General features: G+C 40.6%; 9 protein-coding genes across 13 annotated transcripts in view; 6 read left to right on the top strand and 3 right to left on the bottom strand.

Moving 5' to 3' along the window:
* LOC124269501 (glucose dehydrogenase [FAD, quinone]-like) overlaps window positions 1-11,814 on the top strand; it is a 22,803-nt gene extending 10,989 nt beyond the window's left edge. For both annotated transcript variants that reach the window (XM_046704527.1, XM_046704528.1), the window contains exons 5-12: window positions 4,854-4,982; window positions 5,905-6,026; window positions 6,363-6,530; window positions 9,173-9,324; window positions 9,819-9,961; window positions 10,316-10,490; window positions 10,855-11,077; window positions 11,544-11,814. In XM_046704527.1, coding sequence (XP_046560483.1) covers window positions 4,854-4,982; window positions 5,905-6,026; window positions 6,363-6,530; window positions 9,173-9,324; window positions 9,819-9,834 — 587 coding nt within the window. In that variant the 3' untranslated portion in view covers window positions 9,835-9,961; window positions 10,316-10,490; window positions 10,855-11,077; window positions 11,544-11,814. The remainder of the gene's footprint in view (window positions 1-4,853; window positions 4,983-5,904; window positions 6,027-6,362; window positions 6,531-9,172; window positions 9,325-9,818; window positions 9,962-10,315; window positions 10,491-10,854; window positions 11,078-11,543) is intronic.
* Window positions 9,851-11,673, top strand: LOC124269451 (choline dehydrogenase, mitochondrial-like). Its single transcript, XM_046704455.1, has 4 exons — window positions 9,851-9,961; window positions 10,316-10,490; window positions 10,855-11,077; window positions 11,544-11,673. The coding sequence occupies exons 1-4, from the start codon at window positions 9,851-9,853 to the stop codon at window positions 11,671-11,673; spliced, it is 639 nt and encodes a 212-aa protein (XP_046560411.1).
* Window positions 11,815-22,956: 11,142 nt separating the features above from the next.
* LOC124269500 (alcohol dehydrogenase [acceptor]-like) lies at window positions 22,957-34,477 on the bottom strand. Of its 2 annotated transcripts, XM_046704525.1 has the most exons (13): window positions 33,625-33,714; window positions 32,977-33,119; window positions 31,635-31,782; window positions 30,708-30,919; window positions 29,496-29,682; window positions 28,892-29,020; window positions 28,203-28,324; window positions 27,860-28,027; window positions 27,406-27,556; window positions 24,393-24,535; window positions 24,147-24,318; window positions 23,209-23,431; window positions 22,957-23,124 (listed from the first exon to the last, which is right to left on the bottom strand). In XM_046704525.1, the coding sequence occupies exons 3-13, from the start codon at window positions 31,768-31,770 to the stop codon at window positions 22,977-22,979; spliced, it is 1,791 nt and encodes a 596-aa protein (XP_046560481.1). In that variant the 5' UTR covers window positions 31,771-31,782; window positions 32,977-33,119; window positions 33,625-33,714; the 3' UTR covers window positions 22,957-22,976. The 2 variants fall into 2 exon arrangements, with proteins under 2 accessions (XP_046560481.1, XP_046560482.1); XM_046704526.1 differs by lacking the exons at window positions 32,977-33,119; window positions 33,625-33,714 and adding an exon at window positions 34,441-34,477.
* Window positions 34,478-47,203: 12,726 nt separating this feature from the next.
* On the top strand, window positions 47,204-50,050 carry LOC124269499. Its single transcript, XM_046704524.1, has 3 exons — window positions 47,204-47,309; window positions 47,531-47,572; window positions 48,490-50,050. Exons 2-3 carry the CDS (start codon window positions 47,539-47,541, stop codon window positions 48,966-48,968), a joined length of 513 nt encoding a protein of 170 aa, XP_046560480.1. The 5' UTR covers window positions 47,204-47,309; window positions 47,531-47,538; the 3' UTR covers window positions 48,969-50,050.
* Window positions 50,051-55,111: 5,061 nt separating this feature from the next.
* Window positions 55,112-60,959, top strand: LOC124269462 (beta-1,3-galactosyltransferase 5-like). The gene is made up of 2 exons (XM_046704465.1): window positions 55,112-55,553; window positions 58,870-60,959. The coding sequence occupies exon 2, from the start codon at window positions 58,880-58,882 to the stop codon at window positions 59,957-59,959; it is 1,080 nt and encodes a 359-aa protein (XP_046560421.1). The 5' UTR covers window positions 55,112-55,553; window positions 58,870-58,879; the 3' UTR covers window positions 59,960-60,959.
* A 2,203-nt stretch (window positions 60,960-63,162) lies between these two features.
* Window positions 63,163-78,698, bottom strand: LOC124269450 (glucose dehydrogenase [FAD, quinone]-like). Its single transcript, XM_046704454.1, has 11 exons — window positions 78,560-78,698; window positions 73,986-74,194; window positions 72,079-72,268; window positions 69,811-69,939; window positions 69,353-69,474; window positions 68,847-69,014; window positions 67,444-67,594; window positions 66,158-66,297; window positions 64,809-64,980; window positions 63,792-64,014; window positions 63,163-63,460 (listed from the first exon to the last, which is right to left on the bottom strand). Exons 1-11 carry the CDS (start codon window positions 78,693-78,695, stop codon window positions 63,331-63,333), a joined length of 1,770 nt encoding a protein of 589 aa, XP_046560410.1. The 5' UTR covers window positions 78,696-78,698; the 3' UTR covers window positions 63,163-63,330.
* A 4,145-nt stretch (window positions 78,699-82,843) lies between these two features.
* On the bottom strand, window positions 82,844-97,146 carry LOC124269497 (cleavage stimulation factor subunit 2 tau variant-like). Of its 2 annotated transcripts, none has more exons than XM_046704520.1 (11): window positions 97,012-97,146; window positions 94,070-94,148; window positions 91,144-91,348; window positions 90,099-90,206; window positions 89,846-89,965; window positions 87,392-87,454; window positions 86,042-86,081; window positions 85,170-85,271; window positions 84,689-84,885; window positions 83,750-83,914; window positions 82,844-83,327 (listed from the first exon to the last, which is right to left on the bottom strand). In XM_046704520.1, exons 1-11 carry the CDS (start codon window positions 97,079-97,081, stop codon window positions 83,211-83,213), a joined length of 1,266 nt encoding a protein of 421 aa, XP_046560476.1. In that variant the 5' UTR covers window positions 97,082-97,146; the 3' UTR covers window positions 82,844-83,210. The 2 variants fall into 2 exon arrangements, with proteins under 2 accessions (XP_046560476.1, XP_046560477.1); XM_046704521.1 differs by having other exon boundaries at window positions 83,750-83,896.
* A 66-nt stretch (window positions 97,147-97,212) lies between these two features.
* LOC124269498 (mitochondrial pyruvate carrier 1-like) lies at window positions 97,213-119,230 on the top strand. 2 transcript variants are annotated; one of them, XR_006896522.1, is made up of 8 exons: window positions 97,213-97,268; window positions 97,457-97,537; window positions 106,241-106,244; window positions 107,024-107,039; window positions 111,439-111,519; window positions 112,039-112,171; window positions 113,117-113,704; window positions 113,917-119,230. XR_006896522.1 is itself a non-coding variant. In XM_046704522.1 (7 exons), exons 2-7 carry the CDS (start codon window positions 97,467-97,469, stop codon window positions 113,223-113,225), a joined length of 414 nt encoding a protein of 137 aa, XP_046560478.1. In that variant the 5' UTR covers window positions 97,213-97,268; window positions 97,457-97,466; the 3' UTR covers window positions 113,226-119,230. The 2 variants fall into 2 exon arrangements, 1 of the variants encoding a protein (XP_046560478.1); XM_046704522.1 differs by having other exon boundaries at window positions 113,117-119,230.
* Window positions 119,231-124,360: 5,130 nt separating this feature from the next.
* On the top strand, window positions 124,361-143,802 carry LOC124269449 (uncharacterized protein C6orf118-like). Its single transcript, XM_046704453.1, is given in 9 exon segments — window positions 124,361-124,497; window positions 125,895-126,274; window positions 126,277-126,503; window positions 126,505-126,678; window positions 128,938-129,063; window positions 139,608-139,792; window positions 140,303-140,358; window positions 140,931-141,159; window positions 142,812-143,802. Coding segments are annotated over 8 exon segments (1,467 nt in total). The 5' UTR covers window positions 124,361-124,497; window positions 125,895-125,925; the 3' UTR covers window positions 142,933-143,802.
* Window positions 143,803-144,179: the final 377 nt, after the last annotated feature.

The following is a 144,179-nucleotide window of genomic DNA, read 5'->3' as shown; positions in this document are numbered from 1 at the left end:
GGTATGCTTAACCCATCCAAAAGGATCACCTCATTTAAGGGGGCATTTCCAAGATAGCATTCCATAATCAGTGTCGACTGTAATTTCATACTGAAATCTGTATTTAAAAAATCTAAGTGATATACAGGAATAACAAATATTAATGCGGCTTGTTTATTGGTGGGGGCTAACATAGATAGTATGATCTGGTATTTGCAAAAGTTTTATCGAATTAGGTGCTAGAGTGGAAGTCATCCAAATAATCCCTTTATTTTTTATTTCGATAACATAACCATGATCATCTAAACTTATGTAGGGGTAGATAAATATAATGTTAATAAACCAGTCAACTCCTAGTATCACCTCTTATCGTTTGTACACGTTGTTTTGTAAAAGTAAGGCATGTCCCCAAGATCGGAGAATGCCATGGTAGCACGTAGATTCAGGTTTTGCATGTTTGAAACGTCACCCATGGTTATATTAGTTTTATGGAATAGTCTTCAATTGGTTCTCCAACAATTTCTCGTGTGTAAACTTTAAGCTGATGAGATGGATTTTTGGAGGTAAAAAAATCTTTGTGAGCGCGATTTTTGTCTCCAAGATAATCGTGACCCCTTCGAGACTCGCGTAAACATTGACGTCTTTCTGTATATAAATCGTGCAAACATGATGTTGGTGTTTTACTCCCGGTATAATTTCAAAATCTTGGTCGGGTGATGCCACCCAGAGAAAGACTGCGATATAAAGCGTAGAATTGGGTGGAATCCCTTGTATGACATCTGACACGTCTTCGAATTCAAGCACTAAATGTTAACTCGTATTTTGGCTATTCGGTCGACTCGCTAGCAAAAGACCTTCTTTTCTCGGGATGAGGTTCATGAGCACACTCCTTCTTTGCGATTGGATGTAAGCTGCGATTAGAATCCCATTAATAATCCCGTTAAATAATGATCCTTCGTCTCCGCAAACAAATAGGGAGAAACGAGGGTGATATTGAGTAGCCAGTCAATTTTGGGGGAGATCAACGTCCATTGGTTACCATCGGTAAGGATGAACTGGTACAACGTGTTTTTTAAGAGACCTCTGGTCTCGACTTATCTAAATTGGACTGGTTGCGAGCCTTTCATGAGAAGTTCGAGGGAGAATCGACGCTGTTTATCCCAGACGATTGCAGCGCGAATAAAGAGATCACCCCAAAAAGAGACATGTTATCGTATTTAGCGTTTTCCTGACGTCATATGAAACACAGCGTTTGGGTCCTCAAGCAAAAATTCAACTTGTTCCTAAAAGACCTCAGGGAACAGACGCAATAGGTTGCCTTATTTCACTGCAAGAATAGGGATTCGTTCGAGAAATGTTTAAGAGAAAACGACATGGTTCCCAACAAACCCGTGTGAGAACGTGTGAGAAAATTGTTAGCCGAAACGAAACACGACAAACTCATGCTGAAAACAGACCAACCCGTGGCTTATGCGGTGTGTTAGCTAAGGAACACTTAGCAAATTTCAAGCAAAATCAAGCAAATTGCTTAGCAAAATCAAGCAAACTGCTTAGCAAATTGAATGTACAGTCGAGCACCGTTGTGTCGAACTCTGATAACTCGATATCTCGGTTGTCTCGATATAACATCTCGGTCCCAGCAAAATCCTTTATAATTTATCATTTTATTCAAGCTCTTTTAACTCGATACTGATGTCTCGATATTTCGGATATCTCAATATATTTTCATGGTCCCAAGAAGCAAAATTACCCTTTTAACTCAATATTTGCAAAGAAACTCGATATTCACCTACCTTTCATGGGCAAGTATCCCTCTGAACTGAGGTTGTTTTCCCACGTTTACACTCTGTGCGGCATGAATCAAAGGGGTGCGGTAGTGTAAACTAATTAAGGCTAATTGAGTTAAAGGTGTCACTTGTTTGTTATTTAATTAGGATTAATTACGAAGGAGTTAATTAGGAAGTACTCACTGTTGTGACTAAACACTACTGATAACGGAATATAGCTCCGAATCAAAACATACTGAAAAACGTTTTGTTTTCTTTCATAGGGATATGTGATGATATGCCCTGGTCGGATGTCTCGAAGTTGGGATAACTCGATATTTTTTCTTGGTCCCTTGAATATCGAGATAACGGTGCTCGACTGTATAACCTTTCCCATATAAAAACAATGACGACGTTTGAAATTCTCATATTGTTTTACCTGACATTCATATCGTTCTGTTTGGGTAATGCTGGATTTTATTATATTAGATTTAAAAACCGATTGATTTATTATAAGATGGAGTTGGACGACATGCTCGAACAAATGATATCCAAGGAGGAGGGTGATTGGTGATAAGCGAGAAAGACTCATGGCCCTCGCCGTAGGAGGGAAGGGGAAACAATACTTGGGTGAAAACATCACCACTGATAAAATTTATAAGATGTCCGATGGAGACATCGATAAACTGTACGCGAGATACGAAGCCTGATTTGGTGCTGAAATGACAAAAACCATAGGGTTGGCTTTAACACAATTCTACACCTTTATAGCTTCGTCTCTGCTTCCCATTCCACCGGAACGTCGACTTTATTTGTGAGAAGATCTTGACGCGGATCCGTTTATCTGTCAAGTTGTGAGTTGTATCACCGATATGGTATATTCTTAGCTCCCGTCACCCGGCGATTATTATGGTGAAGCATGGTCAATTTAAACATAAAGGCCTGACTTATGACATACAACATAACGGAGGCGAACATCGAAACGACCTGGACATCTGCGGAGGAGACCCCCCAAGTGATTGATACTGTAACGAAGAAACTCGAGAATCCAAAAAAAGTAGCTGCCGGTAAAAAGGTGGTTAGCTAGCTAGTTAGCATTAACCGATGAATAACCCATCATGGATTCCATACACCGTGGCAGCCACTTTCGTGGGTATCACCGCAGCTGTATGGTTATATCAACAAAACGAAAGGAAACAACACCACCGGTGATGGTCCAACCATTAATAAAACAATTTGAGGTAAACCCACACGTTATGTTATAATCATGTCTACCGACGGAAAAGCATTTGTCAACGACTCGTATCACTCCACCATGGTCAGCGGTCTAGCCATCGGCTATGAGTGTTTAAGTAAAATGATCACGAAACAACCAACTCCCAAACACGATTTCAACGCGTACAACATGGGCATGCTTGTCCTAGATTTGGGAATGGTGATGGCCACTAATGATATGCTCATCAAGCAAGGGATCATTCCGGAAAACATATTACAGTAAGAGTCATGATATAAAATATAAATGGCTACGATTGCCTTGATGGTCGGTGGGGCTTTAGTCAACGCCCTAGCCTTTTCGGGTAGCAATTATCTCTTCTCCCAATTACGAACGTCGAACGTGGCCGAGATAGAAGTGGAACAGAAACGCCACGATTTAACCATCGAGAAATTACAAGCCGCACAAGCCAACAACGCGAAAAACGCATGCAGAGAATAGATTTTATCCATGACCAACTCCAACGATAAGGCCGTCAACGCCGTTCGAACGTTTAACCGGACGAACCCACACTCTCGCAACAACTTTCCCCGCATCTTGAGTTGGCATTAGGGCATTAGGGATAGCTGTGACTGTGTTGATCGTCAATCCATTAGACAGACGTATATCTTAGTGCATATAGCGAAGATGAGACCTGCTCCGTACCGTTGCAAATACGTGCTTCTGGGAAAAGCCTAGTGTTGTGGCAAGACATGCAGGACCAAGTACTGCAGAATACACATGATGTCTATCAGAAAGGGTTTCGTGAACTACACGTGTTCAGTATGCGGTATTGGAGTGAAATGTCATTATGGTTTGTGGAAAGCCCACAGAGCAGATGTGGTCCGAAACCAACTTATTTATGATAAGAAAAAGATTATCTCAACGAATGTAACCGACTACTCAGAATAAAAAATGTAATTTTTTTTTTTAAATTCGAGGAATTAACCCCCGATGAACCTATCAACACAAACTGCTGCAGGAAACCCATCACTAAGGAGGGGCGGCCTGTCATGTGGCTAAGGTATCTAGGCCAGTCCTACCTACAAACCTCACTAATGGGATATCTAGGCCAGTCCTACCTACAAACCTCACTAATGGGATATCTAGGCCAGTCCTACCTACAAACCTCACTAATGGGATATCAAAGGTCCTACCTACAAACCTCACTAATGGGATATCTAGGCCAGTCCTACCTGTCGGGACTGCTGTGATATCACCACCAGCACTGCATTTAAAATGCCTAAGCTGGCGAGCCTGACTCGAACTCTAAACTATTTTTAGACGCTCTACCATCACCCTGTCGGGACTCCGTGACTCACAGCCTTTAAATGCCTACTGGCGAGGTCGTTTTTAAAGATGCTTAGGCTCCGTCCAACCATGGTCCAAAGATGCATCAACCATGGTCCATTATTTCACAATCGAAGGGGAATGATTCAGACACATATAACCCTATAGAACACCAACTGCAGCAGGAACCCCATCCTAATACTACTAGAGAAAATCCAAAACCGTTTTGTAAGTCCCGCCTAACAAGTAGTCATTGTCTGATTGGTTAAATCCGTTCGGCCGTATTGCAGTTTGATTCGAATAATCGCTGGGTTAGCCGCGAAGTTTTGTTAGACTCAGTATTGCAGTGTACGAATAATACTGTGTTTACTTAGACTGGTTTTTTGTCATTATGAACAGGAGAACAGCTATCATGTATCTTCTTTTTTAAACCGTTGAAAACCGTTATACTCGCAGATTCTACATTCAAGCTGGTTTTCCCTATTTTGCTGATACTTTACTTAACATCACGCTTAAAGAATTTGTAGCATTGAGATTGTTTTGAGTTATTTATCATCCCTTTCAAGAATATCACAGTCGCGGAGGCCCGCTTGTTGTGACAGAAACGCGTTCAATACCGGTAGCTGACTACTTCGTCAAGGCAGGAATTGAACTCGGTTACAAGGAAACAGACTACAATGGAGAAAATCAGGAAGGCAAGTGTCTGAATGCAAATTACTATGTACGAGTGTGTGTAGTTTTGTATCAGTTTGCGGGGCGGTGGGGTAGCCTAGTGGTTAAAGCGTTGGCTCGTCACGCCGGAAGACCCGGTTCGATTCCCCACATGGGCACAATGTGTTATGCCCATTTCTGGTGTCCCCGCCGTGATATTTGCTGGAATATTGCTAAAAGCGGCGTAAAAATTGAACTAAACTCAGTCAGTCAGTCAGTTGTATCAGTTTGCGTGTCTTTTCCATTCTGGAGAAGCACTTAGTATCAGTTCTGTTAGGTTGCAGCAGTACACAGCAGATTTTAGTTTCAACTAAATTTGTAAAAGCACTCTGGTATAACTGGATTGTCCGGAAAATACATTATGTCGTGTAAAACGTGTATAGTGTTACTCTGCAGTGAAAATAGCATGCAAGGTTAGTGAGATACACTGTTTCCATGTGGAAAATATGTACTGCACTGTCAGCATGAAAACGGACGTGGATGCACGATTAGGTGTCCTTGTCGGGACAAAGCTTCCACTTCGTAGTAATTGTCACACGACACGTGGGCTTTCATGAGCTCTTTTTCTGCTTGTGTACACTTTCCCTTTCTGGAGTGTCCATGGAGGTCCCTGTTCACCTGTAGGTGTGGCTCTGCGACTGCTGACCTGTTTGTCTGCATACCAATTTCTCTCTTGTGACACTCTGTTTGTAGTTAGCCAGTCAGTTAGTTTTGTGTGTCTGGATATACATATATATCTGTGCAATTAAAGGAGTTAAATTTTGTAACCGTATTTGTTAATTTTCTCTGTCAATGTGAATTGTAAATAGTTCCGCAGCAATCATCGGACTCAACCATTCCTGACAACATATGAATTACATCTGCAAAACTATCTTGCACATTGCCTGACAGCCCTGACGTTTTCAGGGTTTAGCAGATCGCAGGTTTCAATCGGGAATGGTGAACGAATGAGTACTTCAAAGAGGTTCCTGTGGCCAGTCATAGACAGACCCAACCTGCATGTCCTGGCCAACAGTCACGTCACGAAGGTAGCGTAAACGGCCCTTCCACCTTCTTAAGGACACACACACACACGCACGCAAGCACGCACGCACGCGCGCACACACACACACGCACACGCGCACGCACGCACGCACGCACGCACACGCACATACTTTAGTTTAAAGTGGCCCACAGCCATGTCACAAAAGTAGTTTATTACGGTCGATGTATCAAATGAATTGCATGAATTACTAAGGTTTCGTTTCACAAACTAATAAATAATGACATTGTGATCTAAAACAATCGGATGACATTAGGAAATAGTCAAAGAATAAACCGCACTTACAAACATTACCAGTCAAATAATACCCATGTTGTTACAGGTAATGATTGAAAATAAGAAGGCAATTGGAGTCGAGTATATCAAAGATGGCCGCCTCCACAGAGTGAGAGCATCAAGGGAGGTAATCCTGTCAGCTGGTGCAGTTGGGTCGCCACAGTTGCTGATGCTGTCTGGGATAGGGCCAAAGAAACATTTGGAGGAGATGAAGGTAAGAAATATGAGCGAACTCATGCAGTTTATTCAAATTACTAACTTGACTTGACAAAACACACGAGTGTGATAACCTATTTATCATACAATGCCATTCTTACTATATATAATTTAATTGCCACAAATCAGGAAACAAAACTTCCTGGGATGTGCATAGATATCTATGACGTCACAAATATGCGCGTAGTAATATGTTACGTCACAAGCACGGTGACACAATGTTCTTCTGATCACTCAATTGACTGGGTTAGGTCATCTAGTTCTCAGTAAGATTTTATGTAAAAGCACGTATTGTTGTCTGCATATGTTTTGGAAAATAACAACAAACTCGCGTGGATCTTCAGAAACCTTCAATTAACAACAAATACACTTAAATGTTCGCGTGACATTCTGCACCTGGAGTCCCGTGCCGTCAGCTCGCTAACACTGACAGTCGGTCGGGAACTGGTGTTGGTATCTTCGTAAGCCTATGAATTTCTGTCTTCGCTTCGTAGTCCACTTAATTTATCATAACCAGACATGATTTTTCTTGGATCAAAGCACTGACAGTACCGTAACCGGACGCGATCGCCGACACGTGACGCCATGTTTGTTAACACTGTGAAAGTAGTCCCTAAAATTTGCATATGACCTCTCTAATTTGCATCGATATCCGTATATCACCCCAACGGATACCGAAAATATCCGTTGGCTTTATCCTGCCGAGAACGCTATCTATTGTATGATAAACTGTTTTTCTTGTTTCGTATGTTTCACCTGACCCTCTTGTCTTGGTTTCTGTTCATTAAAGTCAGTGATAACTTTCAATCTTGCCAATAGATCTGAACCAATCAAGTCATTTGAGATATCAAGAATGTGTTTACAGTTTCACAATTGCAGAGTTTAATCAACACTTGAGTAATACCAAAGATGGCTTTTGGTTCACATAAACAAACACAAAACTATCATCAATTTATTAACATTTTATTTCCGGTCAGAGTAAAGTTTCTTCCACCCATCATAGTTCAACAAAATGATCACTGATCCAGTCCATCCACTGATTAGTCCATCCACTTCCCAAGAACATTGAGAGTTACAAAGTAAGCAGAACCACATGAAGCATTAGAACATATTCCATTGGACCCCTAAACTCCCATTCTTTAGCTGACAAATGACCTTCTACGTCAGAAGAATCCAGTTTAACACTTCGAATGTATTTTGTGCATGCTTGTGGTCAAAACATGGGGTGCTCGATCCCTGATTAGTCACCCGTTAAACACGTCTGGGGTGAAACAGAGCTATGGAATTACTTTCATCGACGTTTAAAGGCCTCAGTGAGACGAAGGTGGCAGGGCTGCATCAATGCACAAGGTAGACGCGCTCGCTGTTGACCGTGTGAACTCACTTATGTTCCATAACGTGGGTCGTGGCTCATTTGCCTATCCAGGGACGTTGTTATTATGGACTGCTAATCATTAATTTACTTTATTCTTTCCGTGTGAGAACATTTCATTCACGCCAGAAACGTTTTAACACTGATTCTGTTTGATGTTTGTGTGTCACAATTAAATTGGCTTTTGAGAAGATTGCTTGTTCAGGCGAGTACAACTGCGGAAACAAATGACCTATTTGACCGTTCTTTTAATTATATCAGATCATCGATATAACTCATTCCTACGTTGAACTTCAAGGCCATGATTTGGCGAAGGGGAGCAGAAATTCCTATCCATTAGCATTGAGGAAAAACAGAACACGAGGGACAGGAGGACAGGTTGTGCCTATGGTGTCTATGTCTCGCCAAAAAATTCAGATCCCAAAATATCACATGGAAAATGGAAGCACTTCATTTTTCCTCAGTAAACTTAATACTATAGGTGTTTAATCCTTGTCAGATTGTCTTGAGTGTCTGAAAGTAGATTGAATATAGCTGGCATATTGCTGAGTGTGGCGTATAACTAACTCACTGAAAGTGGAAATGTAACTGCAGCTGTGGTCGCCAAGTTTAGTGACGGATGTTCTAAGGATAGAGAAATGTAAATGTATTAAAGTTTGTCACCTTGCATAGTGCTCATACCTTGTTTTGATATAACCTGCTTCTTTTCTGCTATTGTTGAGGTTTAAACTAACTCGTCAAGGTTTTGAGAGTTGGCATGGTGTTATGTATTTATTAAACGTTTGCAAATAGAAAGAAAGACCCTTCCTTCGTTGTAGTACAGATTATCGTTTCTATTTGAGACAGGCATTTGGTGATGAACCTACCCTGGACCCAGGTATACAGCTCTCTTGGTTCGAGTTTTACGGCGCTTTGGAATCCAAAAGTGGAATATATATATTTTCAGGTTTCAGAATTGCGACAAATGTTCACAGTGTTAAAGCATGGATTTGGCAAATCTCTTCCTCAGTTAACATATTCGGCTCGCATGAGGAGTTTGATAATGTTACTTATACCAAGTGCTTTGATAATACACGCCTTGGGCGATAGACCTTTCCAATCAGTGATGAAATTAGGTAAATTCCTGTTACCTTTTGCGAACAACATCACTACTTTTTTATAGTGATACATATAACCATGGGCTTATGGTATGGTCCGAATTGTACTGTGGACTCCCATATTACAGTGACAAGGGGCTATCGCTTTCATTGAATATTGCCAATGTACAGATACCAGTTGAAGCAAACCTCCCAGTTGGTGAAAGCTTACAGGATCACCTGTTCGTCCCTTTGGTGTCGACAATTCAGAAGCCTATTTCTCTCACGGAAAAAGAAAAGAGACTCAACACTGACTTTAATGGAATATCGTGTACTGAGATCAGGTATGTTGTATTTCCTCAACGTATGCTTATAACAAAGCTGGCATCATCATAAGATACAAATAATTTAGTTGCAGATGTTTGTCAAAGTGCCCCTTTTTTCTATCAGCTTTGGGAACTTTAATACCATCTTCAAATGAGTAACTTCCACAGCAATCATCTGTACATCCGAAAAAAATATATTGAAAACCAAACAAATATGAATTAGAATGCCCCTGCTGTAGATCATTTAACCGATATGTATATGTGCGGTGCGCAAAGCAACCATATTTTGACTGGTGACCTTACCGTTGGAAGACTGAGAAAAGAATATTGGTCATCTGGAAGTGTTTCAAGCTGCCGTCTGTAAAAGTTATGACGTCCTGATAAACGACAAGATTGCTTCCTCTCGAGTAAACAGCATTGACTTTTGGTGCCAAAATCGACGCATCGTGCACACATTCCATGCGAGGTACTTGCTAAGGTGCCGAGAGTTTATGACTTGCCTTTTACTGTAGGTTTCCTCACATCTAGCGGAGGTGTAGAAGCCATGGCATTTCTCAAGACCATATCAGAGGAGCCAAGTCCAGACGTTCAGTTTCATTTTTGGTGTGCTTCCATGAATAGCGATATAGCCAGGTTGTATAACATTGACCAAAAGGTAAGCATGCAATTTCTTCCATATGAATCATAATAAGTCCTAACAATCCATGAGTTTGCTTTGGAATGAGGGCCGACGAAATTGAATGTGCATCCCGATATCAAGACATGTAACCGTTGCATGAAGAATATAGGTGGAACATTGTAATGGGCAGATATGACATTTTAAATATTGCTAGTCAGTTTTAGATCCTATTCATAATTATGTGGGTACCATAAAGCACCATTGCTGGGGGTCATCAATGCATAGGCCTAACAGTTTCAGTGAAGATATGATGGACTTACTGACTACACACACTGCCACAAGCATGACTTGAAAAGTTCCGTAAATATCAACCATATGCGTTTTGTTCAGATAGTCGATCATTTCAACTGGACATCAGCCCAAGAAGGATTCACAGCCTTCCCAACTTTACTCCATCCAAAGAGTATGGGTACAATCCGCCTTAGAAGCACCAACCCATTCGAGTATCCTGTCATCGACCCAAATTACCTGTCTCATCCTGAAGACGTCAAGGCTTTAATCAGAGGTGAAAACAATGCCAGCTGTTAAGAATCTGAAAGGGCAAAGCAGCTATTTTTGTACGTAATGTTGGTAACAACTAGACCCAGGGTCCACTTAAACTCAGGCAACATCATTTAGTAGGAATCGTGTAAATGTGTCGAACCAAAACTTCTACCCTCAAGGATGACAGATGCTAAAGGTGGGGTATACGGCATACCCACCTCGTGTCAACATTGTAACTTTACCATTGTTATGAGATTGAACTGACACATATGACAGTGTTTAGCTTGTTTTGGAAATACATATTGTCAGGTTTAAATGAGAACAGGTCTCCGTAAACAATACCTGGAACTATCCAGCAGATTATATCAGACATTTCCGTTTACCAGGAGTTCGTGTCGTTCAGAAACTTCATCAGACGAAGGCTTTCAAAGAAATAGGAGCCAAGCTTAATGATAGGCGCTTCCCGACATGCACCACTATGCAGTACGACACTGATGCATACTGGGAGTGTTACATCCGGGCACTGGCCACATCAGTCAACCATCCAACCACCACGTGCAAGATGGGGAAGCCAAGTGACCCCACTACAGTGGTTGATCCTCAACTGAGGTGGTTGATTTTTGAAACCTTTAAACTCGTTTTTGATGTTTCAGCGTCGTCCAAAACTGTCTAACATGACAAATTTAATGAAAAACATAATTCCCTGATCCATAGGGCAGAGGTTCATTTGAAGTCTACTTGGAAATGCTTGACTTTCTCCTAATTTCCACAATTTGGGGGTAAAACATTTAGATAGCAAGTAGGCATCTCCATGGGCACCAAGTGTGCTCCCCTTCCTTTCGGATCTGTTTCTTTATACATGTGAATCGATATCAAATATCATTCAACAACCATCAAATAGCCAATTTCTATATGCACTGATTAACCCACCTGAACTTGTAATGTAGGCGACAACTTCGTTGACGAAGGAAATAGTTTGTTCCCAAATGTCTAATGTCTGGTTGTTCCTGTGACATGTCTCAGCCGAATCTTGTAACATCAATGTGAATATGTGTTTAAATGTTATATTTTACAGAGTAAAAGGTATTGTCGGGCTGAGAGTTGTGGACGCCTCCATCATGCCGGCCGTCGTGTCAGGAAACACAAACGCACCGAGCATCATGATAGGAGAGAAGGCAGCGGACATTATCGAAAATACAAAATAGGGATCACAAAAATATGCACAACATAAAATGTTAAATATCTTGATATATATAACCATGATTATATATTCTGTTTTTTAAAAGTGTACATTATATGTAGTTCGTTATTTGATGCAATGAAGTATTAAAACAAGCATTCCTTAACATGAAGGACATTATTTTAGGGGAGTCGTTTGCATTTGAACACAGAGTCGAACCTGATTTTGACTGATATCGTCCCGATAGCGTACGTCATTCAAATTGCCATTAACAATGATGAGTTCTGTTCTCCCATCCAATTACACTTGCATTCCAAAAGGATGGCGTTGAGTAAAGCAAGCAACACTGAAAGCTTCCAACTTCTCTTGGACGCCTGTAGACCCCTACAGGTGCTGGCGAAAGAAACCTGAACTCCGATGTTATGCCTGCGTGACGCTCTCGTTAAACACATATGGGAGTCGCAGAATGATGTGTTGCTAACCTTCAACCGTTCGCGTACGGTTTTGCAAGTAACTGGTCTCAACACAAGAATTGTTGTCCATGTGGCACTTTGATAATCAATAAGCTGCATCACCGAATTTGGGTTTCTTAATTCCTTTTTTATTAAATGAGTTAATGATTTGGTATCAAACGAGCGAAAGCGCCATCATGGGTTGTTGAAGACCAATTCTAACCCGCATCTTCTCGGGTACTAAACCTATGTAAGTATTGAAGCGGATTGGCGGAACCCATATATACAAAAAGAACCATAACCATGCAACACCTTCATGTTCTAGAGTCTGTTGACAAGGACAGGACAGACCATGAAGAATATCGTTGAAAGAACTAGTCATGTACGTAACCTCCAATACTGAACTGTCATTTAGAAAGTGGTCAAATGTAACACATGTTATATTTTCATAATTACAGTTTCTCAGTAAAGTACTGATTCTAGTACTTGTGCTTGGGTGAGTCCCATCCGGGATTCCAATTATAACGTGTTACGTTGTATGTATATAATGGTGGTATATTTCAGAAAAGTAATATAGGCCACAGGCCCAGGTTGCATATTGAAGATTACAGAGTGAGAGAAAGTATGTTATAATGAAGATAAATGCGGATAAATGTTTTAAGATGCTTGCATTTGATGATTGCAGAAGCGTATTAAATTTCTGGATTGTTGGATATTCATACAAGTGTAAAGGGATATACAGTTGCCGCAATGCTTGATATTTATTACAAGTAAGCAAGAATTGATATTCATATTTCTAGCTTCTTAAATATACCTGCCTGTTTCTACCCGCGAGTCATCGACCACTCTTGCTTCCGATATGTTGCCCCGTTGTAGACAGTTTCCTGTTTCCTGTGGGTGGCACGGGAGCGTAGCATTAGGCATATGTGGTTGAAGACCCTTAGAATATGCAGTATTCGTAAGCTGTAGCCTAAACAATAAATAACATTGATATATATAGAACATTGTTGATGATAAATGCGCAATGCAGACAACATGCAGCTTTTCTATATTACATTTCCTACATGTTTGCAAGAGATAATAAACATACAGATATAGATTTAGATTTCAATAGTACACAACCATTGTGATCTAACACATTCATCCGTGAACCCATTCATAGCATTCATGCTCATCAACCCTAACTGTTTACAAAATCACACATTAAATTGTTTAAGGTATTTAATGCAAGCAATAAGATTAATGTATTTCAGACAATATACTTAGTTTATTAAGTAATAATATTAACCAGTGCTGCGAGGTGTTAAGATGGCTGGTGACCTAGATGTTCAAAATCACCAACCAAGACAATAAACCAGGCTTCAGTCCTTTGATCAAGACAGTATAACAATAATACTAAAATGGAATAGCCTGACTACCCTTAAAGCAAGAATGAACTGACCCCATAACCCACAGTGTGTATTTGAAATACTGAAACAAGGAATAATTTGGCTTTGGAATGGTAGTCTTAATGGTACAATTGAGATTCTACAATACTTACGATTATTCTCATGTCTCAATTATCAGCAGACAAATGTCAACAAAGTCTGGGTTGTCATTTCAGATTTTATTGTTCAACATATTAAATTCTGCATGTATGGACATTCATAAATATAGACATACATTCAGTAAAAAATGATGGTCTCCCTTGAAGAACATTGATTAAGACTTACATCAGATGCATGTTGATGTTTTCCACACTGACAATCATACTGTCAATATTGCTGTACAGATAATTTAGGTGACATGCATATGCACCCAAAATGGAAGTACAACAGTGAAGTCTGAATATTTTGACAGTCCTGTGTAAATGAAAATTGCTGCAGCACTAAGCATAATAGTTAGTACTGGAAGCACTGCATGTTTGTCGCTGTGTTGATATACAGTTACTTTCATATTTGGCCTGTGCCCAGTCTGGAGAGAAAATGTTTGGCTCAATATTCTTGCCATCAAAATCATCATGGGTGATTGTTTCCTCCCCAGCGACCTCACTGGTGTTACATTCAACATCACATGTATCCACCAGCATTTAGTGGGTCAGCTGATACAGTCCAGGGAAAGAATTGGTCATACAACATCTGTTTCTCTCCGTTGCCTTAGACGTGTTCCTCCTGGAAAACATCAGTGGAGTATTACTATCCAAACTGATACAGGGTAATATTATCTCATGACTGCCAGTTATGAGAAAATGTATGATTATCAGATTTAAGTTACTATTGTAGAGAAAGACATGTCACATAATGAACATATTCATTCCGATAGGTCAAAGGTGGAAAACATTATTCTTAACAAATGTTTCAACTGTGGAGAAGCATAATTTAAATATGCTGACATTTGTTCCTCCTCTTAGTGGCATTTAGAAGTTGGTGTGATGAACAACAAGGAGAGTTCTATGGATATACAACTTTTTTAATATAATAAGAGCGACATTGTGGTGTAGCTACTAACACCGTTATCAAGCAAGTAACTCTCCTCGTTAATTTTTTGTTTCATACAAAGAAGTGTGTTCAACAAGTACACCAGACATTATTCAGACAAATTCATACCAAAAGTAAACAAACACTAACCTGTAGCATGTGTATTCTGGAATCACCTGGGCCTCATCTTTGTGGACAACAGGCACCTGTAGGGAGATGTAATATTATGCATTAAAGGGAAAAAGTCAATTTTAGCATTCTTGGTTAACTTGAATTCAACAATGAAGGGAGCAAAGGTGTTATTGTCAAACATAAGCAACTCTGCAAACATGTATATAATGATGCTAACTTGCTATTTAAAAGCAAGAAGCAAATGAAAGTTAACCCACAGGTTCACATGAAAATTTACTTGTGAAATGCCAATTACCTTAAAACATTGAAAATAATAAATGGGGTCTGTTCCAATTTACCTGCCTACTCTACCTGTCATCAGGAGATATAGGCATATGTGAAAATATCACATACATAAGAATTTTAAGTAATTACTCAATGTAACTCAATGTCAAACTGACAACTGTATTTAAGATGCATGACCAGGTGTTGTATGAGAGAAGACAAGCAGGTAAAATCAACAGGCCATATCAAGTGATAAATATGCTTTGCTAAGATATACTTGAAATATAGTTGAAAATATATTCAATATATCATCCTGAAATTAGAATGCAAAAGCTGTGTTCAAGTACGGTGAAAAAGTTTGAGACAATGTTAACAATGAATAAAGCCTAACTAGTACAGAACTGTTTTATCATGTTTATAGCTAATCTTCACTGGGGTGCCGATTTCATACGATAACATCAGTGGCATTCTACAGATGGTGACGCCTTGGGCTGCACCCTTTGTAAAGCGAAAAGATTGTGTACTGTACGTTTTGATGATTGCTACAGTGAGAGGCCCCTAATGTTTCGCGTGAAAAGTTTTGTACAGCATGTGTCACATTCTTTGTCCCTGAATCGATTCAAAACCCCTGTTCGTAATTTCGGTTGGCATGCACGTTAAAGAACAAATAAACTTTGTTTTTTGTATTCTTTAAACTATTACATATGAAACATTTGTGGTTAGTCTTATGCGGAACCCCACCAAATTCGTTCTTAAAAAACTTGTGGTTAATTAATACCGAGCGATTAAAAGTTGCCAAAAGGTTGCCTGCTTCACTCTCGCCCGCCAACGAAACCACAGATAGGTTACGTAACTCTGTCGCCAGAGCACTGCAGTGAGGTCATATGAGGAACGATTTTCAGTTAGGTGAATATAAAGTGTGTAGCAAGCTCGTCATTTTGATGATATCTCGACACCAACGAAGACATGCCGAATCGTTGCGTTGTCGTCAATTGCTCCTAGGGGGTCGGCTGATGGTGTCACCATGCACCGTGCTAAATGGGTTATGTTTGTGAGTGCGAAGCGAGCGTTGTGGAAGCCTGAAACGATATCATACTTGTGTTCTGATCGCCTCACGGAAGTTAAAGAATCAAAACTACTTACTAGTTGTAGTAAAATATGTATATGATAATGACCATAAAGATATTCCATGACACAACTTGTAACATAACGATATCTTCCTCGGAAGCGAGGTTGTGGTCGAAGTAACAATAATATTGTAAGTAGTGTTACATTCACACACACACACACACACACACACACACACACATTGTTATGTTATACAGCTATGTCATGCAAAATCCTATCGGCCATCAATCCAATACATAATTTACTACCAGTAGAAAGTACTTTTGATTTTGTAACTAATTGCATAATGTCCGCCATTCTTTAAAAAAGTAATTTAGTTTGCCAATAATGATCAATCAATGTATTGGCGGTTAATCCTTTGAAAGAAGGACGTTGTTTTACGCAGACACAGACACGACAAAGTGTTTTCAGTATAGATTAGTAAATCTACATACATAAACACTACCTTTTGACAAATCCGCTGTACAAGATAAAAGTAGTTAATCAATCAGCGTGTTATCGGTAAATCCTTTGATTGATGTTTATAATGTTGAGTATTTACTCCATCCACAAGAAATGCCAAATGGGAACCTTTGTCGGGTAATCTAAGTGGTGTTACCACTAATTATACCTGCTATAAATTCTTAAACTGACCATCAAGTGAATGATGACAAATAACATGTGTAGGTTTATACCACCTAACACGGGGTACGACAAGGGAGTATTAATTGCTGTATTGCATGCAATTTTAATTGCGTGTGAAAACTTATGGGCCGACACCGAACAGAACTTCATTGTTGCATAAGAAATACATATAAGCATTTGCTGTGTGCTAAAACTGTACGTACCTATTTACCTAAGTAAATTTTCAGATTCTTCTAGCAATGGCAAAGTAGGGTTGTTTAGTTTACGGATTCAAATAAATCAAATGTCAATTTTTAATATCATACGTAATAGACGTCATATTTGTACATGACATGAGTACATATCGAGGTAAAAAAGCACAGAAATGGGATCAATTTGGATCAGTCATTATACCATCCAGGCATTAGAAAGCCTGAAAAAGCCCACACTGCTTTGAAACTTTATAACAATCAGACAAGAACTACCAGGGATATTTTCAAATAACTGCATCTGATGGGCATCCACCCTTCTTAATTTCGCACTGTTTAGGTTGAAGAAATTAACCGTAACCGTGATGAGCGAGGCTGATCATCGTTTCGCTATCACTAGCGTCTGGCTCGAACAAATAAGGCCTAGCGACACCAAGCGATTTTGACAGTATCGTCTATGAAAACAAGTTGTTACTCCGAAACTAGGCAAGGCAGGAGACAAAAATAAATGACAGTAGATTGTGAGAACATATAGCTTTCATTTTTCACAACAGTTGTCACGATTTCAGGTTTATACAAACCTGTAAACAAGATGATTTACCCCCTGAAATGTACATGAATTCTGCATCGGCCCTCATAGCTATGACGTCACAGAGACGCGCCGCTCTGATTGGTTGAAATTTCGTTCGCGGGTGAGAATTGTGCACTGTTGTCAAAAAGGTCGATTTAAGTTAATTAAAGATCGAAATGAGTAGTTTTAATGACGGGGTTTTCTTTTATAACGATGCCAATTAGTGATTTATGTATTTGTACCCCCCTAGAGTATATGTGATCTTTAACTAAATTTGGCAAGGAGAATAACAATAACAACGTTTTCTTCAAACTGTAAAAGATGCAAAATACGTGGTACTTACCATAATTAGTTACAGTAACGAAATCGCTCTGTAAGAAGTGGAAATGGCACACAACACTGAGAGTGAGCCCAGCGAGAGCTGACGGCTACCTCGTCATGCTTTTGTTTCATTCGTCGCTACTTCGAATAATAGTCAACCACCACTTCAGCAAGTTTTGACCTCTCGGACACGTCGAACTTCTATTGCAGCATCCCGAGGCACGGCAGCACGTTTCAGGCATCGTAATATTGCTGCGCATTTGAAATCGACCGTGCAACAAACTTTGAACGCCATCATTATGCCGGAAGTATATTTAGGACCGTAGTGATTGGCGCCATCTATTGGCGATGCTGTAAAGGGAGATAACTGAGGAATGTTCCCCATTATAACGCTTATTGTAAGCAAGCAGTAGTCTGTTGAACAACCCTCTACAGGTATATACATTCATAAAGCCTGATTGGTACAAAAATACAACTATGAAAATGGTTGAAGTTATCCCCATTACATACTTCTCCCCTCCGACTAATGACGTCCTTGTAATGAAAGCTTCCAGTCATAAGATCAACTACAGCATATGAAGCTGTGTTGGAAAATATCCCCTTAGCTATAAGTGAGCTAAGGTAATCCGCCCGGAAGATCCATTCTTCATGATTAACTGCAGATACTGCCATGACGTAGTCTCCATTTGTTTGCCAACCTGGTTGAATCCTTTGCCTTTGTGAATTATGGCGGGGTGGGGTTGGCAATATCCTCCTCCTACGATATTCGGGTACAGGTCAGAGGGCGATATTCCGGAAGATGACTATGTGACACTCTGCTTGGCCTTTATCTTCGTCCAGAGCAGTATAGCAGTATCCGCTTCAGCCTTACCTTCAGCTGGCCTATCAGTTATCAGTGTATCAACTAAAAGCTCAGGGCGGGTGCCAAAGGTAAATTCTGCTCCAGAATGGGATCTTGATACCTTGACTTTATATCTTAAAACTGATACAGATATATCTGGAACTGGTAAAGAACCAATGGAAAGTGATACATTCCTGTGGCGTGTCCTTGTTTTCCTTTCTTTATGTATTCATGGCCACATGATACTGGAATAGCTGGGTTTGATTGTTTAAGAACGACATAGACGTTCTCTTGCCATTATCAGCTACCTTCTGCTTGCCGCCAAATGCTACTGTTTTCACCTGAACCTGTTATCCCGTCTCCAGCAGGAGTGCTCTAGCTTTGACGTCATAAGTCACTTTCTGCCTCCTTGAGATCCATTCACAGCTTTAAAAGCAAGATCATAGACTTGTTTATCACTGAGATTTACATTGTTCAATCTCGAGGCCAAATGCCAAATCAACTGCCTTTTATACCTCAGACAAAATGAAGAGCATCTTTGTATAGGTATATGTGTAAAAGCCATCAATGAGTGTTTGTGCAGTAATCATGATGACACCAGCCTAGGTCTGTTTATTATGCTGATAGAAACTGATGACAAACTGATGACACACTGACACCCTGTTACAATGAATTAGATAATATGAATAGTGTTCCACCACATACTTTGACATATGAAAGCAACAAATTACATAATCAATCCTACTGAAAGCGATACAGGTAATGTATTGTTAGTTTACAGAATACACTTCATCTCAATGTTGCAGTTGCACATGTAACACAACATGTCACAATAAGCATGATCTTATATTCAGTTAATCAGAATAGTGCATTTATGATGATAATATATATGCATCTATCTATCTATAATATATTAATACACATAAATATATGGTCCCTGTGAATTCCATGGTGATGTTGTAGTTCATACGAATGATAATGTTGTATCACCTTGTTCATGCTATAAAACATACCATGTGTACTAATATATTTACACATCTAAACATAACATCTAATGTTATCAATTTATCAGTAAGCACTACAAGCCACTAACAGATCAACAAAACCACACATGTAATCAAATATGGTATTTCTTGTACACATTCACTAACACACTCACGTAGAGAAATATATGTGGCACTTTTAACATATGCTTAATCTGATGACATATTTACATGCATTGATTTAATCATTAGAGTGGCATGAAAAGAACATAATACTAGTTACTAATCCTTCAGTTTCTGTTCCTGTGTCTGTCTCTAAGTGCAGTGTTGTGCCAGTGAGAAAATTGCAGATGTGAAAACAAAGGGTTTAATAATAAGACACCCAATTCAAAAGTAGCCAATTCCCTATGAGAATAATTTAACAAACGAAAAGACCTTTAATGATATTATTTCATTTACAACTGCTTAAATATCTTGTGCAGCCTGAAATGAGATGTGTCATTCCTGGCCAGTTGAATCTTTCTTTTGTGAGTGAATGCGTCCTGTCTCATTCAGGATGTCCAATCTGATCATGAAGACAAAAAGAAAATATTATGGCCTGTTGCATCCAGCTTGGTACTGGTGAGGACATACGTTAGTGGGTTATTATCTGTCAGTACAGAAAACCCATGGCCATACAAATAATCTTGACGTTTCTCTGTTATGGCACTGTTTAGACAAAAAATACTCCAGTTTGTGAGCAGAGTACTTGGGTTCGGATTTATTCAATCCTCTGCTGGCATAAGTAATGACTCTTAGCATGTGGGTGCTGACATCAATGTGCAACTCAAATGGCTTGGAGTAATCAGAATAGGAGCTGATGTCAGGTGATCTTACAATTCTTGAACTTTTTTCCCGAATATCTGGTATCTCTACATGATGGTACCCAGACACCTTCCTCTGTCAACTTTGTCTTCCCTTGATTTTGATTTCTTTGAATTTGTCTTTGTCATCAACTGCGATAGAGGTTTCACATATTTTCCAGGATATTTTAAGAATTTGCATTTTTTTTGGTGCTAATATAAGGCCACATTCTCTAAGTCAGTCCAGATGTGCCTCGTAAGTCTTACAGAAAATAATAAAATCATCAATTTCGACAAGCCAGATTTTCAGAGGTAATCCTGAGAGGCAGTTTACCACTAAGCACCGGTAAGTTGCAGGGGCATTGCAAAATCCAAACAGAATCTGATTAAACCCATAGAAACCGAGAGACTCAACGGTAGATGTTGTTCTTTCTTTGTGTTTCTGTGGTATCTCTACATGATGGTACCCAGACTTCATATCAAGAACAGAGAAGTACTTCAAGCCGCCCAAGCAATCTAACAATTCTTCAGCAATTAAGCTGGCGATAATCCACGCATACTCCCAAATCTCCATTGTGTTTGCATACAAGGACGGCATTCCATGCACTGCAGTTTTATGGCCATCACATTATGGGGAAGCACAACAAATACCGACAAACACCAATAACAAAAACAAATCAAAGTCTAGCCAGATTATGAACCAAACACAAACCGAAGAATCTTCTTCTGAATTTTATCACATACTAGTCCCGCAAAAGGCACAAAATGACAATAGACTAGCAGACAAGTAGAAAGTACCAACAACTAAAGTAATGCAACAGCAAGATTGACCAAACTCAAGACCAAAGTATCACAATTAACCACTAAAGCAACACGACAACAATATCCAAAGTAAACACACATGTTTTAAAGGCACAGACCCACGCAAGTGTTTATCACAAAACTCCAAAGTCATGACATGTATGTCACATGAAAATATGCTGAAATAGATAAATGTTACCTAAGGTAAATTAAACACAATATGAAACTTCATTTACACAAATTTCGAGACGTAACCTGATAGCTGAGTTAGTTCCATTAGCGGACAAGGTAAACTAAGATGATTATTCGAATTATCACCAAACCAAAACAAAGTTACTTTACTTAATTACTACATTTGAACAGTGTAAGAAATTAGAAAACAAAAGCACAAGTTATATAGGCTTTACACGTGAAAGGACCAACCGATCAGTATTACATGAAAATATAACACTCAGGATTCGCTTGGTGATAATGCTCTCCCGTGTGTGAAGTGTACACAATTAGATGCGGTCATAAATTCATATCATAGTCACATCACATCCTCATTCTGCAAACGCATGAACACGTATCAATGTGTCATCAAAGATCGATTTGACAGAACAATACAGCCAAATCATTAAAAACATACAGATGGATGGCCCCGATGTAAACAAACAAGGTGTTTCTCGCTGTGAGAGTGGAGGATGATTCTCCTCTGGCGTCACACCCAGTCAGCTTCATTTCTAAACCCCACTCTCACTGGAAGCTCCATTGTTGCAGCCTCCAGCTGGTCTATTCAAAATGATGAGATCTGGGAGAGATCTGTTTATTTCACAGTGTACCATGACACGCACTGATACCTCTTCATATGCTGGAGTCTGTTCTTTGACGGGTCAGACCATAAATTATATCGTTGAAAGAACTAGTAATGTATGATAACACTTTCTCAGTGGAGTACAGATTCTAGTACTTTTGTTGAGTCCCATCCGGGATTCCAAATACAACGTGTTACATTGTATGTAACGGGATTTGGATAGATGGTGGTTTTGAATCCATTTCATACTGGTTGTGAAAAAATAGAAACACCATATACAATTGTGTTTCCTCATGCATCTATACTCATACTGACTCATAATGATAACAAAGATGTACTTCATGGGTCATTATTTCAGACAATAATAACACATTTATTACATATAATGTTTCAAACTAATGCATACAGAATATAATTAACTGCTCTTCTGTGTTACGTTCTTTACATGAACATGAAATTGTCACATATACATCATCAACATACACAAACTCGGGCTGACACTTCACTTGGTATTTTGGAATTGTAAAATTCACATACCTGCGAACAAGAAAGCATCAACTAAACTCCCAGCACTACTGTTGGACTAAAGAATTTCATGGCTGAATGCTACAGTCTAGCGGTACTAGTTCAAAGGGTACTGATCTCTGGAACTATTTCTTGAGGTACTTACCTCATTAAGTACCAAAACAATAAGATCTATTCTTCTCTGAGACTAAGAGTTCTAGGTCTACAGCATGCTACCGCCTTGGTGTACTGATTACCAGGAATACTGAGTAAGTCGGGGAACTGATCTGACGTCCACCCTACGTTAGGGTCCCTGATCTCATCTCTAATAGTAATGGTCTGAAGGAGCAAAGATTAGTAAGGACATTGATCACTTAAGGGTCTTGGTTAGTAATACAAGGGCACTAGATAGTGCCACCACTCTTGTTTTAGTGATCACGCAATTCGTTTTTTGTCTCAAGTATCATGTCCGCCGCCTTCTCTGCAATCATGATGGTCGGTGCGTTTGTGTTCCCAGACACTATGGTCGGCATTACGGAGGCGTCCACGACTCGCAGTCCAGAAATACCTTTCACCCTGTAAATAAGTGAGAGAATCAATTAATTATTGCTCATCTACAGTCACTGACTCACAGAATAGGGAAGTCAGATTATTCTTTACCTCAGCTTGGAATCCACAACTGTCGAAGAATCGTCTACACTTCCCATCTTGCAGGTTCCAACAGGATGGTAAATCGTCAGTGGCATGGACCGTATGTGACATTCCCAGTATGCATCTGTGTCATATTCCACATCCACACATGATGGAATATGCTTCATTTCTTGTTCAGCACCAATATCCTTCAAACTTTTTGTCTGCAACAATTTCTGCGAAATCCGTATGCCTGCAAATTTGAAGGTGGGCCGTTTCTTCATCAAAATGTCAGATCATGTTGGCCAAATGCTAACATGTATATCGTTCATTACAATCACAGGTTTATATTTTGTAAAATTAGAGCATATTGACATACATCTTTAACTCAAAATGCAGAATACCATGTAGCCCGAGGCGACTGAGCTCGATCTTCAGACAGAGTTTATTTCTCCATGTAAGTATCTGCAGGTCATTGTAAAGAGTAAACAGTCGACCGCTTGAATCACATCAAACCCTTCTTTTCAAAGGTATGTACTCATATATACCTTACATTTCCTGTGCTTCGAAATGTAAAATATCCCCAAACTATCCCAAATATGAATGTGGACCTTGTGGAAAAATATTCACACTTTTCATTCCCACAAGACAAGCACTAAGGTTAAAAAATATAGCTTTAATTATAACTTATTTATAAATGTCGACACAACCACTGAACTTACGAAAAACGTGTAGTGCCTTTTTTAATTTATTACAATGTGCAGTGACGTTTCAGTGTAGCATGACAGGGATTTACTTCTTTGACAGGCATTTAGTAGATGAACTACTATGTAAGGGTAAGATATGTGGAGGAACAACTTAACAATAAGGAGTGGCGTTATGGTGTTAAACTTGCACCGTTATCAGGCAAGCAAGTTAATCCATATTCCAACTTCCAGAATATGAAAAGATCGTTCCCACACACTGACCTCTCATGAGCGTTTGGACGTCATCAGGATGGGATAAATAGTTGGGGTCGATGGCAGGATGTTCAAATGGGTTTGTGCTTCTGAGGCGGATTGTCCCTCTACTCTTAGGGTGGAGCAAGCTTGGAAGAGCTGTAAAGCCTTCGTCTCCCGTCCAGTTCATGCGATCTATCAGCTGCAATATAATCAGAACATAAGGAAGGGCTTCCAGGCTGGTGCCCCACTCTCACCCAAAACAATCAACCTTACCTTTTCGTCAATGTTAAAAAAGTTTCCTGCTTCCAGATCTACCAGAAAGGAATAGAAGTGAAGTTGGAGATCGGGGCTGACTTCGTCAGGCTTAGTCTTTATGAAGGCGAGCACTTCTAAACCAATATTTGAGGCAAGGACACCTGAAACAGACAAAGCATTGAATTACTATGACAAACACAAATGTGACCATGTCGATCCCAAAGCAGATTACCTGGCAGAATTGAAATGTGATGGTCGTTTCTCACGCTGTTGATCACTGGATTGTCTGGTCCAGACTCGATTATTTGCAGACCGCCACTATATAGCTGGAATATTGTTGAGTGCAGCATTAAACCACACACAGGCAGTCAATAATGGATGGCATTAGGAGCAGCGTCAGTACCCTTAGGATAGACTTTTGGGACCTGCAGTAACACAAATGGGTCGAGGTTGGTCGTCTTTGATCTAGGAGTAGGACCAAGTTGACATCATCCACAGCTCTGTTTAAGTGATCATGAGTCTTCATGCTCTTGCTAATCTGGTTAATTGAAGTGTGAATTGAAGACGAGCTGGAATCCGATTGTTAGTGTGTGAGGGTGGTAAGTATTTTTGCACCAATACAAAGGCAGGTATGAATGTGAATGTATGGCTGCTTGAATGATAACGGAATTTATAGTGATGGTCCTTGCCATAGTTTGTATAGCTCACCCCGACGCAGTATACTTACTCTAAGTTGGCCAAGCCTTCCTTTTTTCACCTTTTTTAAGAACGCAAGAAAGCATAACAACTACTATCTTTTAACATATTTTGGTATGACGCAAACGGGGATCGAACCAAGGAGAAGATGCACTTACCGCTAGACCTGGGACACGGTCACGATATACGACCTTAATACCAGATGGTTACAAAGTGTCATAGTACATGAGCGGTTGGAACTGCTGTTTATTCAATCACTGGTTTGTATGATTCGATCTTGACAATTATGTACATACCACCGTAATATAACTGTATACCACTAGCTTGTGTGATTGTCCGCATTGGTATGCCCACTGATTGTTGTCATTGTGGTTGAACGCCTTGCTCACCAATATTGCAGCGGTATGGTTAAGGTATGGAAATAATCCAGATTGAACAAAACTGATATCATGAGCAGCGATCCACCCTGTCGGAGTTGGACGACACTCAAACAATGCATGTCACCTATGATGACTATCCGATCCATTTGGTAGCCTGGTACACACGTTGCAGGAGACTAGTTATAGTATTCCCAGAAATTATTAAGAAAGTTGTTTTGGCAAATATCTAATACATGTATATAAACTTTAGGAGTTTTACTTAAATGAATATGTTGAGATATTATTCTTTTACAGTCTAAGTGTCTTTTCAGTACTTTGTGAGACCTCCTTCCCCTACAATACACGACTGAATGCACCTAGGTACACTACCGAGCGACGTTTGTCCGAAATCGTGTGACAGTGTATCCCAATATTCGACCATTTCTTTCTTCATATCCTCAATATTTCTAAGTCCTTTTGGGTTTATTCTGTCCTTCATTAGACCCCACACATTCTCAATAGGGTTAAGATCTGGGCTGTAGTTGGGCCAGTCTAAAACTTGAACATTTTCGTCCGACGACCACTGTTCTGTGTAGCCTGCAGTGTGTTTTGGGTGGTTATCATGCTGGAAAATCCAAATATCTTCAGCTGTGTTTGGGCAGTTAGCAGGAGGTGAACATTTAAGATGTCAACATATCGTTCCTTCATCAAATGTCCAGTGAAATTACACAATACCGTCACTCCACGTGATGATATCCCATCCCACATGTGAATTTTCGAGCAATGTTTTGGGCGTTGGTAGATAGGTCTCACTGTATCTTTTGTCTAAATTTTCACACAGTTCGGAAAACGCCATACAGAACTTTCATCAGGAAAGAAAACATTATCCCAGTCTTGAATTTCGTAATTCCTACACCAGTTCAAACGTCTTTCTTTTTGTCCATCTTTCATCAATGGTGAGGGATTTCCGCGCTTTTTTCACCCAGTGTATTCGTTGTAATTCTTATCTAAGGTATCAGTACATACCTGAGGACTTCCTCTATTAATCATCTCATTTCTGATATTCTCAACGCTTTTCAATTTTCCCTTACTCACAACCTGACCAAGTGGCCGGCGATCCGTAGTACTGAACTTCCTTGGCCTCCCTGCTCCTGTCTAGTGCTCAATCCCAACCCATGACTGAATATTCTTCAAGGTTCTGTATACTGTAGACAGAAGAATGTCAAGTCTACTAGCTAACTCTTTTGCATTAGTCATACCCCTTTCAAAATCATCTAAAACCAGCTTTCTTACATCTCCTGCTGTCAAATTTGCCAAAGGAAGCCGTCTGCTACACCAGGGAAGATAACTCTTGATGTAGTAAGGTTCATTCTTAAGTCTACAAGAGTTGCCTCCCATATTGAGTACTTTACTACACAACGTAACATCTATTTTAAAATTCTTTTTTGGTATAAGAAAAACAAAGAATTTCTGGATAAACTGTATATTCCGGAAGCCCAACAAGGCTACTGATGCCAGACTTTATGGACACATCTTTCTAACAACATATATACCTTACTGTATGTTCTGCAATGCGTCTGCAGTAAACCTTACTTGCCAGATACCCAATATGGTAACAGTTTTAGACGTATTTCCGATCAAATGAAAACCAGCTTTTCCTTACAGTGTGCGAAATAGCCACTGGCCCACTAGCCCGTGGATAGTAAACATCCAGTCGGGCCAGTAAATCTCCACAGTTACTGGCCCAACTGGCTGGTGAATGTTCATGGGGTCATTTTAGTAAATATATCAGGCTCTCCCACTTGTTAAGTTATAATACACTTTTAAACGATGCAACATTATGGCCTGATAAAAATGTTCATCATATCAGCAGATTAATGATGAAACCCGTGTCTACATTCAAATTTCGGGCAAGTGAATTATTTTGTGGGCTAGCAAATTCTGGAAACTGTTTCGCATACTGTTTCCTCACCCACCTGTTCCAAAAACCTTCCATTGCAGAGTCGACTTGATTGACGAGACCTTCTGTGGTGTGATGGAGAGGGGTTGTTTGATCGAGGACCTGCACAATGTCATCACGTGGTCCTGGAGGTTGTCTCCCACGGGTAGGTTCGCTTTAACTTTGATCTGAAGTATAAATATGCAAAGAAGCGGGTATGTCTGGACAGGACACTCAATCTTAAATTGACATCAGAGCAGGTATTCCAGTCATTGTAATTTTTTAACTTTTTTAATTAACTATTACATACATCCAACGGCACAAAACGTTTAAAACGGAAGAGTGTTGGGGAGATTATCCTGGAGATCGCTCCCAGGTCCAGTTTTGGTCAACTGTTCCTGAGTACAGCCTGAAACAACGTACATTGTAACAACAGTATTATGAACATTGATCATGTGGCAAGAAATCAGACTTTAAATACGTAAATATACCCCTTTATCCTCCAAGTGTTTCTTCGGTCCTATCCCAGACAGCATCAGCAACTGTGGCGACCCAATTGCACCAGCTGACAGGATTACCTCCCTTGATGCCAGCACTTTGTACAGGCGGTTATCTTTAACATACTCCACGCCGACTGCCTTCTTGTTTTCAATCATTATCTGTAAGAACATAGGGTATTATTTAATTACTACAGATGGTAATGACAGTTTATACGTTACCTGTTACCTAGTCACTTCGGTACGTTTTATATCACTGTGTCTTTATTCGTACACTGTGAAATAGAATGTGAGCAATTCATGCTATATATTTGATATATTGTTCCTAACACACTACCTTTGTGACATGACTGTGAGCCAGAACGTGCAGGTTCGGTCTGTTTATCACTGGCCACAGGAAAGCCTTGGATGTGCTCATACGTTCTCCATTCTTCATTGTGGTCGGTGTGTAACTAAATCCTGACATAAACACATTAATACTATAATCTATGGACCGGTAAATTTATTAATGCGATAGTTTACCTTAATGCCAGTCCAGGAATTACTGAAATAAACGTTTAAACTTTCTTGTACATACCCGTCTCAATGTAAACGTACTAATGTGTGAAATTCCGTGAATAGATTATGATCATCGGGTCTATATGGCTTCACAAATGTAGCAGCATGTGAATGTGAAAAAGGTCATAATGTCTTTTTAAAAGGCCCTTCTTAAGCAATTCTGAACAGCAACTAAAACAATTTGTGATTAGTTTTCGACTGACAATAATATATACCTTAGTTTTCGACTGGACAATAATATATACCTCATTATTCTTTCTGTATCGTAAATATACACATGAAGAATATATATTTTATTCGGATATACAATATTTGCGATAAAAAACACGTTGTAAAAATCATATATACAACTGAGTGGCCGACACATCCATATAACGCATATTCTTGGGCTGACACTCTCATTTGTTTCTATAGTTCGGAATTGTACAGCTTATCTCATCAATAACAGTGTCCAGTTTTGCATGTTACCTTCCTGTGTCGCTCCATTCACATCCGTCTCTTTATAGCCCAACTCAAGTCCAGCCTTGAATATTCGCTCTGATACCGGTTGTACCTCTGCCTTACTGATGGTTAAAGGCCCACCGACCCCATGGTACTCTGCAAGAAATATTATTGTTTAGCAAAATTTACTTGTAGACTTGACCTCAAACAAACACATGGCTCAATATGTTACAAAGAATTGGGTTGCCTCGTGGCTAGAGCGTCCACTCGCCGTTTCCCATTTGTTTTGTCTATCGCTTCATATCACTGAAATATTAACCATACACACTATTTCAAACTGACGTATAGAAGTCAGTTCCACTCCATCTACAAATGGTGAGGATGCTGATGCTCGACAGTTTCAGTTTCCCTGTCGACAAGGATAGGGGATGATGCTGACATAAGTAGAGCAATAATCAGGGCGAGTCTTGGATTCTAACTAACAGCCCCAGGATCCTCGCTTGCCTTGGGCACGCATCTCTGCATAGCAAATTGGGATGCTTTTGGGAACTGGACCGATCGTGAAATGGTCAATGTTCCCTTTAAGTTGTATTTCCCATTATAACATGATCTTGCGATGTGTAAGATGCACCTGGAGAGAGGTCCTCCAACCGATTATTTTCGGACTTTTTGAAATAGGGAAGGACATCTTTGTACGTCCATCCATCACATCCACTGGCTGCCCAGCTGTCGTAGTCATGGCGATGACCTCTAACATAGACGTTGCCATTGAGTTGACTGCTACCACCAAGAAGTCTTCCGCGAGGCCAGTATGATTTCTGTGCAAAGAAACAAGATTTTCAAAATGGATGAACACCTGCCTAGACATCCGTTTATTAACTCAACAAAAACTGTGGGCGTGATACTTCAACTTCTACTGAAGCCGAAAGCTCTTCTAATTCTTCTTAAGGATTTTAAACATTGTGTAGAGGACCAATTCTATCGCATTATTCAACACATTACAGTTCAGACAAGTATGAATTTTTGCACTGCTGTTCAGCATAATTGCATGCTAGGGTTATACGCGCATTTTCCAGCTGTATTATTTAAGATTTGAACAGCTGCTTAAAAGACACATTCGTTCGTTTCCTTCAAAATTGTAACATTTGTGAGAAATAACAAATTCTGTATTGATATTTGGTCCAGTTGTATGCTGAGGTTCTAGGTCCACATCATTGTGGAACAAAACTGACTTTTAAGGTGTGACCTTCTGTTGATCATATAAGCATTTAAGACCAGTTTGTCCTTTTCCTGTGCTTTGCTGTACACATAGTGTGAGGATTCATCATTTATAAAACAGAGTCATTAACATCTGTTTCTGTCAATACATGGTTACTCATGTCTCTTAACATAAGCATACCCGTAACCTAGAAGATTAATGTGTAATGTACCATGACCGTAAGAAGCATACCCGTAACCTAGAAGATTAATGTGTAATGTACCATGACCGTAAGAAGCATACCCGTAACCTAGAAGATTAATGTGTAATGTACTATGACCGTAAGAAGCATACCCGTTACCTAGAAGATTAATATGTAATGTACCATGACCGTAAGAAGCATACCCGTAACCTAGAAGATTAATGTGTAATGTACCATGACCGTAAGAAGCATACCCGTAACCTAGAAGATTAATATGTAATGTACACACGTAATATTTGAGCTTTTACCACATTACACAAACGCCAGTTTCATCTGCTGCAGTCTACAACACGTCCAGTGGTAATCAAGCTTGGTTGTTCTCTGGGGGAAAATTTTGTTATTTTATAACGTTGTATTACACACAAAATTTCGTAGGATATTACCCTATCTTGGTAGGCATTACCCCCGCTTTTAAGCGGCTCAGTCAAATAGTGCCAATCGAATTGGTCATTCCACATTCCCAGTGGTGCAAGAAACGGGATATCCACTATAGGCTGTTGTCGGTCATCTCCTCCGGCTTCGATAAGTAGGACGGTCACGTGAACATTTTCGGACAGACGAGATGCCAAGACAGAACCTGCGGATCCTGCTCCAACTGGAAAGACATAGCAATATTTTCGGTTTGGTTCGATGACAATGATAACCTTCAACGTCATGAGGTCGTAATTATACCGGCAATGTCATTTCTGCCCATTCCACCTTTTCTGGGATAATATGGATAATGGTGATGGTGTAGGTGTCCAGAGTTCAGTAATCGTAGACGTTTCTATTGCATGTTCAAACATTTAGCATGCTTGAAAAACGCATTTTGAGTAATAACTCTACAATTGTGAAACAATCGTTGAAAAGACAGATACGAAGACTGACCAAATGCCTCCAAACGTTCTGCTTAGCTTATATCGAAGCAGGGAAAGGCAATCAACGCTGTGTGAGTGTGTATATATTTATCATACCATTAAAGTATCGTACTTTTGTACTGATATTTGAACTTAGTAAAGTTTAGAATGCAATTATTGTTAATTACATCATATTTTGTTTCTTGTTGGTTTCATACCTTATTTCTTGACTGATTACCGGTTATCTTTTTTGTATCATTTGGGAATCAACACGGTATATTATTGATGGTGCTTGGCCTAAAAGAGCAGTGGAGCCCTAGGCTATATATACGTATGTTGTGTTCTAAACTTAAATGTAATCGTCCTTGTTCGTACTTATTCCATCGCCCGAAGATACAAAACATATTTAATCATCTCGTGAGTCGCTTACGAGACGTTTGATGTCATATCAATGATCTATGTATTCTTCGTTACCTATAATGTAGTCGTACGTTGTGTTTAGTGCTGGTGAAATGACTGTGTTGTTGTCAGTAGGAACGACATACAGACGAACGACAATGGCAAGGACGACGACATTAGCGACGACAAGCAGTGACGTTGATGACAGCATTCTGACGTCCTCCTGCAAAATAATGAAATGTGATTTGTCTGATAAAGTGTTTCACTGATTCAGTAGATGAAGGTGAAGACAACGATCATTATACTGAAACATCGAGTTTGGGCAAGACTGTGATTGATATCCCGAACAGCACCGAACGATGTTAGTAAACCTGACCACTCCATCAAAGTTGTTGGCATTTTACGACATACAGGTGATGACCTAGTTAAACACTAACATCGGGGACATCTCACAAAGACTTCCGTTGTATATATACCTATGTATATATATGCGTTGTCGCATTGTCTCCCCTTTGTCCCATTTGATGCAATATCATTTACAAGTGGATTAAGTGCACTTTCTGTACCGTGAAAAAGCCTATAAGATTACTGAAAATGGTATATCTCATTGTAACTCTCGATTTCTCTATGTCATCTCTGTGTCATTCACACTGATGCGTGGGCAGTTGTTCAAGTGATTTTCTTACACGGGAATGTGAAACTGAGATGGAAGGGGTATTCCTGGGACAAGAAATGAGAGATTGACATATTTCCCCCTACATAAGCTAAGTGGCAATCAAACCCTGGTCAACAATTGAGGAGGAAGCTCTTGATATCATTATGCCTTACAGAAACTGGGTCATTATCAGTATAATGACTAGTCTGTATTCAGCACAGACCACAAACCCTTACGATATATTTGAAATCGCCCATGTAGAGTAAACAAATCCAAATCTATGCCCCAGGTATCACTGGTTACAATCGTAAAACTGGGTTTATAACTGATATGACGATTGTTGATTATGAACCTTTTGTCTGATTGTATGTCACAAATAAGTTGAAAGATGGACGAATGGGGGGTATTGACAAAATATTTGATGTACTCAAGACCAAGTACTGTAGGACATATGTTTATGAAGAACGTTATGGTTTTGTCACCGAATGTGTCACTTGTCAAGCCCGTACCCCGTGGAGGAGAAATCAATCTCTTCAGGAAACTGATATTAATCCTTATCCATTCATAAAGAATATCATAGATTTATCAGGCCCTTAGCACCAGTCTCTGTCAGAAAACACTCAGATATTCAGCTTCCAAAGCCCAATTGTTGTTGGATGAGAAATTGCCCCATAACGTTTCATCACTAGAGATTGCCAGTGATAATGGGAGTGAGAATGAAATCCTATTGGCAGAAATTGAAGGTCACCATGTCAAACCTACCTATTATCACTCCAAGCCAACAGTCACACAGAAATGGTCCATAGAACAATACATGGCACTCTAGCCAAGAAACTGAATCACAATCAGACAACTTGGGATTCGTCTTTAGACTTCAGCGGCATCACACTATTCCTCCGTTCATTCTGTTATACAACAGAGATGAAGTGTTACCCTTAGATACCTCACGTCGGCACACAAAAGAAATATGTTGGTTGAGGATTAACTCAATGTTATCATATATTGTGACCTACCAAAACCACCCTATGGTTCCTATATAAAAATATGTAAAATCATCAAACCATCACTCAAAATTTATACAACCACCATATGCATAAATTCAGATGGAATGAATGCAGAATCAATACTGATTTAAAACCTTCAACATCTAAAGATCTTTCTGTAAAACAAACGACCATTATCGACATCTAAGCAAACACGTCACAGTGGGAGAAAGACTGTAAATGAAACAAAAATTACGCTTATCAATTCTTATGCACTTATGCCTATGCCTTATGCATGCCTCCAGCCTCTAGCAGATTCTTACCCCGGTTAACCCAAGGTGTCTGTGAGGCGCTAGAAGGTTAACAGTCGTATGCCTTATACTCATTCACCTCTGGGTGAACAGAGGCAATTCCTGGATAAACTCACTTGCTTAGGGTGAGACGTGCGTTTCGTTGTGGGGAAGGACTGAAGTCCCAGAAACACTCAGGAGAAAAGCTGCCAAACACGGTCTCGTCCAAGGTCAACAGACGTTGCTTAGCTTCAACTCATTTGTGACCTTGGGACCGTTTCACAAAGTTCTCGTAAGCCTAAGATCTCGTAACTTCTCTCGTAGTAACATAGACTTACGACGGTCGTAGCGCTACGATAGCTTAGTGAAACAGGACCCTGGGCTCGAAACTCCTGGACAAAACAATTCACCTCACCTCATTTTAATATGGGCTCTATGCATGGTAACTACTTTTAACCTATGACCAAGTTTTGGATATAAATAGATTATGTCTAAGATATTATGAATTAGTTACATATTACAGCTTGTTCAGCTTGACTGATCAAGTGGATACTAATGCATTGCGTGACCGTGTCACAAATGGTTGGGTCTATTATTGTGAAGGGGTGTACCTCTGTCAGTTGATTGTCAACATGTCCGAACAACCGAGACAATGTCGCCGTTTAACCACAGGGGCGTGTCTCGCTTAGAAACAGCGTTAGAAAGACATATAGGTGTATAGACCCAACCCTATTACTATATAAAAGGAAAGGGATGTAACGACGAAACCACCCTCTCCTCAATCAAAGTTGGATTTCACCACGTAAAATAGTTTTAAGGCCCTTACAAAATGAGCTATAAATGGTCACAATCGGATCATTATTTCAAAAGTAATACGCCACAACTCACCGAAAACAGCTACCTCCACAATTCCAAGCCAAAATCATGGATCAGCCAAGACAGCGAAAACTCACCTTTTAAATTCGTTTATTAATTCCAGCAACGTTGATAGCACCCATGTAGGGCTAGATTCGATCGGCGGCTATATTCCACGGGTCTAAAAACTGATTGCAACATCTACATATCATTTCCTCGACAGTAGCTTTCGATTCGTAGGCCTCGGCGGGGCCTTAAAACTATTTTACGTGGTGAAATCTAACTTTGATTGAGGAGAGAGTGGTTTCGTCGTTACATCCCTTTCCTTTTATATAGTAATAGGGTTGGGTCTATACACCTATATGTCTTTCTAACGCTGTTTCTAAGCGAGACACGCCCCTATGCGTTTAACATTCTCTGCTCCCCTATTTAATGAAGTTAACTCGACCTGCCGTTTGTGCCAATTGACCTCCCGGGTCAGGCATATGTAGAGTAGCTCAGGTCAAGCTGAATAAGCTGTAAGATAGTATATTTTCCAAAGCAATTTAAAACTTTTATTATCATCATTCTGTACTTGTTACAGTAACTCAAAAGGAATAGTCACACATTCTTCTAAACTCACTACACAGGTATATTTTGATCCAATGTTTAAATATATTAAACGATCAACAGTTTCTTATCTAAAGACGCCTATCCTTCGTTGAAATGCTACATACAATTTTAGATAGAAATTCTATCGAAAATTTCTAAGAAAACGAAATGGCCGTGTATGTAACTCTATTCGGTGTTGCATAGAAAAGGAAGGGATGGCCGAGATTTGTTTCGAGAATCTCTGTGTCATTGGGTGAGTAACTACGCTCTGGGACAAGTCACATGATATCCCTGCCAATTGGCAGTAAGAGATCAGATACCTTCTCACGGAGCAGCAGCAAACTGACGCTGTTCACGCAGCATGGTCGAGTAGTTTCTACACTGACTACCTGTCAGGGCCATGCTTTCTCGGTACTATGTTGGTTCACGGGGGTTTTGTCAATTAGATTTCAAACTTAGGCAGGGGCGGATACAGCTTTTTTAGAAAGGGGCGGTGCACATTATTGAGAAAAAGATAGGTGCACACTTCATTTTCACCCGAGTTTCAATGGTCATTTATTACTCACCCGTTGAAGATATCACTGTTTAATCATTTTACAATGTTATTACACATTGTGTAAAAACATCGCGTGATGTCGTACGTATGACGCCAAAGTGGTTAACAGTTATGATGCTAATACCTCTGTCACAATAGTATTAGACCTTGCTTAGCTCGCGGAAAGCTGAGAGTAATCACAATCGTTGAATTCTTTCGCTCGTTAGATACCAAATCATTCACTCGTTTCATAAATATGGTATTACACGGGACATCGTTTTGTATGCTCTATTTAATAACCTTTCAGGGCAAAACGAGGGGGGGGGGTGCGCACCCCTGCATCCCCCCTCGGGATCCGCTTATGCTGAGGGTTTTTTATGGCATGACAAGTGCAGTCATGCACTAGCTAACTATACCCATACCACTATACCACGGCTGCCTATACCCACGAGCTTCAATTAGGCACCACCTGAACACACATTTGGACAATTTTGATGTAAACAAGCGATTGTGTCCTGGTATACGGAGTGAGTCACTGAGCGTGATTTCCCAGCCGCTTTTAGCGATATTCCAGCAATATCACGGCGGGGACACCAGAAATGGGCTTCGCACAAGGTCGCCATCAGAGAACTGAAAGTTGTCGAGAGATCCAGGATCTCTATACTTCTGATAAAGCCGGATTTCGTTCTCGTCTAGTGACAGGTGATGAAACATGGATCCACCACTGGGACCCAGAAAGTAAATCGGAATCCATGCAATAGAAGCACCACACTTCGTCGCCTACGAAGAAGTTTCGCACTCAACCAACGGCTGGCAAGGTAATGTCTAGGGCTGCGCAATATAACCGGTTAACCGGTATTTACCGGTTCAGACATGAAAACGATACTTATTACGATACGCTGATCGAAAACCGGTATTTTGACTTGCATTCGGAAAACTTCGTAACACTCGGAAATCTTCGGATATTTCCTTTTTTCATTTGTCCTAAATATTATTCACATTTTCATTTTTAATCATAAATAAAAGTTGTTATTAAAGCTTAATCAAGCATAGTGATTTTGCTGTGTATTTGCTCTATAAATCAAGCATAACCTCGATTATAAGTAGTTTTTTACTTCACGCAATATATTGCAATACATATCGCAATACATGCTTTTGCATCGCAATATATCGCAGTATGAAAATTCTGTGCAATACTCACCCCTAGTAATGGCCTCCATATTTGGGGATGCAAGAGGTATATTACTGATTGATTATATGCCACAAAAACTACAATCAATGGACAGTGTTATGCTAATTTAATGAAAGATTTGCGAAAGTCTGTTAGCCAGAAACGCCGTGGGATGTTACCACTTGGTGTTCTACTTTTGTTTGACAACGCTCCAGTTCACAAGCCGAGACTTGCACAGGTCACGATACGTGACTATTTCGTGTTCCGGCAAATGAAATCTGCCCTACTATACGTGGAAGAGGCTTCCAAGATGACGAGGACATAAAGGCTGCCACAGAGGCGTGGTTAGAGGGCCAGTCTGCAGATTTCTATAAAAGTGGTATTAAAAGATTGAAGGATAAATGGGATATGTGTATTAAAGTGAATGGAAATTATATTGAAAAATAAAAGTGCAAAACATTTTCTTTTACTTGGTCTTACACTGAAGTTGCAAAAATATATTGAATGTCCCACGTAATTATCATTTCACAAATCCAGTAAATAAGTGCCTAATATCTATACCGTTTCAGACAGCAGGGTGTCTTGAGGTGGTGAATGGCGAATGTGTCAAGTGACCCGTGACTGAACCCGTAAGGATAGGTTTCCTCTAGCCTGTTGTGTTATACGACATGATAGGCTGTCAGTTATGGCTGTTTGCAGTAACATTTTTCGATATGGAGACGAGTTGCCTTTCAGACGAGTTGTCCCATCAATGAGCCGACTGTATAGACCTGTAGGGAATGTGTCCCGTGAGTGAAGTGGTGAGATGTTTAGATTTGGGGAAGCAAACAGTTTCCAAACATATTCACCATTCGACTGGAACATTCAGCACTGTTGGCCGTCGCATAGCCTTGCTCCCAGGCTATTACAATCACAAGGGATAGAAATGTCAGTGTCAAAACAATAAAGGATCTTTTTATAGTACTAGTTATCATTTAATAATTGATATTTTAAAAGAAATAGTGTTGCTAGATATATTTTGATTAATGTTGTGTAAATAGATAAATGTTTTATGATTGGTAGTTTAAATTAATAACTGATATTGTTGGAGGCTGCATCCTCGAAGAGGGTTAAAGTACTGTAAAAGTATTCTCCTCCTGAGAGGGTACGTAAGTGTCAAAACAATTCAAGTAAATTTAAACTTACTTTTATTTTTAACTGCAATATATATTTTATTTTAATTTATGACTACATTGTCAAAATTGCTAACATCTGAAGGGATGGTGTAAATCCAACTAAGGTCCATGCAGGTAGCAAAGGCACTGTCAGTCCCCATGGTCCCTAGTATGGTGATCTACCTTCAGTTGTTGGCAATCTATAGCTTGTTTCTTTATATTGTATTGTCTTTCATAGTTAAAATGTTTTAGATTTTCATACTATTTTTACATATAAAACTGTTATATTCTAGTTATTTTACTGTCCTTTGCAGATAGGTAAGTATATTATCTAAATTTGTTTTTATTCATTTATAAATTTCAATTTTCTTAGTCACGATATGGCTGAAATACTGCCGATGTGACTTTAATTTTTCACTCACTCACTCCCAGGCTGTATTGAATGCTGAGACCATGGATGTATAGTAATTCTATCCTTCTGAGAGTGAAGTCTAGATAAGCAGACAGTACAAGGATCCCAGTCTGTTTTTAATTATGTTTTAGATGAGGTCAGGTGAAATTGGGTTTAACGTCGCGCTGAAGAATATTGCGCTCATATGACGACGTGCATGCGTGTGTATGTGTAGGTGTGGTTGCTTGTACTAGCCCAGACTGAAGGTGGTTTTATAGTGCTAGCTCACTGAGATACCATGCCAAGGTGAAGCATGAATACCCCACTCAGACACATTATACTGACTCCGAGCCGACCAGTTCTTGTTGTACCCATTAATGCCGAGCGCCAGGCAGGGACCAACAAGTACCATATAACGTATTTTGGTATGACGTGGTCGGGGATCGAACCCGCGACCTTCCGCAATTATTATTTTTTTAGAAATTATCATTTAAACCATTCATTTTTGCCTCAGAGACTTATGCAAGTGTAGCCGTCGCGTTGAATCGCGAACCATCGACCTCTCCTGCCTGGGATATGGCCCCGATACCAGAAACAGAGATTTCAATTGAATTCAAGGAGTGAGTACAGTTTTAGCAATATTCCAGCAATATCACGGCGGGGGGATACTAGAAATGGGCTTAACACAATGTACCGATGTGGGGAAACGAACCCGGATCTTCGGCGCGACGTACGAACGCTTTAACCACTAGGCTACCCCACCGCCCCCGTTCATTTGAAACGGTTGTCAAATGGCGACAAAGAGTAACAAAATATGTTGTAATCCGTTTGGGTTTTCACTATGATTATGTCACGTTTGATAGAATAAATATAACACTGAAAAATGGAGACAGGATGGTCGTTTGATATGAAAATATAAACTTAGTGGTGAGTTGATATTGCCATTTGTGTACGTCTCGCTAAGCCATTAATACAATATTTGGACATAGACAATGCTAATATCCCTTGCCTCTTAAATTGTTCAGGTGAGTGAGTGAGTATGGTTTTACACCGCTTTTAGAAGTATTCCAGCAATATCAGGCGGGAACACCAGAAATGGGCTTCACACATTGTGCCCATGTGGGGAATCGAACCCGGATCTTCGGTGTGACGAGCGAACGCCTTAACCACTAGGCTACCCCACCGCCCCCTTAAATTGTTCGTAGATCAGCCGTAAATAAATATGATCCAGTTTATCTGTAAGAGGAAATTCTTGTGTATCGCAGGACTATCGTGGTGTATCGTGTATGTGGGCTGGGATGTAAAGTAACAGAAGTGTTGTATGCATGTCGTTCTGTTGATAAGGAATCAATTGTTCCAAACGTATTTCGGTCAATATAAACAATTTGGTCATTCCCACGGGAGTGAGTGAGTATAGTTTAACGCCGCTTTTAGCAATATTCCAGCAATATTCCAGCAATATCACGGCGGGGGACACCAGAAATGAGCTTCACATATTGAACCCATGTGGGGAATCGAACCCTGGTCTTCGGCGTGACGAGCGAACAGTTTAACCACTAGGCTATCAAACTTACCAAACTGCCCCAGCGTTGCTTGTTGAGCTGGTTTTCTGTCTACAGTGCTTATTGTGGGTGCTTACAGGACAAATCAAGATAAAAATGTGTCCAGACATTGATTTTTCTCACGATCATCCATCTTGATTGCATGAGATGTTTAGAGGTATCTCACCTGCGAGTCCTCGAGTCCATTCAATTGGACTCGAGTCCTGCTTGACCCGACTCGGCCCCGAGTACCCGAGTACTCGTGAGAGCCCTAGTTGCCCCAGTTGTAGAGATGCAGTTTCTAGTTCCTCTCAACCCGTTTAAAATAGTTCTGTGTTTACTGATACAGCTATATTGACAATATGCCTGGGTTTAACATTATAGATTCACATACAGTAGCATGGTTCCGCTTACCTGTGTACGCTGATTTCCGCCAGTATGTACGAGCTGAGCGTAAACAGGTCAGACTGACAGTTTGCTCACGACCTGGATAAGACCGCAAATCAGCTAAGCGTTCAGTTCGCTGGTAATGGCTAAAACGACAAAGCCCTCTCTGCATTCACAGAGACTATAGCATGTGTTTGTTTGACGCCGCATTCAGCAGTTGACTGTATAGACCAGTAGAAACTGCACTGAACCTAGACATTTCTGATAACAGGCCAAATTTGTGTTTAACCTGAACAGAAGGGTGTTATTGGTCACCATAAAAAAAACACAAAGAAAATCAAGGTTAGGGAAATATATTTTTTCTGCACGGTTTTGGGGGTGGGGTCTATTGTCTATTCACCCACATTTCAGCATGAATGCGCTTGTCACGGCTACATAGTTCATAACAAATTTTTGGTTTATCTTTATACTGGTTAGTATTTTCATTTATAAAGAAGCCTACTTTCATCAAAATGTAAAATATTTTAAGTATTTACCAATGTCGGCCATCTTGAATTCAAAATGGCCGCGATATCACAATCAAGAAGGTCAGCTTCTATTGACTCTACTGTATATGAGGTCGTGAATCTAAAGGTATATGGTTTCAATAATTTTTTGTTATATTTCATTAACGTGCTCTTTACATTGCCTCGCTCCAATAAGAAACATTCACTGACATCAATCTTTTGCAGTGTTTGAATGAGTTTTGGATCAAAACTCTGTTTGAAGGAAATGGAACGAGATGCAAAAACTGTTTGCCTTTCTTGACATTAGTTTGCTTCTGGTTAAACCTGCCTCATCAAATACAATGTTGTACCTGACTGATGCTGTTGGCAATCTCATAATACACTAAATATTTTTGTACAGTATCATTGCTTTGAATAATGCGGGCCGAAGTTATAAACATCTCAGGGACACACGATTTCACTGCAGCTAATAGAAACATTCTTTTTTAACATTTTGAGTGAAATTACCGTCTCGTGGTTGATACCAACAGTGATCGGTATGATATAAAAAGAAAACAAACACAGGTTCCCACATTATGGGTCAGTAAAATCTTTATTAGAACAGTAACGGTAACTGCCAGTTTTCTTGTGGTCTGAGTTGGCCGCGATTATTACCCCAACAGAAGTAACAGAGATGTTTATTCAACATACTGTTATTTTAGTCAGCTACGTCCGGATTTCAAATCATTGTTCTCATAGCACGTTGATTGTCGGGACTGTTGTTTTAGTCCGCAATCCATAATTGAGAGAGTCCGGATTATAAAGCAAGCTTTAATGATAAATTAAGAACAATTTCGCCAGGACTTGGTGAGTAGTCCGGGTTATGGAGAAAACCGGATTACAGAGAGTCTGAATTTGACAGATTCCACTGTAATAACTAACTAACCTCTGTTTCATAGCAATGGTACTTCTTTAGTCATCAGAACATACATACCAGCATTTGAAGATATACAGAGATGAAATAACAATCCAGCATTGCAAAATCTATACAAGTGAGCAAGCACCACTGATGTCCTTGAGACATAAATTTACACGTCAACCCAAAGGCTTTGTTTACACATACTTATTTTTATTTTATTTATTTTTATTATTATTATATGATATTTGTAAAGCGCCAATATCCAGCTTAGTTCAGCAATGCGCTTTGTTTCCCCCCCCAATCATTGGATCTAAACGGCACATCATATGTTTTCAATCTCAGCTCCCTGAGGATCATACAACTCTTGCAGCCATTTAGGCGCACAAAGTTAATGTGGCTTTCTCATCCTTACGAGGTACCCATTCACAGGTGGGTGGACTGGGACACATTGTCACAGTACGTTGTCCAAGTTTACTGCACGTTGCTGTACCCGCAACTAGGTGTTTGCACGTATTAATGCGGCCACCATCTGGTCATATACCAACAGATTCGTGGGTTCTTTTAAGTGTACAGGATTGTGTACTGTACACTAGGGGTTGTGACAACATTGAAAGAGTCTGCACACAAAGATGACTCCAGGTGGGCTCGATCCCGGCACCTTAGGCTCGCTCGACCACTAGCCTGGCGTCTTAGATCGCTCGCCCACTGCGCCCCACTATTTATAGATACCAGTTGTTTCTGTGACTTCATGAACAGATTGGTTGCATGTTTGCTGTTATAGATCAGTAACACCAAGACATCTGTGTCATCCGCATAAACAACCACTTCATCCGTGCTTTCGGGAATCATGATAGCTTGCCTTGCAACAACAACATCAGCATCGCCCTCTCCACCTGCATGTTCAACAGGTATTCCTTCTGAGGTTCTGAGAGCTGGTCGATTAAAACCTGCTTATTCTGCTTGTTTGACAGGAAACCTGCTTTATCTTGAGGGACAGGAGTTGTGTTCTTCACTATTATGGCTGGTGAAGGTATCTTTTTAACTTTTCTCCTCATCTGCTCAGGCTCCTTGGGGGGTCTCATTTTCATATGTGTCAAACACAACACAGCATGGACGATTCGGTGTTGTTCTGTGCATAACACTATCAACATAGATCTTGCATATGTCAGCAATGGTACCAATCTTTGGCCATGGTATATGCTGGAGACGTGCACATCCATCAATGACTACGCCTGGTGTTGTGTGTGCTTCTTCTTTGTGGTAATGCGTATTCGGCCAGGGCAGGCTTGGGCATTTTCTCATGGATCCATCATCATGGAAGAGAGCTGGTGACACTGCTGCAAGTTCAAAGGAGAAGACATCATTAGATGGGGACCACTCGCAAGAGTTATTGATAGTAATCGCTGATACAGCTCCATTGATGACATCCTCAGCTGTGCCCCGTCTGATAGGAGGACACTTTTTCATGGTGGCAAATGTGACTACTTGTGATGCCTTCTTCAACACATTTCCAAATGCCATCCCTGTCATATTTGTGCAGAGAGCAGCCATTTGGTGGGTGATGTGAACCAAAGTACTTACAGGAGATGTATCATGTCAGATTCATCATTTTAGCCATGCGAGTGAATCCGGCTATGGTACTGTGACTTATTTAAGGATATTTTTGACAAACACGGACACGTTCATTGTGCTTTTCTCATGGGAAAGTCACGTGTAGCGTCACTCAAGCAGATCACGATTCCTCGATTGGAACTTGCGGCAGCCACAGTTGCAGTAAAAGTTGATAGATTGTGCAGGAGGGAACTCGAAATCCCTGTTGAAGAAAGTTGGTTCTGGACTGATAGTATGTCGGTTTTGAGGTATATCAATAACCAAACTACCAGATTCCAGACCTTTGTCGCTAACAGGCTCGCCGTCATTCACGACAGTTCAGAACCATGCCAGTGGAGATATGTGGAATCAAAGTTGAATCCAGGCGATATAGCTTCCAGAGGAGCATCTGTTGACACACTCCTAGACTCAGACTGGTTCCCAGGACGTTGAGAAGACCCGAATCAGAGTGGCCAGAGACACCGAAGCTTGAAGGAATCCCAAATGATGACTTGGAAATAAAAAATTCCTCAGCACCAAGTTGTGTACCAAAAGCAGACTAAATCCAGTTGATGATCCAATTGCAAGACTGTTTACTACTTCTCAGACTGGTACAAACTAAGAAAGGCAGTGGCGTGGATCCTGAAAATCCGAAGTGCACTCCTTTCTAAAGTGCAAGGGAAAGTAGACAAATGTTTGTCATTGACATTGACAGATATCCATGAAGCAGAAAGTATCACCATCAAACAGGTGCAGAAAGATTTATTTATGTTGGAGATCAACACATTGTAGTCATCAGGGGGAATACAGAAAGGAAGCAGCCTAGTCAAGTTAGATCCTTTCATAAGAGACGGTGTTCTGAGAGTTGGAGGTCGACTTAACAGACTGGCAATGCCCGACTATGTGAATAATATAATAGTACTTCCAAAGGAAAATCACATTTCAATGCTGATCATTCGCAAGGTTCATAAAGATTTGGGACATGTTGGTAGAAAATCACGTGTTGTCTCATTTGAATACCAAGTATTGGATAGTTGGTGCAAACTCAACTGTACGAAAGGTGTTAAGGTCCTGCGTCAAATGCCGACGTCAAAGAACATTTGCAGAACAGAAAATGTCGGACTTACCAATTAATCGAATCACCCCCTGGTTTGTTCGGACAAGGTGATGTGTACAGTCGTCGCCGATGGAAGCAGGTGCAATACATGGCAGATCTGTTCTGGGGCCGGTGGACGAAAGAGTATCTGCCCCTCCTCGAGACTCGACAAAAATGGACGAAGATCAGGCGCAACATGTGCATTGGTGATGTTGTGCTCATAGTGGACAATTCCATGCCGAGAAGTGTGTGGTCCATGGGCCGCATTGTGAAGTTGTATCCGGATAGAAAAGGACTCGTTCGAAGTGTTGATGTGAAAACACAAACAAACATTCTTCGGAGACCTATCAGCAAGTTGTGCTTGCATTTGGAAAGCGAGTGTACAGAACTATAGATGATGGTGCTTGCACTGATCAATCAGTGTGTTCTGAGTCTAGTCAAATGATTGGTGTAACAGTCATATTTTCAGTGTTTAAATGGCTATAGACAATTGAGATGAAAAACAGCAACAGACAATCAATCAGCTTTAAATGTTCTATTTCACTGTTTTGGATTGTGTATTTTGTGTGTATTATTGTTTTGGGTGTGAAATGATAGAAGCACATTTGATGTAAATGAAAGTACTGAGTATACAAATTTTGATACATTGTACTTGGTGTGAGTTGAGATATTCTGTACTGAGGCAAAAGTGAAAAAGGTGTCCTATGTGATGCTAACAGCATATGACTTAATATGCAGAGAGAGTTTGAGTTTTATAGAGAATCACTTTGGTTAAAGTGTTAACTTGTTGTTTATCATTGCTTCATAATGTAAGGGTTAGAATAATTCACAATTGAGTATCCCCTTGATATTGTTTAGCAGCTTATATATGTATGTAATTGTTCAAGTAGTACAACAATTAGGGGCCGGTATGTAGCTGCCGTGTGGCCTGTTCTAGTCATGGTTTATTTTTAGAACGCTTCTATGGTGTCACGTGATATGTAATGTGACCGGAAGCCCGATGCCATGTGCTTTTCAGTTTTGCGAGAGAACGGTAGATGTCTTGCAGTTTTTCAACCTGTAGTCAACGATTGGCATTGTATGTTCAGATAGTATATGCAGATAGTACAGATGTGTAGACATATGCAGAAGAAATAAATAAAATCACAGTTCAAATGATGCCGATCGTCGTGTTGAAAATGAAAGCTTTTGTCCATATTTCCTATGTGTGTAGGAGGCATATACACGTGCTCCCCGTGGGGTGCATTTGTTGGAGGTTTTTAATTGCCAAAGACCGAGTTGCTGTGCCGGAAGTGTACAAAACTAGGTCGTCAGCGCAATCAAATTGGTTAATAAAATGACAACAAATGCACGTGCTAAAATGAGAGGGAAACTCAAACATCTATCATCCAAGATGTCACTTTCTGATGTTTTATCTTGGTAAGAATAATTTTAAAAACGAATACAAATATTTTTTTAAAGAAACACATTCATTCAGTGTAATGTGTTAGCCAATCAGATCGCCGGAGGTAGTGAAGTCGAGCTAGTTTGGTATACTTCCGGCACAGCAACTCGGTCTTTGGCAATTAAAAAACCTCCAACAAATGCACCCCCACGGAGAGCACGTGTATATGCCTCCTACACACATAGGAAATATGGACAAAAGCTTTTGATCCCGGTGAGGCCTTTAAAATAGGATATATTGATTGATGTGTGCGTAATTGTTCGGTTTTCGATCATGTCGCCGTATTTCCGTGATGAACCTTTATGTATTATATAGTAGGGGGTGTTGATACTAAACCGGGGCCTAGTTTATCGATTTTCTGACCCGCAGTGGGGGCCTGTGACAAGGAGCCTACAGTACCGTGCAGTGCAGTGGGTCAGTACACTGAAGACCCCCATTCTAACCCGGATCTCATTGCCACTTAGAAAGTATAAGCGCGCACGCACACACACACTCTCTCTCTCTCTCACACACACACACACACACATACACTCACTCACTCACACACACACGTCTTGATACAATTTCAACATCTATTTCAAAGTCAAAATAAGTCAAAGAACAAAAATTTCATATGTAGTAAAAGCTCTGAAATCTCATAATTCTATTTCATTTACCATGTACCTGTACCAAGTAGTACCTGTTACAAACACATGCAAAGGCAGATCAACTGAAACATGCCGAAAACTATCAACTGCATTGATACGTCAAAGAATAGACTAACTGCTAATCTCTGAAAGGAAGATATTTCACAGACAAAAAAGTTCATACAGTAACAAAAATAAAATATAATGAAAAGGAGCCCAGAGACTTTCGTCTGTGGAAATCTAGACTTGCCACATTTTCTAGACTTGCGTGGACTTTCTTGGATATATTTGCTTCAGGGTCTGTATGACAGACTAGTCAAAGAATTGAAAGAAATACTTTACCACGGTTTGAAAGGCATCAAATGTAACAGAATGTTATAAGTATTATACAATCTGTAAAATGTTAATAACTCTCTGTTAATCATGTAAGCCTAATTGTGCTTCATGTTTTCCAGCCAAATGCAGCTCTGTTCTCTTAGATTTGCATATCAGAGATGTTCAGTAATCTGTTACGTATTTCAACTCTGAATGGGTTTTTTTTGTAATCTCGATGTATTACCTCATATGACTGTACCCTCTCAGCTGAGCTCCAAATTAACATGACAATATGTTTTCTATGATTGTTCGACAATGGTATTAATAAAGCATGAGCCCTTTCTAATCAGACCAAGGTGCTGCCCTGTCATATATTTGCACATTTACTGGGTACGACGTCACGGACCATACAGACTGAACTAAAAATACCTGATCGCGCAGCCCCGTATGTCTGACACATTTCACACTTAACCTACCTCCACTAAGCTGGCTAACTACTACCAACACCGCTCGTCATCCGAACAAGTCAGAACCCAGTCACGACACTGCGGGAGGGTGGAGCAATATTTAATGTGGTATAACTGCACATATCCGTCACAAATTCAATAGAATCTAAATATAGATTTGTATATAAGTTAGTTCATTTACATAGTGAAAGGGAGGTAACCGTTCCCCGTGAGGCGTGTGTTGCTTACAGTTTGCCAGAATAGACATATAAGAAGGTAAGTTGTAATTAAAATCAGCCAAATGACAGAGGATATGTCCGTTTAGGTCATAGACATGTGGACATAACCGACCGATATCGCAACATTACCGGACATAATGAAATGCACGCTGAAGAAGATGAACGAGAATGTGTTACTTTCCTTATATAAATATTTACTAAGGCTGATATAATGATTGTTTCGCTAACAGTAAATGCCTAATATCTATATCATTTCAGAAAGCAGGATGAAGACGCTGATGCCCAACCAAGACACAAACAGTATGTATTGCTGTGATGCATAGCGATAGTGTTGATATACTGGATATGTTCTGCGACCCGTAACTGATGTATCAGTTTCTTCTGACCTTTTAGGCTGTAGTCCATATACTATACTGCATGCCTGGCTAACTTGTCAGACAGTTTGCGGGGACATGGTAGTTATATGTAGATTCGGCGGAATGCTGAAGCTGATCTCGCTCTGTATTTTGGGTTGGACTGTGGTGTTTTCTGGGAAACATTTCTGTGTCACCGTGACCCATGCCATTATGTCTAGCCATCCAGTCAAAACGTTCAGCGAACAAGCGTCAATTTGATTGAAGGATGAGTGATGTAGACATCATTTTATTTATCACGATAGTTTATATTGCTATGAATGTGATACTGAATACAAGGACAGCTGCAATTGCTTAACCCTTCAAACGCTAGCACTTTGAAAGCTAAACATTAAATCACATGACATGGACAAGGTTATCCGGTGACGGAAGTCTCGTCGCATCTAAAATATGTATTTTTAAGCGTTATTCTTCTTTCTGAAGGTCTCTTGTGTTTGTTTCACTAGATGTAAAGTGTATTTGTCTGGGCAGCGTTTCCCAAAACGATCACAGCACTATGTGAAGGTCCGGGTTAGAATGAATCTTCAGTAACCAAAGCTTGTCGTAAGAGGCGACTAAAGGGATCGGGTGGTCAGGCTCGCTGGCTTGGTTGACACATGTCATCGGTTCCCAATTGCGCAGATCGATGCTCATGCTGTTGATCACTGGATTGTCTGGTCCAGACTCGATTATTTAAAGACCGCCGCCATATAGCTGGAATATTGCTGAGTGCGGCGTAAAAGTAAACTCACTCACTCACTTAAAAGCACAAAACCTACAAGTGTTGTTTTACATTTTGAAGGTCTCCTCTGTTTTTCTTACCAGATGTCAAGTGTTCTGTCTTGACCAGCGTCCCGGTGGCTACAGCTAAGGACATGAAAGAGATAGCCCACTATGCCTCATGGCATGCCGCGAACCACATGAAGCGGTACAGGCACGACGCCCAGCGAGACGAGGAGACGGTCCGGCGCCACTACAACAGCCTCTGCAGTTCCGGTGTCTTCAGCCACGACTTCTGCTTCATGTACGAGCAAATGGCCTGGGCAGCTGCCTGGAGCACAGCCAGTGAGAGGATGGGGAAGAAGAAAGATGCTGTGCTGTACAAGCAGAAATGGTTAGATTGTCACATGGAGCTTGTCCTGAGCAGGGAGATTACCGGTCAGCTTGCCAATGATCTCCAAAGCCTCTGCTGGTCATCAGCCTGGTTCACGGCCAACACGAGGAAGGGCTTCTTCTACAGGAAAGATGCGGCTGAGGATGCCAGGAAGATGCAAATATATTATGACAGGATCCGGGGAAATTAAGATCCAGCGGCATGAAATTTCAGGCGTGACATATCCTGAAAGTAGAAGTGATTTTTTAAAAGCAAGATTATTATATATTATCAACATGTGTATTTAATATACTCGATCGCTGTAATAATGTATCCCATTTAGCCATACTGATTCAGATCCAAGCCAAGAAGATAGAAGACATTGAGGACTGTAATCTCATGCACAATGGACCTTTACATCATACGAACCAAATATTTCTTTTAGTGAGGCATGGGTACTAATGAAACTGTCAAATGAAAAAAACAAAAACATTATTAGGTAACAAGAAGCAAAATGAACCAAATGTTAACAATTGGGATTAACTTAATAACAAAGAATTGTTTCTTCACCCAAAGTTAGAACGAGCTATATACAGAACAGGGTATTAATTTGCTGTTATACATTTAATGAGATTTGAAAGTTACTTCATTATATTTTAAAATTGAAATGTTTGTATATTCCATATATGTGGATATAAATTATAACAGTATGCATTAGTTAATAACAATGGGAATAGCACGATCTGTATAATATATACTTGACTGCACACAAGGGTGTTAAGCAGCATTTTCTATATTGTAACAGTGGCTAATTGGTCTGTTTGATAGTCATGCCATATCACATGCTTGTGATATAGTCGCGTTGGAACAATTAATTCTGCTTTTAGCGCAGATTTCGTGTGAGTAGGAAAGTGGTTTGGGCGTTTTTATTACTATTATTATAACAGAAATGGTTTCCAGTAGTTTTATATACTGTAGACATTCGATTAAATGCTTTATATTCGAATTCTTTTTTGTTTGATCAACTGATTTTGTCTTTGCCAGTAGATATAGTCAGCACGTATGAGCATGCCTCACTCATCTTCCACAAGTTGGTTTGTAGTATCAAATATGCACAGGAGCACAGCGAAGACAGTGAACACCAGCAGTTTTCCAATACACAAAAAAGTGTTGTTAGGATGTTCATAATTACGCATTGTACAAGGTAGAGAATTACTGCTTCCTAGGTTCATCTAGCCACACATGTACAGTGGCATTTTCAGTCATATTTCCAATAAATGATACTTTGCAACTCCATGTATATTCTTGTGTGTTGGTGTGTAAATGTTGTAACACTCTTGGAGTCTTAAGGCAAGGTTGGTCTGTAGAGGTTCAAATCACACATTTCCCTTAATGCAAACCATGTTTTTTCCGTACCCAAATCGAATGTTTGTTGTAATTGCAACATTTATTGTATTGCCATATTGTTACAGTTTATATGATGGAATAACAGCAGAAAATGGAACTCTTTGTTAACAAATAATATGTTAATCACTGACGTATAACGCAACATTTGTTGTATTGCCATATTGTTTCAGTTTATATGATGGAATAACAGCAGAAAATGGAACTCTTTGTTAACAAATAATATGTTAATCACTGACGTATAACGCAACATTTATTATATTGCCATATTGTTTCAGTTTATATGATGGAATAACAGCAGAAAATGGAACTCTTTGTTAACAAATAATATGTTAATCACTGACGTATAACGCAACATTTATTATATTGCCATATTGTTACAGTTTACATGATGGAATAACAGCAGAAAATGGAACTATTTGTTAACAAATAATATGTTAATCACTGACGTATAACGCAACATTTATTGTATGGCCATATTGTTACAGTTTATATGATGGAATAACAGCAGAAAATGGAACTCTTGTTAACAAATAATATGTTAATCACTGACGTATAACGCAACATTTATTGTATTGCCATATTGTTACAGTTTATATGATGGAATAACAGCAGAAAATGGAACTCTTTGTTAACAAATAATATGTTAATCACTGACGTATAACGCAACATTTATTGTATTGCCATATTGTTACAGTTTATATGATGGAATAACAGCAGAAAATGGAACTCTTTGTTAACAAATAATATGTTAATCACTGACGTATAACGCAACATTTATTGTATTGCCATATTGTTACAGTTTATATGATGGAATAACAGCAGAAAATGGAGCTCTTTGTTAACAAATAATATGTTAATCACTGACGTATAACGCAACATTTGTTGTATTGCCATATTGTTACAGTTTATATGATGGAATAACAGCAGAAAATGGAACTATTTGTTAACAAATAATATGTTAATCACTGACGTATAACGCAACATTTGTTGTATTGCCATATTGTTACAGTTTATATGATGGAATAACAGCAGAAAATGGAACTCTTTGTTAACAAATAATATGTTAATCACTGACGTATAACGCAACATTTATTGTATTGCCATATTGTTACAGTTTATATGATGGAATAACAGCAGAAAATGGAGCTCTTTGTTAACAAATAATATGTTAATCACTGACGTATAACGCAACATTTGTTGTATTGCCATATTGTTACAGTTTATATGATGGAATAACAGCAGAAAATGGAGCTCTTTGTTAACAATCAATATGTTAATCACTGACGTATAACGCAACATTTGTTGTATTGCTATATTGTTACAGTTTATATGATGGAATAACAGCAGAAAATGGAACTCTTTGTTAACAAATAATATGTTAATCACTGACGTATAACGCAGCATTAATTGTATTGCCATATTGTTACAGTTTATATGATGGAATAACAGCAGAAAATGGAGCTCTTTGTTAACAAATAATATGTTAATCACTGACGTATAACGCAACATTTGTTGTATTGCCATATTGTTACAGTTTATATGATGGAATAACAGCAGAAAATGGAACTATTTGTTAACAAATAATATGTTAATCACTGACGTATAACGCAACATTTATTGTATTGCCATATTGTTATAGTTTATATGATGGAATAACAGCAGAAAATGGAACTATCTGTTAACAAATAATATGTTAATCACTGACGTATAACTGATAAAACACATACAGACACGCATGAAAATGTGCACTATCGCAGACAGAGGCACAGAAAATGTGCACTATGTTCGTATATTTTATCTGAGTGGGTTTCAATGAGACATGACATCTTAGAGAGCTAGCATTATAAGTAGAGCCAGTATTGGTTTGGGCTAGTACAAAGAGACTCACACATGCACATTCGCTAACATCGCCTTACCTATGTCAGATTCTGATTTGTCACCGACCTTCACAAGCGCCGTACAAGTGCTTACTGAAGAATACCATGGAAAGTGTTTCCCTTCAGTTCCTAGGGTCTAATGACTATCGGTACACACATTTAGTTCATCTAGGCACAATCTAACGGTACTTTGAAAAGTACTTGAACGATAAAACAATGGGCATTTTACGATTTAAGAATGCCCTCAAACATAACGTAAGGGACTGTTCATAATGTATGGCTAGAGAGAGAGGGGGGAGGGGGAGGGATGATTTTTAAGGAGAAGCCTGTACAATGTGAATGACGTCATAAATACATTGGAGGAATCATACACCGATGCGGAATTTGCTGAGAATTATATTAGAACGGTATGCAAACAACGTAACACCACGACGTGTCTTTATGATATGATGCTGCGTGGGAGGGAATAGGGGTCATCACTCCAGTCCCCCGACTTGTATAACTTATATGAATATATATGTACATGTATCTCACAGGTTGTTTGTTCCTCTAGTTGTATGTTGTTATAGATGTCAAGTGTGGTCACATTTCAACTTTATTTTGAAATAAGAATGAATTAGCGGGGCTCGTGAGGACGTGACGTTCGTTCTCGAGATTATTTTCCCTGGAACGATCAAAGGTTTTTTGTGGCCAATGGCTATGATCGTAAACACTTATCATGAAATATTTCAGTGTCAGAATGTGGCCAATGCCAAAACTGGATTTCAAATATCGCACTCAAAATCAGTTACACCACAGTATTACACAACCGTATTACATCACAGTGCGCAGAATTATCACGGCTTAGTACAGCATGTGTGTGAACAGCCCGGCTTAGTACACCATGAGGAGCAGACAGACATGTGACATCACGATGAGAAGACAGACATATGACATCACCGTGAGAAGACAGGCATATGACATCGCGAAGAGAAGAGAGACACAGTGACATCAAGAGAAAAAGACAGATATATGACATCACGATGAGAAGAGCGACGTATGACATTACGATGAGAAGACAGACACATGACATTACGATGAGAAGACAGACACATGAGTTCACTTGCCTTCTTAATTAAGAGAAAGTGAACTCAACATAACATCGTTACAAATTTTAATTCATTATGGCATACGTAATCACAAAGGTCTCACACAACTATACCTGGAGAAGGGGAGTAACGTAACACAAAGCAGGTAGCCGGGCAGGTGTCCTTCCGCTTACGTTCTGTATCCATGCCTGGTCTTGACTAGACGTTCGTATTTCAGTTGTGGACAGAAAAAGCATGATGTTGAGGATTGTTTACTTAGTGGAGATAAAGTCGACTCACAGCGTTGTTAGGCAGCTAAAGTAGGCTAATAATACAACTTGATATACAGTGATGTACAATATACAGCATTATATCGCTAACGCGTGAACCAATTCAGAGTTATTTTCTCAGAGCATTTTCTTTCCTGTCTAGTACACGAAAATTGCTTTCATTGTTTTCGAATTGATCAATAGCGCAGTGACATCGTCAACACTTTGTCTCAAATAATCGAAAATGACATCATCCATACTTTATCAAGTGACATACTGTTAAAAATGACAACGTTCAAAGACAGGATCTTTTGATCTCATGTTTGTACTTGAGATCAGCAACCCATTTGATGTTTTTTCCAAAAACAGGAAATATCAAAGAAAATCGTGGCGGCCGTGAAAATAGCCAAATCGGAAGTACGGTTATCTGTCTCTGTCTTGAAAGCATGTCACTCCAGCTCGCGACTAAGTCACTCTTTATACGTAATCCGTAATTCCTTGTTACTCGATCGTACGTCATTCTGTAGGTGTTTACAGGGAAACCTCGGACAGCTTTAAAATACACGAGTTTGTGCTGAACTTCACTGTCCACGTTGGTACTTGTATCCACCTCTACCCCATCTATATTCTAGGTCGGTCCGGTGTCAGGGAGTGGAACCCACGAGACGGTCAACTAGCATGTCGGGTCAAGTTGTATTTGCTGTGTGATGTCATGGAGTGGTGGAGTGGCCTGGTGGTTAAAGCGTTCGCTCGTCACGCCGAAGACCTGGGTTCGATTCCCCACATGCATACAATGTGTGAAGCCCATTTCCGGTGTCCCCCGCCGTGATATTGCTGTAATATTGCTAAAAGCGGCCTAAAACTAAACTCACTCACTCATATGAGTCAGCAAATGGTTCATATGTTATATTATTATCTTTAATTACTACTTGATAATCTGTTCAACTTCGGAGAATGAGGATTCACGATGAGGATCCACCGGTCAACAAAAGGGCGACTTTTCCACCAACTGTCCACACAGTCAAAGCGACGCCGGTTTCATTTTTTACAAGAAGTCTTTGTCGGGAGTAGGGGTGGTTTTGATTTGTGGTTTGGACTGTTTGGCCTTTGGAACAATTCTGTGTTAATTAGTGATACTATAATTACAGTGATAATAAGGACACGATGCTTGTACTACGATAATACAAAACTAAGAGTCTATATGGTTCTATTTCAAAAGTATTTGTTGAGTTATTATTTTTTAGATTGAATTCACCTCGACAATCTCTTACTGTGAGTCAGTAAAACATGTCGACAATAACTTGGATCTTCGGCGTGACGAGCGAACGCTTTAACCACTAGGCTATCCCACCGCCCATGTCAATGGGAAATAGAGTTGGTGTTTCAGAGTACAGCTTCACACCGCTACAGAGGCCTCCGTTCGAATGATCAGCTGATACCCCAGATAGACCCTTCCGCATGTGGTGCTATTAGACAAGGTGTAATAAATGTATATTGTTATAAAACGATCGATCATTTCTATTAACAATAATAATTTAATCTAATTAGTATTTCAATCAGAAGTATTTTGACGTTAATAAGTGTTCCCAGTGTTTTGTCGTCATTCCTATAATTTATGATTTCATGTATGTAATCTGCTTGGCCTTTATTGTCTCAAGACATTGATGAACTGTAGTTGTTGACAGATAAGTGAGCTGATAACGAACAGAACGCCAATGACCCGTCCGGCTCAAGTCTGTGTGTGCTTCATGTCATGTCATTAAACTGACAATCAAACTACACAAAAATGGCTGATATTACGTCACATTTATAGGCATACCCTAAACGCTGATCGTAAAGTTTTGAACAGACAATTGCTGACCACGTGTTAAGACTGCTTGACCTTCATAACAACAGTCGTAAAGACGTTATCAGCGACAGTTTGTACTGGAGATTGTACAATGATGTCGATGGAATCTGCTTCCCTGTGTATTGCTGTGCCGGGCGTTTACGATACCCTGTCACCAACGACTTGAGCAGGTCATTAGGCCCAGGCGGATACCGGGGTATGTGGATTATGAAATATTATACTTTTAAACCTGTGTCGAGGTCCAACACACCTGTCTGGAATAGGAAACGTTGTTCCTGTCGTTGATGATGATGTTTACCTTCGATGTCGTGGACGCAAGTAGACCAGGTAATATATAAACAGTTTATTGAACATCTTATAGAAAATAAATGCATATATGTCATATGTCATTGATGTGCTACTGCAATATTTATGTATCAGATTAGGACTGGGGGCGGTAACGCTAGTATACTCGTGCACTAGTAGGACACATGGATAGTCACGTGACAGCTTGTTTAAAGACAGTAACAGTAGATACCCGTGGTCACAGTATACATGGCTCATCTGATTTAATCACATTACGTTTTGACTATGAACGCATACGTTCTAACCTAAATATGTAATAATAATAAATAAGTAATAATAATACCTCAGTTGGCTTCAGTGTCTTCATTGCCACATCGTTCTATGTACGTGTACATCTATATTGTGTTTACCTAGTCCCTGGTAACAACATTGCCAATCGGACATACTATATTGTACTTAGTTTCTGAGAGCCACTGCAAGATCCAGTGGCAGGTATGAGGGGACATGATATCTGGTAAGTAGATCTAGGTACATCCCAGCTCTGTACAATGTTAGCGGTTAAAGCATTCGCCCGTCATGCCGAAGACCCGGGTTCGATTCCCCACGTGGGTACAATGTGTGAAGCCCATATCTGATGTCCCCCGCCGTGATATTGCTGGAATATTGTTAAAAGCGGCGTAAAACTAAACTCACTCACTGTACAATGTACTACTTACTCAGCTTCACTTCCCTTCCCGTAGCCTTGACTACCAGGCCATATATTCCATAGATGCTAAGGACATTGCTGAACATTCCCTTCAGCTGCTAGAGACATATTTAATAACGATATGGTGATGTTGGCACCGACATCATTATTGTATCAAATAAATGTCCTGACCCAGCACTGTTTAACATCATTTACTGCGTTTCAAATGTCACCATCTATTATGGCTGTTAGCACAAACAGAAGTACCACTTATGTACCGCGTGTGTTTAGCTTATGGAGGAGGTCTGAACACAATGCTTTCAGGTAAGGACGCTTTTCAGTTAATCATATTGTCACTATGGACAGAATGTTTGCTCAAGCAACAAGAATACCATAGACGATAAACCCCCGTCCCCAAGACCCCAACAAGAGCGTGGCTGGTGCCTTGTGTTTGCCCTTGACAGGGTGCTAGTAAGAGTTATCTCCCCTAACTGTCCTTTACTGAGGCCCATTTGAACCTGGCACAAACACCTGCATAGACACGGTGTTACACAACGCTTTGTGTGCATTTAGTACCTTTGGGGTAAAGAGGTCAGAGTTACCTCATTTATAATCTGTGCAAAAAAACGCCCGAAACGTGGAAGCGTGGGTATGAACGTGAATGGGCGGGGACCAGAACCACGACAGTCAGATTCGATATGTGGGTGTATCAGCTGAAGTTATTGCTATCATTCATAATTTATGTTCAGTTACGCAAAGGACTAAAATGTGAGAACGGTAAAATCTGCTTATTATAAACTCCAATAAACTATCTGAAGTGATTCAGGTTGTAGAGCCGAATCTCGACAGGCCTCGACAGCAACCCGTACCTACAGCAGCATAGCTCAAGCTCAGTTATCAAACCGTTTAACTCCTACATTCTGGTGGCATGCAGTGACTCACAAACTGTTACAGCGTTTAGCCTGAACACTGGGCGCCAGCAGCTGATACATGCTGTTAACCTAGCTTGTCTGACCTAAATCTACAGTAATCATACGATCGCTTCTGGTGGAAAAGGTTTATGTCGATCTTCCGGTTATCTTTTGTTTAGTCCAACAGGTGACTTACCGAAGACTACGAAGACAAACTAACTTTAACATTATGATCATTTTACTGTTATCAGTGTGACGTGTCACGATTTATCCATGACGTGTCTGTCAACTAGATTGACGTGTCACGATTTATCCATGACGTGTTTGTCAACTAGATTGGGTATCGGTTGGGTACAATGAGTGATGAGCTGGCGCTGCGAGGATGTGGATGCATGCTGCTTTAAGCCGCAGTCAGCAATATTCCAGCTCTATCGTGGAGGCTTATCAATAACTTAGATTTAGCCAGGGATACCACTAATAGCTATATCAGTGCGATCGGTATACGCTTAGTATTCCCTCATCTGTCTCACAGTCCCTGAACCACATTACTTTCCCTACTGCCAAGCCCTCCCTGCAATGCTAAAACCCTAAATGAAGCAAGACTAGATTTCCCCAGGTTCCTGAATTTCCCAACTTAGTGGGTCTTCTTTTTCATTTTGTGTATTTGTTACTATCAAAATTATATATATTCAGGGACTAAGCGTTAGTGTAAGTATCCCCTTACAACACTGGAAAACGTATTGGGACACGACATACAAATTTCAAGCTTTTGTCTTTGTTTCTATTCTAACGCCTCACTCAGCAATTTTCTAGCTATATGACGGTGGTCTGTAGCAGCGTTGGGAAAGCAGGCCAACCTGAGCTAGCTTTCACTGATGAATGTTTCTTTAATGAGTAACCACGGAGATCAAGAAAAACGGACGAATGAATTTAGACGCACAGGATCTGCATACAGATGTATGACATACAAGTTGTTATCCGTAATATGACATGTAACTTTTGAATGAAATAACAACTCACGCCACACTGATGATCCATATCTATCTATCTATCTATCTATCTATCTATCTATAATAATATTTTGAAAGGGCCTAAGCGTATTTACATATTAATACATGCTGTATCAGAGATTGTCTGAAGAAAAGATGATAGCCCTCCGCCCTATTAATATAAACACAGACTATATGAAATTACCAAGATATTTTACGGATTTAAGCTTCTTTATTCTATCCCACACAACGTTTCGGGATCATTACACCTCACAGTTGTCAACTGTTACTTCACCCGAAGAATGGATCTGTAATGATCCCGAAACGTTGTGTGGGATAGAATAAAGAAGCTTAAATCCGTAAAATATCTTGGTCATCCATAACAACTCCTAAATGCCGCTAAAAGACATTATATGAAATTAGCCGGACAATCTCACGTACATCACAGTAAATACACTGGTCAACACGTGGAATATCAAATGAAGGGTGTGGATGTCAGTGAGATTAAAAGTTGTCCGGACAAGACAGAACAAACAAACACTATTTACTTAGCAGCTTCCGTGTACCATGTGATCAAGAAGTATTTAGTATTTACTGCGTTATAGGAACATATACAGTACACACCGCTTTCCCTGTGTTTGTCCTCGAGGTAATTTACTCAAATGCTTTTGGTGTACTCATTTCCCCTGTTATCGAGGCATACTGGTCAATTCGAGCATGTGTAAACAATATAAAAGATGGTTGAAAACATGCTGTTCTGGTTTTCGTTTCAGGCAAACTCAAATGAAAGTAAAGATGATTCGGGAGGCAAAATCCTTGTTGGTTGTCCGACCATATAAAGCATGCTTCAGGACGAAATATACTCTAACCATGATCGCAATCACAAGACGTGGGGGCCGAGTGTTAAAACATTACCTCATCCTCATCACCAGACGCTGGATCCAAGTGCTTTTCTTCATATTAATAACGATGTATCTGTTGTCGTGGACGTACCCAGGCAGATCATATTACTATCGCCGGGAGCGGCAGGTGAACAAACTGCAGTACAAGTTCATCACGTCCCCCGAAAACGTGTGTGTCGGAACCAACAACCCATCTTTACTCATCTTCGTCCTGTCAACGGCACAGGCATATGCTAAAAGACAAGCCATCAGGGACACCTGGGGGAGTGTGTCCAGAAGTGGACGGTGGCCAGCCAGACTCATACCCACCACTGTAAAGGTGGTATATCTGCTCGGACATTCAAGTGATTTAACTTTAATCCATAGGCTCCAAAAGGAAGCATCTGCATATGGCGACATACTCCAGATTGGAATTAAGGAGTCGTACGGACTTCACGTCACTAAGAAGATATTGATGGGGTTCAAGTGGGCGAGGGAGAATTGCCCTGGGACGCAGCATGTGATGAAAGTGGATGACGATGTGTTTGTCGATCTACCGCAAGTCCTTCATAGACTTCAGTCCCCAGAATGGTCATCGGCATTGTGTGGACACGTTGTGCTTCTGTCTTTGACTCGTAGGACAGGAAAGTACCATTTAAGTTTCCAAGAATACCCTTACATTCTGATACCTCCTTACATACTTGGATACTTCTATGTTATGCCTATGGACATTGCCTCCAAGCTTGTGGATGCTTCAGAATATGTGCCTTATCTGAGAATGGAGGATGTTTATATCACGGCAATATTGTCCAGAATCATTAAGGTGCAAATCAAAGGATTTCAGACATTTTTCTCTGACAGGAATTATGACGTTGATGTATGTGATTTTGTGACTAAAAAACGTGAAGTAAGTGTGGATGTGAGTCCTGACAAGATGTACCTGGTGTGGAGAACGTACATCGATGACGGCATATGTAAATAGGTGTGAAGAAAATGCTTCCTGGTAATGTTTCATATTTGTGACCACAATCAATTCACGATCTCCTACCCGTGAAGATCCGGGTTAGAACTGATCTTCAGCAACCCATGCTTGCCAGTGAAATGGGATCGAGAGGTCAGGATTACTGACTTGTGGGACACATCATCGTATCCCGATACGTAGACCGATGCTCATGATATCAATCACTGAATTGTCTGGTCCAGACTCGATTATTTAAGGACCCCCGTCATATCTCTGGAATAAGTGCTGAGTGTGACATTAAACAACAAACAATACAAACCCAACAAACGATCATATTTTTCAACCAACAAACAAAAGACACAATCTCTTCCGGCTCGATTCTGTGCAATAACGTGTTCTTGTTTCCCCGTGGGAATGGGGGCGGTGGGGTAGCCTAGTGGTTAAAGCGTTCGCTCGTCACGCGGAAGACCAGGGTTCGATTCCCCACATGGGTTCAATGTGTGAAGTTCATTTCTGGTGTCCCCCGCCGTGATATTGCTGGAATATTGCTAAAAGCGGCGTTAAACTACACTCACTCCCTCCCTTGGGAATGACCAAATTGTTTATATTGACCGAAATACGTTTGGAACAATTGATTCCTTATCAACAGAACGACATGCATACAACACTTCTGTTATTTCACATCCCAGCCCACATACACGATATACCACCATAGTCCTGCGATACACAAGAATCTCCTCTTACAGATAAACTGGATCATATTTATTTACGGCTGATCTTCGAACAATTTAAGGGGGCGGTGGGGTAGCCGAGTGGTTAAAGAGTTCGCTCGTCACACCGAAGATCCGGGTTCGATTCCCCACATGGGCACAATGTGTGAAGCCCATTTCTGGTGTTCCCGCCGGGATATTGCTGGAATATTGCTAAAAGCGGTGTAAAACCATACTCACTCACTCCCTCACACGAACAATTTAAGAGGGAAGGGATATTAGCATTGTCTATGTCCAAATATTGTATTAATGGATTAGCGAGACGTACACAAATGGCAATATCAACTCACCACTAAGTTTATATTTTCATATAAAATGACCATCCTGTCTCCATTTTTCAGTGTTATATTTATTCCTTCAAACGTGACATAATCATACTGAAAACTAAAACGGATTACGACTTGACATATTTTGTTACTCTTTGTCGCCATTTGACAACCGTTTTAAATGAACGGGGGCGGTGGGGTAGCCTAGTGGTTAAAGCGTTCGTACGTCGCGCCGAAGATCCGGGTTCGATTCCCCACATCGGTACATTGTGTTAAGCCCATTTCTAGTGTCCCCCGCCGTACTATTGCTGGAATATTGCTTAAACTGTACTCACTCCTTGAATTCAATTGAAATCTCTGTTTCTGGTATCGTTGGTAGGGTGGGGTGTCAGAGGTTTTCATGGACAAGTGACAGATAATGACACTGTGTCAATGCTTGTAACATATTGGTCGACCCTTTCCAATGTTCTCGTGTTTCCTTTCTCAGCCGACAAAATGCAAGCACCTTGCTGACTTTTTTGGAAAACGGTCTATTTTTTTCATGACCCTTGACTACACGTGACAGTGAATCGCCTGACTCCCTCTCACCACACCTCTAAATACACGCACACGCACACGCACACGCACACACGCACACACGCACACACGCACACACGCACTAGCCAACTGTATTTGTTATCAAACGATACAGGACGTGGGTACATACCGGTGTGGCCCTTATCCAGTTCTATACATCCGATTGCAATAGTGGCTTGCACTGAGTCGGTGCACATACCATCTCATTGAGGTAAATAAATATATGGTATGTGAGCCGTCCTCAAATATACATGTTGCCCTACACATTCAGAGATAAGGTCAAATGTGTTTTTACGTCCCGCGAAAGATTACTGAGCTCAGAGGCCACCCGTACTTTTCAAGTGTTTCTCATCTCAAGCACGAGAGTGGGTTTGCGGAAAAAAGTTGTCACTAACTGTGTAGCTTATCTTTTTAAATTTTGATATTTTAGTTATTTTTTACTTAGATCGAGTCACTTTGCTTCCGGAACTGACATTGACAACCCCGCACTCTTTTATCTCGTTAATGCCGAGAAGGGCCGGTTCCAAAAAACTAACCTTACGCTCTATCTACTTCACAGCGTACATTACAATACAGTTGAGCCTCACCTTTGCGGATACTAGCGTTTTCTCAAACATTATCCGGCTGAACGAATTCACGGATAACCGAATCACTTCACAACAAAAAATTCTACAGAGGCACAAAAACGCACACCACGTTGGTATTGATTGCCTTTTGGGGATATATTTTGACATAAAGCACAGCTTGCTCAGTCATCGTTAAGATTTTCTTGGGCCCTGTTATTTCTATCGCGTAAACGTTATGTTAGCTTATAATTGTCGTAACAAATATGACTTTATTTGTCAAAATATGGTTTCTGTGATATATTTATCTATTATCAACCAACATTCGTTTCAAGGCGTAGAGGTGATATGCAATTTGTTGGTTTAAATAACGGGGATTTTGGTCGATCATGATGTCGCCGAAATGAATTAATAAAATTAAGAAAATAGAATCCAAATACAAGTACAGATATACAACGAACATATACTGATAAGCAGTATGTATATTGACTCGAGCAGATAACACAGGTCACATGATACCCACCCCGTTGATGTTGCATGCGGGTGTTGAACTGCGAAACATACATCTTCAAGCATGGTTGTTGTCCAGTAACTGGGATACAATACTGCTAATTTTCCATTGGTGGTAATTGAAATTCACCGTCCGGAACCCTAGGCTGGATTTCCGTCCAAAATATACCATTTAAAAAAGAAATATATATTTCGTTTCACTTAAATATCGTCCGGTATAAGAGGTTTCCGGTTATCTAGTGTCCGGATAGGCGGGTTCGCAGCATTACACAAGCATGACGGGTATCACAACACAGCAGTCTGTAAATAAAAGCAACTTAACCTAAACAGGTGGACAATCATGAAAACTCTCCAGTAAAAGCGTCCATTGTGCGATTCTAACTACAGTTGAGGCATGCATATCATGTGATACACTGTCATACAGAAGACTGATGCGCCACTTCGCTGTCTCACACCCTCTTGTCATCTTCAGATTGAGTGAGTGAGTTTAGTTTTACGCCGCTTTTAACAATGTTCCAGCAATATCACGACGGGGACACCAGAAATGGCTTCACACATTGTACCCATGTGGGGATTAAAACGCGGGTCTTCGGCGTGACGAGCGAACGCTTTAACCACTAAGCTACCCCCTCGGAGCACTTGTGTGGCGACATGCCCATTGAATATTTTCCTATTGACCGGTCCCCTTACTGAGCTGTGTGTGTCTTCTACACATCTGACTTGATAATGTCCGCCGCCTTCTCTGCAATCATGATGATGGGGGCTTGTGTGTTCCCTGACACAGAACTTGGCATGATGGAGGCGTCCACGACTCGCAGTCCAGCAACTCCCTTTACTCTGAAACATGAGAATATTTGGTTTTCAGTAAACATTTACGGCATTGCCATTGTCTTTACCAAGTTTTTTCCCTTACCCAAGTCCGGATCCTCTGATACCGTCGATTATGACCTTTGGTTGTCCTCCCGAACTGTCACATCGCCATATAACAAAGCGAGTCATGGCACCATGTCCGCTGACTTGGTTGATCGTATGGCAATTCCACAGATCGATGAGGACAATAAAAGGGTTGCCTGTTTCAGAATCGATTTTTTACAGACGGCCGTTGTATAACTGGCATATACTATGTCGTTTGACAAAAATGAACAATGCAGACACACACGGCACTTGCCTTAAGCTTGGGTCCACTACTGTGGTGGGGTCACTTGTTTTCCCCATTCTGCAGGTGCCGGTTTGATGGTTGCCTGTTGTCGCCATTGCCCGGATGTAACACTCCCAGTATTCATCAGTGTCGTACTGCATAGTGGTGCATGTCGGGAAGGGTCGGTCATCAAGTTTGGTTCCGATTTCATTAAATGTCTTTGTCTGATGAAGTTTCTGGTTCAGCCGAATTCCTGCAGAACCAAACATATACATGCACAAATTATACAGCACTACATATTTACTGTATTTGGGATAACACCCAGAACGAGACTGTTCCAACTACGTATACATACGACCATCCAATCCCCTTTGGTCGCATCTTGCAGAGTTGTGGATTGTCATTTCTACTCTGGATCTCCACTGGGCCCCATTATATTCTTATTGTGTACAGGAACGTTGTACATTGTACACATGGAATCTAAATCCAGACATCAGAGTATTGTTTCCGGCTGCTGAAGTAGTTGTGATGATGTAAATTAGTATAAACCGCCATGATTTAAACGTTAAGTAGGAAGTGTGAAGCACTGGAGTGAGTCAGTTGGTAAAGTTGGAGGGAAGTGGTGCGGGTTTACTACTTTGTTGAAACAGCCAAAATGCGGACACGGTATAGATAAACCTAGAACCACGATGGAAGCAAACCGGGAATCGAACCAGAGATCCTGTCCCATTGGGTCCATAGAGCGAATTGCAGCGCCTCAGACAACCCATATTGGAACACATGTTCTTACATATACATTGAAAAAAGCAAGAATAACTTTCTATTTTGAAGGATTCATTTCAATGTCAGTTCCTGGCTTAATGATTATAGCATGATGTATAGTATTAACAGATACATATCCTAAAATAGTCTGAAAATATTTTCTTCTTAACGATGTGGTGATACATTTAAACATTTTGGACTACCTCATTCAAAACTAAACATAAACATTTGTCGACATAGACAATAATGTAGAAACATTAGTAGAAACCTAGTTTTGATTGTCACCTCTAACCAGAGTCTTGACATCATCTGGATGAGACAGGTAGTTAGGGTTGATGACAGGATGCTCGAAGGGGTTGGTGCTTCTTAGGCGGATTGTTCCCTTGCTCTTAGGTCGGAGCAGAACCGGCATTGTGAGGAAACCTTCTACTGATGTCCAGTTGTAATAGTCAACTACCTGGAGAACAGCAGGGATGGAAATAACTTTAAAATTGCTAGTGTACTCCGGAACAGTAGCACATGTAAAATCACTTGCCCTGATAATTTTTCCACTATACCGGCCGTCTTCTTGTTGATTTTAAAAATAAACAACATTATTAACATTGGAAAGTCAACTGGACACCGGTACAGTGTGATATACAAATTTGCTTGCCCGACAGAAAAAAAACACTGGACTCGGACGTCGGGCAATGGGTTATTTCCACCCCTGAACAGATAGCAGATACTTGCAGTATGTGAGATTATTCGTCGGTAAACTACACATATGTGAACACACAAAATATAGTTCTCAGCCCCTGGCCATGAGTGAGTACTATTGTTTTTCCAGGGTGTGTATTAACAGGATAGGGGCCTTCAAAGTTACACTTGGAGAAATCAATCTTCAGAAGAATTGGCCAACATCCTTGTAAACAATAGCGACAGCCTTCCATAAGCAATCCATGCAAACAGAGAGTCGATTGTACGTTCCTACCATATTTCACTATTCACATGAAATATCCTATTTATTACATGCTTCCCATTTTGTTTAATGGAATTTAAACCCTTTTAGTCCGAGAAAAATTCAAATTGGAATAACGAAATAAAAATTCTCCAAACTTTAAACTAAAGGCTGGTCACTTCTTTCTTGAGACAGACAGATATGACATAGTTCGATATTCGAAAATATCATATAACAACTGAATCAGCTGCTATCTTTAAATTTATTGGGGGTGGGGGTTGGGGGGTGTTTCAAAATATAATCAGCACCTGTAATAATATGCCCTAAAGGAAGCATTTGGCCTTGGCGTAAACGTCAAAACTCGGTGCTGGTGAATGAACCACATACAATCATTCTCAAACTCAGACATTCAGTCTTTCACATTTATGTATATAACAACGTATTACCTTTGATGAAACTCCAGCGTAGTTCCGAGTGAGAATGGGTCCCCAGCAACTGATACTTAAACTATTGTTAGAGGCGGTACACTAGAACGTAAGCTTTAAACAAAAGTTTGTCTCATATATCCAAGTTTTATAAACCTTTTCAAAGATGTGGAAGTCGGGCTCGGGCGTGGTTAATCAATGGTCTGGTTACGATGCAGGAATACAACAGAGTGGGACATTAGATACCAAACAAACGTGGTGTAAATTCTTACTTTACTGTCAATGTTCAAGGCCCGTGCAATTGATCTACTCATGGAGAAGCACAGGTAGAGCAATTGTACATCAGGACTTGGCTCGTCGGATTTCGTCTTTGCAAACGCCATTGTTTCCGAACCAGCATTGGCTAGATAACCTTTAACAGAAAGCATGGACTATCACCAAACGGAGGTTTACATGTGGTTTCACCCTAGGCAAGTGAGTTTGTTCAGAATTGACTCTGTTCACCCAGCAGATAATGGGAACCCGGCGAGATAAGTCATGTGACTATTAACCTTCTAGCGCCTCACAGACAGCTTGGGTTATCCTGGGTAATAATAATCAGAATGTGCGCTTTGAGCAGGATATGAAGCCTGGAAAGGCCCGTTATAAATATGCTTCCTATTATTATATATTTAAGGAAAAATGTTGCTATTTTTTCTCATGAAATTATCTTTGCTGACACTGCCCCAATACTACTAATTCAAACTTTATGTTTGTCATATATCCATGAGTTCGTGCATGTATGTCAAACAGATTATCATATTGGACGCTGATAACTGACACTGTATCTTTACAGCAATATTTTGTAAATGCTAATGACCTTAAGTTTCGTTTTGTTGAAGTTCTTCAATTAGTAACCTCAGTATATGTGGCCCTGATTTGTGTGATATGTGGACAAATGAGGCACGAGTGTTCTAGGGGAGTGGTGCCGATTGAAAAAAATCATTTTTCAATAATGTAGATCGTTAACTCAGTGCAGCCTTGAAATGAAAGCACTGGTCGCATTATTAGTGACGCATTAGCAGTGTATGAAATAAGCCAAAAACCCAGCCAGACACCAGGGCTGGTAACTTCAAAATGTTACCAGCCCAAAATGGATTTAACCAGACCAGACACCAAGATATGTATGGAACATATAAAAGTTTTACCAGATCATCGGGCTGGCTAGCTGTAAATCTAGACCGTGCGTCAGAAATCTAGCCCGTCTCGGGCGGTCGGGCGGGCCTTATTTCATACACTGCCATCAGTGACATTAATTGTTAAGGCAGGTTCCACTTGAACATATTTGCTTGGCTCACAAAACATAGGATGGACTGAAGCTTAAATTGCCCCTATTATCGCCCCTTTTGGCATCATTCAAGCCATATCGCGGCTGGGGATACCGGACACGGGCGTCATATATTGTACCCAAGAGAGGAATCGAACCTGAGTCTTCGGCATCACAACCGAACGTTTGAACCACAAGGCTACCACCTAACAGCGGAAGAGTTCATATAATGGAGCACAGTTATTCACTGACCTGATCGCAGTGTCATATATTCGACCATTGCCCCAAGTGATTCAATTTTCCTTTCTGTAAGAGATATTGGAGTCTTGATTGTCGATTCCATCGGTAGATTCATGTGATCCTCTAGCCTTTCACCCACCGGTAGATTAGCGTGGACCGGTATCTACAATTACAGTGAAAACAAACTCCCAGATTAGATATGTAATAACAACAGTATTTGCAAAACCTTGAGAGAAAGTAGTAAAATTACCCAATGCAATCGATCAATCAGAAAACGTTATGGCAACGAAGACAACACAATACTCTCAATGGAAATATGCTGCAAGCTCTCCAACGTGAAAACTGTCTTACGTATCATGTCATGCCTCTGCCAGTGTCGTGGACGTTTACTCCAGTTCAAATTGAAGTACATAGTTGGTATTAAAGATCTTGGAGTGTTCATAGACCAGGACCTATCACTTGATGCTCAGATCAACCATCTTTCAAGAATCTGCTTCTTCCACCTGAGAGCTATCAGTAACATTCGTCATTATTTAACAACAGATGCAGCCCATACTCTCGCAGTCAGGTCCCTCGTTCTATCTAGACTGGACTATTCAAACAGCATTCTGTTTGGACTCAGCTCTGCACACTTGACAAAACTCCAGAAAATCCAAAACGTTGCAGCCAGCATTGTATCCCTAACATCTATAAGATCTCACATAACTCCTGTCCTAAAGTCTCTTCACTGGTTGCCCATCCAAGCCAGAATCGAATTCAAGATCTTGACCATTGTGTTCCAATGTCTACATGACACCACGACAGCTGAGATCACACCAACAGTTCCTCCTAACAACACCCCCGGTCAATCTCAAGAACTATGGTCACAGATCATTCAGCTATGCTGCTCCTTCACTGTGGAACAGTCTTCCCATAACCAGCAAAACAGCAAAATCTCTTGACTTATTCAAATCTTCATTGAAGACCCATCTTTTCAGGAAATATTACGAATGACTTGTTCAATTGCTGCAGTTTTTTAGCTGTACACACGGGGCGCCATGAGCATACACTAGTGTGTGGAAACGGCGCCATACAAGTGGACATTATTATATTATTATTATTATTAGACATAAAACATTCCAATAAAATATATTAACCGGTACTTTTAAAACCTAAAATATGATTCGATTTTACCAAAATTTAATAGGTGTTTCTTCTTAATTACACTTACACGACCCGCTCGAAAGTAAAAATCTGTCCAATGTCAGTCGAACCATTTTTCTGACAGTATTCTGTTATACACGTGGGTCCTCATGACTGCAAGTGGAATTACCGAGCTGTGAAGATATTCTGAGTGAAAGTCCTTCACTGACAATAGGAACAAAATACCATTGAGCCATTCGACATCATGGCACCTATAGTATTCGTATTCTCACCTTCATCTCCTCCAAATGTTTCTTCGGTCCTATCCCAGACAACATCAGCAACTGTGGCGACCCAACCACGCCAGCTGACAGGATTACCTCCCTTGATGCGCGCACTCGGTACAGACGGCCATCTTTGACGTACTCAACACCAACCGCTTTCTTCTGGTATATCATTACCTGAATATATAACAGTTTGGAAGGTGATTTGTGTTAGGACGAGTCACGGATGGCACAGTTGTCTAAAACACTGCAATGAGGAAATTATTCTCTTTGGCGTATCAGATACCTAATCATTTTCCGACAGAGGGTTCAAATTCCTGATTTGAACTGAAAATAGTCTATGATTCTTATCCTGTTATCACGGCTTTGTACCGTGTCGATTCGGATTTTCACGCCTATCAAATTGACATGCCGGGATAAAAATGAAATATTACTAGTATTTAAGCGTACCTTTGGTTGAGGTAATGTGAACGATGCAACATCTTCAATCTCAAGGTGTAAAGATGTGAACATACCTTTGTGACGTGACTGTTGGCCAGGACATGCAGGTTGGGTCTGTCTATGACTGGCCACAGGAACGCCTTGGATGTACTGACACGTTCTCCGTTCTTGATTGTTGCCTGCACTCTGCTAAATCCTTGAAACGGTTGATTAATATAATAGAATTATCATCATAAGGCTGTGGAAACAGCACAACATTTTCAGTTAGAGTGGTGTTTTAACGTCTTGCGATGATGGGGTATGGTTTGGATGTGTAACCATGGTAACGATTGTATTGTTGTTTTAGTGACAGTTGCAGTAAATCCATTCGATGACGCTTTTCTAACATATAACATACTTGTGTGGGTCGCGAACAGATCAAACTGTACTCACGGAATGAGATTCATCATTGTATTACAGGAAAGAATATGATTGCAAAGGACGCATTGTATAAGAAAGCATTCCAACGGAGGGCCAATAGCTAACATGCTACCTTCTTGACTTTCTCCATTACTGTCTGTCTCATTGTAGCCAATCTCAACTCCCGCCTTGATGATGTGGTCAGAGAGGGGTATTGAGGAGACCCCAGTCACAGTCAGCGGACCTTCATGGCCGTGGTAGTCTGACAGAAAAACAGAGAAGATCATCTTTATGTATATTGAACCGAATTACGTCACTGTAATGCTACAGTGGCGTAGAGATGTGTACACTATTTCATACAGATTTCTAAATGAAATATTTTAGTAGTCTAAGGGAGACAACTCCCAATTTTATCGTCGCGTATGTTCTAATTACCTCCCTTGGGGGAATAAGGGTTACGGGCATTGAATAAATGGCGTCAAAAGAAGAATCGTCTGTCAAGTTGTTCATTCAAGTGATCGTCACATCGATAACCCTTTATTGGGTAGGTGGCAGCCACGCCACACTACAGTGTATGCCAATACGAGTATGCAGTATTGTTTATCCATGTTGATATGAACTTCTGAACACGATGATAGACATATACAGACAAACTTTATGGATAAATAACTTCTTTATTCGGTAGATGCGACGTTTCGATACAGATTCTTGTATCGTTGTCACGCAAATAACGATACAAGCGTCGTACTTGCTTGACAACGATACAAGAATCTGTATCGGAACGTCGCATCTACCGAATAAAGAAGTTGTTTACCCATAAAGTTTGTCTGTATATTACTCTCCAACTTGTAAATCAATGCCACTCAAAGAAGATGATGGATGTTTTCAGTCATGACAAGTTAGTTTTGTGTCATTTGAGGGATGAGGAACAAAAACATTACATCAAACTTGACATTTTTGTTCAGATCCTTTACTAACGTATGACGAGTCAGGTAGACGTTGCTACCGTTATGGGCGTCCAACATATATGATGTTGCTCTTTCACAAACCAGCACAAACTTGAATAATGACCTTTGGGGAACTTATACGGTACCTGCCATTTCTGATATCTTAGGCCATTTACATATCATATGCTCAACTATCAAGAGAACATTTATGTTTATGAAAATGAACCCGTCTCAGAAGGGCTGACATGTTCCAAACTACAGGTTTTCGTCAATGGAGATTTCGTCAGTTCGAAGTATTGAAGTCGGGTAAAATACCATAGGCTACATTATTGAGAATGTTGAAATTGAAGGTTAACACACGCCAAGAAATAATGTTTTCTCGTATATTTTGATTCATTGATATACCCAATAATGACTCTATTCATGTTGCCTTTTCGAATGTTATGTGTTACCAGGAATTGTAAATATTTCTGACTAACCGACCACTTTCCACTATCTTAAGCCTGCTGTGGGTCACACTGATAACGAGCATCTTACATAATCGGGGACCAGTATCTTGTATTGTGCTGGTCAGATACTAGGGTTAAGATAACAGATCCACTACCTTCAGGTTTAAGAGGAACGTGTCATACTTGGGTGTGTTTCTCATGTACCACTCTTCACAATAGATAACTGACATTCTTTACCAAGCTATTTTGAATATGTATTATGACTATCTTGTGTGACTGCCCACACTAGTAATGTATTAGTTGGAGTGTGTCGGGTGTGCTGTATTCAAACAACTAGTATATTACGTTATGTGCCTTTATAATCGTGATTGATATTATATGTATCTTTGATAACAAATCTATATCATGTAATATATACTTTTATAATTGATTGGAAACATTTCTGTTTTTTCTCTGAACTGCAGGCCGTAGGCCCATTGTACAGTATTTACAAGGGTTACAGGAGTGAGTGGTGAACTCCCTTTATAACAAGGCATGGTGGACAACGCAAGGTATTCACATTCACATGATATTCATCTTCAGCAACATTACCACTACAGTATATACATATATTTTCAACTGCACGAAATTTCCTTTGTAAAACATAAAATCATAATAACAACAATGGAACTGGGCTAATGATGTTCTCACTGACTTAATGTTCAAACAAAAGATGTACTTTTCACAAATATATTGTTTTTGAATAAGAAATATGTGTACGAACACGTTGTAAACATACTCTAATCATTGCTTGTAATATTTCTGTTGCTGGCTGATTATATATAAATTCATTCAATAGATGTATGATATTAAATAAACTCATCGTCTATATTCTCAGAGCTTGTGTTGTGTGTGGGTTGGTTGTACATTTGTACCTCGGTCATATGCTAAGTATCCATCACAATTCGATGTATCTCCCGAACACTTACTTCTTGTTATATGGGTTAAGTCGAGGGAAGATAGTACCTGATTTTGTCAAGTTGGGTATTTGAATGTCCTCTGACTTCTTGAAATATGGAAGAACATCTTTATAGCTCCATCCTTCACAGCCGGTGGCTGCCCAACCGTCGTAGTCATGGCGGTTACCTCTGACATACACCATGTAGTTCAACTGGCTGGTTCCCCCAAGGACTCGACCACGGGGCCAAATGGCCCTCTGACACAAGAAAACAGAAACGGTATAATTGGGGCATGGTGATAACCTTTTGTAATTGACGTTTCTATACTAAGCAGCAAAAGAATCGTCAGTTTGGAATTTTCCTTCGCAGAAACGGATAACTGTAAACTCATCTAATGTTTTGATTGTATATTTTTCACAACATCTCCAACTTTACCTGAGCAAAGACATCCCTTCCCAAACTCAGAATGGAACCCAGGAAATGGTCTCAAAAACGCAACCTGATCTCGGAGATGGTACAGTGTTGTCCATGTTTCTCATGCAACTCATGCTGTACGTGCCGTTCACAAGGACCAGCCCTATAAGATGCACCCCCAAACCTGGCTGTAACATTCACATTACAATGTCAGCAGGATGCCGCGACTCATTACAGCTCAGAGGAACCAGGCGCTAGGAAGACTTGAAGCTGGGCACACTGCACAAGCCGATGCCAATCATTCCAGGTCAACGTTCGGACCATCTACAGGCTGCAGAAACGTTTCCGGGCCACCAACACCACAAATGATCGCCCCCGTACTGGCAGACCAAGGGTGACCACAAGACGACAAGACCGCCATGTTGTGCGACAGCATGTACAGAATCCCTTCATGCAGGCATCCGAAACAGCACGCCAGACAGTGGGAACACACGGACGACCAATGAGTACTGATACAGTACGCCGACGTCTTAACAGCGGGAACCTCCATTGCCGTAGACCTGACCGTGGACCTATCCTCAATGGAGAACTGTTCTGTTCACAGATGAGAGTCGGTACTGCGTATCAACTGCAGATGGCAGAACAAGAATATGGCGACGACGTGGCCAGCGTTACTCAGACCAATGTGTTATGGAAAGAGACTCATGGGGAGGTGCAGGCATCATGGTATGCTGTGGAATAGGCCTGAACCAGAGAGTGGGTCCTGTGGTTTTCCAGAACCTTGGTCCAGGGAGAGGAGGCGGCATCACAGCGGTGCGCTACATCGATCAAGCTCTCAGACCCCACGTCATACCACATTTCGCACGTCAACGGAACAACATTTTCCAGCATGATAACGCCCAGGCCCATACTGCCAGAGCTACACGGGACTTCCTACAGCAGAACGGTGTCAACATTATGCAGTGGCCAGCCCTTAGTTCTGATTTAAACCCAATTGAACATCTTTGGGATGAAACTCAGAGGAGACTGAATAATGTCATACCAAGGCCGAACACAGACGATTTATTGCGCCAGGCCTTTCTCAGAGTGTGGTTCAAGGTGCCAATGGCCTTCATCAATCGATTGGTGCACTCCATGCATAGACGCTGTGCTGCAGTTATTGCCGCTCGTGGTGGTCACACTAGATACTGAAGTCAAGAGTCTGAATGGACTGCAAACGTTCACGTCATGTCTTGAAATTGTGCTGAGTTATTCATTGGTGTGTCAAGATATTGTACACAAAAAATGTTTTTGATCCGCTTATTATGTCCATTTCTGTAATGATTTGATTACAGTGCCTATCTAATTTTGAATTCGTACTGACGTTTTTTTTGCTGCTTAGTACATATATATTTATTGTTTTGTCATGTCTGCTGTTAAGGGAATCGCTCAGCTGCACGATGGCGGCCTGTCAAATATAGAGTCTGGACCGTGGCATACACTATATATGATGACATGTGTTAAACAAAACACAATCTATGTAATCTATGTGTGTTAACTCTTTAAAGACATTATAGCTACCTGTTCTGTTAGTCCCATCAAAGCGTGTTCCTGAGGCTCAGTCCTATATGCCCAGTCGAATATCCCCTGCTGGTTTAGTGGCGCCAATAAAGGGACATCCATCGTCTTCTGGTTCCGGTCATCGCCACCAGCTTCGATCAGCAGGACAGTCACGTGACCATCTTCGGACAGACGGGACGCAAGAACAGACCCAGCAGATCCTGCCCCAACTGTGTGTATAAATATTGCGGTTATCACAACTGTATGTTTCCTAATCGATCAAGGATTTCAAGGATCTAATCGATCACCGTCTTTGGATACTTTTAATTATCAACATATAAACAACCCTAATGCTAGAAAGCAGGTGATTGAGATGATTGGGGATCTTGACCTTGTAGATTTTTGGAGAGACCATAACCCAGAAGTACACAGCTATACATGGAGGCGTCCTAATCCTATTAGACAAGCAAGGCTAGATTTTTTCCTGGTGTCTCAGAATTTATATTCATTTATTTGTCAGTCCTCTATAAATGTTGGATACAGAACAGACCATTCGCTTATTGACATTAAAATGAAATTCTCTGAAAATGATGATCATAAAAGTACATATTGGAAATTCAACAATTCACTATTAAGGGATTCTAAATATGTTTTATCTGTTAAAGAAACTATTAGTAATGTTGTCAGACAATATGCTCCTTCATTGGATCATGATATCGATATTGGTGAGGTCAACTTGGGTGAAATCGATTTTTCTGTTAATGATCAGTTGTTTTTGGAAACTCTTCTAATGGAAATCAGGGGTAAGTCTATTTCATATTCTTCATTTTTGAAAAAAACTTAATCCAAAAAAGAACAAGATTTATTAGATGACATAAAACGTTTAGAAACCAACTTATCAGATTGTAAGGAACTGGAGGAAAAAATGACAGAATTAGAGGAGATTCGCAAAGCTAAGATGGAGGGCATTATTATTCGCTCAAGAGCTAAGGGGAGAGGGTTAGTCGTTATTTTTGCAATCTAGAAAACAGGAATTTTGTAAATAAGGGTATGTCTCAGTTGGAACTGGAAGATGGGTCTATTCTAGAGAGTACAAGCGATATAATCCTTGAAGCAAAGTCTTTTTATGAACGTTTGTACTCTTCCAAGGAGCATGTCTTGAAAGATTGTAACCTTGATAAAAAAAATTCAGAGGAAGATTTGTGTAGGCTCTATAAAGAAGAATCGAACTCATTAGAAGGTCCAATAACTTATGATGAACTTCTAAAATGTCTGAAGAAGGCCAAGAATAATAAAAGTCCAGGTTCGGATGGGTTCACGTATGAGTTTTCTAAAAAAAATTGGAAAGATTTATCCCCTTTCTTGTTAAGGTCTTTTAATTATAGCTTTGCTAATGGTTACCTGCCAGTCACTCAGAGACAAGGCATCATTACCTGTATTCCAAAAGGAGATAAGCCCAAGCGTTTTTTGAAAAACTGGAGACCCATTACACTTCTCAATACTGCATATAAACTTCTTTCATCTGTTATTGCTGAGAGGTTCAAGCGCGTTCTCTCAAAATTGATCAGCCCTGACCAAACAGGATTCAGGTCTAACAGATATATTGGTGATAACATAAGATTGATATATGATTTGATGAATTACACAGAATCTAATGATATTCCTGGAATGTTATTTTTAATAGATTTTGAAAAAGCATTTGATTCTGTCTCCTGGTCATTTATTAATAAGACATTATCATTTTTTGGATTTAGAGAGGACATTATCAAGTGGTTCAATATTCTTTATAATGATGCCAGATCTTGTTTGATTATTAATGGTACATTGTCTCCTTGGTTTGATATTGAACGAGGCTGTAGACAAGGCGATCCTCTTTCCCCGTATATCTTCATCCTCTGTGTCGAGATCCTGGCTGGTCTTATAAGAAAGAATAATGATATTAAAGGAATTACAGTTAATGAGGAGGAGTATCTGTTGACGCAATATGCAGATGATACAGAGTTTATTCTGGATGGTTCTCAGAAATCTTTTGAAGCTACAGTTGACACTTTAAACTTCTTTGCTGATATCTCAGGTCTTAAGATTAACTATGATAAGTCTCAGGTAATATGGATAGAGGCAAGAAAGAACAGTTCAATCAGATACTTACCTTGTTTGAACGTACAATGGAATCCAGAATATTTTAAGCTCCTGGGTGTAATATTTTCAACAGATTTAAATGTTATGGATCGAAAGAATTTTGAAAATAAATTATTTGAGATTCAGTTAATTATCAACAGTTGGATGAAAAGAATAATTACACCACTTGGTAGAATTGCTATTATAAAATCATTACTGATTTCAAAATTGAATTATCTCTTTCTTACCCTCCCAAACCCCCCAGGAAACTTCCTGCATGAATTAAATAAAGTACTATTTAAATTTCTCTGGAGTGGTAAACCTGATAAGATCAAAAGAGTGGTGGCTTGTAAGCCTGTTAAAGAGGGTGGACTTGGTATGGTTGAAGCTTTTTCTTATGTTAGTTCTTTAAAATTGTCTTGGATGAGAAAGTGTTTGTGCTATGCTTCCTCCCCCAAAATGGAAAATTTAGCTGTATTTGGTAATTCTTTTCCAGGTACACTCTCCAAAGATATTAAGAATGAATTTTGGCTTTGTATTTCTGCTTTTAACAAGTTTGCTCATAAGATTCAACCATGTTCATTTGATGAATTCATCACAGAACCAATCTATTATAACAAGCACTTAAAATTGGTAAAGACGTTATTTTTGTTCTGCTTGGTTTGAGAGAGGTGTTAGTCAGATTCGTGATTTTACCAATTTTAGACGGAACATATCGTACTCTGGAGGAATTTCAGAACACTTTTGAACTTGACATAAATTTTCTCCATTATAATGGTCTTATCATGGCTATTAAAACTTATCAAACTAAGTTAAAGATAATGAAACCTACTTCTTTGAGAGCAGTTAGATGGTAATACAGTTAATCGAAAATTGATGTCTGTTAAGAAGGGAGCCAAGTGTTATTACTATGTTTTGACTGCATCTGATGTAAACTTAAAATTCATGAATGAGTGGGAGGATTGTATGCTTGCTGAACTTGAATGGGAAAAAAATATTTTAAAACCTTTAAAGACTAAAAAAGGGATACTAAACTTCAATGGTTTCAGTTCAGGATTATACATGGCATTCTCGCAACCAATTCATTTCTATTTAAGATCAACTTAGCTGAAAGCAACTTATGTACCTTTTGTCAATGTGAGGTTGAAACAATCTCCCACTTGTTTTGGTATTGTGAACATGTGCAAACTTTTTGAAATGTTTTATTGAATTATTGAATGATAAATGTCAACATGTTCACAACATGAAATTGGACCTGCAACTTATTGTGTTTGGAATGAGAACAAATGTATATACTGATGATGTGTTTGATTTAATATTGTTGCTAGCTAAATTCTTCATATATAAATGTAAGGTATTAAAAAAACTACTCTTAGTTTTAAACATTTTAGACATTATTTACAAGATAGGTATTTTATTGAAAAAAATATATCCTTCAGTAAAAGTGAACAAGATAAGTTTTATAAAAAGTGGATGTTATATCATGATTTTGCAAATTTTAAATGATTTTCTGAATTCTTTCTTCTTTTCCCTAATGAAAAATATAGGCTGAATGGACTTGAACTTAAACTTAATGTAAATATTTGAAGCTTGTAAGTGTGATTTGTGAGTGAATGTGTTGTGGTGTCTGGTGTTGTTGTTTTGTGCTTTGTTAGAAAAAAATCCTGTTTTTCCTGTGATCAATTAACCTTCTTGCAAAGGACCTTAGAGTTCCCTAGCTCTTCGGCCCTATCTGTAAATAGGGGAAGCAAGAAATAAAAAATATAAATTATAAAAAAAAAAACTGTATGTTTCAGTGTGTACTTGTAATAGTTTTTCCAACTAGAAATCTTCGTTTCAAAATACATTACAGGTGTAATGTGTAGGCGGTGAGCGTACGAACAACCATTTATTGAATGAACCAACGAACGAACGAATGAATGTACAGATCCAATTTAGTCTCCCCGAATGACAAACAATAGAGAGTTGGGCATTTTGAAAAATACGGATAGCCACATGGTTGAACAAGGAACAATATAGGTTGGCATTACAAAGACAGTGTTGTGTGGACACAATATTAAATTGCGTTAGATAAATATGAATGGACACAATTTGCGAAAAGATAATTATCCAATTACTTTTTCTTTTTTAAATGTTTTTTGTTGTTGTTTTGGGGGGCTTTTGGAGTGTTTTTTTTATTGGTTCCCAAGATTACAATACTGCAGATATACCAAGCCGTGATACGTACGGCTTAAAGTAATATGGCTACATGATGTACAGGTGAGATATTTTTGTATTAATATATTTATAAACATGCATAATTCATTAAATGGATAATGTACAGATGTACAAGTGAGATATTTTTGTATTAATATATTTATAAACATGCATAATTCATTAAATAGATAATGTACATATAATGTAATCCAATTACTTAGTAAGTGCCATCAAGTAGGGTATGTCCTCTCTGGCGGAGGTATTATACTTGTTTCTATTACCTATGATATAGTCATACGTGGCGTTCAGTTCGGGGGACAGAATCTGTGAGTCAGGATCGGGGTGAACGGAGAGATGGATCCCAATAGCGATGACAACGACCAGAACAATGTTCACTATTGCAGAGAATGAGGCCATTGTTTGCACTGCTGAAAAGACACAGAATGTACCACAAGGTTTCATTTTTTGTACATATTTTTATATTTTGCCTCACATCAAACATACAGTTTTATGTGTTAATGAAGCAGTGTGTGACCAAATGCTGTAACAACAAATATAAATTAGTTCTCTCAAAGTTAGACCCGTGGAGATCCTGGTTAGAATTGATCTTCAGTAACCCATGCTTGTCGTAAGAGGCGACTAACGGGATCGGGTGGTCAGGCTCGCTGACTGGGTTGACACATGTCATCGTATCCCATTTGCGCAGATTGATGTTCATGCTGTTGATCCCTGGATTGTCTGGTCCCGATCCGAATATTTACAGGCCGCCGCCGTATAGCTGGAATATTGCTGAGTGCAGCGTAAAACTAAACTCACTCACTCACTCACTCTCTGAGAGTTATGTCATATATGCCGCCAGTTACTATAGTAGTTGTCAATTCACAAACACACGTATATCGTAGCCACTAAACAGTAATCGTGACGCCATGTTACTTTTAACATGGACTAGACTATATTTGTAAACGTATGATGTCATCGATCCTGTTGGAGGAGTGAAGAGCACATTCTCTTGGTGTCTTTTTTTTAACTGAATCAAGTTACATTGTTGAACATTTCTTAGAAATATCAAGTTTTACTGTTGAATCAAGACACGATGACAAATAATTGATAAACAACCTTCACACAATACAATAACTGTTTACGCATGTACAAACCCTTGCACAAGCTCAAATGCCCTATCTGCTACTCTGAACGCAAAGCAGTATGGCCAGCCCCGCAGTGTCAGGGTGTTCAGCGGAGCGATGAATATACAACGAAACAAAAACAGACAGCCTTAAAAAACGTTTTTCGTTATACACAGTGTTTATACTGACCACTAAACCTAACGGACACTCACAAATATCATCACAGTGAGTCTGAAGCCATACAAACATTGCCATTTTTGTATTGTCTTTAGCAGTAATATGATTGTAATTGATATCATGTCACTGTGTCAAGGTCAAATGTGTAAACATATGGCCACTTACCTGCAATGTCCACTTTACACTTGACAACGATGTTTGGAAAAGCCCGTACGTTATCGTGTCGACATTGGAAGCGACGTATACAGATATTATTGAGGGTATTTCGGAGGCAATCGATTATAAAGGCAGTGATGAGTCGGGGAGGACCCTGTGTATCTGCAAGCAATCAGTTTACTTGTACGGTCTGTTGACTGGCAACTTGATATTGCCCTTGATACATCTCAGTGAGTGCCAGTCAAGTCACGCTTCGGTTACCTGTAGGGAAGCGATAAAGGTAATACAGCGTTCGTCTTTGTGTTTGTTCGCAGAGCTGTATGATATACTTGTGAACAGAGAGACGTCATCGTAAAAAGCAAAGTCTTTCACCTAGTGTATCGCGATATGTGGCATGTGCAGTAGTTGCACTGTCGGTTGAGGATATACGGCACTAATGATCGCATCCCAATTACAGGCTACATACATACCTTGCATCATTATGCTATGTTTTCGTCTACCTTCAGGTTTATGCACCAAGTCTAAATTGCTGCTCAAGACGTTTGTACATCACCAAGTATACATTATTGTTCAATGTGTATATTCATTCGACCATATGTATCTATCTATACCTAGGAATCCTTGCAAACGATTACATGAAATGTATCACCATAAGACGCTCACGCCACTTTAGTCTGTGTTGCCATGTAGTCTCGGCCTCGTGGCCTCATATACGAATAAAGTCTGTCTGTATGTTCAACTTGGCTTCTTTTTTAGAATCGAAAAGGACTGCACATTAGCTGACAATTTCAAAACGTCAACGACAGAGAGTAATGAGTGTTGATTATGTTCTGAAGAATATTCCCTGATGAGTAAAAGACAGATTATATGAATGAATCACTGTAAATTGGTGATGACACCGGGTGTTCGCTAAACGAAACCGTATGTCCTGATATGTTTTTTCAGTACTGGTAGCACCTCTGAAACTTACACAGTGAACTGTTTATACTGTCCAAACGTTTTTATTTCAAATGGGACTCTCCTATAAAATAGCTATTATTTGGCAAAATAAACCAATGACGAACACACTTGGCGGTCTACAATCTCCCTTATCAAAGTCTTTTGTGTGTCCAGCAAGTGAAGCAGAGGGTAGCGTTGTTTGCTTGGTAAAAATAACCACATCGTCTGTTGGTCATGGTCAAGTAGTTTCTTCATCACTTCAAATATTTCCAGTGAACATGATCCCATGCAAAACAAACGTTTCAATTTATCAACTAATCGCGACACTGATTTGTGGTAATTTTATAAGACATTAACCTGCATTATAATCATTGGGAGGATGAAAAGACCTCAGTAATAACTTCTATATAACACTATCAAATACAGGCGGCAAATGTGAAAACATAAGCATATTCTTCCAATGGCAGTACTGATGAAAGGAAGTAAGGAAAATGTTATATGGTATCTCAATATAAGCTAGAAACGGACACTATAGTGGACAGTGGTTAGTTAGTATTGAGCACACAAGTACATCCTGATATATCTGATAAAAATATCCGAGCTATGAGAACATACAAGGCCACTTACAAGGTACCGTGATATACACAGACCTCTGTATCAATAACAGTAACCAAGGCTGAAGGTCCTATTCAAAAAAGTGTGAAAATATAATCAGTCAAGTATGAAGGACAGACGTCAGACTAAACGCTCCATCGCCGATTGCTGAATGTAGTAGGGTCTGGCGACAACAGTTACTTGAAATCTTCTCCGCTATGCTGAGAGAAGAACAGAGTTTTCTCAGTGATAATTGGACAAATGACCTTGGTCAGTCAGGTTGTAACTGACGCAGCACTAGGGTCAGTGGACAAAGGTAGATACCGGCTTAGGCTTACGTTGGCTGATTCTCTTACGTTATTTGGATGGTTGTCCGAACCTCTGAGCCCTGTACTGGAATTCTGGCTTGTCATGTAAACCTACAACGAAAGTCGTCGTTGTCAAACTTGAAATGGTTCTGTGATGTTCTACGTGGCGCATGAGCGTTGTGTCACATCTGTTTGAAGACTGGTTATTCCTATGCATTGACATTGTACATTATGTATGTTCACCATGTCACCAGATATCTGACACGTGTTACCCTGGTAGCACACCGTTGCTTGTCTGAAGAAACGTCGAGCAACTATCTATGTTCCGTGGCACATTTAACATAAAGAAAAAAACCTTGCTAGCATTTAAATACGTGAAGGTTATTTGTTTACGTATGAGATATCCGTGAAATACTAATCTTCCTCATAACATTTGTGAAACTTCGAGAGGACTCCCGTCGTTGATGTCCACAAAATTCAACGCTTTCGAGATATAATCCGGAATGTTCTCTTTCTGCAAAGATTTTACAGAATGTAACTCAAAATTAATTTGATTAAGGTTATAATTTTCAGGGACTTTGTTAAGCTTTCAAAAATCTGACAATGGTAGTAGCATATAGTTAAGAGAAGAAATAGCAAATGGGAATGATTTAACAAAGTATATGGGTGTTGGACGTTTCAGCTGAGATCCATCAGTAGTCTGAGGCATTACCGACACAGGGTGTTCAGAACAATAAGATGACTGTCGTCATAATTCGCTTGATTATTGCTGATGTGGGGTTAATCAAACACAACTGCCGCGAACAAACAGGTTTTTAGGGGATCAGTGGTTATCAAGAAGGACTGGACGAACTTCTTAACATCGTCTTAGAGCTACAACTGTCTGACTACCAAATGATGGATATTCCAAGTTAGAATTGGTCCTCAGCAAACTATGATGGCTGTTCAGTCAACAAAATAGATTGTTACTGTTGTTTGCGACTTCAACCAAAGCCGGGGAGTCTGGTGGTTCTGATCACCAGATACAGTATCGCCCCTGTTCTGACAAGCATGGGTTGCTGAGATTGGTCCAATTCTAACCCTGATGGTTGATATAAGCTAGACCAACGTTATATGCATCTGGCCAATTCAAAAGGCCCAGATATCTATTTTGTGAATAAAGCACAAGCAGTCCACCCTTTCTCAAGCATACTAAGCATTTATGCATTTTCAAGATTTTAAAACAGAAATAAAAATGTGACCACTTTACAAGGACATACAAATAAAATGGTGATTTTGATTGTTTATTCAGAACATGACAATGAAATACAAGGTGAACCTTCTGCAGATCTGTATGTATGAATAGGTTACCTGACAAAGGAAGAAAATGTTGTGTGTGTCTGATATACTGCAGGCCAATCAGACACTGAATGGCAGAAATATGTTCATGGTCTCTGGGCACTTTATTCCAGGCAGATGACAAGTTTAAAATAATTATTTTTGTAATGCTTAGATGACAACCAAGATATGTTTCATGGTCATTCAAGGTGTATATCAACATTGAATGTGTTTTTGGCCTATGTGATTGATTGATTTTTCCAATAATACAGCCAGTTGTAAGACGGCAGCCAGTTTCCCCACTGTGATTGGCTGGTCTACTGGGCACTTTTGGCAATCTGGTCCTTGAGGATGATGATGCTCTGCCTCTGCTCTGGTGGCAGCATGGAGATTTGCTGGTCGGTCAGCTGCAACACCTGCATGATGAGGGCAGCCTGCAACATAGAAAGTCAGGGGTCACACAACATGACCACTCAAGAGGTCAAACAACATTACGGTTGAGGGGTCACACAACATGTGGAGTCAGCAATCACAAAAACATTAATGGTCAAAGGTCGCACATCATGGAATGTAAGAGGGTCAAATAACAATCCCTACAGCATAACTACACCTGCTTATGGAAAGTAATCAACCTTGGAAATGAAAAAGAACAGTCTTGAGAAGGATTTTACAACTGTCTTCAGACCAGCAGACAAGAAGGAACAGATTCATAAACTGAACAAATTTTTGTAAATACTCTTGTTCTACCACAAGATGAGCTCATAATGCAGTTACTGTTATCATGACTTCCCAGAAGTGATCATAATACTTTAGATAGGGGTAAGATTATGTGAGTTGAGCCTGGTGATCAACTGACCTTCTCCTGGTCCTGTGGGGAGATCTGAGTCCCCGGTCCTCCCAGTCCACCGCCCAGACCGGACATCACACCCGCGGACAGCTGGCCAAGGTTGCCTAGGTTACCCAATGCACCTAATGCACCCAAGGCTGACTGCATCGGTGCCTGCTGAGGAGGAGGAACCATCTAAATATGAAATATTATGTTAGGGTCTGTCAATATGAAACACACAATGTATATCGATATCTTACTGTTGATATATGTAAAACAAGTGTTTGCCACTGATATGGCAATGTCCCCCGCCGCTAAAGAATGGAATATTTATAACACATTTACTACTTTTTTTTTGGTGTGTGTGTGTGTGTGTGTGTGTTTCACATACAAGATGTCTGAAATGACTGGCGTCTGCATAAATACCCAATGTAGGCTGTCCATATAATTGATGACATTGGGTGCAATGTTTATGAGATATCGCGTTAAAGAGAGTTTGAAAAGAGGTCAAAGCGTCGTGGTGACCTTGAAGATAAGGTCAAGGTCGCCCAAATCAACTGGTGTCTGTGTAATCCCCCAATGTAGGCTGCCACCAAACTTGAAGACATTGGGTACAACAGTTCATGAGATATCGCGTTAACAAGAATCGGGACGAACCTACGTACGCACGGAAGCTGCTGAATACATAGTCCCCGCTCTGCGTTGCGGCGGGGACAACACGAAGGACCACGGGTTACGAAGGATATGCAATATCACCTATAGCTAATATTTTAGCAAAGTCAATTTAAAGAATACAAGAGCATGTGCAATTCACACCCTGTAACCATGTTCAGAATCATGATTTATGTGCACCCCCTTCTCCGAAATCCTGGATCCGTCCGTGTATTGTGTGACAAGGTATTGATTTAACAGCTGGCTCCTTCGCCACTGCTCATCAACACAGGGCACAATGTGCCATGTTTCTCTAACCTGTGGTCTCATGGACACTCCTTGTCCTCCATGTCCCCCCTGCATGCCTGGTCCTGCTTGGTGCTGCGGCATGCTTCGTGGATCCCCCCCCATCATCCTCTGGTCACGGAACTCTGATCTCTGGGGCTGACCAGGGTAGGGTCCACCCATGTCACGATGACCTCCTGGCATTGGACCACCCATTGGACCACCCATACCTGCACAATGAAATCCTTATGATTGAAGCTCATGCAAAGGTGTAAAATGCAATAAACAGAAAGTCATTTTGCCTGTAGCTCCCTCAAGGCGACTGACCTTCCATGGAGAAAATACATTTCCCTCACAAATTTTAACACAGCTTCATGCAGATTTTTAAACTTACACACAAAACAATTAATGGACTATAAATCATCCCATACCTTACCTTCAATGACAAAGACACATTCTATGTAAAGCACATATTTTTTTTGTCATCTACATTAAGTTGAAATATTTGACTGACCTGGCATAGGTCCTCTGGAAGCACCACCCATCATGTCCCCTGATGGACCACCCATGCCACGTGACCCCCCAGGGCCCTGTCCTGGAGCAGGACCTCGGCCACCTGGAGACGAATATGTACACTGAAGGCTCGATGACAAAATGCTACACAGACAAACACTGAGTGAGGAACAAGGATGGGTACAGTCACCAAAGTTATTAATAAACTACACACAGAGGTGACTTGGGGATTTCAGCTTCTCTATACTTTCTGTGTAGAAGGTGGTGTTTTCACACCATGGAAGACTGTACATTTTGTTTGACTTTCGGGTAAGAATTAGAGTGGGAGAGTGTAGTGCCATAAAATTTCCGAGTCCCGTGCTGGCATTCGAACCATGGACCTTCTAATCCGAAGTCGGACGCCTTGTCCACATGAGCAAAGAGGTTAACCCCGTCAGCAAGCTGCCAAGGTAAGGATGTCATCTGTGGGATGACTCTACGCCCTGCTACATGAGTATGGTTTTAAGCAACTTTTTGCAATATTCCAGCAATAGCACGGCAGGGGTGGGGTGGGGGTGGGGCACCAGAAATGGGCTTCACACATTGTACCCATGTGGGGAATCGAACCCGGGTCTTCGGTGACAAGCCAGCTAAGGATTTGAAATACTGATGCAATATCCCGACAGACAGCACAAAAAATAGGCTTCACTCATTGTTTGTGCGGACTAGAGCCTAGGACTGGGCGTGATGTGCAAATGCTTTAAACACTAGGCCAGCCCACCTCCACCATAAGCTTTGTAGAGGACTTTGTACAGGAATGGTTTTCTTGGCATTCTAAACAGGACCAATTTTGTTTCCATTTGCACACTGTAGGAGGAAGAGAACAAAGCATACCTTGGGAAGGTCCCATCTGGTTGGGAGCTGATGAGGAAGGCTGAAATCAAAACACAAAAGAAAATTTACATTTGTTGACCAATGAGTAATACGTCCTTATTTAACAATATCACAAATAAAAAATGACCAAACATAACAAACCAATTTCTAATCTTCATGATTATGTGTATAATGCTCTGTTGGGTTTAACAGCAAACATATGGGCATACACACTACAGGGGATGTACAGGTAATACAAATTGTGCTCGGGATGGAAACCAACATCATAAGAGCAAAAGGTGATACATGTCAGATATGAGTGCCACATTCGGGCACCAAACAAGCATGGGTGCTAAGAAAGAATTCGATTTATTCTTTTTTCATATGTTTTTTATTATGTTTATTGCTGTACTCCAGCTATATGACAGTGTCCTAAAAATTATCAGTTCTGGACATTATAAGTCACTGATTCATATAAGGCCCCCCCCAAAAAAATGTTGTGGTTCCGATTTCCTACATTTCAGAACTAGGGTAGGTAGGTAGGTTTTTGGTTTTTTTGCAAAATATTTTTACATTACAGATGATGATTACTCATGTGTCAGAAAATATATTTCATTTATTATGTGGTGAGTAAAATTGTTAGGCTCGCGGGAATATTTAGGGTCGGTCGGGAAATCGGAACCACAAGCTTTTTTTTTTAGGCCTAAGCAACAGTCCAGGTTGTTTAGGTCACATTCAAGTCGGGGGCATGGTGGGCGAGCTGGCTAAGGCGCCAGGCTAGTGATCCAGCGAGCTTGAGGTGCTTGGATCGAGCCCACCTGTGACCGGGTGTAAAAACGCAATAGCCTTGTGGCGGCAAGAGTTGTATGCTGCCCAGGGAGCTGAGATTGATAATAAGATGTGCCGTTGAGATTGACATCCAATGATTGAGGGAAAAAATACCAGCACCTTGAGCATGCACTAGTGCGTAGATATGTGCTCTATATACATATCCAATAATAATAATAAAATAAATAAAATAAGTCAACCAATCCTTCTTTATTCCCTCAATGTACACAGTGAGGCAAGTTATATGTATTATTAGCCTTGTTTAAGTCTGAATATTCCAGAGGAGTGAATCAGCAACAATTAGCGCTCCAGGTTGACACTCTATCAGAAAGACCACTATGGTGATGTTTATCACCTTAATGGCAATTAATAAAGAAAACAACAAGTATCTTTGTTTCACAAGACCAAAATCCCAATAACCACGGACCTTCTACTCTGATCACTCTGCACTGCATGATATTAGACACAGTACCATGGGGCCACATGTGTCCCAAAGTCAGCAGGACACTGATGCAAATAGTCAGCCATCCTGTCATGTCTCACCTGTCCATTGTTAGCGGCGCCGGTACTGGGCGGCACCTGGTTGGCATCTCGGTACAACATGGCCTACAAAACAGGACTAAATCTTCAGAGGGTGTAAAGATGGAATGATATGTTTGGATACAGTTAGTTTGCAGTAACTACAAGCATTATACTTTTGTCTGTTGTTTCACGCTTCACTTAGCAACATTCCAGCAAATCACTGAGGTCTGTAAGTGAGTGACTTTAGTTTTACGCCACACTCAGCAATATTCCAGCTATATGGCGGCAGTCTGTAAATAATCGGATCGGGACCAGACAATCCGGTGATCAACAGCATGAACATCGATCTACGCAATTGGGATACGATGACATGTGTCAACCAAGTCAGCAAGTCTGACCACTCGATCCTGTTTCTTGCCTTTTACGACAAGCATGGGTTACTGAAGACCAATTCTAAACCAGATCTTCATGGATGGATCTTCATGGGTAGTCTGCCAATGGCCAGTCTTGAACATCAATCTACACAACTGTGATATGACATGCATAAACCAAGTCAGCAAGTCTGACCACCAGATCCCATCAGTGGCCTCTTATGACAAGTGTAGGGCGCTGAACATCAGTTAATAACCATGAGAACAGGAGTAAATTAATCTCATATTCATGTTGTTTGTTGTTTAAAGCCAGCATTAATTCAATATATCACAGCAGTCAAGTTGTACCAGTCAATCAAATGATTATTATGAGCAATAGACTCTGTTGGCTTACACAGACATGCTATCAACCACATCATCGAATCAGATTAATGTAAACTAACATCATACTGACCAGTCATGAATAACATGACATGCTGTCTTGTAATACCATTTATTAAACACAAAATGCCAGTAGTTACACACAGAGATAACATCAATGAGGAGGAAATCATTACATCTATAAGTTAGGTTAAAGGAACATCTAACCAGGCTGATTGTGCTTTTTGGTCTTAGTCGGACATTTTGTCTGCCCGCGGGGAACATACAGAGCGAGACTGACGCTAGCGACCTCTGTCGCTGGTGGGTCACGTCACTGGTCACATGAGTATACTCATAATACCATTGAGTTGACTCCCAGCATAATGATCAACACAGGTGGTTCCTACCCTGAATCCCAGCATAATGATCAACACAGGTTGTTCCTACCCTGAATCCCAGCATAATGATCAACACAGGTTGTTCCTACCCTCAACCCCAGCATGATGATCAACACAGGTTGTTCCTACCCTGAATCCCAGCATAATGATCAACACAGGTTGTTCTACCCGGAACCCCAGCATGAACAACACAGGTTGTTCCTACCCTGAATCCCAGCATGATGATCAACACAGGTTGTTCCTACCCTGAATCCCAGCATAATGATCAACACAGGTGGTTCCTACCCTGAATCCCAGCATAATGATCAACACAGGTTGTTCCTACCCTGAATCCCAGCATGATGATCAACACAGGTTGTTCCTACCCTGAACCCCAGCATAATGATCAACACAGGTTGTTCCTACCCTGAATCCCAGCATAATGATCAACACAGGTTGTTCCTACCCTGAACCCCAGCATAATGATCAACACAGGTTGTTCCTACCCTGAATCCCAGCATGATGATCAAGCACAGGTTGTTCCTACCCTGAATCCCAGCATGATGATCAACACAGGTTGTTCCTACCCTGAATCCCAGCATAATGATCAACACAGGTTGTTCCTACCCTGAACCCCAGCATAATGATCAACACAGGTTGTTCCTACCCTGAATCCCAGCATAATGATCAACACAGGTTGTTCCTACCCTGAATCCCAGCATAATGATCATTGTTCCTACCCTGAACCCCAGCATAATGATCAACACAGGTTGTTCCTACCCTGAATCCCAGCATAATGATCAACACAGGTTGTTCCTACCCTGAATCCCAGCATAATGATCAACACAGGTTGTTCCTACCCTGAATCCCAGCATAATGATCAACACAGGTTGTTCCTACCCTGAATCCCAGCATAATGATCAACACAGGTTGTTCCTACCCTGAATCCCAGCATAATGATCAACACAGGTTGTTCCTACCCTGAATCCCAGCATAATGATCAACACAGGTTGTTCCTACCCTGAACCCCAGCATAATGATCAACACAGGTTGTTCCTACCCTGAATCCCAGCATAATGATCAACACAGGTTGTTCCTACCCTGAATCCCAGCATAATGATCAACACAGGTTGTTCCTACCCTGAATCCCAGCATAATGATCAACACAGGTTGTTCGATCCCAGCATAATGATCAACACAGGTTGTTCCTACCCTGAACCCCAGCATAATGATCAACACAGGTTGTTCCTACCCTGAATCCCAGCATAATGATCAACACAGGTTGTTCGATCCCAGCATAATGATCAACACAGGTTGTTCCTACCCTGAATCCCAGAGATTTGAATTAATAAGGATCAATGACATACCAGTGCTACTTGTGGGTCAACTATCTTCATGACAATCTGAGCCTGTAGCAAAGCATAGGCCAACTGAGGGTTCTGTAGAAGCATGTTCCTGGCCTCATTGGGGTTGTTCTGGATACACAACTGGAACAGAACATTACATGAAAACAGGACAAATCTGAGTCACGAGAACATGAAAATACTGTTAGAATTCAGAGCTGAACTAACCACATACTAATTCAAGTTACTACATGTATCAGGAAGATCCGCATCTTACCTTCATTTGTTTCATGAGTTCAAACATCTGTTCTGGTGGAAGACTGGCCACAGCCTTGGATATAGCTTCAGGAGCTTTCTCAGGTTCCACTGGTTCTCCATAGGGACTCTGCAAACAGTTGATAGCATGGTCAGTCCACACTGGTCAGTTTGGGTTGCAGGGCTCCAGATCATTTTTCAACATCAGGAGTACGTACTCCTTATATTTTCAATATAGGAGTACTGGATAAACTTAAGAGTACATTTTGAGTACTGAATGGAATTTAATGGCGTATCAGTAATCTTGTGTTTCGTTTCATATATGCACCACAACATTACTACTCTTGTGTAAACAGGTTAATAAACAATAAACAACACTCTTTTAGATAAATACGTCTGTAAATGATTCCAAGACTGTACAGCAATCCTGTGGTGCGTATGTGCTACGTTTTCTGATTATTTCCTACCTTACCGTGCATATTTTTTATCTGTACATATGCCGATACGGCCCTTATCTGGAGCCCTGGGGTTGCATTAGCTCTCGTACATGAAAAAACACACATTTTGACTTAACTTGACCAGAGATCACAACCAGTGGGAGATCTATCTCTAATTAGTAGACATGTTGTTTTAAGAGTCTGTTGGGCTTCACTTGGCTACCACCTCTACCACAGGTGAGTACAGAGAGATCTGCCGATCTGCATTTACTCTCATCAGACGACCCTACACAGAGATCTGAACTTACTTTTCTCATAGGACCCTACACAGAGATCTGAACTTACCTCTCATTGGACCCTACACAGAGATCTGAACTTACTTTTCTCATAGGACCCTACACAGGTATCTGAAATTACCTCTCTGAGAGGTCCCTACAAAGAGGTCTGAACTTACCTGAGTTAGGACCCTACACAGAGATCTGTTACGTCTTTCATAGGATTCCACACAGATATTTGCACAGAGATCTGTTACGTCTTTCATAGGATTCCACACAGATATTTGCACTTACCTCTATGAGAGGTCCCTACTAAGAAATTCTCAATCAGAGGTCCCCACAGTGTAGCACTTACCTCAATAGGAGGCCCCCCAAGAGCCTGTTGCATCCCTTTCATCTCCTCCTTGTTTTGTTCCCCTGCTGCAACACCAACACGCAGTGGTCGGCCATTGAAGTCATAGTTGTTCAAGTTTCTCATGGCACTCTGAGCTGTCTCCACATCCTGGTACTCACAGAAGCCATAACCCTTCGGTTTCCCTGTCTCCCTGTCATACACCAATCTGGAGGACAACACAACATGCACTCAGTGCACCAATCTAGGCTAAAGTTCAATCACTGAAAATATAGGATTTGGACGGCAATAATTTCCTTTAAATCTGAAGGGAGAATCTGCTTCAGAAAGGGTCAACCTATATAAAATCAGGTGTTAGTGCTTGCTAGTGCAACACTAATTTCTTAAGACACCCCATTACAGGAACTTTCACTAATCAATGATAAGCAAAATGATTACTAATCATTACATATGGCTGGTGTGTGTGTGTGTTGATTTTTATGAATTTTTAATCCCCCCATGTACAAAATTGCTGATCTCTTCCCCCCTCCACCCTAGTACATGTGTACAAAATTGACCACCACCACCAAAAAATAAATTAAATAAAAATAAAAATAAATAAAAAAAGAACAAAATGGGTGACCTCCTCCTTAAAATCATCATCACCACCTCCTCTAGCCATAAATTATGAACGGTCCTTAACAGATAATCAAAATCAGCCAATCAGAAAGCAGCTTTCTCAAATTTTTCCAAATTACACCAGGCTAAACTCTGGAAAATATTTAAACAGACGGTCAAGATACCAACTCCCAACATGCTATGGATCTTGATGAAATCAGGAGTAGGGCCCTAAACTGTCATTCTCAATGCCTTGTGTTTACATTGTCATGGTTGATTGATTAGAAACTACACATGAACATTCCTTTTCACAATCCCATAAGCAATTGTTTGGATGAAAGGTCGCTCTGATGAGACCTTACACAGGACGTCCTGTGATCTTCGTGCAAGGTAGATGCATAACATAAAACAACTGAGGTACTATTTCTTGTGATTTGGGCAAAAACAATGGCAACTTAAGGCAGGGATACAGATAACTTTTGGGGGTGGGTGAGGTGAGGTGAAATTGGGTTTAACGTCGTGCTTGAGAATATTTCGCTCATATGATGACGTGCATGCGTGTGTATGTGTATGTGCGGCTGCTTGTACTAGCCCAGACTTAAGCTGGTTTGATAGATACCATGCCGCAGTGAAGCATGAATACCCCAATCAGACACATTATACTGACTCCGAGCCGACCAGTCCTTGTTGTACCCATTAATGCCGAGCGCCAGGCAGGGACCATATTTTAACGTCTTTTGGTATGACGCGATCGGGGATCGAACCCGCGACCTTCCGCTCTCCGGGCGGACGCTCTAACCACTACACCACAGAGTCGGTCTTTTTGGGGGTGGGGGTGTACTTACACCTCATATTGCAAGTGGAGGTGTACTGAGAATTGTGAAGGAATACTGACATGTTTTTGTGTGAGTGAGTTGGTGATGTGGTTTGTTATTTATAATATTAAACAACTTTTCAGCTATTAAACTTTATATATGTTAGACGTACAAAGGTATTTATGTGTGTACATGATAGGCTTGAAATCGTATATTATGTTGTACTTCGTTGATTTTTAGGAGTACATTACATCTGTACGTCCCTTATCTGTAGCCCTGTTAAGGCCAATCTGGAATGTACACCTACAACCAAAACACTAGAAGCAGTCAGCAGTATAGGTTATTGTCAATATTGTAAAGCTATTAACATGAACAGTTCAGAAATATATCCCTCTCTCATCTGAACATGGAAACATCTGGCCAAAACTTACCAAGTTACCATGGGTTTATCAGGTGAGATGTACCTACATCTATCTACTTTGATGTCAGGGAGACACACTTGTGACACACATACATAAGGTTAATCTGTAATTACAATGTTAAACCACAGGCATAGCAATTCCCACAGCTCAACTTTCTGGAACATAATGGGGCTAATAATATTTAATTTGTGTAATCATGGGACCCTCTATTATTGCAGTAGTTAATGTTGTCGCCATCGGGATTATGAATGGCTGCTGACATTTTATATATATATTTTCAGTTGACTGATTTTTAATCATCATTTCTGTCACAAACAATGTGGCACATAGTCGCAACTCTTTCAATATGATCGCAGCCATCCTGATTGCCCGTTTGACCCAGAAATTGAAGCAACTCTCTATTATCGCGGTATTGTTATTTTCTGTTTGTGACACTGTCAAACATTTACTAAGACAAGTAACGAATCTAAATTGGTTTATTATTAAAAATTATTTAGGAATTTTATTTACATTAGTAATATCATCATGTTTTTAACCAAAACATCTGAAATGTCTATTCATTTGGATACAAGGTAACAATAATATAACAAAATATTGTTTTGCCGCCTTAAAACGTACCATACAATTTGCTGCCGTGTGCAGGGTGAAGTTGCATAATACGTCACTTTCTGTTATATTTTTAGGATGGAAAATATGCAAATGACCTTATAGTTGTCGCAGGATTACTCTTGACGAAGTAAGTTTTGATTCATGCTTGATGCAATGGCAGTAGGGGTCATACTAGTTTCAAAATGTTCCAGAACCTACTGAAAAGATAAATACTTTGACATTTCTACGATTAGACATGACATTCCAATGAAATAAATGACTTTTTGAAGAGTGATGATTTTATATAACGTAATTTGCATACGTAAACAGCCGATGAGGGGCGTGGTGTTTCTGTTTTCATGTGCCGCAAAAATAGACAGCCTGTGATAATACAGAGTTCCAGTATAATTATCAGTTCTGGCGAGAAGAAGAGTCTGTCACAATACTTAACATGAAGTTAAAGCCCTGGTTAATATGTTAATCATGATCAGCATAATAAAACCATACCTGAAACTGACAACGGGTCCTGCCTGGGCAAAGATCTCCTTCAGTTGTTCTTCAGTTGTTTCATATGGAATGTTGCCAACTGAAAGCAATAACAAGCATTGTCACTAAGGTGACGTAATCCCCCGCCACAAATGATCAAATCAAACTTATAAAGTAATGAAAGTTTAAGTTAAATGTCAACAAAAACTGAGGAAATCGCGCAAAACCGCTGAGAAATGGCCAGCCAGTATCCCGGTGTCAGGAGTTTTCGACGATGTAAGACAAAAACGTAATTTTTATCTGTAATATCATTTATAGTTTTTATTTTACTAACCTTGAGTGATAAAGGATATATTCATCTATTTCACACAAAAATATCAAGTGTTTCCTACAAAAATAGCAATGATGACATCGTATCGGCGAAACAGTGGCCGCTCGTAACATCCGGGTATTTTGTATGGGTTTTCGACGATGAGCCATACTTTTTGCTCCGCACTGGGAGGGAGTGTTGTGATCACGGGGCTTCCTATTTATATATTGCCTGTCACCAGCAGACAACTGATCTTACTGAATTTTCGCTTGCTATTTTTTGTTATAAAGGCAACTGATTTTGCATCTAAAGTGGTATTAACGATCTCGGGTAAATAATATTGATGTTTGTTTGCTTTTTATATAACTTTACTTCCCGATTTCCATTGTCAATAAAACTTCTCAGGACAGCGACTGGGCACCCGCCGGGAGTACTGCACTTTACCGGGCGCACTTTTTCAGATTTAATCAGCGCTGCTGGGGCTCGAACACGCTCAGCAGGATTAGGGGGATTCCTGATGGGTGCTAATTACGCTAATTAGCCGACACGGTACCTCGGGACCACGGGTGCGATCACAGCCAGCATGTGCTCGTTTAACGGGTCATTACCACAGTAGCACTGCTAGCACTGCGCATGCGCAATGGTTTGTTTTCATTTCTCGCGCATGCGCAGTGCTCAGTCTCCGCCTACCCATTCATCAACTCGAGAAGCCACACCTAGCTATTGTTATCAAGATGTCGCCCAACCAATCCGGAAAAGCAATGATTTATGACGATGTTTATCGTCTGACTTTCGATTCGTCGGCTCTTGTCGACTGGCTGACTACCCGCGGGGTCATAGGTGACTTCGAAGGAGCCTGCCCCCGTTGTACTAGCAGTCAGCTGACTCGAAAGAAAGACTCAAGCTACGGTCGGGATGGTTTGGTCTGGCGATGCCGGGTCAAGACCTGCGGCCAGAAAGTATCGATCCGGGAGGGGAGCTGGTTTTCCGGCTCTCATCTCACTCTGCCTCAACTGATGAAGCACCTTTACTACTGGGTTTACAAGACGCCTTCTCATGTAATCCAGCGGGAACTGAGGATCGGGTCGTGTCACACCCTGGTAGACTGGAACATGTTTTGCCGGGAAGTGTGCATGACAGTCATCGAGGCGGACAGTTCCAAGATCGGTGGCCCTGGAACCACGGTGGTAATCGACGAATCAAAGTTTGGCAAGAGGAAGTACCACCGTGGGAAAAGGGTCGAGGGTGTTTGGGTGCTTGGCGGCATTGAACGTGAAAGTCGGCAAGTGTTCCTCACAACCCTGACCGACCGAAGTGCCCTCATCCCCGCTATTGAGAAGCATGTGGCTAAGGGAACCACAATCATCACCGATTGTTGGAAGGCATACAACAAGCTTGGGAAGCTTGGCTACACCCACATGACTGTGAACCATAGTGAAAACTTTAAGGACCCAGAGATAGGTGCTCACACAAACACCATCGAATCAACGTGGCGAGCAGTGAAAAACACTGGACTACCTGGATCTGGGACCCAGAAAGCACTATACGATTCGTACTTTGTTGAGTACATTTTCCGTCGAAAATACTTGTCTGGGGCTCAGGACAAGTACCTCGCTTTCTTGGAGGCAGTGAAACGAGTATATGCACCTACCCTTGATCGTGTGGTAGATCGCCTAGAACGAAAGCCCCTCGCTGAGAAGATGTAAAGCTTCCCGACGTGTTTCGTCCAAGAAAAAAACAGACAACAAGCGAAACACGTCTGCAGTTTCCTTTTGGAAACCAAGCTGCACTGACAAGTCCTGGTGGGACGAAACGTGTTTCAAAACCAATGGGATGCAAGGGAATTTACTCTGTTCAAAGGTAAGTTAGCATCGTAAAGGGGTGCCCAACCCTAACCCTAACCCTAAGGATCGTAAAGGGGTGCCCAACCCCTAACCCTAAGGATCGTAAAGGGGTGCCCAACCCTAACCCTAAGGATCGTAAAGGGGTGCCCAACCCTAACCCTAAGGATTGTAAAGGGGTCCCAACCCTAACCCTAAGGATCGTAAAGGGGTGCCCAACCCTAACCCTAAGGATCGTAAAGGGGTGCCCAACCCTAACCCTAAACCTAAGGATCGATGAATGACTGCGTTATAGTAAGACAGTGCAGTAGAGCTACAGAGCAGCCGCGCTATAGCGCGATGCGCACTGATTGCTCATTAGTGAGCGTTCTGCGCCCGGCGGGCTGCGCCCGGTAAACTGCATTCTAGCCCACCCGCCCTACCAGTGAAACAATTTGTGCACTCCGATCGCACACGTACTCACCCGATATAGCGCGAGCAATGCAATCGTCGAAATCACCAGAACATCGAATTCTCGTGTTGGGATATAGTTTAGTCTATAGTTTATAGTTAAAACTTAGGTGGGGGGTACGTAAGGAACTCTTACCAAAACTGGTATCTTCACATATTAATGAATTATGGTACTTATCAACGCTTAACCCAAATGTCTGAAATGGAAACTCATGCCTTGGATCCAAATAGAGTATCAACAATAAATGATGAGTTACTTCCCTTTGCACATAACAAAACGCGACAGTGGTGTGCTAGTTCATAAAAAGAAGTTTAGAAATTGCACAGTATGTGACTTTAATCTCTGATGTGCATAGCCTTACCAAACACTGATCGCTGTGCTCTCTCAGCTGCCGTCATCGGCGGATTCATCTGGTTCATAATATTCGCCATTTTCGTTTTGTCTCGCACCACCTCGCGTGCTTGGTATTAAAGCTCCAGGCAGCGATGCGAGCGGAGTCGCTAAATGATATTATGTTTGAAACTCCAGATATCGTTAAGATACGGAACCGGAAGTACAGAGGTTTATTTGTTTGCATCGCACTTTGCCACTTTACAACAGTGATACATACCGTTGAAAGTAAGCAAAACGCAGGCATATCATAAGTTGGATTAGTATCTAACATTCGTAATTTAAATTCTGATGGATTCCATGAATTATTTCGTTCGTAATAGCGCTCTGATCTGATAAGAATGTGTTAGATATAAATATAGCATATCTACAGAGTAAACGTTAGTCACTAAACCAAAGCGCATCATCTTTTTCAGGGTACTGAACATGGCCGGGGTGTTAGCGAAGAAAGCTGTCACTTACGTGAAGAGCAAAGAGTTTCGACAATACCTATGCAGGTATATCTTTTTTGTTACCAATTGAAAGACACTTTGAAAGAGAAAAATTCAAAACGCTTGATAATTAATTACGTCATTGTTTCATTAACCCACACTTGATTTCTAATAACATTTTTTTCCTTGACCTTAAAGTATGACACGGTAGATTTCTTTCAAAATCAACCCTTTAGAGACATGTGTGTTTTGAAGTAGAAATCAAATGTCATAAATCTATATTGTGTATCCCACCGTATGTCGTAACTTGTAAGAACATGATTGTGAAATTAAGTAACTGAGAACATTAGAAATAACTAGCAAACGTATGTAGGAGGGTCAACCACACTGAGACAGAATGATTGATGATAGCTATCAGGCAGACACTGTATTGTTTCAATCTCAGTAAGACCATGAACAAAACTCAGCATTCTACATTAGGACCTGTGAACACCACCAGAGGTGGTTCTTCGGGCAAGTCTTGTTCGAAACCTTGAACTGACCAATCAAATAGCATACACTGAAGGTTCTTGAGACTGTCATATAGAAGTTTTCTTCTGTCATTCACTGCCATTAACTATACCTACTCAATGTGTTAGTTTAGATTCATATAAGAATACACACACAACTGAAATATGCACATTGATTTATGTTCTTATGCATTGATCTCATTGTCAAACAGAATCATATTGGAATACAAGATTTGTATATTATTGTGTGATGATATGCAGAGAGACAGGGGACATCATATGGATTTTAGCGATGAGCCCCCTAGACAGTGGATAATGGTTGAAAAATGGAATTGATGATCTATGAAATGTTTAAAATCGAATTGCTCACAAATACGCATTCAGTGAATTGAACCATTCACGAAATCAGTTAATTATTTGTACTTAGAAAAATCGAATATTCATTAATTTTTTGCAAGGAACGTTTTTACATGAATTTGATATTATTTATCAAAGTGAAATATGCAAAATGGAATATATCCAAGCCAAGCAGCTTAGTAGTCAACACTCTTTTATATTTAATTTGAAAGTAATGTGGTCACTGGTCACTGTTTAAATGGTCTAAACATATCAAAGAATGTAGTTTGTAATTGTTTCACTGATTATAATGACTCATACATTACCTTCAGACTTGTTAATGTATTTGTTACCCAATATTTATGATATTTATCAAATTCAACTCAGTGATTTCATTGCAGCCCTACTCACAAATCCAGGAAAATATTTGATAACCTAATAGTCAGTGAATCACTGAATGATAAGGGACTGTTCATAATTTATGGCTAGGGGGTGTGTGATGATGAGCTTAGGGGTGGGGGTGGGTGGAAGGGTTGTCACCAATTTTGTTCTGGAGAGGTAGGGGGTCATCAATTTTGTACATATGTTAGATGTACTGGGGTTGGAGTGGGGGTTGTTAGCATTTTGTACACCAAAATAAGAAAAATTATGTTATATATTATGAGAAGGGGTGGGGGGTTCATTGATTTTTTACATGATATGCAAGGGGAGGGGGTCACTTTGTACTTACATTTTAGGGGGGTCATTCCAGGAAAATCATCATCACCCCCCTTGCCATAAATTATGAATGGTCCCTAATGTAGCTATTTCAGCTTGTGTACACTTGTCTTTAAACATTTTTTCTTGCTCATTGAATTCAGAGAGCACACATGTGTGAAACTGTAATGGTAGTGCACAGATGTGGAGTTTAATGTAACAGACAGATGTCACTGTTATTAGGTCATACAACTTGTGACTTACATGGCGCAGAATAGTAACTTATGCTAGTTACCAGAAACAGCTTAGAAATTCTGTATCATACCAAATCATTGAAAAAAAATCAGTTGTTTGAACCCAAGAGAATAACAATTTGCAGAATACTGACAGAAATCTATCCAATGCCCATTGTGAATAAAATATGAAAATACAGAGTGGCTCCAGAAACATCATCGGTAGCCCTATTTCAGACATATATCAGGGACGTCAGGTTGTGTCTACAATAATGTATTTAGTCCAGTAGAATGTAAATATATTCCACGTTCAGTATCCACATCTGTTGTTTACAAAACATGTACTGCATATATCTGGTTTTATGTAGTTTGCATTGTTGTAGCTGAACTGACTCTCATCATAATCTCAAGACTGACATACAGATCCATCTGAAAACATTTTTGTAAAATAAAACCTGAGCTACTTCTCGTCACTAATGGAGGAAATGAAGATGGTAATATCATGATTTCCCCAAACACATGACATAATTTATGTATGTAAATATCTGTATCCAGTCTTTGTCCGTAGCAGTCTCTTAATGTGATATGTTATTTTTTAATATCATATCAGGTTACAAATAAACCTATTGTCTGTGTAATAGTATTATACTGAACATGAATACCATTAAACATGGTCAATGGAAGTGTTTGTGAAAAATTCTTTGGACTACTTAAATTTTGGGGAATGTGGCTTGTCCTACTTTTGGACTGAATAGGCTACTGCACACATATACAATTAAAAATATTGTTTACAAAGTCACTACTACTACTACTACTACTGCCTGCTTCTGCTGCTGCTACTACTACTACTACTACTATTATAAATACTGTTAAGTTATTACTTCTAATACAAGGGCAGTTGGAGGAATTATTAAGGATTATCAATGTGAAGATTGTATGATTGATATTATGACATAAACTATTGTGAAATAAAGTTTTATTCTAACACTATACACAAAGTTACACATTTTATTCATGTGCTTCTTTGTCAACATATTACCACTCATCAGTGAAATATGTTGAATTCTTTCAGATTTGTTTTCAATTTTTTCCCAAAGTTACTTTTCCAATATCTATTGATGATAAAGCAGTATATAATAAATGGTTTTCGATCACTATGATCCATATTGATAGCAATGGCTATCTACTACTTCTAATCTACTACTGCTGCTGCTGCTATTACTGCTTCTACAACAACTATATGTTAGCTGGTGTTGCCAAGGAGTGGGTAGCCATCTACAACAACTATATGTTAGCTGGTGTTGCCAAGGGCGGATGGGTAGCCATCTACAACAACTATATGTTAGCTGGTGTTGCCAAGGGGCGGTGGGTAGCCATCTACAACAACTATATGTTAGCTGGTGTTGCCAAGGGGCGGTGGGTAGCCATCTACAGCAACTATATGTTAGCTGGTGTTGCCAAGGAGTGGTGCGGTAGCCATCTACAACAACTATATGTCAGCTGGTGTTGCCAAGGAGTGGTGGGGTAGCCATCTACAACTACTATATGTTAGCTGGTGTTGCCAAGGAGTGGTGGGGTAGCCATCTACAACTACTATATGTTAGCTGGTGTTGCCAAGGAGCGGTGGGGTAGCCATCTACAACAACTATATGTTAGCTGGTGTTGCCAAGGGGTGGTGGGGTAGCCATCTACAACAACTATATGTTAGCTGGTGTTGCCAAGGAGTGGTGGGGTAGCCATCTACAACAACTATATGTTAGCTGGTGTTGCCAAGGAGCAGTGGGGTAGCCATCTACAACAACTATATGTTAGCTGGTGTTGCCAAGGAGTGGTGGGGTAGCCATCTACAACTACTATATGTTAGCTGGTGTTGCCAAGGAGGCGGTGGGGTAGCCATCTACAACAACTATATGTTAGCTGGTGTTGCCAAGGAGCGGTGCGGTAGCCATCTACAGCAACTATATGTTAGCTGGTGTTGCCAAGGAGCGGTGGGGTAGCCATCTACAACAACTATATGTTAGCTGGTGTTGCCAAGGAGCAGTGGGGTAGCCATCTACAGCAACTATATGTTAGCTGGTGTTGCCAAGGAGCGGTGGGGTAGCCATCTACAACAACTATATGTTAGCTGGTGTTGCCAAGGGCGGTCACGGTAGCCATCTACAACAACTATATGTTAGCTGGTGTTGCCAAGGAAGTGGTGGGGTAGCCATCTACAACAACTATATGTTAGCTGGTGTTGCCAAGGGCGGTCGGGTAGCCATCTACAACAACTATATGTTAGCTGGTGTTGCCAAGGGGCGGTGGGGTAGCCATCTACAACAACTATATGTTAGCTGGTGTTGCCAAGGAGCAGTGGGGTAGCCATCTACAGCAACTATATGTTAGCTGGTGTTGCCAAGGAGTGGTGGGGTAGCCATCTACAACAACTATATGTTAGCTGGTGTTTCCAAGGAGCGGTGCGGTAGCCATCTACAACAACTATATGTTAGCTGGTGTTGCCAAGGATGTGCGGTAGCCATCTACAACAACTATATGTTAGCTGGTGTTGCCAAGGCGATTGGGTAGCCATCTACAACAACTATATGTTAGCTGGTGTTGCCAAGGAGGGTCGCGGTAGCCATCTACAACAACTATATGTTAGCTGGTGTTGCCAAGGAAGGTGGGGTAGCCATCTACAACAACTATATGTTAGCTGGTGTTGCCAAGGGGCGGTGGGTAGCCATCTACAACAACTATATGTTAGCTGGTGTTGCCAAGGAGCGGTGGGGTAGCCATCTACAACAACTATATGTTAGCTGGTGTTGCCAAGGAGCGGTGGGGTAGCCATCTACAACAACTATATGTTAGCTGGTGTTGCCAAGGAGCGGTGGGGTAGCCATCTACAACAACTATATGTTAGCTGGTGTTGCCAAGGAGCGCGGTGGGTAGCCATCTACAACAACTATATGTTAGCTGGTGTTGCCAAGGGGCGGTGGGGTAGCCATCTACAACAACTATATGTTAGCTGGTGTTTCCAAGGAGTGGTGGGTAGCCATCTACAACAACTATATGTTAGCTGGTGTTGCCAAGGAGTGGTGGGGTAGCCATCTACAACAACTATATGTTAGCTGGTGTTTCCAAGGAGTGGTGGGGTAGCCATCTACAACAACTATATGTTAGCTGGTGTTTCCAAGGGCTGCGGTAGCCATCCATCTACAACAACTATATGTTAGCTGGTGTTGCCAAGGGGTGGTGGGGTAGCCATCTACAACAACTATATGTTAGCTGGTGTTGCCAAGGGGTGGTGGGGTAGCCATCTACAACAACTATATGTTAGCTGGTGTTGCCAAGGGGTGGTGGGGTAGCCATCTACAACAACTATATGTTAGCTGGTGTTTCCAAGGAGTGGTGGGGTAGCCATCTACAACAACTATATGTTAGCTGGTGTTGCCAAGGAGTGGTGGGGTAGCCATCTACAACTACTATATGTTAGCTGGTGTTGCCAAGGGGCGGTGGGGTAGCCATCTACAACAACTATATGTTAGCTGGTGTTGCCAAGGGGTGGTGGGGTAGCCATCTACAACAACTATATGTTAGCTGGTGTTGCCAAGGGGCGGTGGGGTAGCCATCTACAACAACTATATGTTAGCTGGTGTTGCCAAGGGTGGTGGGGTAGCCATCTACAACAACTATATGTTAGCTGGTGTTTCCAAGGTGGTGGGGTAGCCATCTACAACAACTATATGTTAGCTGGTGTTGCCAAGGAGTGGTGGGGTAGCCATCTACAACTACTATATGTTAGCTGGTGTTGCCAAGGAGCGGTGGGGTAGCCATCTACAACAACTATATGTTAGCTGGTGTTGCCAAGGGGCGGTGGGGTAGCCATCTACAACAACTATATGTTAGCTGGTGTTGCCAAGGGGCGGTGGGTAGCCATCTACAACAACTATATGTTAGCTGGTGTTGCCAAGGGGCGGTGGGTAGCCATCTACAGCAACTATATGTTAGCTGGTGTTGCCAAGGAGTGGTGCGGTAGCCATCTACAACAACTATATGTCAGCTGGTGTTGCCAAGGAGTGGTGGGGTAGCCATCTACAACTACTATATGTTAGCTGGTGTTGCCAAGGAGCGGTGGGGTAGCCATCTACAACAACTATATGTTAGCTGGTGTTGCCAAGGGGTGGTGGGGTAGCCATCTACAACAACTATATGTTAGCTGGTGTTGCCAAGGAGCAGTGGGGTAGCCATCTACAACAACTATATGTTAGCTGGTGTTGCCAAGGAGCAGTGGGGTAGCCATCTACAGCAACTATATGTTAGCTGGTGTTGCCAAGGGTGGTGGGGTAGCCATCTACAACTACTATATGTTAGCTGGTGTTGCCAAGGAGCGATTGGGGTAGCCATCTACAACAACTATATGTTAGCTGGTGTTGCCAAGGAGCGGTGCGGTAGCCATCTACAACAACTATATGTTAGCTGGTGTTGCCAAGGGGCGGTGGGGTAGCCATTTACAACAACTATATGTTAGCTGGTGTTGCCAAGGAGCAGTGGGGTAGCCATCTACAGCAACTATATGTTAGCTGGTGTTGCCAAGGAGTGGTGGGGTAGCCATCTACAACAACTATATGTTAGCTGGTGTTTCCAAGGAGCGGTGCGGTAGCCATCTACAACAACAATATGTGAGCTGGTGTTGCCAAGGAGCGGTGGGTAGCCATCTACAACAACTATATGTTAGCTGGTGTTGCCAAGGAGGCGGTCACGGTAGCCATCTACAACAACTATATGTTAGCTGGTGTTGCCAAGGGGCGATTGGGGTAGCCATCTACAACAACTATATGTTAGCTGGTGTTGCCAAGGGCGGTCGCGGTAGCCATCTACAACAACTATATGTTAGCTGGTGTTGCCAAGGGGCGATTAGGGGTAGCCATCTACAACAACTATATGTTAGCTGGTGTTGCCAAGGAGCAGTGGGGTAGCCATCTACAGCAACTATATGTTAGCTGGTGTTGCCAAGGAGGTGGTGGGGTAGCCATCTACAACAACTATATGTTAGCTGGTGTTTCCAAGGAGGCGGTCGCGGTAGCCATCTACAACAACTATATGTTAGCTGGTGTTGCCAAGGAGCGGTCGCGGTAGCCATCTACAACAACTATATGTTAGCTGGTGTTGCCAAGGAGTGATTGGGTAGCCATCTACAACAACTATATGTTAGCTGGTGTTGCCAAGGAGGGTGCGGTAGCCATCTACAACAACTATATGTTAGCTGGTGTTGCCAAAGGCGATTGGGGTAGCCATCTACAACAACTATATGTTAGCTGGTGTTGCCAAGGAGCGATGGGGTAGCCATCTACAACAACTATATGTTAGCTGGTGTTGCCAAGGGGTGGGGTAGCCATCTACAACAACTATATGTTAGCTGGTGTTGCCAAAGGCGGGCGGTGGGGTAGCCATCTACAACAACTATATGTTAGCTGGTGTTGCCAAGGGGCGGTGCGGTAGCCATCTACAACAACTATATGTCAGCTGGTGTTGCCAAGGAGCGGTGGGGTAGCCATCTACAACAACTATATGTTAGCTGGTGTTGCCAAGGTGATTGGGGTAGCCATCTACAACAACTATATGTTAGCTGGTGTTTCCAAGGAGTGGTGGGTAGCCATCTACAACAACTATATGTTAGCTGGTGTTGCCAAGGAGTGGTGGGGTAGCCATCTACAACAACTATATGTTAGCTGGTGTTTCCAAGGAGTGGTGGGGTAGCCATCTACAACAACTATATGTTAGCTGGTGTTTCCAAGGAGCGGTGCGGTAGCCATCTACAACAACTATATGTTAGCTGGTGTTGCCAAGGGGTGGTGGGGTAGCCATCTACAACAACTATATGTTAGCTGGTGTTGCCAAGGGGTGGTGGGGTAGCCATCTACAACAACTATATGTTAGCTGGTGTTGCCAAGGAGTGGTGGGGTAGCCATCTACAACTACTATATGTTAGCTGGTGTTTCCAAGGGTGGTGGGGTAGCCATCTACAACAACTATATGTTAGCTGGTGTTGCCAAGGGTGGTGGGGTAGCCATCTACAACTACTATATGTTAGCTGGTGTTGCCAAGGTGATTGGGGTAGCCATCTACAACAACTATATGTTAGCTGGTGTTGCCAAGGCGGTCGCGGTAGCCATCTACAACAACTATATGTTAGCTGGTGTTGCCAAAGCGCGATGCGGTAGCCATCTACAACAACTATATGTTAGCTGGTGTTGCCAAGGAGCAGTGGGGTAGCCATCTACAACAACTATATGTTAGCTGGTGTTTCCAAGGAGTGGTGGGGTAGCCATCTACAACAAATATATGTTAGCTGGTGTTGCCAAGGAGTGGTGGGGTAGCCATCTACAACAACTATATGTCAGCTGGTGTTGCCAAGGAGCGGTGCGGTAGCCATCTACAACAACTATATGTTAGCTGGTGTTGCCAAGGAGCGGTGGGTAGCCATCTACAACAACTATATGTTAGCTGGTGTTGCCAAGGAGCAGTTTGGTAGCGAAGCAGTTAATGTTCTCTCATCCCGTCAAAGGCCTGGGTTTGATTCCCACATCGATACAATGTGTTTAGCCAATGGCAGGTGTTCTCCACCGTAATATTGCTGGGACATAAAACCCCTCCTGCCCTCCTATCTCTCTCCTCTCTCTCTCTTGGGCGGTGGGGTAGCCTAGTGGTTAAAGCTTTGGCTCGTCACGCCGAAGACCCGGGTTCGATTCCCCACATGGGCACAATGTGTTAAGCCCATTTTTGGTGTCCCCCGCCATGATATTGCTGGAATACTGCTAAAAGCGGTAAAACAAAATCAGTCAGTCAGTCAGTCAGTCTCTCTCTCTTCCTCAACCCCCACACACACACACATACACACACACACTCACTCACTCACTCACTCACTCACTCACATGAGTTTGAAAGCTGATGGTAATGTATTGTTGTCTTGTTTCATGTTGCTGTGTCCTGCCTGTACCAACATGTCTCCTCATCAGCACAGTAAGTACCACCAGTATACAGTATTCCAGTCAGGGAATCTTGAGGGACTAGTTGTTATCTGTATCAAACACTAGTTATCTGTAAGAGGCGACTAACGGGATCGGGTGGTCAGGCTCACTGACTTGGTTTACACATGTCATCAGTTCCCAATTACGCAGATCGATGCTCATGCTGTTGATCACTGGATTGTCTGGTCCAGACTTGATTATTTACAGACTGCCGCCATAAAGCTGGAATATTGCTGAGTGTGGCGTAAAACTAAACTCACTCACTCACTAGTTATCTGTATCAAAAACTAGTCCAACATGAGCTGTTTAAACAGTTGGATGTGACCAATGATGTAACTTGTTCACCCTCCTCTGATTATCTTTGTATTATTATGTAGTGATCAAAGCATTCGCTTGTCATGCCGAAAGACTTTGGTTTGATCCCCCATTTGGGTACAATGTGTGAAGCCGATTTCTTGTTTCCCTGGAATATTGCTAAAAGTGGTGTAAAACCATACTCACTAAGTATTATAAGGTGTTCATCAGGTGAAACAGTCTGTTAATGGAAGTTTTTGATGAGTGGTCGTGACTACAGATGGCCTCCTCGGTAAATATAGTCTTTGTGGGATATCAGCTTTTGTGCAGAATCTTGTAAACATTCTTGGAGTGAATGTAGTTGATCACAAATATCCCAAAGATGCAGTACAGATATGTCTTACATCTCACTACTTGCTTTTTGTACCGCATGGCATTGTGTTATTTCCCAATCTCATCCTCTCCTTCTTGTTTCAGCACTTCTGGGGTCCAGGTGAGTAGATCTACACAGCAGAATTTACCGTGGCACAATCTCATTAAAGTCAGATGTTAGCATTATTAGTGCTGGCTTACACAAAGATCTGAGGACATTCTATCTCAGTTCATATCAGAACGACCTTACAGAAAGTTTGACTGACCAATGAAATGATTAACAGGGAGTCAGGATTAGCCAATCAGAAAGCAGCCATTTCCGGCTTTATGACACTAGTTTCAAACTGTCAACTTTTATGTTCGTGTCCTACAATCTTTGGACAGAGGCATCATATGGTACACTTTGATTGAAGTTTGTTAACACATGATTGTAAGTTTGTTAACACATGTTTGTAAGTTTGTTAACACATGTTTGTAAGTTTGTTAACACATGTTTGTAAGTTTGTTAACACATGATTGTAAGTGTGTTAAGACATGATTGTAAGTGTGTTAAGACATGATTGTAAGTTTGTTAACATGATTGTAAGTTTGTTAACACATGATTGTAAGTTTGTTAACACGATTGTAAGTTTGTTAACACATGTTTGTAAATTTTAAACTTATCCAATGGACAGAGGCATCATATGGTACACTTTGATTGAAGTTTGTTAACACATGATTGTAAGTTTGTTAACACATAATTGTAAGTTTGTTAACACATGATTGTAAGTTTGTTAACACATGTTTGTAAGTTTATTAACACATGATTGTAAGTGTGTTAAGACATGATTGTGTGTTAAGACATGATTGTAAGTTTGTTAACATGATTGTAAGTTTGTTAACACATGATTGTAAGTTTGTTAACATGATTGTATGTTTGTTAACACATGTTTGTAAATTTTAAACTTATCCAATCTCACGGTATGCACTTCTCTCTCTTGATTCGACACTGAGTGGAACGATGTAAACATTTTTTCCTTGGCCCCTCTTGTCCATCTGCCCAAGCACTCCATGCTACCCTCATTATAAGACAGCTTCCTAGTTGTCATGCAAAGCAGGCGGCATGCACCACTAGCTACCCACGTGACTATCTCCGAATCATCATTCTCTTTCTTGTTGCACTTGAGTGTGAACGTATTTTGCTTTGCTCAACGTTTTCAACTTAGTCTACAACATGGGGAAAGCTGACCTGCCAAAAAAGAGGAATAAATGCTCCCGGTGTAATAAAGTGTTCTCCGCGAGTGATCCACATGTGTCTTGTGTTGACTGTATGGGACAGTGTAAATGGGACTCTCGTTGCGATAAATGCAAGGATCTTACCTTTCGAGGCGCTTGGTGACTACACTCGGGCTTGCACTCGTGTTGCTGACAGAGCTCGTTATGCCGCTTCACTTGACGGACCCAATCCCTCCTAGAACGAAAAGTTTAAGTGTCCTACTTTGTCTGCTCAGCGGTCACAGTCCCCTCCCTCGAATGAAGAGGATTTCATGAGAACGTTGTCAGATTCTTACTTATCGGAGGACCTTCAGAATTTGTTGGGCTCTCAACATTCCAGCCCGAGTCCTTCGTCTTCGACCACGTCCCGGGTAGTGGTTGTCGAGACTGCTACCACCCCTCAGAATACCTCTACACAGCTGGACCTTCGAACTACGCTCTCTGTCTCTCGTTCTCCGGACCAGTTATCTCGGCAACCTCGCTTATCTGTTTCGGACAAGAATCAGCTGATCTCTACCTCACCTCAACGCCTGTCAGTGGTTACTTCACCGTCTCCTTCCCATTCGGCGAAAAGAAGTGTTTCTTGCATCCAGCTACCTTGATCTTCTGCTTTGCCGAAGCCTGCCAGATCGAATCACAGTTCGCCGGATCACGCTTCGCCTGACCGTTCCCCTCCACCTCGACTTTCCCCGGACTGTCCACCTTCCCCAGAATTAGACCGGCTCTCTACGAAACAGCTTTCGCCGAACCGGTCTTCATCGAAGCACCAGTCTAAGCTTCAGCATTCTCCGGATCGATCGTCTGCTAAACAGACTTCACCTAATCGTACTTTGTCGAAACAATGTTCGCCAAAACGGAAGACTTCACCGAGACGGCATGTGGTAAATAGACTTTCGCCAAAGCAGCCTTCTTTCAAGCGGTATTCAGCGGAATGCCTCTCTCCGGATCATCTGAGTACTTCCCCGAACTCTGTTGGATCCTACAGTCATGCCTCTTCAGCACGAACGAGGCTTTCACCAAGTCGTCTGGATCAGTCTCCTGTTATTATTCGGATTTGTTCACCGGATAGACCTGGTAGGTCTACTTCACCGCCGAGACGCCACTTTTCGACTCATTCGCATTCAACTAAGCACACGCCTCTCTCTGCTTCGTAGAGATTGGTTCTTCGTTCCAAGTCACCTCCTCGGACTTCGTCTTCTCGTCATCATGTGACTTCCGGTTCTGCGCACTCAACCCGTCAACCTAGATCTCCTACACGGTTGACTGCTGCCTATCGTTCAAGATGCAGGGATTGTCGTTATCGTTGCGATATCTCCCCTCCTCGCTCCCGTTCTCCTCAGCTGGTCTCCATTTGTGCATCCTCTCCCGGTTCATCCCCTTCCAGACATAGATATGGTTCTACGGATCGTCGATCTAATCAACGGGGTTCCGAGCCTCGATCTCAGCGTTCTACGACTTCTGACGGGACTCCTGCCTCCTCGCGTCTCTCTACTCGGATTGTACCAGATTCCTGGACTCCTGCGCAGGAAACTACTCCCACTCTCTCCCCAACCCCCCACCCCCAAGCAGTGACTCATCGAAACAAGGGCACGACTGGGAACTCCCGCCTCCAGCCGTCCCCATTTACAACACTCCAGTGGGCGGGAGACTAGGGAGGTTCGCTCCCAACTGGACCATACTAGACGATCCATTCGTGACCGACCTCCTCGCCGAAGGCTATCAACTTCCAGTCATCGGACGCCCGCCACTGACAGTGCATCCGGTACATCGCAGCTACCCGGCGGACCAGGTCCAGGTTCTTCACTCCACCATAGGTACACTCATAGAGAAATGTGCAGTCCAGTTTCTCGGTCTGGCACCCAGCACTCCGGGGTTCTATTCCACCATCTTTCTGGTTCCCAAGAAAAACTCCACAAAACTAAGACTCATTTTCAACATGAAACTTTTCAATGCCCACTATCTCCAGCGCCCACCTCACTTCCTTCTTCGCACCATCCTGAAGAAAGGGATTTTCTTGTCAGCCTAGACCTTCAAGATGCTTATCTTCATGTGCCCAATGATCCGGATTCGTGGAAATTCCTCCGATTCGTGTTCCAAGGGTCCTGCCTTTTGAAATTTCCACTCCCCGTGGCTATTTACCAGGATCACCAAGCCTATCAACAGGTTTCTGACTGCATTCAGGCACAGAGAGAGGTTGGTTGGTTGTCGAAGTCGAAACTAACACCAACCCAGACCTTTCAATTCATCGGGGCAACTTTCAACACGCACCAGGGCCTGATTTTCGTCCCCCAAGACAGATGGCTGAAAATTCAATGGCTAGTTCCGTTAGCACTGTCGCAGGCCAGTACCTTACGACAGTGGCAGGAACTTTTAGGCCTCTTGACATTGGCACAGGCATTGACACGGCGGGGACAATTGCAACTGCGTCCATTGCAGCGTTTTCTGCGTCCGTATCTCGTCTCAGGGAATCTCAAGGAGTTGATTCGTCTTCCCGAACCCTTACGTCCTTTTCTTCAGTGGTGGCTTGTAGAACAGAACGTTTGCGCCGGAGTTTGTTTGATGCTGTTCATTCCAACACCACATCGCTCGGGAGCACCCATCTCCCTGGGAGATGTTGTGCTTAGTAAACCAAGGAGTTCAGAGGAACTCATCACAAGCATAGGAGTTGGGCTAGTTGTAACAGGCCTCCCTTGAGCATCGCTATCAACGGTTGTTTCCAGTCTACACAGTTCTACTGTTCGCATTGACAAGACACAGGGTATCTGCGTCCCGCCGTCTGACTGTGGGATAAGTGCATACCGTGAGATAAGATTTAAAAGTTTTACAATTTGAAAATTTTAAATATAAATTGTATATTTATATACTTATCCTATCTCACGTGACGGGTTCCCGCCCATCCTGCCCGCTATGCAGATTCTCCAAGATTGATATTCCAGTGGCTCCAAGAATGAGAATGATGATTCGGAGATAGTAACATGGGTAGCTAGTGGTGCATGCCGCATGCTTTGCATGACAACTAGGAAGCTGTCTTATAATGAGGGTAGCATGGAGTGCTTGGGCAGATGGACAAGAGAGGCCAAGGGAAAAAAGTTTACATCGTTCCACTCAGTGTCGAATCAAGAGAGAGAAGTGCATACTGTGAGATAGGATAAGTATATAAATATACAATGTATATTTCAAATTTCCAAGTTTGTTAACACATGATTGTAAGTTTGTTAACACATGATTGTAAGTGTGTTAACACATGAATGTGTTTGTCATCGCAGTGGCCAACTGGGGACTCCCTCTGGCAGCCCTTGGGGACCTGAAGAAGGATCCAGAGATTATTAGTGGAAAGATGACCTTAGGTAAATTGACCATAGGTTTCTCATGCACCGTTCTGACCATTTTGACCAAGGTCCAGGTGATTTGTTTAGTCCTGTAGATATTGTTACTGCTAGCTTGTTGAGGGAAGTGAGAAGTTTCTGTCATGGACTGTGAACCTAGCAGAAGAAATGATTATGATCCAGGGATTGAAATAATGCTCAATTTGCATGATTGTTTTGTAAGTCATTCATATTATTGATGTGACGGTCATTTGGCCTGATACCAAAGTATTCAACTTTTGAAGGGGTAGAAAATTATATTTTGCTGGGAAAACTTACACACTTGAACTTTTATGAATTATGAGTTAGTGAGTGAGCATAGTTTTATGCCACTTTTAGCAATATTCCAGCAATATCAAGGCGGGGACACCAGAAATGGGCTTCACACATTGAGTGAACGCTTTAATCACTAGGCTACCCCACCGCCCTTTTTCAATTATGAGTGAACCAATCTCATTGGCACCCACACTCATGTGTTTTGGCTTCAATGTTTTGTTTCAGCTCTGGCTATCTACTCCATGCTGTTCATGAGGTTCGCTATCAAGGTCCAGCCTCGCAACATGCTACTGTTCTCCTGTCACATTACTAACGAGTTTGCTCAACTAACTCAGTTAGCACGCTTCATGAACTTCCAGTAAGTCTGAAACTTCCGCTGTGGGAGCCCATTGTAGTGTATTCAAGGCCTGTGACGATGTCTGTGAGAATGTAACCCATGCTTGTCATAACATGCGATTGGAGAGGGAGGTCAAGGTCGGGTTGTTGATGAATCCCATCTCTTGTGATTGATAATCACTGGATTGTCTGGTCCAGACTTGACTATTTATATAGCAGGAATAATTATGTGAGTGTAATGTTAAACAAGTAGACAAAGAAATAAGAGCCTCTTCTCTACAGTTGGTAAAGGTCCCAATGGGGAATTGGTGCAATTGGCACAGGAGAGCTTGTGTGTTCGAGTCCAAGTTCAACCTGTACATTACTGAGTAGGGCTGGCTAAAAAGATCAATAATCGGAAATATCGTCTACAGGAAAAATTATTAATGGTTACTGATATGAAACTAGTGTTATCAATAATATCGTACAAACATTTTGTGATGGAATAAAGTTTTAATTCACTCAAACAATACATGAAGTTAGGTGTTTTATCATGGGCTGCTTCTAAACTATGTTCAGAAAGCTGTTTTGTTAGTATCCCATGCATTTAAACATGTCACCAGTCAACAGTTGTGGGAAATATATTCATTTCTTTCAGACATTTTTTGGCATTTTTGCTCAAAGTTACTTCTTGATATTTATCAATAATCGATCAATATTTAGTTAACGATTATCGATCTCTGGCACCTATATCGATATTCAGCTCCAGTACTGAGTTACTCCATTCAGCAAACTTCCCTGTGTCTGGGTCAAGTTCAATGATATTATTTATTATTATTATTATTATTATTATTATTATTATTATAGGATATTTATATAGCGCACATATCCACGCACTAGTGCATTTTGCCATTTGAAAAAATCCATAACCTTTTAAATGCTTATTGTAAATTTGTCACATATGCTGAGCTGTTGACATATTTTTCAGCTATTTTTCTGATGCATCAAAGAGGAAGAAGATTGAAGCCAACCCCGAATCAGCAGACGTGAAGAACCTCCAAGAGTCAAAGCCACATATATCTTCCTCCTCCCCGTAACGTGTGCTTGTTGACAGACACTCGGTAGTTACATCTTCCTGCTGGAGCCCCTCCCACCGATACACTGATCCTTACGTCATCAACTTTATGTGTAACTTTACACCTGTGCCACACGCTGTGCTGCTATTCATCAAACTTTACAGTCAGATCATTGCCTTTGAGATCGTGAAAATGTTTCCAGTGTTTCTTCACACAATTGTGTCTGGTAACTAAACAATTGTGTTTGAAATATCACACAAGCTGTTGTGTCAATAAGGACAGAGTTGACATGGATTTTGACTGATTTCTTCTCTTGGTCTGACAGTTCAGTACATATGATGAATGTTCCAGTAACTCTTCCAAAGTTTTACAAAACAGTAAAGAAGTCAACTCTTGTCTTCAGGTATGTGTACATTACTCCTGGAACTTCTTTACAAAAGGTTTTTGGACACTTTCGGTGTGTGATTGTATACTCATACAGGCTTATTGCTACAGTCAGTGTGTAATGTTACAGTTTAACATGGTTGTTGCAGCATACCAAAGCTGTAGAGTTACACTGTATGGGTGATGCTACACACTAGATCTGTAGTGTTACAGTGTAACATGGGTGTTGCAGCATACCAGAGCTGTAGAGTTACACTGTAACATGGGTGATGCTACACACTCGATCTGTAGTGTTACAGTGTAACATGGGTGTTGCAGCATACCAGAGCTGTAGAGTTACACTGTAACATGGGTGTTGCGGCACACTCGATCTGTAGTGATACACTGTAACATGGGTGGTGCTACACACCAGGGCCCCGTTTCACAAAGCTATCATAGCTAAGTCTATGTTACAGTATAGGAGTTACGACAGTCGTAGCACTACAATCGCTTTGAGGAAGGGGGCCCAGATCTCTAGTGATACACTGTAACAGGGATATTGCAGCATGCTAGATCTGTTGAGTTACAGTGTAACATGGATGATGCTACACACTAGATCTTTAGTACTACAATGTTTAGTGGGTACATTTACCTGGACTGCGACCCATTCTTACCTGGATATTGTTACACACCAAAGGCTAATGTTACACTGTAACATGGGTAGACAGACATCTATGAGCATCTTAAGATGTTGGGACATATTTGTGTATCTCCAGTGAAACTGATTCCTCATAATTTTGTTCCAGTTACAAATTAATGTTCTGTAAAAAATGATCCAAAGGGACTGTTGAGAGTGTATGATGGAATGTTTGTGAAGTTGACAGGAAGATGTAACTATCGATGTACCACACTGATGAGGCCGTGTGATAGAGGGACAACTGTTCAAGATGTCATGTCCATCCTCTTTTAAAATTAGTAATTTACGGTGACTTTTTCTTAGCCAGAGGTTAAACCTTATGAGTGAGAGGTTGTACATTTGTTGGTTTTGTTATTTTATAGACGTGTATAATTATTTTCAGATGTTGATTGTTGGTACAGAACACAGGGGATTCGTTTTCAACCTGTGCTAGCTGTATCCAGAACATATACTGAACACAAAAAGTAAGGGATCATGGATATTTTGGAGCATAGATTTATGAAGCATGTGCTCAGACTGAACCACAACAAAATGTCCCTTATGTTTATACCTCAGTGAATATAGTTTCGGACATGGCTCAGATATGTTGAGCATGTTATGAACCCTGTCAGAACATGGTTCTCTTGAGGGCTGATGATATTAATCAAGACAGTATTTAGAGATGAAAGTTGGTGCTCAACAAGACACAAGTTGTTGATATTTAACACACATCAGTTTTATCAATGGTCCAAGTAATCTTGCATCATTCAGATATCCCACTTATTGCTCTATCTCCTAGTGGGTACATTGTCATGTTCTTGTAAGAAGGGCAGTTTTGTGTTGCTGAAAGTAAACATTTCCATTTTCAAGTTTACTCATGTGTATTCTCAGTGGCCACATCTATGGTTTCAAACTTATGTGAAATCATACCTGTTAAAAGTTTTATATATAGTACAACTTTTGAAGTTTTTGAAAAAGTGATATGAATTTCTCTTACTTCATGTATATTTCTGGTATCCATCTTGATTTGGATTCAGTTGAAACAGAAATGGGGCGATGGGGTAGCCTAGTGGTTAAAGCGTTGGCTCGTCACGCCGAAGACCCGGGTTCGAATCCCCACATGGGTACAATGTGAAGCCCATATCTGGTGTCCCCGGCCGTGATGTTGCTGGAATATTGCTAAAAGCGGCATAAAACCAAACTCAGTCAGTCAGTCAAACAGAAATGAACCTGTGTTTAAGTTATCTCTCAATACGCAATGTCAGCTGTTGTAAGAACAATGAAACATATCAAACATATCACAGTATCCCAATGAGTGTAATCTTAGTATCTGCTTTGCATTTGTTTGGTTCTAAATCATGTTTCTTGGAAAAAGTCAAGTATGTAGAACTGATATTGACATGACTTCAATTTTGATTATGATTTGGAACATGGTGGCCTAACTTATGGTTGTGGGTTTGAATCCTGGATCCATGGTCATGTTTTCTTGGCTTATATGGTTTCAGCGGAGTGCAACACTTCGGGTTTCCCTCCGACAAGCCTGACATGATGTGATATAACTGAAATACTCACACTCAGCTATCAGCAGAAGATATTACACAGCGTCTTTTCGAAAGCATCTTGTGAGAGTATTCACACCAAAATTGTTTACGTTTGATTATCTCCACCAGTCTGTATTTAATAGTCATTCCGAAAACCTAGCATGAATAACTTGCAACAAACAACTCAGAGTGCATGTATAGTATTTTCCATTTGGCCCAAAATATCATTTAAGCTAACCTCCAACTGCCTCTACTGCAAATACTTACCTGTAATTAGTTATTCCAGGTGTAATCAGACACAGAGAGTTATATTCTTTCCTTAAACATGGCTGCAGAGACTTGTCAAGTGTGGGCGTGAAGTCCTACGAAAAGTCTGGTACAGTTCTTTGTGTTGTGTTGAAGAATCCCTGTAGCAAAAGGAATTGTGAAAAACCAAAGAGGATTGGTTGTATAGAATGTTGACAATTATCAATGAATAATCAGGTCTTGCTTGTTAGAACAGTTGTTACTCAGTCAAAATGTACAATGTATACACTCTTGCCAAAGCTAATGAGTATATTGTTTCATGTTGTTTCTACTTTTTGTTTTTAACAAGCATTTATCATATTTAATTTAAAGCTATTAACATATAGTCATAATGGTATTAATATTTATGTGTGGAATATTGCAAACAAACTTACAGGTTGGAAGCTGTGTATTCAGAAAAGGCAGCCGTCTCTACTAATATATTACAGAACTCTCTCTTGTGGTTTTAAGCGCACAAAATGGCAAACAATGGTGACAGGAATACTGATGCTATTCTGCAGATGGTGTAGAAAGTAAAAAATGAGCTTACATTGTTACAAGCAGTACTGTTTTGCTTGTGAAGACATTTTTTTGTATTTTTGGCTTCTTATTTTATACATTAAGCATGCACATTTTATTGATATGGAAACGCAAGGATGCTTCTCATTGATCTAATTTCTGAGCACTTTTCTGCATGAGATAAAGTTTTGTTCTTTTCATTAAGCTGTATGTGGTGGAAATGGGTTTTCATTAGTCTGCTTTGCTTTATATTAATACCACCTAGCTTTGGAATTGTTGTATCCTTCATACAGTGCATGGTAATCTGACAATTATACATTCAGTAAGGCTGGATATGCTAATTTCTAAATGGGCTAGAAATGCCATTTTTCAAATTTAATCAGGAACAATTCCAGTGAATTTGACAATCTGAAATTGTTTGACAAAGAGTACATATAATCCTGTCTGGTCTATAATCCTGCCTCTTGTTGTTGTGATTTGAATCACGACAGTTATTAACCAGTGAAATGAGAGGGAATAAACAGTGTATCTGGATATATTCAAGAGCATTGCCTTCTTGCCAGAACATCAGTGCCATAGTGCTGTATTACAGGGGACTCAGCTCAAGCAAACTGGTAGTCTCAGCAAATTGTCAGTCCCCCAAACACAAAACAAGTTTATGCTAGTTCTGTTGTTATGATTATTAATATTTACACAGAGACAGTATCACAATGTTAATGTATCAAGAACTGTTCAGATTCGAGACCTACAAGTTTTGTCCACTTTTAAAGTTTACTGCCAGCTGACCTGTAAAAATATCTTATTCAGTCGTATTTATCCCCCATGTATGTTTGTTTGGTGTGAGCTATATGTACATAGCAGACTGCAGTACAGTATTATATGAAGTTTCATGTTTGTTAGTTGGATTGACTAATATCGTTAAAAATAGAATCTGTTTCTCTGATGTGATACAACTGTGCATGAATATGTTAGCATATCTCTTGAGGTCAGATTTGGTGAACTGTGACTGTCTTATTGACAGAAGCATTGTTTTTTGAGTCAATCAAATGTTAGCTTTCTAAATAAGTTGCTTTCAATTATTTACCACTTTAATTCAGAAATGTTGATCTTCACAAAAGAAATTGCCACAGAACACAAATGTACCTTTTGTACTACGCCATTGTGAATGTTGATACTAGGATGCTTGGAAAGAGGATGTAATAAATATTCCCAATATGACTTAAGATATCCCAAACGAAATAATAGTGACTAGCCTAATAATATTCTATTTCAAAGAAATCAGATCTACTTGTCTGAAAGCTTTACTGACATCTGCAAAGAATTTAGAGTGAGTGAGTGAGTGAGTTTAGTTTTACGCCACTTTTAGCTATATTCCAACTTGACTTGACTTCTTCACACAGACGTATGTTTACATTCTTGCTAGTCTAATGCATATTGATTAATGGCTTCGTACAACACAAGCAGGATTAGGTAGATGCTCTGTAGTACTTGGGCTATGTACAGAGTGAACTTTCAACATTATTTTGTACAGTCACAGACATAACTACCTCGTCTATTGTGACTCAGCCACTCATGGCCATAATCCCTAAATTCTTGGTAAAAGTTGCTTTTGTTTACAATAACCTATGTTTATAATGAACAGTTATAACAAATTGACGAATATTACCATAACCAACTGCTCTGTTTTTCTTGCCACTTGTATGTTTAGTCCAAATTCATATAATGAACAATGGTTATACCGAACCGAAACTAGTGGTCCTTCTGAAATTGTCATTATTCATAGCTTACTGTATGTTTTCTTTTCATTCTGCAGTCCACAGTCACATCAGATAAAGCTAAGTTTGCAGGGAAGGAGAAAACATATAAGCCAGATTCTAATGCTAGATGAACTATGATTGGTAGAATTCCGGGACAGTTGTTTATGTAAATGGTTGAATGCAGTGAACGATGTGAATGATGATGGTTGGGGTTTGGTTTGCTACAACAATGCATCACTGTTTCATCTACTTACTCATTCATAGTTACACAGAAAATCATCAGTTAACAAGTAGGTTGAAATAATGAGCAGTAAACCAAATGGCTTGATCAAAGACTTTATTTGTAGGACTGAAAATCATATGTTCTAACATACCTTTGTGTGTTTATCAATCTTTAGTAGTGTTGTGAATAGGGATTACCTGAGGGGCATTATGAGCGTACTTTCAAAGCAGAAACAATGAGAGAGTGTTTCATCATTTCCCCATTTTTTTTTCATTCACTACATTTTTTCTCAAATGAGAATTCATTTACCAGGATCAGGTTTATATTGGGCTTTTTTATATTTATGTTTTCCCAACTCATATTTAATTGAGTTCAGCACTAGTGGCTGTGACTTTTATTGACCCCAATTTGACCCCAGTTTGATCCCAGTTTGACAAGCTCAAGCCACAGCACATAACAGAGTAATATATATTGTCATAAGCTGATCTTTAGTGCAAGGTGCATATCAGCATGACCAACATTGCACATTTGTCTTAACACATAAGTTTGATTTCTGTGATTGTTTGTTGATTTAAGTCCTTCATGGAAGAAGTGTATGAGATGCACACATTCAGTCTGTAGAGCCCGGTGCCTCCTGGGACAAGGTATGGTAAGGGCCTCCAGCCCACCATATATGCATTATATAAGAAATGATGAGAACCTGAACATATTGATTTGAAGGATACCTGGTATTAGATGTGTGAGGAGGAGAAGTCGTCGCTGTTCACATTTCAGCAATTATATCTTTGTGACTTATGATAACACCGCATAAATACATGAGGTTAGTTTATCAAATATATTGATTATTGAAGTTTTAAGGAAGCATATTTTGTTCGTTTTGCCCTATGGTGTTTTGTCTTGTTGGAATTCCAAAACTTTAGTAAGAAAAGACAAAACCAGTGGCCATCTGTTTCAACAGGGGTGATAGTTTTATACGGTTTGGGCAGCTTTAAGATTTGAGTAAAATGTGGACCACATATGGCCCTTATCCTGCCTCGTCCCTTTATGTAGTTGTAAAGGGCAGATGAAGTATTTACCCAACCCCTGCAGCTTGTTTGAATATATTGTGTGCTGGAGTGAATTGGGTAATGGTTTATATTTTGTTTTGAGAGAAATGTCCCTACAAAACAACCCACTTTAGTTATTTAATATTCTGTACTCCCAACAATACCAAAGATGGGCTTTATGTTTTGTACTGGAAGTATGTATATAGAATCTGTTGGAAAGGATATCCACAGCTGATGACGATTAAGAGAATAACCGACTAGCTGCAAGAAACTAAGGATCAATTTTGCATGTTCTGAGACAGATAATCCATTACTCTAAGATGCAAGCAGGTTATTCATTTATTACTTATTTTGTGTAGAATAGGTAAGTATTGGGTGTCCTCTTTTCAAATGGATACATCAGTTCACTTGCTCTATTACAACATTGCATAAATTATCCGGGATGTTATCTTCAACTCTTTGTGATCATACATTTGTAGAACGCCATGTTGCTGTAGGCATCCTTGCAAACGATGAAATTTTGTAACAGTTGTTACCATTTCCAGATAGACTAGTGTCATCTAATGTCTTTCAGTGGCATTTAGAAGTTGTACATTGATGTCCAAGATATTTTTTATGGATTAAACTTCTTTTTTAATTTCTCTCACAACGTTTGAGACCATTCCAGGTCCCTTCACCTGCTGAAGGGACCTGGAATGGTCTCGAAACGTTGTGAGAGAAATTAAAAAAGAAGTTTAATCCATAAAAAATATCTTGGACATTAGTGTCATCTATATCCCATAGATATCATTTAACTATGTGTACTTTGGGCTTTCATTTCCTTATTGCACAGTCAGAATAATTTTGCTTTGTTTGTAATATTAGGTACAAATGAAATTGACATCTACTGATTGGTGTGCTTCCAGTCCAAGGCTACTACAGGTAGCTGCAGACAGGTAAACATCCACTGATAGTAGCCCACATTAACCAGTAGCATCTGAGGGCTAAAATGTGGTCCAGTTTGTGAAGCTTTGATCTAGATGCAAATTGGAACTGCATAATTGAAGATATGTAAACAAAGTAAAGGTTGTCTGTTGAAGGAGGACTAGCTACCAAATGAGGACCAGTGGCGTAAGGCTGTGTTATGGGTGTGGAATATATTCATATAGTGAGTTGGTTCTGGGTTGTTTTCAATGCAGTGCTTCAGATTAATGAGTGATGGGTTATGTTACATCTACTTAAGTGATTTCTGTATTTTGTGATCAGTTATGGTTAGCTGTGAAACCACAAGTCATGTATTAAGCATTTGATCATGTTGATAGTGAAGAATGATTTGATCATTCTGAACAAAGTGCTTATTCAGCATTTGATCCTGGTGTGAGACTGATATAATCTGCTTATTTGTGATGGACACATTCTTTGGTGTCGGTTGCTGTTTCAGACACTCTTTGGCCAGACATCTCAAATTTTTTACCCCCAAAATCAAGTCATTAGAGCAAAAAGAATGTAAACATGAAAATCCAATTTCAAATGTATATTTTATTATCTCCTTAAAATATCAACTTACAGGAAAAAATGTGTAGGCTGGAAGGGGAGGGAGAGAAACAACAACCAGTGTCTCGAAACAAATGTCTTGGCAGGGTTGGCTGTTTAATGCAACAGTAGATTTTACGAATTACCATTTTACTCATTTCTAATGGGTGGAATAAAACCACTACTTTTAATATTCTTTTAAATTAATTTACATTTCAGTTTTTGGCGTCAGTAGATTTAAAAAACAAGTTTTAGAAGACGTTTGGCCTGAAAAGGGTGTCAGATAACAAATGTGACATTGCATGTTTGATGCCATTGGGCATGTACAAATTGTGAACGCCTGGTTTAGTTCTGTGTTGAAGAAGTGTTAACTTAGAGTTTTGACTGAATGCTAGCTAATCAGGAATAAAAACTAACAAGTCGTTGAGGTGTTCGTTTTGATTTCGTGTGTTTCCAATCCACAGCAGAACAAAGGATGAACCAAGCTCCATCACTGCCTCCACAGTGAGACCATGCTTCTGTATACTGAGGGAAGAAAATAAGGGAACACATAGAAACAGTAATATAACATACCCCCAAATATCCGACAACCAGATGAGCAACTCTGCAAAGTTACCAGATACCGCAGACTGTTGTCAGTCCAGAATTTTCAAGACTAACAAACAAAAATAGCAAGAGAGTAAACATAAGGACAGTGCTATATATAATGTTGAAATAACAAGAACCAATTTGATTATTTACTTTAACTTTCAGAAACATTTGATAATAGAATACATAGTACATGCGCTGTTATCAACAAAACATCAGTCAGGTCTGATGGTATAATCTGGAGCATTTGGCCAATACAAAATGACGAAAGAAAGTTTGTCAAACATATAAAAACTTACTGTCCATCAGAAAAATAGACTGTCTGGTTGGTGGGCATTTATTTAGAATGATAGAAATGTTGATGATGTTATGCACTCAGTAAAACATTATTTTCATAGCAACAGAAACAACTGCAGTGGTGTTAATGACAAGATACTGATATATTGACATGGGGGAAAAAATTACAACACCCATATTTTTCATAGTATTAATATGTTAACAACAGCAAAGCATCACTGTAACTTACTGTCTGAATAAATTGACCTTCAAGGAATAACTGAATGGCAAATCTAAAGAATGAAAAACTACTTTATTCAGAGAAGCAAACATAACTATGGCCGTATGACGTTATCAAGTGCAGTCATTTTCCAGATTCTGGCATACAATCCTCAAGAAATCCCATTAGTATCAATAACCGAGCACAAAGTCAATATCTGGTTTAACCTCCGTAAACAGCAATAACATCCCTTACCCTCCTCCACATTGACTCTATCAGATGTTGAATTGGTCATTGAGGTTTTGCATTCCTTTCTTGATGGAGCCTATAGTCTGTTTGCAGTGAAAACGTACCGATGAATTTTACTCTAAATAAAAAAGTAAATCGATTAAAGCGAAATTAAGATTGCGAATCCTCATAATTTTACCTTGCCAACTGAACATTCAAATCTCAGAATTTTATTCAACTTAGGATAAAAGTTACGTTTTCACTGCAAACAGACTATAGTGGTTAAGGCTGTAGGTGAATTTGTAGACCAGACTGGTTCGTAGACGTGGAAATCCGGTGGATGAAAAAAGCATATTAGGTAAGTATGATCGGTGATGAAAAATGAAAATGCTTTGCAACGGACCAGGTCTGACAAATGTTTTCCGCCTATGGGACGACTTCCAGGCCGCTAATATATTAAATTGAGTTTTGTGAAATAAAAAAATATATTAGGTAAGTATGATCAGTGATGAAAAAAGCATCAATTATCAACATTCAACTACGCAGAGAGAGAAGAGTAGAGATATACACACAGTATTTCACAATCAAAACAACTCACCACTTCCTAATTAACATTCACAACAACTCAGTGTATTATTAATAATTGTGCATAATTAATTTCATTATTATTCATTATACTATTATTCAATTATCTATACACGTCTACGAAATCACCGTCTACGAACCAGTCTGGGCTACGAGTCCACCGCGTCTTCAATCTGGTTCAGCCTATGAAAACACCGTCTCCCTGTGGTTAAAGCGTTCACTTGTCGCCGCGAAGACCCGGGTTCGATTTCTCACATGGGTACAATGTGAGAAGCCCATTTCTGGTGTCCCCAGCTGTGATAATGCTGGAATATTGTGACTAGCGGCGTAAAACCCACTCACTCATTTCTTGGTGAAGGGATTATTGACAATATATCAAGATGACAATATTTATCTATTTACTTTTTATCCATCCATCCATCCATATAGCCATCCATGCATCCACCCATCTACTAGTGGTGGTCCGATTAATTGAAATAATAAAAGATTGGTCGCAGTGACTAAACGACCAAGCAATCGATTATGTTTTCTCATAATTGAACACAAACAATTCTGGAACCCTTTTTGCATTAACAATATTTTTCACAAGGTTGGTTTTATCAGTTACATTTCATGAGCACTACAAGCTCGTTCCAAGTCATGATTGAATTTATTTTAAAAACCTCAAGAAAGTTATGTTCCTAACATATTAGTCATCCTTTCAAGATGTGAAATTTGCCCCAAAAAAACCCCAAAGAACTTCATGTTTTTTCTTTGTTTTTGTGCATTAACAAAAATAACCAGGAAAAATTCATAAATGACGCTAACCAATTTTTTTCGATGATTGATCGGTTGTAATGAGGCAATCATCAATTTTGAGATTTTAACCAATTCCCAACACTACCATCTACCCATCCATCATGCATCCATGCACCCATCCATCCACCTATTGTGTGTAGACAGACAGACACACACACACACATGCATACATTTATATTGTCAAATGACAACTGGGACATTCTCTTTGTTATGGCTAGCCTGGCAGCAAAGGCACAGGTTGACTTGTAGATTGTCTTCATAATGAAGCCAGCAAAAGAAGGCCAGCAGAGAGCAACCAAACAACAGAAATTGTACATACACCTTTTTTATGCAAACAAACACAGTAAATCAAAGAGACCACAACAAATTGAGAACACATGCACTTGGTTTGGGCACACTTTATGAAGATTGCAGCATATTGTTAAAAATTGCAAAATCGTATTTTGTTCTAAAAAGATAACATTGATCACATGGAAGGATTTGAACTCGCGAATGTCGACTGTAATGCTCGACAAAGAAGAACAGTAGACTAGAGTAGCCTCCCTTTGCGAACTCTTTTGTGAATTCCATGGAAACACAATGCCAAGATGGCAGGCGAGCAATATTGACGATTTTCGCTTATTTTGAATGCGATTTTGAGCTTTATGAAATATGACACGCACTTCAATGGCGCTTGGTAAGTGTCTTTCGCTGTGTTATTTAACTTCGATTCACGAATGTATAATATGTGTACACACAAAGCTAATATCATGATCCAATCTAGAAATCGGGAAGGTACTAGTCCTTCTTTATATGTATATGGATATCAGTGTACGCTTGTAGGACCCAGGACGTATTATTTTCAGCAATACAAGCCCCTGTGGAAGGTACCGAGCAGTGTGTTTTAATGAAATTCTTATATCCCCGTTGTCCTCGTTATATACCATTTCAGGTGCTTAAAAATCAGTCATTGTTTTAAGCACATGATCGTGTTAGGGAAGAACTCAGAGAGATGTCCATTCTGAATAACACATGAGGTTGTATCATAAGTTAACAAAGTAATCCAGCGTATAATCTCAGGACCGAAACCAAATTTTAATAAGACAGAATTTATCAAATCTTTAGAAACTGTGTTGAAAGCTTTTTCAAAATCAATAAACCCGGTATATCTCGTTTCTTAGTTTCAAACATAATATCATACAGTAATCTTGTATTTTCACTTAGTGTTCTGCCTGGTATAAATCCAGTCTGGTTATCATGTATTAGAGAATTTAAGGTAATTTTCAATCGGTTACAGATACACGCACTTATTATTTTATAGAGAGCATTTAATAAAGTAATTGGTCTCCAGTTCTTTAATTGGTTTCTGTTTTTAGTACCTTTTGGTAAACAGGTGATAACTCCAAATCCAATTTAGCCATGTTAAATGGTTCCTGAAATGTTTTAAATAATAACTTGTGGTGAGGGTTAGAGGCTTGAAACCTTACAATTAGTGGGTTAAATAAGGGACTGACATAATGTAGAGTTTCTTATAACTGTTATTCCACTTTCTAGGGTTCAGTTAGCATCCAGGATATTGAAGCAACACCCTCAGAGTGTGAGGTACCAAATGACCAGCCCACAAAGTCAGCAATCTACCTGGGAGTCCACCAGTAGACTGTTTCATAGTTCTAAAGTGACACACTGCATACTATTTTTAATGTTATTTCCATTTTCACCAGAGGATGTTTATTATCGATAATGTATATGACAACAATGTTCTAGCTGTACAGTGCAATCTGTTAAATGGATGTTTTGGTTTTGTGAAATGAACTAAGTTTTCTGAGACCCATGTTAACCTTGACTGATGTCATACACAGTGTTATTTTCAATTCTCAATGTGTAATTCTAAACTAGCAAAATTCTGTATCAATAAATCTGTATTCATTTCTCTTATTTTTTTTCACAAATTAAAGAACATATGAAGATATTTAAACATGATGATGTTTTGTAAGGACTTTGGTCATGCTTCTGTTTTGAAAGACCAACTTCATTTTAGTTTAATTGCTATTTCACCACTACAGAATACAGAACTCATTTTGTTTAAATTTTCAGGTACTGGTGAGAAGTAATATAGCAGTGTCCAATGGCACACAAATTTGTATCTGGGCGACAGCTCAAGAACCTGCTGAATGATGTTGAAAGAGTTCACAAGAAAGATATACATGACTATGCAGGGGGTCACCTAAATGAAACATATATCCATCAAATTGCCATGGCAACAAATCGTGTGCCATGGCAAAGTGCAAAGGAGGTACCCACACCACCTTCAGGTAAACACACTGTGCTGTCAGTACCTAAGCCAAGAAGTGCAAAGAAGGGCAAATCAATGAAAGAGATTCTCTACCAGTTCAGTGTAGGGACCACTGGTAGCATTCCTGTGTCATCACCGAGAGAGTGCAAGTTCCAACACAAACGCCAGCTTCCAAAAAGAGCGAAAAAAGTTCAAGAGGTTCCCCTACCAAGCGTTATTCAAGTGCGAGTAACTCTTCAGCCAAGTCAACATACACGGACCTTGAAGATGGGGTTCTGATAGAGGAACTCGAAGCAACAGAGATGATGATGCCGTCAGGTGTTCGAGGAGGGAGAGATGTGAGCTTTGCTGATGAGGAGACTATGACGTACACAACAGGGACGTCACTCGCCCCAGACAACACCGGGGAAGCTCAAGTTCAAATATACATTCCTCCCCATGCAGAATGTAGGCATAACCAAACAGGACCAATACCGCAAGATCAAGAATTTTGAGTCAACTGTGTTGAGGAAACATGAGACATGTGAACAGAAAGTGTTGTCAGGGGTCAAGGCCGTTGAACATCACGAGAGAAAGCTGCAGCAGGTATTGTCATACAATTCAAGATTTGTTCTTCTTTAGTGGAATTAACTTAGTTATGGCCCTTTGTCATGCTAGGATCCTCTAATCTTGGTTGAAGATATTGGTTAGAATTGATCTTCAGTAACCCATGCTTGTCGTAAGAAGCAGCTAACGGGATCGAGTGGTCAGATGTTGTCGTATCCCAGTTGCGTAGATCAATCACTGGACTGTCTGGTACAGACTCCATTATTTACAGACTGCCGCCATATAGCTGAAATATTGCTGAGTGCTGCATTAAACAACAAAGGAACAAAATCATATTTTCGGTATGTTTGGACAGTGTGTTTGTCAACAGTGACTGAAACAGACATAAAATACTTGTAAACCATTGCCTCCAACATGTCTTGAAACAACAATGTTGTCAGTCCACTCTTCTGCTCACCTCTTTGTGGCTGTATGACTGAAATTATGCCAATGTAATGATAAATTGTAACTGACTCACTGCACACTTCATTAATATCATCAATAGCTTCTTTTAAGTTTGACAGGTAAATATGATTCCATATGTGTTGATGCATCATTGCTCCAATGATATGAGATATGACCAACATCTTGTGTGTTTTAAGAAATTACATCTTTGCAAACATATGAATGAAAATGTGTAAATTAGATTGGATTTTGCAATTCATTGATGAATGTGTTTACGTATAGGTAATGATAATTAGGAAATAAAGTTGGCTCTACCAATGTGTTTTGTAATAAAGTATAGTTTTGCCCTGAACTATTATAATTAAAGCACGAGGACGGTAGTCCGAGTGCTTTGATGTTATAATAGTTCAGGACAAAACTATACTTTATTACAAAACACATTGGGGTAGAGCTTTAACTTTACATCTTTCTAAGATGCCAAATTTAATACTTTCTAAGGATAATTACGATTAATTTAAGGCAGAAAACAAATGACGGTGTCGGTGACCTAAATTAAGAATCCTCGCGACAGGGCTAACTGGTGCGCTGTTCTATTGATGTGTCTGCCCCCTACGCTAAGATCTAACGCTACCAGAAAAAAACAAATGATAACAGTTTGATGACGGTTTACGCTCGATCAAATATCTTCTCTGAATTATTTTAATTACATCTGTCATCAACGTGAAACCATATGGGGCAATATGAACGCCGCATTTCTACTACCAACGTAAGTTTAGATCAGTACATCCAGATGAAGCTGAGTAGTCGCCACATTCCACGATTGCATTGTGGGAATGTAAACATTGCTTAACGCTACCGTGTCGCTGAAAACTTGTGAGTCGAATTGACACATTTTAACCGGGTCGTGAAAACATAAACGTAATGTTTCCACCAGTGATGTTAGCTGCGTGAAGCAACTGCAAACCAAGAAACGGGATGCAACGGAGTAGTTTACTGTAGGAGGCCGTATGAGGCGATGACAACTGACATGCATCGTGACGTCACTTACATTGTGACGTAATGTAAAATAATTCGACTACGAGGGGGCACACTAGAATGGCGCAGTGACGGGATAACGTCATTCAATTGTTACGTCATCAAAAAACTATACCTTTATTGTCTCATAATGTATTTTTTTTCGATTGTTCTAACCGCTAGGCATCTTAGAAACAACGATAGTTAATTTGTTTAGCAGTTGCTCATGTTATCATGCACGGTGGCTATTGGGTGGTTTCCTTTATGTGTTGCAATGAATTTTAACTTTCTTAGATCCAATCTACTGGACATTTTTCACCAGTGGTTCGACTTTTTAAAAACTTATTTTGTTTCTATTCTCTTGTGTTTGTGTGCTGCCCAAATGTCACATAAGTGACATTAATCACTGTTTGAGAGTTCAGGTATAGGTATGTTTAGGTGAATCTTGCATTCCATCATCATATTCCGTGTGTAAAGTTATTCAGGTATGCAAGCTGTAAAGTATTCAGTGATTACATGTTGTGTTGTTATGTGAGTGACTTTTGTAAATGTTTCAAGCATATTTGTTTGCAAGCAGCAAGATTAATTCAGTTATGTAACTTCTTTGAGTGGGACGTACAATATTGAACAAACTATGTGGATAACAACTGCTTTTATTCATTTTGAAGTTTGTTCAATATTTTATGGTGATTTGTTGAGTCAACTTTTCACAAATCCCCAGTTTACCTGGAGCTCAGCCTGTCACTATGGTGCACCAGGGTCTCTGATCAATCATTGATGACAATCAATAATTTTGACATCATTTATTTGTGTCTTCTGAACTGTTATTTTGATTTCCAGGAGTTGGACGCCTTTAACCTGAACGGAATGGGTCCCAACTTCCACAAACTGCAGGTGTACAGTGACACGTTTGAAGACCTCATACAGGAGTCGCCGACATTTGCCTACATCCTCCGCTGTATCAAGGTAAGGAGGCATGCAACAGTGCCAGTCATTGGTAGTACGTCATGTGTGTATAATATATGTACAGTGAAGCCCCGTTAGTCCGGACTCCGATAATCCGGATGTCTCGCCTCCCGGGCGGATTTCAGCTTGTTACCAATCTATGCCTATATAATTTGCCTCGATAATCCGGAAATTCAGTTTCCGGAACCGGACGGTAAGTAGCTGTCACCAATCAGTAAAATAAACAGTAAATTGCTTCACAGTCCGGACGCTGTAAGTCATGTTCACGAACCGTAACAACACCTCCCGGCGATGTTTACTTAATTAACTGGCCAACTGGGTTGTTGTTTTAATTAGACATTAAAAGCTCCCGACTGAAGATACTGTACATTTACCTTTGATTGACACCACAATACAAAGGCGTGGATGACAAGTGAGCTGTTTTGTGATTGGTTAATGTACTTTGACAGACAGATCCGGTCACGTGGACTAAAAGTGATTTTGCTTTACGACAATGCTGCAAGTCAGAAGTGTGCTTCGCTAACTTTGCGAAATCTGACCAAATACCACGTCTCATATTCAACCGATGGATGCAGGAATAATTCGGACATTCAAGGCATACTACAATAGATCGCTTGTTAGACATTAACTCACCTGTGCTGAGGAAGGACGTGATCAGACACGTCGGATCAACATGCGGATGTCACTCGGTAAAATTATTGATGTGATGAATTAAGCTTTACATTAAATGCTTATTTGTTTTATCCAGATTCGTGTCGTTTTTGTAATTCTTAGGGAAGCAACTTGGGTCTTGATTCAGTAGTCCGGACTATTCGCAATCCGGACGAATTTACTGAGAAACGCAACCGTCCGGATTAACGAGGCTTCACTGTATACTATAACCTTTAACGTCTCTTTCCCAACACTACATTACTGAGCTCGTAACACTGGAAACATCGTACCTGTGAATAGTGAGTGAGTGAATATTGCTTAAAGAACAAATGAACTTTGGTTTTTTTTACTCTTTTAATTATTACATATGAAAGATTTGTGGTCAGTCTTATGCGGAACACCAATTTCATTCTTTAAAAAATTGTGGTTAATTAGTACCGAGCGATTAAAAGTTGCCAAAAAGTCGCCTGCTTCACTCTCACCCGCCAACGTCGAAACCACAGACAGGTTACGTAACTCTGTCGCCAGAGCACTGCAGTGACGTCATATGAGGAAGGATTTTCAGTTAGTTGTATAGAAAGTGTGTAGCAAGCTCGTCATTTTAATGATTTCTCGACATCAACGAAGACATGCCAAATCGTTGCGTTGTCGTCAATTGCTCCTAGAGGTCGGGCGATGGTGTCGCCATGCACAGATTTCCACAGGACCCCGCAGTTCGTGCAAAATGGGTTATGTTTGTGAGTGCGAAGTGAGCGTTGTGGAAGCCTGAAACGATATTTTACTTGTGTTCAGATCGCTTCACGGAAGTTAAAGAATCAAAACTACTTACTAGTCGTAGTAAAATATGTACAGTCAGGCCGCGGTAATCCGGTCCTCGCTAATCCGAATCCCCCGACTTCCAAACGATACTCACTGGGCACCAAACCATCTCCCTATATATTGTATACAATTGACACCTCGTTAGTCCGATGATTCAGCTTCCGCCTCCGAACGCTGCTCAGTCGGAACGGATTGGACTAATTAAGTTGTAAACAGCTGCGTTAATCAGAACGATTGAAGTTGACCGCGCTGCCGACTGGCCCGCCCAAAGTGACACGTGGTTTGTTTAGCGACTTAGCGATTCATCCCTTTGATCCCTTGATCCCTTTATCACAAAGCTTAACCAGTCCAGTTAACACTTTAACAACTTTTACTCCAAATATATTGAGTGAGAAGTGTCAATGTGTGTTGTTAAAATCTTCCGCTATAAATATGTACGGGTAAACATTTCACAAATCAATGCATTTTCACTATGGCTTGCCAACCTGCTAAGCGTAAGCGCTTCGAAATTACTGCGTCTCAAAAGAGGGAAATTTGCCTACAAGCGATCGTTAGTGAGACATTTCATCGCATGTGCAGAAGACGACAAACCTCAGTGCATAAACTTACGAGAAGCCTTGCGATTCGTGAAATCTGCATGGGCAGATGTTTCTTGTCAGACGGTCAAGAACTGTTTCAAGCATGTCGAAATTCTGCGAAGTCAAGAATCCCAGATTGATGAAACTGGTGATCTCGAAGATGATATCGTGCTTGCCGACTTGAAAAGGCTACTTCAACGCCTCCGCCTATGTATATGATTGATGACCATAAAAGATTTTCCATGACACAACTTGTAACATAACGATTTCTGCCTCAAGAAGTATAGGGTTGTGGTCGAAGTAACAATAATACTGTTCGTAAAGTAGTATTATATTGATGACCATAAAGACCTTCGCTGACACAACTTGTAACATAAATTGTTATGTTATAGGTTGTATGTCATGCAAAATCCTATTGGCTATCAATCAAATACATATTTCCTACTATCAGTCAAAATATAGTTTTGATTTTTTGATTAACTTTCGGTGAAAACAAACCTAAATAGCATTGATACTCAGACTGGCGGATGTTCGCGACAGAGCGCCATTTTTTTTGAAATCGTGAAGTCACGGGCTAAAGTCTGTTAGAATTAATGAGATTATGGTTTGTTTTCATCAAGTTAGAAAATCAAAACTACTTTCTACTCAGTAGTTAAATATGTATTTGAATCATAACCAAAAGCATTTTGCATGACACAACTTATAACATAACGATTTCTTCCACGGAAGCGAGGTGGGGGTCGAAGTGACAATACTGCGCCGATAAATTTCTTGCTACATTCACGTGGTTAACGTGCACTCACCAGTATGTAGATACTAGTCCATGTACGTCTTTATATTTGGTCTTATAATCCTAATTAGTTTATTATCATACTTGTATGCATTTTGAAACTAAATAAAAGCAGACGATCTGCTGATACTTATAGTGCATTTATAACAGGACTGTAATATCTAGACAGTTTATAGTTTGCCAATGTGAATCATAATTCGCACACACGCCCTAGTGTATGTCTCATTACACTTCACAGCGAAAACAACGATTCTGTTGAATGCTACGACAAATGAATAAAATCAAAATGCAAATATTAAAATTAAAACAGATTAAATTTATAGGAACAATGTCAGGCTATTACCTTGTTCGAGGAATGTATCCATCAATATCCACAAAAACGAGTGATATGCCATTCATCTGCAGCTGTTCCAAGTAATGTGTCTTTTAACAGTCTAGTATACGAAAAAGTGATATATCGTTTCAGGTATGTCACATTGGTGTATAGTCTCATTGGTCACCCAGGATAGCACACCTGGCAACTGATTGCATAATGTCCTCCATTCTTTAAAAACGGTAATTTAGTTAGCCAATAATGAGCAATCAATCACTGTATTGGCGGTTAATCCTTTGAAAGAAGGACGTTGTTTTTACGCAGACACAGACACGAAAGAGTGTATTCAGTATAGATGAGTAAATCTACATACATAAACACTACATTTTGACAAATCCGCCATGTAAGACAAAAGTAATTAATCAATCAGCGTGTTATCGGTTAATCCTTTGATCGATGTTTATAATGTTGAATATTTACTCCAGACACAAGAAATGCCAAATGGGAACCTTTGTCGGGAAATCTAAGTGGTGTTACCACTAATTATACCTGTTATAAATTCATTAACTGGCCATCAAGTGAATGATGACAAATAACATGTGTAGGTTTATAACTCCTAACACAGGTTACCTTGAAAGTTATCTATTACACCTCCCATTAAATGTACGCATTTGGCTTACCTATATTATAACTTGTAACCATAAACTTTCAATAGAAACAGGTAGATGGTATAATATTATTAAAGAAGAAAGATTATGTACACTGTGTAAGAACACAATAGGAGATGAACTTCACTTCATGTTATATTGTCCATGTTTAAGTAATGTAAGAAATTCATTCCTACCTAACTATTATTGTAATTATCCATCATTAGATAAATTTATATCCCTCATGTCTTGTATGCATAAAGCACTATTGTTAAAAAATAAGCAACTATGTGAAAACCGGACGACGATGCTCCCATGAAACAAATCTGTACATTTGTATTTTCTCTGTCACTATTAAGTGATCTTCATGAGAATAAACCATTCATTCGTTACAACTAGGGAGTACAATTGCTGTATTGTGAAAACTTATGGGCCGAAACTGTTTTGAGAATACAAACAGAACTTCATTGTTGTGTAAGAAATACATATAAGCATTTGCTGTGTGCTAAAACTGTATGTACCTAGTTACAATGTACCTAAGTAAAATTTCAGATTCTTCTAGCAATGGCAAAATAGGGTTGTTTAGTTTACCGATTCAAATAAATCAAATGTCAATTTTTAATATCATACTTAATAGATGTCATAGTTTTACATGACATGATTAAATATCAAGGTAAAAAAACACAGAAATGGGATCAATTTGGATCAGTCATTATACAAATAAGGCCTAACGACACCAAGGGATTTTGACAGAATCGTCTATGAAAACAAGTTGTAACTCGGAAACTAGGCAAAGCAGGAGACAAAATTATATGACAGTAGATTGTGAGAACATATAGCTTTCATTTTCCACAACAGTTGTCACGATTTCAGGTTTATACAAACCTGTAAACAAGATAATTTACCCCCTGAAATGTAGATGAATTCTGCATCAGCCCTCATATCTATTCCTCATATGACGTCACAGAGACGCGCCGCTCTGATTGGTTGAAATTTCGTTTGCGGGTGAGAATTGTGCACTGTTGTCAAAAAGGTCGATTTAAGTTGATTAAAGATCGAAGTGAGTAGTTTTAATGACGGGGTTTCATTTATAGCGATGCCAGTTAGTGATTTATGTATTTGTACCCCCCTAGAGTATATGTGATCTTTAACGTCGCATCAGCAATGTTGCAGCTATTCGCGGCAAACCTGTGAATAGACAAAGATGTCATTTCAATATGGATTGTATAGTAATTACAAGGGGTGACTATTGAGGGGGAAACAACTATTGCGATAGCGATAGTCTATTGCAATACACCATAGCAATAGCGATAATCTATTGCAACCAAATATTGCAATAGTTTTTTGTCTCCTTCAGTTGTCTCATTTGAAGCCATTTCCCAAATGAATGTATAATTTATATGAAATAAAAACAAGTTGAAGTAGTTTCGGTCTCTTTTAATGACAAGATACTTGAAACCCAGATCAAGTAAACAGTTAAAACATGAACTTATTATTATTCACAATTTCAAAATCCGAGTTGCATGCCGTGTCTGCCGCAGATAACTCTAAATCAAAGTGAACGAATCTGGTACTTCCTGTATTTTCACTGCGCATTTATCAGCGGAAGTCAATTACTAAACTATCGATAGTCACACATACTATCGATCCATCGAAAGTTTTTCGTTTCTACCATTGATTAATTGCTATTGAGACTCAACAGTTGCAATCAATGGATAGTTTGATGCATCGTTACAGCACTAGTAAATATACTGTGTATTATTTCTCAGTGTCTGTCTAGACTTATGGATGTTTGGAATGTGTAATGTTATTTTTATTCAAGATTTGAAAACACCATTGTAATATTATAATTTATATAACAATAAGAGTTGTAATTATATTCTCCACTTTTTAGTTGTTTCTTTTTTCCAGTAACATCTTGATGCAAAAAGAAACCTTTTTGCCTTGCTTCTAAAGAACGGGTTTCAAAATTTTGTTTTTATCATTAATGACGGTCCACACTTAAAAAATAGTAGGTTATGTTGATTTACACAGTTTGCACACTGTCTTTTATGTATATACCTCCGTGACCACAACAGTAACTGAAGTCAAGTCTGATATATAAGTTAACAATGATAACTTTGCATTTAAATCCATTTAAACATTATGTATTATTAAGCCTCCGTTGAGCGCCATTTAAGTCTAATATATAATTAACAACTATCTTAGCGCTAAGAACCAGTTATATAAATCACTGATATCATGAATAATGCATTACAAGCCCCATCTACTGTTATCAGCCAAACAGGAAGCAGTAGTCCGTTCATCCATTATAGGGGCTAGTGGGAGATGGGTTTGAGAATAGCCAATCATAAAGCAATAAATGAATCATGAAAATCTCCTGTTGAAAAAGACAAGAGGTAAAGTATTTAAAAAGAGCATTGATTACATTTTCAGAACAATTTATTGTGCTGACATGTTGGTACAGACAGAAATTAGATGTTGATGTTTCAACATGTTGGAGAGGTATCTTCTTCAATGGACATTCACAGTGCATTGATAGATTGTTTAATCAATATACATTCAGTCATGGGTTGCGAGTAGTTATGACATTGCCAATCTCAGTTCATTCTTCATTGTTATTTCAATGCAGCATTGATTGTGATGTGCAGCTATTCATGTGTATCTGATGTCTATCTTTATGACAATGAGATACAGATGATATGAAATATGTGTTGAAACTCGTGCACATGCTGTTCCTTTCTATCATTTTTTTGTCGATACATAAATTGTGTGTGTGTTATGATGGTAAATGTCATGTTGTAATATGCAATATGCTGTATTGTATTGATAAACAGTGGTATAGGCAAGTGATGGTATTATTAATAACACTGAGAGTAAATGTCATGTTGTAATATGCAATATGCTGTATTGTATTGATAAACAGTGGTATAGGCAAGTGATGGTATTACACGAACGAAGAGTGAGTGTCTGTTGCTGCGCATTGGGGTGGGTGGGGGTAGAGGCAAGTGATGGTATTACACTGAGAGAGTGAGTGTCTGTTATCGCATTCACATGGGGTAGAAGCAAGTGATGGTATTACACTGAGAGTGAGTGTCTGTTGTCGCACATCGGGTGGGTGGGGACAGGCAAGTGATGGTATTACACCGAGAGAGTAAGTCTGTTGTCGCACATCTGGGTGGGGTAGGGCTAGGGTAAGTGATGGTATTACACTGAGAGTAAGTGTCTGTTGCTGCACATCGGGGTGGGTGGGGGTAGAGGCAAGTGATGGTATTACACTGAGAGTAAGTGTCTGTTGTCGCACATGGGGGTAGAAGCAAGTGATGGTATTACACGAAGAGTGAGTGTCTGTTGTCGCACATCGGGGTGGGTGGGGGGACAGGCAAGTGATGGTATTACACCGAGAGTAAGTGTGTTGTTGCACATCAGGGTGGGTGGGGGTAGAGGCAAGTGATGGTATTACACTGAAGAGTAAGTGTCTGTTGCTGCACATCGGGGTGGGTGGGGGACAGGCAAGTGATGGTATTACACGAAGAGTGAGTGTCTGTTGTCGCACATCAGGGGTGGGTGGGGGAGAGGCAAGTGATGGTATTACAAACCTAAGAGTGAGTGTCTGTTGCTGCACATGGGGGTGGGTGGGGGAGAGGCAAGTGATGGTATTACACGGAAGAGTGAGTGTCTGTTGTCGCACATCGGGTGGGTGGGCGGACAGGCAAGTGATGGTATTACACCTAAGAGTGAGTGTCTGTTGCCGCACATCGCGGGTGGGGGTACAGGCAAGTGATGGTATAACACCTAAGAGTGAATGTCTGTTGCTGCACATCGGGGTGGGTGGGGGACAGGCAAGTGATGGTATTACACGAAGAGTGAGTGTCTGTTGTCGCACATCGGGGTGGGTGGGGGGACAGGCAAGTGATGGTATTACACGAAGAGTGAGTGTCTGTTGTCGCACATCGGGGTGGGTGGGGTAGAGGCAAGTGATGGTATAACACGAAGAGTGAGTGTCTGTTGTCGCACATCGGGGTGGGTGTGGGGACAGGCAAGTGATGGTATTACACGAAGAGTGAGTGTCTGTTGTCGCACATCGGGGTGACTGGGGGACAGGCAAGTGATGGTATTACACGAAGAGTAAGTGTGTGTTGTCGCACATCAGGGTGGGTGGGGGTAGAGGTAAGTGATGGTATTACACTGAGAGTAAGTGTCTGTTGCTGCACATCGGGGTGGGTGGGCGGACAGGCAAGTGATGGTATTACACGTAAGAGTGAGTGTCTGTTGCTGCACATCGGGGTGGGTGGGGGTAGAGGCAAGTGATGGTATTACACTGAGAGTAAGTGTCTGTTGTCGCACATGGGGGTAGAAGCAAGTGATGGTATTACACTGAGTGAGTGTCTGTTGTCGCACATCGGGTGGGTGTGTGGGGACAGGCAAGTGATGGTATTACACCTAAGAGTAAGTGTCTGTTGCTGCACATCGCGGGGTGGGTGGGCGGACAGGCAAGTGATGGTATTACACCTAAGAGTGAGTGTCTGTTGTCGCATTATCAGGGTGGGTCGGGGGGACAGGCAAGTGATGGTATAACACCTGAGAGTAAGTGTCTGTTGCTGCACATGGGGGTGGGTGGGGTAGAGGCAAGTGATAGTAGTACACGAAGAGTGAGTGTCTGTTGTCGCACATCGACAGGCAAGTGATGTATAACACTGTAAGTGTCTGTTGTCGCACATCAGTTGGGGACAGGCAAGTGATGGAATTACACGTTGAGTGTCTGTTGCAGCACATCGCGGGTGGGGTGGGGGTAGAGGCAAGTGATGGTATTACACTAAGAGTGAGTGTCTGTTGCTGCACATCGGGTGGGTGGGGGACAGGCAAGTGATGGTATTACACCTAAGAGTGAGTGTCTGTTATCGCACAGGGTGGGTGGGGACAGGCAGGTGATGGTATTACACAAAGAGTGAGTGTCTGTTGTCGCATTAATCGTGGGGGAGGGTAGAGGCAAGTGATGGTATAACACCTAAGAGTGAGTGTCTGTTGCGCACATCGGGGTGGGTGGGGGACAGGCAAGTGATGGTATTACACGAAGAGTGAGTGTCTGTTGCTCGCACATCGGGTGGGTGGGGGTACAGGCAAGTGATGGTATTACACAGAAGAGTGAGTGTCTGTTGTCGCACATCGGGGTGGGTGGGCGGACAGGCAAGTGATGGTATAACACTGAGAGTGAGTGTCTGTTGTCACACATCGGGTGGGTGGGCGGGGACAGGCAAGTGATGGTATAACACTGAGAGTGAGTGTCTGTTGTCGCACATCTGGGTGGGTGGGCGGACAGGCAAGTGATGGTATAACACTGAGAGTGAGTGTCTGTTGTCGCACATCAGGGTGGGTGGGGGTAGAGGTAAGTGATGGTATTACACTGAGAGTAAGTGTCTGTTGCTGCACATCGGGGTGGGTGGGCGGACAGGCAAGTGATGGTATTACACGAAGAGTGAGTGTCTGTTGCTGCACATCGGGGTGGGTGGGGGTAGAGGCAAGTGATGGTATTACACTGAGAGTAAGTGTCTGTTGCTGCACATGGGGGTAGAAGCAAGTGATGGTATTAGACGAAGAGTGAGTGTCTGTTGTCGCACATCGGGGTGGGTGTGGGGACAGGCAAGTGATGGTATTACACGAAGAGTAAGTGTCTGTTGCTGCACATCGGGGTGGGTGGGGGACAGGCAAGTGATGGTATTACACGAAGAGTGAGTGTCTGTTGTCGCACATCAGGGTGGGTGGGGGGACAGGCAAGTGATGGTATAACCCTGAGAGTAAGTGTCTGTTGCTGCACATGGGGTGGGTGGCAAGAAGGCAAGTGATAGGCTACCACACGAGAAGAGTGAGAGTGTCTGTTGTCGCACATCAGGGGGTGGGTGGGACAGGCAAGTGATGGTATAACACTGAGAGTGAGTGTCTGTTGCCGCACATCGGGGGTGGGTGGGGTAGAGGCAGAGATGGTATTACACCTAAGAGTGAGTGTCTGTTGCTAGCACATCGGGTGGGTGGGGGTAGAGGCAAGTGATGGTATTACACGAAGAGTGAGTGTCTGTTGCTGCACATGGGTGGGTGGGGCACAGTGATGGTATTACACCTAAGAGTGAGTGTCTGTTTTCGCACATCGAGGTGGGTGGGGGGACAGGCAGTGATGGTATTACACAAAGAGTGAGTGTCTGTTGCTCGCATACACCGGGTGGGTGAGGGTAGAGGCAAGTGATGGTATACACGAAGAGTGAGTGTCTATTGTGTACACATCGGGTGGGTGGGGGACAGGCAAGTGATGGTATTACACCTAAGAGTGAGTGTCTGTTGTCGCATTAATCGGGTGGGTGTGGGTGGGGGCAAGTGATGGTATTACACGAAGAGTGAGTGTCTGTTGTCGCACATTAATCGGGTGGGTGGGGCTGTGTACAGGCAAAGTGATGGTATAACACTGAGAGTGTGAGTGTCTGTTGTCACACATCGCACATGGTGGTTAGGACAGGCAAGTGATGGTATTACACTGAGAGTGAGTGTCTGTTGCTCGCATCAGGGTGGATGGGGGGACAGGCAAGTGATGGTATAACACTGAGAGTGAGTGTCTGTTGTCGCACATCGGGGTGGGTGGGGGTAGAGGCAAGTGATGGTATTACACGAAGAGTGAGTGTCTGTTGTCGCACATCGGGGTGGGTGGGCGGACAGGCAAGTGATGGTATAACACTGAGAGTGAGTGTCTGTTGCTGCAGTCGGAGTATGACGACTACATCGCCACCCTGCTGGATGGACAGACTGTCCAGCATCACGTGCTGCAGGAGCAGGTGGAACAGATGGCCGCAAGGGGTACCTCACGACCCCGTGAACTCTTCACTGCCACGGAGAGGCTGACGTCACTGGAGAAACACGCCAAAACACTGCTGCTAAAAAATGAACAGTGAGTAACATTTCACTATTTCATGCATTAGTTTGCGTAATCCCATCACACCTGTCTCACTGATATGTTTTGCTTTTGATTCAAAGCCTCTGCGTGTGAAGATCAACTCTCATGGTAATGAGTCTTGAGCAAATTTCGACTGGCCAATCAAATTGAACGATGGTTTTATGTGCCAGTCGAATGTTATTTTTCTATTTTGTCATCAAATTTGATATTTCAGTCAGCACCAAAACAAACCACACAGAGCAAAAATGGTCCTTTGATAGTTCACCTTTTTGGTTTAGAAGTCAGGCTGTAATATGGTTTCTGTTACCAATACCCTACCCTTGGAACTTATCATTCAGCCATGGCTTTTTTGAGGCACAGATTTATTTATTTACAGATCATTGTCTGTATCAGCCATCATTGACATCTGTATATAGCAGACTGTAGTGTAACATTCAGTCACTTACCACACACAGTTTGTGCTCTTTATTTCCAAGCTGACTTGGAAGTGTTATCTATGTTTAGAATGAGGGAAGAGGTTCGTGAACAGACTGAATGGCTTGCTACAGCTCCAGAGCCAGGTATGTGTGTTGAGGAAATTACATCATCCAGTAAAATTAGAACTGGCTGTGATAATTTTTGCAGATATGGAAGTATGAAAATTAGGATTTGCACAGTGTGTGCACGGTTAATTTACACTGTTTTGTTGTTTTTATACTGTGTATAGCTGAGAATTGATAGCTTTTAGCCATTGGAGTCCTGCTGATGTCCACTTTCAGGGGGTACACAAAGTATGTGATCTTTTGTGGAAGCCTAGGTAGCTGAGTGTATTAGATCACCATGTGTCCTAGCAATTTGAAGCCTCACTTTTAGAGCATGGGGTTGAATCAAAAATGTTACTTGACCACCAAATCTACTAGAATTAGTACTCTCTTGTATAACATTTGTCACTTTTGACCATTATTGGAAGGCATGGCATGTTCAAATCTGTGGCGCTTTTGAAGCAGTGACAAGCATCCTACCTCTGACAAATTCCACTAAAGATTTACAACTTTATTAATTTGAACCATGTGCAGTAGACGTATACCGAGGCACTGACACTTGTATTAAATGAGCATCATGACATGGCCTGATGGAGTGTTGACTGTTCCAGAACCTGCTCCAACCATTGGTTTGGCGCCGGTACACTACAAGGACACCCAGATGGAGCTGGCTGATGAGATCGAGCATGTGAAGGCCCTGATCCTGGAGAAGCTGGATGCCCTGAATGCCCTGAGATGTCACCTGAGAGATGAGTGTGTGCCCCTGACAGTGTGTACCCATCTGGAGCAGTGCATCAAGGAAACAGAGGTCAGTGAAGGCTGGTCAACTTACTGTCAAGTGTGCTCTGATAGAGTAGCATAAAGAGAGAGTAGCATGGCGAGTGTGTAGGGACAGAGTAGCATAGAGAGAGTAGCATGGCGAGTGTGTAGGGACAGAGTAGCATGGTGAGAGAGTAGCATGGCGAGTGTGTAGGGACAGAGTAGCATAGAGAGAGTAGCATGGTGAGTGTGTAGGGACAGAGTAGCATAGAGAGAGAGAGGGAGCATAGCAGTGGAGAGAGAGTAGCATGCAGGAGTGTGTTAGAGAGAGAGTAGCATGGACAGAGTAGCATGGAGAGAGAGAGTAGGGACATGGCACAGGACACACATGGCACTGACTGAAGCCGACCAGAAAGAATGAAGGACAAAGGAGCGCCAGGGTGGGACCAACAGCACGCAGGAATCACAGAAGGACAAATGGGACCCATGGACCAAGGATGACCACACTGAGGTGGAGAGGAATGTGGATCATCACATGGAGGTATGGAGAACACAGAACCAGGAGGACCGAGTCCACGGAGGAACAGTGAGGACCCACGAAGGACCACACAGACACAACTGACCACACAGGAGAGACAGGAACAGACACAACTGTGGAACGGAGACAACACTCCAGGACCAAACAGGCACACACGTGGAACTACAAGGACATGGAACGAAGGACACAGACACCGAAATATGGAGGACACAGGATGGAATCCAGCCCAGGACACACACATGGACACACAGCGAACATGGAGACACACATGGAGAGGAGACAGACCGACCAAAGAAGAGTAATAGAAGGACACGGACCCCAGGACAGTACACACGGACGAAGCATGTCAGGACAATCTCACAGGAAGTTATTTTCAAGTATATATGTCCTGATACCCTACGATTATCCTTCAAGACAGCTTGTGATTCACCACTCACTCAGTCATGTGCAGCTTCAGAAATAAATGGGGGCGGTGGGGTAGCCTAATGGTTAAAGCGTTGGCTCGTCACGCCGAAGACCCAGGATCGATTCCCCACATGGGTACAATGTGTGAGCCCATTTCTGGTGTTCCCCACCGTGATATTGCTGGAATATTGCTAAAAGGGCATAAAACTAAACTCACTCACTCACTCACTCACTCACTCACTCACTCACTCTCACTCACTCACTCACTCACTCACTCACTCACTCATTAAATTAATGCTAGCATACTACACTGATCCTGATTAAGTTTTCAAGGGGCTAGTGGAATGTAGAAGGTCATGACCTGCTGGTTTGTCAGTCTCACGCAGGTATATTTTTGTCTCGTCAGTGACAAGAATGTCTGTGCTGATGTCATGGAGTTTCTTTGTTATTTGTTATTTAGAACACCTGTGAAGAACTGCCCCAAGCAAAATAATCAAACTTACGTCACCACATCTCACTACATATGACGTTCTGCTCACTTTTGATGTACTTGGTGACATAATTCAGTAATGCGGAAGGTGTCGTTGTTGGCACAGGTACTATAGATATCTGTAGTACCCGTGCCAACAATCACCCCTTCAGCTTCGGTAATACCTTGGTGATAGTTTTACTTGATCCCTTACAGATGACCTCGAATCTAAAAATGGAGCTGGCCCAGTTTTAATGATTGTCAGATATGAAAAAATGCCTTCTCGGCTGTGTGACATGATTAATGCAATGTGTGTTGTAGACGAATATGGAGGAAAGTGAACTCAAAGCGGGGTATCCCTGGTGCAAGGCCATCCTCGTCACAGCCGCAGAGTGACAGTGATGATGAGGAGGAGAGCAAGTGGAACTGGTACATTTCGTAACAGACATCATCAATCAAGTAGCAACTTGCCAGGTCTAATCTGAAGGAACAACATGAGAGTGACCTCCCTTTCTGTTGACAACAGACCAGGTTCCACCCTCACTTTGATGCAACATAACTGTGATAAGTCTGAACTTTCAGACAAACCCATTCCTGTATACTGCTTAAAAGTTATCTTTAATGTTCTATAATATTGATGATGATGTAATTTTACACATATGTTGAAAATATTTTGTTCATGAAATCAGGCCTGGTAAACTTTTATGTTAACAGATTGTTAATGATAACGTAATATGTTATACAGAGGTTGGGTCAATTGATTTGTTTTTCTGTGTTTAACAGCAGAGAGCTTTAATTCTCTGCTGCATTGTGGGGCATTTCACAATTGACAGACTTTTAGTATGTCTTGGTGTTACATGAGGTCATGTATCGGTACACAATGATACACATGAGGATGGTATGTTGTATGTTATGTAAACCTGCTGTAGAAGACAATTTCTAACAGACAAATGTTGAAGTCATAGTGTAAAATAAAACATTACCAATTGACTGAAAAGTTTACAGACTCACTAAAACTAAAGAAGTTAATTTCAAAAGGGCTATTGAACATCACAGTTGACTAATTCTGCTATTATCATAATAGCACAAGTGGACAGACTTTTCAATCAATTGGTAAAATGAGTGAAATATTTAGGATTTAGTAAATTGCCATATACAGACATGTTACACAGTTTTTGTAAGATGTACAGGCGTGATCTAACCATTGTTTAATTTCCTTAAATGTACTATTTATAACTTCTTTGAGTGGCATTTTAGAAGTTGGGAAGTACAATATAGAACAAACTTTATGGATAACAACTTCTTTTTATTCGTGAGTCTTTTCGATACAGATTCTTGTTCCAAAGCATAATTATGCTTGTACTTCTTGTATTTCAATAATTATGTCTACAAGAATCTGTATCAAACGTATCTGATAAAGAAGTTGTTATCCATAAAGTTTCTTCTATATTGTACTATTTATAGTCTGGTTTCATCTGAACCGTTCCCTTTGATGAATTTGATAACGTTGTCATAATTACCATTCCACAACTATCAAATTACCATTCCACTACGATCACAAGGTCATGCCTATTCAGGTATTAAACTGTTCAGCATTACTTCAGAATCTTCCCTGATTGCTGGTATATGTGTATAACCTCGGCAAGCTATGCTGGTTGTAAGAAGTGACTCAGGGGAAAGAGTGGTGAG

Source organism: Haliotis rubra, unplaced genomic scaffold, assembly GCF_003918875.1.
Source record: "Haliotis rubra isolate DU_JTF1 unplaced genomic scaffold, ASM391887v1 Scf145, whole genome shotgun sequence".
Lineage (NCBI taxonomy): Eukaryota > Metazoa > Mollusca > Gastropoda > Lepetellida > Haliotidae > Haliotis > Haliotis rubra.
The sequence above is the reverse complement of the archived record's forward strand: the minus strand, read 5'-3'. Positions and strand labels throughout refer to the sequence as shown.

Bases quoted from the DNA above. Each gene is read 5' to 3' on its own strand.
- LOC124269451 (XM_046704455.1), top strand. From the start codon at position 9,851: ATGGCATTTCTCAAGACCATATCAGAGGAGCCAAGTCCAGACGTTCAG. The intron at 9,962-10,315 runs GTAAGCATGCAA...CGTTTTGTTCAG, and splicing joins TGTATAACATTGACCAAAAG to ATAGTCGATCATTTCAACTG. The intron at 10,491-10,854 runs GTGAAAACAATG...TCCGTTTACCAG, and splicing joins CGTCAAGGCTTTAATCAGAG to GAGTTCGTGTCGTTCAGAAA.
- LOC124269500 (XM_046704526.1), bottom strand. From the start codon at position 31,770: ATGCTGTCATCAACGTCACTGCTTGTCGTCGCTAATGTCGTCGTCCTT. The intron at 29,021-29,495 runs GTGCATCTTACA...TATTTCTTGCAG, and splicing joins GTTGGAGGACCTCTCTCCAG to AGTACCATGGGGTCGGTGGG. The intron at 27,557-27,859 runs GTATATTTACGT...TTTATACTTCAG, and splicing joins AACACTTGGAGGATAAAGGG to ATCAAAGTTAAAGCGAACCT.
- LOC124269499 (XM_046704524.1), top strand. From the start codon at position 47,539: ATGAAGACGCTGATGCCCAACCAAGACACAAACA. The intron at 47,573-48,489 runs GTATGTATTGCT...TTTTCTTACCAG, and splicing joins GCCCAACCAAGACACAAACA to ATGTCAAGTGTTCTGTCTTG.
- LOC124269462 (XM_046704465.1), top strand. From the start codon at position 58,880: ATGAAAGTAAAGATGATTCGGGAGGCAAAATCCTTGTTGGTTGTCCGA.
- LOC124269450 (XM_046704454.1), bottom strand. From the start codon at position 78,695: ATGGCCTCATTCTCTGCAATAGTGAACATTGTTCTGGTCGTTGTCATC. The intron at 69,475-69,810 runs GTAGCATGTTAG...AACCGTTTCAAG, and splicing joins TAATGGAGAAAGTCAAGAAG to GATTTAGCAGAGTGCAGGCA. The intron at 69,015-69,352 runs GTATGTTCACAT...TTATATATTCAG, and splicing joins CCAACAGTCACGTCACAAAG to GTAATGATATACCAGAAGAA.
- LOC124269497 (XM_046704520.1), bottom strand. From the start codon at position 97,081: ATGGCGAATATTATGAACCAGATGAATCCGCCGATGACGGCAGCTGAG. The intron at 94,149-97,011 runs GTAAGGCTATGC...TATTGCTTTCAG, and splicing joins AGCACAGCGATCAGTGTTTG to TTGGCAACATTCCATATGAA. The intron at 83,328-83,749 runs GTCAGTTGATCA...TCTATGTTGCAG, and splicing joins CCCCACAGGACCAGGAGAAG to GCTGCCCTCATCATGCAGGT.
- LOC124269498 (XM_046704522.1), top strand. From the start codon at position 97,467: ATGGCCGGGGTGTTAGCGAAGAAAGCTGTCACTTACGTGAAGAGCAAA. The intron at 111,520-112,038 runs GTAAATTGACCA...GTTTTGTTTCAG, and splicing joins TAGTGGAAAGATGACCTTAG to CTCTGGCTATCTACTCCATG. The intron at 112,172-113,116 runs GTAAGTCTGAAA...CATATTTTTCAG, and splicing joins GCACGCTTCATGAACTTCCA to CTATTTTTCTGATGCATCAA.